The following is a 141,583-nucleotide window of genomic DNA, read 5'->3' on the forward strand; positions in this document are numbered from 1 at the left end:
GGCTGTTTTTGTAAATATTGTGGCAGGAAAACCTATTTAGGTCGCCATTCACACCACTACAGGAATGAAAGCCAGATGATTAAAAAGCTAAAGAGTGAAAAGTGAATAAAATAAAACCTAAAAGGAAATATATCTCTGAACCGGAATTTTTTCTAAACTTAACGTGCAAAAAAATAGAAAAGCAGGAAATGAAAGATCAGTAGATTTAACGATATAAGAGGACTTACATGTCAGGGTAACCAGGGAGCACGCGGAACTTTCCAGAATCTCCTGGAGGCCCCGGGCCTGACACCGTCCAGGGCGGGCCCGAGAGCCACACGGGGGTCCTCCGGGGAGAGAAGTGAACCCCGTTCCCCGTGAGGGCGCGTCGCTGACTGTGCAGAGGAGCCGGTGGCTAAGGTCCCACCAACTGAACTTCACTGCGGAGATTTCACTGGAAAGTTCAAGGGCGGAAAGAGACTGTGCGGTTACGTGGTTCCCCAGGCAGGACCAGCGGTGGGTGGTCAGCGTGGGTGGACGTGAGGACGTGGGGACGTGGGGACGTGGTGACGTGGGGACGTGGTGACGTGGGGACGTGAGGACGTGAGGACGTGGAGACGTGGGGACGTGGGGAGGTGAGGAAGAGGAGAGGTGAGGACGTGGGGACGTGGGGACAAGGGGACATGGTGACGTGGGGAGGTGAGGACGCGGGGACGTGAGGACGTGAGGACGTGGGGACGTGGGGACGTGGGGACGTGAGGACGTGGGGACGTGGGGACGTGAGGACGTGGGGACGTGAGGACGTGGGGACGTGGGGACGTGGGGACGTGGGGACGTGGGGACGTGAGGACGTGGGGACGTGGGGACGTGGGGACGTGGGGACGTGAGGACGTGGGGACGTGGGGACGTGGGGACGTGAGGACGTGGGGACGTGGGGACGTGAGGACGTGGGGACGTGGGGACGTGGGGACGTGGGGACGTGAGGACGTGGGGACGTGGGGCGTGAGGACGTGGAGACGTGGGGACGTGGTGACGTGGGGATATGAGGAGGTGGGGAGGTGGAGACGTGAGGCCGTGGGGATATGGTGACGTGGGGAGGTGAGGACGCGGGGACGTGGGGACGTGAGGACTGGCGTGATATTTATGGGCGTTTTGCAGGCGGAACTGCAGGTCACGCTGTCAAGTGGGCTATGACTGGGCGGAGGGACACGGCCATGGCCCCCAGGGCTCCGACTGGGGAAAGGATGACGGTGCCCGGGGTCTGGGGGGGAGAAGGGGCTCCTGCCTCTGCACAGGGGAGCCGCGCTCCTTCCGTCGGAACGTCCGGCCTGCCCTGGGGGATCCGCACCCTCCTTCCGGGCTGTTCTACCGGCGACCGCCAGCTGGTGCTCAGAGGGAAGCTCTGGACTCCCGGGACCCACAGTCCACCGGCCACCGACACCCCAATCTTGGACTCCAGCCCCCGACCTGTGAGTGCCGATGGTGGCTGACCAGCGCCAGGTGGTGTATTGCTGCTGCAGCCGCCCTTGCCCACTGACCCTGGGTCACAGGCCATCCCGCACCCAGACCAGACCTCCGCCCACCCAGCGGGGTCACTTGATGACAGGTGCCCTCCCCACATTTCACATCTAAAACTTGGGAGACTTTAAAAACAGAAAAAATTTTAAAAGTCAAGGAAAAAAGCAAGATTCCATAAACTCAGCAAGAATTCTATTTTTTTTAAAAAAAACCTCTCACAAGAAATTGAAAAGATTTAATTTCCAGTATCATCCAAAGATGGCTTCAGTCATTAGAAAACGATTTCCTTTGGAAGCAATTGAGTTTGACATCTAATTTGATTGCCGTCCATTACATGAGGGACCATGTGGCAGCGACAGTTTTAAAAACGCAGCTGCGTTTCACCCGAAGCTTTGTCATCGCAAACACACGGCACTTCGTAAGCTCATGGAGTTTGTGTTTTTTGCAAAATCTGCATTTAATATTTTCAGAGCTTAATTTGTCCTTCAGATCCATCACTGACATACATTCTTCCCTCAGCCACAGTCTTACACGGACGTTGGAGCTAAACTTGGGTGAAACGGATGGCTACCCAGGAAGTGTCATCTGTGGGTGCCCTTCCCCACCCAAACCCACACGCTGTCACTTTTAGAACCTTCTGGAGTCGCCACGATGAACGAGAGTTCTGTCTGATGACCCGCTTTGGAGGAACAACCTGGTCTCCAAACACCAGGTCCCAGATGCAAACAGAGCCCTAGCGAGCGATGTCCCCCACGGGCGGCCTGCGTGGCCACACGCAGGTGCAGCATCTCGTGCTGGCGGTCCCAGCCGTGTCCTGCTCACCCAGGACTGACCTGAGGGGTGCTCCATGACCTCCTGAAATACACACCAGTCCCGGCTCAGTCTCGTCCGAAAGGGCGCTGCTTAAAGAACTTGCCCCTGGCCCGGCCAGAGCTCCACAGCGTTAATGGCTTGAGTAAAAGAAAAACGCATCAGTTAGAGCCTTGTTCTTTTGACCAAGTGCCCGAGTGCTGGCAGCTATTGTAATCCCACAACAGATTTGACGTGGAGCCAACACCACTGATTTCGGAACTGAAAGCGATTGAGGCTTCAGGCATCCGTGGGACTAAAAAGGGATTGTCTTCTGTTGGAAAGTCAAGACGTGCCATTGACTAAAACATCCATTTCTATCACCAGCAGCCCTGAGAGCTTCTTGCTAACAGAGGACAGGAAGATGTCGGTCTCCATGGCAGCCCAGCTCAGCACCTGTGTAGGGCCCGCTATTGTTTCAGATGTGGGATGTCGCTCAGCCAAGAGGAGGGAGAGGCTGGGCTCCGTCACTGTGACATGGCTGGCTGATCTCACACCCTCAGCTGGGAAGCTGCACATAGAACACACAGCACACACAAATCCAGTGCAGGCTGCCACTGTCCTCAGCACACGTGTGGCCTGTGCGGATTCAGGCCTGCAGGTCGGCCTAGGAACCAGCTCACAACCCGGGACGACCGGCGGCTCTTCTGTGCTGGGTCCCCCACATCCACCGCCCCCAGAAGGCTCTGAGTGGGACCTGGTGCCCTGCTTCCCACTGCTCTTGGCTATTTTGGGGGATGGTCGCTGGTTTTCTTTGTTCAACGTACATCAGTAAAAGCTAGCTTGGCAACCGTCTTCTCATCCATCGGAGAGCACAGGCATGGAAAAGGAGCCCTCAGCTTTCAGAGCTGGGTGTGGGTAAATGGAAATAACGCTGTATTTTATCTTACACAATCGCAGGACTTCCTGGGCTCAAGAGCTGTTCACATGATACAAAAAAGAAATGTCCAGAGGAGAGTGGGGCTCCCAGAGGATGTGCCCCCCACCTGCCTGACTGAGCAGAGCCAGGTGGGGCTCCCTGTTGTGAGAACCCCCAGCCCAGCAGGGCAGCAGGTCCAAGCCGGTGTCCTAGGTGAGCACCTGGGAATGTGCACGAATGCCCCTCACTGTCTAGACCAGCGGTCGCCAACCGGTGGTCTGTGGACCACTGGTGGTCCATGAGGTTCGAAAGGACCAGACTGGGGTTCCCAGGGAAGCTGAACAGGGGCTGAGGGGGCAGGAGGGTGAGGGAGGAGGGTGCAGAGCATGGCGACCTCACTGTGGGGGGTCCCCTGCACCCTCCCCCGCCCCCCGAGGCACCAACATCTGTGCTGACTCACGCTGACCGGTCCCCCCCGCCCTCCCCCGGCCAAGAGGAGAAGGGGGAGCTCTTCAAGGTGGAGTGTTTCCTCCAAGAAGCGAAATCAGCCAGAAACTCAGGGACCCTGCATCCACCCCGGGTATCCCTCCTCCTGTGTGGCAGGCGGTGGGCACATGACAGCAAGTGACAGAAGTTGTGGGAAACAGACCAGTAACACTAGAAGAATTCTGATTCTCCCTCTCGACCAAGGTGAGAAAACGGAGATGAGCTTATCATTGAATTATAAGCATAAAAAATACATGTATGTTATAGAGATGGTTATATAACCATGTCACTGCAGAGACAGGAACAGAAGAAATTACACTAAAACAATGCTGGTTGTGCCCAGCTGGCGTGGCTGACAACCTATGAACCAGGAGGTCACAGTTCAATTCCTGGTCATGTGCCCGAGTTATGGGCTCGATCCCCAGTGTGGGGTGTGCAGGAGGCAGCCGATCCATGATTCTCATCATTGATGTTTCTATCTCTCCCTCTCCCGTCCTCTCTGAGATCAATAAAAATATATTTTAAAAAATGATGGTTGTATTGTTCTTTGATCTGAAATAGATGCTTGCTGTCTCTCACTTTGAAAGGCCTTTTATTGTCTAGTGAGCAGGACCAAGCCCAATGCTGGACCTATCCCTGGGCCCTGGTGTCAGCGCCGCCTCCCAGGAAACTGGGTCTGGACCAGGAATGAAAACAATTGTTCTATTTCTTTCTCCCACTCCTTGCTTATCCTGCGTCTCCTGCTCTCTCAAGCCTTCTCTCTTCTCCTAGATTCTGATTTAATAAAAGCTTCTTCCGGGGGCCGGTACTGGGGGGATTTTTCCCAAACGCAGCCCAGATTGGAGGAGCTGGTGGTGTGGCCCGAGTTTCTATTAGCAAAGAGGAGAAACCGGTTGTAGGGGAGAAGGCACTTCCTGGAGCTGCAATTAAACTGCAATTACCTTTTCGTTCAGAAAGAGCACTTTACAGGCATCCAGCATCCAGGAACTGAAGTCAAGGGGGCTCTGGTTCCCTCAGCGGCAACCGGCCCGCCCGCCGGGACCGGTTCCCTGGGGAGGAGGGTTTAGCAGCTGCACCTGCTCTGTCCTCCCACTGAGCCCAGCCGTGTCCAGGTGGCTTGTAAGCCTTACACTGCTTCCGAAAACTCGCTGGTCACCTAAGTTTATAAATCTCCCTCCACTCTGCACTCAATCTTATTTTACTTTTTTCCCAAGGAGTATGAAAAATAGCACAAGAGAAAATTGGACTTCTAAGGATTTCTATAGGCAAGAAAATAATACTGTGAAAAACGCTCTCACAATCGTAAGCCATACATTTCGGAAAGGCCCCTCACAGGGACTCCAGGAAAAAGGGGTAGCCCTTCACAGGCCGTGGCTGGACAGGCTCCCTCCTGCAGGTCTGGCCGGTGGTGGCCCTCAGGAAGACGCTGTGGACAGGAGGCAGGCCGGCCGCACTATTTACGGAGGGTCCGCACTTACCCCTTGAGTGCCGGGAGCGCTATCAAAGCTTCGAAATGGCGTCCGGTTCTAAGTCTGCTTTTATTGGTGATGATGATATTGCTAAATATGTCAATGTAGTAAAGGTTTCCTTTAAGTTTTTGAATACGTAACTTCATTTACTTGAGATTCATAATTTTTTTCCTAAACTGCTGTAGAATCAGCAAAAATGCCTGGGCAGTTTTGGCATAGCTCCTAGGATATTGGTTGGCACTCAAAGGGTTCAGACCTGCCAATGAGACACTTCGGTAGCAAGACGTAAGGCCTGGATCATCCAGGTCCACGGAGCTGGGCCGAAACCCTGTGGTTCTAGAATTCATTGAAATTTGCTGTCTAACCCACACCTACAAGCCCATTTTATGAAACTACCAAATTATCCTTAATGAAGTCCTTCAGAATCTTGCTGCTTAGACTCAGAAAATGTGAGTTTATTTGAACAACGGTCGGTGACATCTATTTCATGGTCTTCAGCTGCCACAAAATTCAACATTTTCTCCACGAAAGTAGAAGAGTGGGACCAGAGTTGCCATTTTTCAGAGTCTTTGTTTGTATTTTTAGTGCATGTTAAAAAGTATATTTAAAAGAAAGCCAGGTGTCTGTAGGTAAGTCCACATTTACAGTCCCAGGAGTTTATATGTCTTTTAATGTATGGTAAAAATTGATCACATTTTTAAGGGAAAAGATGATTTTTATGAAAAAATGACAAGCAAGTTAGAGATGATGGGTGAAGTTCACAATTGTAATCTTTATTTCGCCAATAGAGTCATAGATTTCAGGTGCGGTTGTTTTATTGTAAAGTACACACAACATAAAACTCACCATTGGCAGCTCTGTCCCCATTCGACGCTAACTCCCCCCTCCCCAGCCCTGTGCCTGCCACTTCACCTTCCGTCTTTAAGATGTAGAATGAGTAGCTGAAATAAGTATTTGCACGTTCACCTTTTAAGAGAAAAAGAAACATTCATTCAGAAGTTCTTCACTTGATCCAAGCCCCAAGCAAGCGTATTTCCGTGACAACAATGAAATTGTATCCATCTGACTTTGTACCACTCTGCGAAGTACATTTCAACAGTGGCTTTGAAAAGAAAAATAATAATTTTAAAAACCACCTTTTCACTGTATTTTTAGTTGTCTAAACTTAGCCTGCACCCTCTGGCTGCTATTCATACGCTTGAAAGCAAGCCAGTGTCTTCAGAGAAAGAATTTTTCTCGGGGAGTTTATGGCGGGGGGTGGGAGGGACGGGCGTTGGGAACGGGATGCAGAGGCTGAAGCCCGGGGCGTATCCCAGTTTGGAATGAAAGGGAACGGCATCGGGAATGGAACCCAGTGGCACGTGGCTGGAGCCGTGGACTGGGCTCCGTGGCTGTCGTTCAGTCCACACGGAGGTGGGCTCGTTGGTGAATAAACGAAGGAACCACTGGACACATGGACACTGGAAACCTCGTCACTTGTCCTGTGAGTCTCCCAGCTGCCCTTCCGGTGGTCGCTGCACGTCAGATGACGGATCGTCACACGAGGTCCCCAGCACGAGGGGCACAGGTCTGCCCGGAGCTTCCTCCTTCGGCCGCCACAGGGTCAGCATCTCGGGAAGCGGGAGTTTCTCCTCTGTAACCTGCATTTAAAACCCTAAGCATGTCCCGGATTTCTCCCATCCTCGCGAACGTGTGAGACAAACCTGCATCTTCACACCGAATAAACCAGAGAGAGACAGACCAAGGAAAACGGTATCTGAGCTCCAAGATTTTAGGACAACGAACTGGAGAGAGTCCGTAGATTTATCTAGAAGTAATTGGGCCCAATAAAATGTGATTGGTCTAAGGCCCTTCGCTGAATGAAATCCCAGCCCAAACAACTCCCATCCAGCTAACCTCATTTCTCAAAACTGTACTTTTGGACAACAGAACTTCCTGAAACTGGAGAGAATCCACAGTAAATGGATCCTCCCATGTGAAAAGCACACCGTTGCTTTGGTAGGGTTTTGTAATTAAGTCACATCTCAAAACACATTGAGCAGAACAGATGTCTGTGAGCACATACCAACTAATCTCAGAATCAGCTTATATCAGCTCGTCTAATACAAAAGGCGCCTCATCTTTCCACGGCAGCGCTGCTCCCCAACGCGGCTGCCCTGTGCGCCCCCCGGACACCCACCCGTGAGGGGCCCACGCGGGCGGCCGCTGAGACGGGACGGGGACCGGCAGCAAGCACCTCAGCCTCTTAGAAGAAACACTTTGTTCCCGTTGCTCCCAAGCTCGTTCGGAAGCAAACGCCTCGGTCAGCGCCCGCTCCCCGAGGAGAGCTGGCCGTCGCGTGAGGCCGCTACTCCGGGGCCAGGGCGCGGCCCGTCCTGAGGGACAAGGGGCAGGAGACACAGGACCCGGCGTGACTCCCAGCTGCGCAGGCCCGGCGTCCAGGCGCCCCCCGGACAGCTGGGCCCTCAGGAGCCGCGAGAGCCGGCACGTCTCTGGGACGAAGGGAAGCCCGGCTTCGGGCGGCGTTTCCCGTGAGCGCCGTGCTCCTGCTCCTCGTCCTGCTTCTGGAGTGTCACTGTCCCTCCCCCCAAAACACCTCGCCCTCCTCCTGCCTCACCCCTCACCGGGCTTCCTCCTGAATGTCCCCGGCGTGACCCCTGTCCGCACACCCGCCCTCCACGCTGCCACCGCCTCTGGCCTGCCCTTCGTGCATGGCCACAGCTCCCAGTGTCTGCACAGCTCAGCAACATGACCTCTGGACACAGACTTGACGGCCAAACCCCAGCCTCACCCCACGCAGCCCTCCCCCGCCCCTGGGTTCTCTCCACGCAGCCGGAACCCCAAGGGTGGTGACCTGGACGGGCTGCTCTGCTCTGGGCATGCCGGTCCTTAAATTCTAGAACCTTTTCTTTGTTTTATTCCTTCGTTGTTGTGTGAGTTTGTTTGCAATATTTACTATTATTTTGGCTCAAAACAGCGCAAATTCATTTTCCTGCAGTTTGCGCATTTCTTTCACATGACGCCTTTGTTGCCTTTTCTCTGTTTTCTAACTTGAATTCTGTTCGTCAAGCATGGTCGCTTCTGAGCGGAGCCTGTCTGGTAAGGCTGAGCCGGAGCCCAGGTGTAGACAGCGGCCAGGTGTGGACCATGATCCTGGAGGGGCCGGGCTGTGCGGGGCGGGCAGGCGGGCAGGTAGAGAGGGAAGTGAGGAGTGAGATCCAGGGCAGGGAGAGGCTGGGCCGGGCTTGGAGCTCTCGGACTCCCTTGGAGGGCCAGCCTGGGGTTTACACGACGTCCTCCCCCTCTCAGGCGCCTGACATGCCGGGCAGAGGACAGGCCTGGAGAAAGCCTTGCTGGCGAGCTGTGTCCTCTCTGTCAATGAGTAACCTCACGTCCTATTTGTGGCCTGTCTCATGGCTAATTAAGATGGGAATCTCATCGATCAGGGCTCAAAATGATGTTTGCTACGATGTCTCATGCATCGATGGAGCTAATAAATGTCAGCCATTTCTATCACAACCAGGTCGGAGGCTGGGCTCTGTGGGTTAGAGTGCTCAGGCCCCGGACCCCGCTCACCGTGTGGCCTGTGGGCCAGGCAACTGCTTCCTCAGGTCAGGGGTCAGATCCAGTGGGTCTGGGGCACAGTCACCCCCGAGCCATGGGCACTTCAAGGTTAAAAAAATAGCCGGGCTGGAGTGGCTCAGTGGTTGAGCGTTGACCTATGACCCGGGAGGTCATGGTTTGATTCTGGTCGGGGCACACGCCCAGGGTTAGGCTTGATCCCCAGTGTGGGGTGTGCAGGAGGCAGCCGATCCATGATTCTCTCTCATCACTGATGCTTCTATCTCCCTCTCCCTTCCTCTCTCAAATCAATAAAAACATATTTTTAAAAATATAGCTCTACAATATGAAAAGAAACTGCAAAATCAAAGTTAAGGGCAAATCTGTGATTAATGGCGTTCCCATGGTAACCACGTGTGTGCTGCTGATCAGGGGGAGTGAGCACTGAGCCCAGGAGGGGTCCCAGGGCCGACCCCCCACGGCGGGCAAGACCACCTGCAGCGTCTTCTCTCATTCCCACCGGCTCAGAGGCCAGTGAGCCTCCACATCAGGGTCTCAGGTGCCGTTGCCAACGTCCTCCCAGCTCCAAGTTGAAGGTCTGCCCTGACATCTCCCATCTGATGTCCGTGAACACATCTCCGTCTGCTTGGGCTGACCCCAAATGTTCTCATCGATTTAGGCTTGAAAGGGAGCCGTTTCCAAACCCGGACGGGAGGCAGAGGTTGCCTGACGTGGTAGGAAGGACATGTTAGCAGCTCAGTCACCATGGAAGTTTATTTCTTCGCTCCCTTAAGGGTGGAAATGTGAAATCATAAGATAGCATACTAATGTAGGCAAATTGGGAATTGATTTGCCAAATCCCCTCACAACTAAGAAATTTGGAGATTGTAAGATGTTGCCTTCTGAGATCAATACCTGTCCCTTTAATACGCATCTGTATTCACTTTCACCGACATTAAAAGGTGTTGTTTTCTGGAAAGTGTCCAACGAAAGGCATCGTGTTAGAGGCTGGACGCGCTTCCCAGCAGGGCAGGGTTGCATCCCGGAGAGGGAATCGCACGTTCCAGTTCTTAACTCTGGAAGCTCCCGCCCTCGGCTCCCGCAGGACAAAATCGGGCGGCTCGGACCACGTCTCCCGGCCCGGCGGCTGTGGTAGCCAGTCTGCTCGCTTCACATGCCCGTCTGTGAACGAGAACCAGCAGGCCTCGATGTCTGAATACGGAGGTTATAAATGTTACCACCCCAGAAGTTTAAGAGCAAAAAACCTTCATCCTGCCACGTGTCTCCACCTGGGCAAGTCTCAGTGACGTCTGGTCTTTGCTTGTCTGAGTTTGGGCGTTCGTGGCCGCAGCACAGGGCACGGGAATTCCACGGCGCGACCCACAACTGGCCTCTGGTGGAGTGAAGGTTGTCGCCGCTCCCACCCCCATCCTTAGGTCAGTTTTCTCTTTAGTGCATCAAATAGTTGGTGGGAGGGCCGTCTAGCACCGGTTCCTTCCAAACGGCATGTTTCCTACAGCTTGCTGTTTTCCTGTGTAGACAGTGGGGAAAATACAGGAGGCAAGTCCGGAGGCGGGGGGGGGGGCGAGCTGAAGTGTCTGACATCACATTACACTACGACTTTGTGTCTGGTGTGATGTTAAAAACGTGCTTTAGAGTGATTGCTAACATTTGTCAGAAAGGCCTCCTTTTTATCGTGGTAAATGTAACATACAGTTTACGGTGTAACCACGGGGCGCACAGCTCGCTGGCGTGAAGCGCATCGCGTTGGGCAGACACGGCCGCGGCCACCCCAGAGCTCACGCAGCCCCTCACACGACGCGCTGTCCGTGTAAACCCTGACCGCTTCCTTCCCGCCGGGTTCTGTTCTACCTGCAGCCCCGTTCCCCGTTCTGTCTCCGTGGGTTCGACGTCCTTGTACCAGTGGAACCACCGTGTGTGTCCTTTTGTGTCCCAACTGCCTCACTCGGCCGTGTCCCTGGGAGCCCCCATCTGGCCGCAGGTGTCAGGACGTCCTCCCTCAGAAATGCGGAGAATGCCCAGCACCCCTTCGCTCACAGGTGTTCCTCCCGCCTCACTCACCTGGACTCAGTCCTGCCCCTGTCGGGCTCTTTCCTGTGGCTGGGAGCTCCCCAGGCCGGACGCTTCCTCTCACCTGGGGACGCCTGGGCCCTGAGCAGGACTCTCAGGAGCTGCTGGTGACCCCGGCCTCACAGGTGCGCCGCCTGCAGACCCTAGCCCAGCCGTGGGCAAACTACGGCCTGCGGGCTGGATCCGGCCCGTTTGAAATGAATAAAACTAAAAAAAAAAAGACCGTCCCCTTTTATGTAATGATGTTTACTTTGAATTTATATTAGTTCACACAAACACTCCATCCATGCTTTTGTTCCGGCCTCCGGTCCAGTTTCAGAACCCACTGTGGCCCTCGAGTCAAAAAGTTTGCCCGCCCCTGGCCCAGCCCCTGGTGTGGAACTCCATGTCCTCAGCAGTCAGTTGCTGCTGTTCACACTTTGGAAAAGAGAATGTGGGTTCGTTTCAGAGGAGGGAGACGTGAGGGGTCCAGGAGACGCGTCTCTTGCACACCGGGACAGGAAGTGGCTCGGTGAGGAGGGGCCACCCTGGGGGGACAGTGTCGCTGAGCAGTCCAGGCTGGGTGCTCCGAGACTCACCCCACCCGATGTTCATGATTCTAATTTTATGTTCTCACAACTTCTGGGGAATGTTGTTGTTTGACTATGACGTTGGCAATGCCCCCAGCGAACAGAGTCGTGGGGACCGTGTGGGCTCAGAGCCTTTCGAGTGCAGCGTTTGGACTTTGGAGCAAGTGCAGCGTTATTCTTGGAACAACTGAAGCTCTATTAGATGGGCCTGAGCACGTGTGGGCAGGGATGTTTGTGCACGGAACACCGAACGCTCTTCGGGCTTATTGAGGCTTTGTAGTCACATCAAGGCCCCGACGTCAGAGAGCTGTTTGGGGAAATGAAAGACTGTGATCAAAGGCAGAGAGCCCATCGCCGCATCACACGCACTGATCGGCATCTGGGACTGGATGGTTCTTTTTTCTTTAATCCTCCCCCGAGAATGTGTTTTTATTGATTTTTGTTTTAGAGAGATTTTGTTTTGTTTTTTTTTTTAGGGGGAGAGAGAGACACCGAGAGAAATGTCAATGAGAGAGACACACTGGTCGGTTGCCTCCCGTACACCCCCAACTGGGGATCAAACCCGAAACCTAGGTTTCTATGTCACACGCGTGGACGCGTCTGTGATTGTGTGAGGGGCATTGCCAGTGTCCCGGCTGCACCACCGGACGAGCCTGTCTGCAGAGGCTCCCTTGTTGCCGGTCCAGGCCCACGCTCAGCATTCACACTCTGAGACCGTAACGTCACTCGACACAAGACCCTCGATGAACCGTGAGTCTGTCTTTAAAGACCTGGGTGTCTCTGGAGTCTGCCTGGCTCTTTATTTGGTTCTTACATAAAACAGCACTAAAGCTCCCAAGGCTCAGACACGTCGAGCTGCTCCCGCTTCCTGCCTCCTGGAGCCACACCGTGCACACTCAGCACCTGTGGGCGCACCAGGCCCAGCGCACCCCTGCCTGCTGTCTCGGTCTTGCTCCCAGTTCCGTGGGGGACGGCCCCAGGGCTTCCTGCAAAAGGGAAATCAGCAGGCGGATCTCTTGCCTGATCATGTCTGGTAACAGCCGTGTTCCACCCTCAGTGTTGACTGAGGGCTTGCGTGGAGCTGGTGCTCCACGGTGGATGTCGTTCCTCCCCGGAACACGGGCTCCGTGAGCAGGAGCTGAGCCGCGTGCATGTGCGAAGTGCTGGTTTGTGGGGCCAGCTGAGAGCCCCAGATTGTGTCTCCAAAGCAATTACATTTCTAAACATGTTCAAAGTTATTTTTAACCATTTATAGTCCTTCCTGGTTTTCACTGCTCAGAGACGATTTAAACCTTTTCTTTCTTTATTAGATCCAGAAATGCAGATAAGGACACTTGCTGCAAATTGTGAATGAAAGGGAACGGGCATTCACCAAAAGACTACCCTCCAGCTCTTCTAGGTACGCTCACCTGGTTTCCATGTAGGTGCAGGTGAGGGGTTGCCTGTGCCTGAGACAACGTGGACCCACAATACCAGGTGAGACAGGTGGTGGGTGGGGCTGGTACCTGCCTGAAAGAGAAAGGGCCACAGGCACGGGAGAGGAGCCTGTGGGCCACACATGGGGGCGGGGGTAGAATGTCCCTGGTGCTAACGATCAAAACCCACAGAAATGTCTGCCCGGAGGCTGCTCTGGCAGAGAATGAAGCGTCGCAGGAAAGAACTGGGCCCGTTACAAACACTGTTGGTCATGAACCCGCAAATACTCTAAATGCCATGAGTTGGTGTAGATTTCACACAGACACACCATCATCCATAGGCATCACTGATGAGAGGAATTCACCCTCTAGCTCACAGTCAGCATTCAGCGGAACCAGGACATGAACCCTGACTCACCCCGACCGGTCGAGGGCACGAGGCTATCACCATATGTTATCAGTACTTGCAGGCTTGCCCATACCTTACTGACTAAGGTAAGGAACAAAAAGTTTTCACACAAATAATAAATGTTTTTAACACCATGCATAAACGAGAGGAGAAATTTCCATTGAATAACATTTTGGAGCCCCCGAATCATTTTTTAGCATAAAATTCAGGGTTCCTAAGAAACAACCCAACTGCTGGTGGCTAAACTATATTTGTCCTCATGCCTCAGAGTCTCAGAGCACAATGTTTTATTTATGGGAACGCTATATAAAACTTGGAAAATTGAACAAAAACAAACAGATATGGTTTGCTTTTCCAGTCATGAGAGTTCAAAACTCACCCATCCATGTGCTCAGGGAACCTTTGAAAACAAAACCAGGGCAATCGCGGGAGGCAGGTGGCACAGGCCATCACGTGCCCCTTCTGAGCCATCACACTGTTTTCTTGTGCCTGCCGCGGTCAGAAAGAGCTCCAGGTTCCGCGGGAGGTGTCCCGAGAGGGTGGGAATAGGGTTCCTAGGCCCCGAGTCTCTAAACCATGAAACTTGGAACATCTGGAAACGCTGAGCTGTGCTGAAGACCGACGTGGAGAGGTCGAGGAGGCCGGTGCAAAGTCTCTGCCAACCGGTTTGGCTCTCGGAAGAGCTATCTCTCCATCGATCTACTCGTGGGAGCCGCTGGACAAACCTCGGACTCCAGGACTTGGGCCAGAGCGAGCATTTCCTCCAGGGACTGTGCTCAGGCTTCTAGGAGACCTGGAAAGGCGGGACCTGCTCACGAGGCCAAAGGGGTCGTGGCTTCCCCCAGCCGCATGGGCAGTTACTCCCGTGAGGGTCCTGGCTGGGAACGAAGGGCCACCTGCGAATCTCTTGGCGAGGATGGAACCAGGGCCAGCCAGCCACACATGACACAGGGGAACAAACCTGAGCATCAAGCACAAGCGTCTCCCGTGCGAGCATCCTCCTCCTCCTCCTCCGCCTTTAAGATTTAGGGAGTCACGGCTGACCTGGCAGACACATGTGGGCTGTGGGAAAGGCAAGAACACTTTATCCTCCACCCGGACCTCCCCACGCTTCTGGAATAAGTTGGCTTTTTCCTACGAGAACTGCAGTCCCAGTTCAAGACCAGCAACAGCACACCACGTAAGTACAAACACGCCTCCTTTTATTGTCCTTGGCTTTGCTGCGCTTCACAGATGTTGTGTTTTCTGCAAACTGTAGGCAAGGCCCTCAACCAGCAGAAGGATTAGGGCCTGATTTACTGTGAGACCCGCCTCACTGCCCTCGGCACCTCCACGTCCAGCCGGGCAAGAGCTGAGCCATGAGGAAGCCTCTGGACGCCAGGCTCGGTCCATCCTCCCCCGCAAACACTCCACAAGGCCCGGCTTCAGAGCGATTAGATGAGAGGTTCAGGTTTCCTTATAGCTCTAACGCTGTCTCTCCCGGATCGTAGCGGGGCCTCACTGGGGCTGGAGGCAGCCTCGGGGGCCGCGGGGCCCACAGCCACAGGCAGATCCATCCCGTTTTCATCCAAACGACCCAGGCAGCGTCCCAACCGAAACAGCCGAGACGCCGCATGGCCACTGGGCGGTCAGCGCAGAAATCGCCTCGCATGTTCTCCCAGGAAACATGGAGGGCCGTCTGCTGAAAGGAATCTGAGAATTCCGACCGAAATTCATCAGAACCGACTTCTGAAGCTCCCTCGCCCGAGGCTGGGAGGAAACCTCAGAGGCCCCACGGGGTCCCCACGCAGAGCCCTGGGGGCCCCAGTCTGCGGAGTGTGGGTGACAGCGTGTGGGCTCAGGGAACACATGTCACAGCGACAGTCACGTCTTCCCAATAGGCCCGCGAAGCACTGCCCTCCAAGGAGACCCTGTCACAGCGGCTTCCTCCTTCCTGTCCGCTTCCTGGCACCCTCAGCCACGGAGGCTGCACGCGGCTCCCTCCCTCTCGATCCCCTGGGTCTCGGGATTGACCACCCCCCAACCCCCCTCCCCCACAAGGACTGCGCAGCCTCCCAGAGGGTGTTGATCACTCTCAGCTCACTCGGCTGTTTCCCCCTCCCCCCCAAAGTGCTGGTCACGTGTCCCCCCAAAGTGCTGGTCACATGTCCCCCTCCCCCCAAGTGCTGGTCACGTGTCCCCCTCCCCCCAAAGTGCTGGTCCCCTCCCGTGGCTGCTTCCTGTGCACAAATGACCGTGTGACAAAACCCTTCCCCCTGAAAGGGGCAGTTGTCGCACCAACCTCATCATTTCAGATCCAATGAGACTATTTTAAACTCTAAAAACTAATATAATTTAGATGCTTAACGTATTTTTAAATGTTTCTCATGACTGTTATTGGCCTGGGAAACAGCCCCGGGTTCGGCTGGAAAGACCCGTCAGGAACGACCCAGCTCAGCAGGGTCAGTGGAGACGTTGCCCCCTCACACGCTTGGAAACCAGGATTACAGAGGACACGTGACTTGTGAGCAGGCTCAGACTTTGGACACCGCGTCTGGTCACCCACAAGCCAGGCCTCGGGGGCACAGGAGGGGACACAGCTCCCGCTGTGAATGGCGCGAGTTACCTGAATAAACGCTCGTGGAATGTCTTTCACCGTCACTGTTTACATGTTGTATCTACATGGAAGACTGCCCTGTGGAAGTTTACATTATACAGCCCATGACCTCGCCTAGGGCCTCGGCCACAGGTAAGCCCAGGTATGCGCAGGGCCCTGGGCTCTGGAAGCTGTGCCCCGGGGGGTGCACACACCCGGACAGGTGCCCCGCGTGGGAACAGGGCCGGGCGACCAGAGGGTCCACAGAGGCTCCGAGCTCAGTCTGCCCTGCAGCACAGGCCCGTCTGTGTGTGACCTCCGCAGAGTGAGGGACCGTCTGGAATTCGCATCAGGAGGCTGCGGAGACCAGCACCTGGGAGGACGTTTGGGGGCCATTCCCGCAGCGTGTGCGGTCCGGCCTGACCCCGACCAGAGGGCAGGCTCCAATGAGGCCGCAGGTGTGATGGCCATCGAGACCGGATCTCACCTCATCAGCTTCTCCCTAAAAAGTTAAGTTTGTTTGTTGCATCCTGCTGGGACCACAGGGGTAGAAAGAGAGAACGCTGCAGACTGACATTTCCAGCGGCTCCCACACCAGATTCACTTTTGAGAAAGACGTGTCCCAAAATAGTCCCCAGTGGTCAGCACCCACCTGTTAGAACCAAACCTCACACGGCTGGCAGGACCCGGGGCCGGGGTGGCTCCCGACGACGGCCAAGCACAGTCCCAGGGAGACCTGCCCCCGAAAAGGCAGCAACGAGGCACGCAGGTCTCTCGCTCAGGGAAGTCCAGGCTGTCTGCTTAGCTGGGGCCAGGTACGCAGCCCCAGGACCCCCCAGGCTGAGCAGAGACACAGGAAATTAAAACAGTCGCTTTCTTCTCTGCTTCCTTCTCTTATATACTTGCAAAGCGGAAAAGTGAAAGTTCACAGAAAAAAAGTTAGGATTCCTGTTATGCAAAGGCCTGTACATTCCTTTTTCTTTCTTTTAAACAATTTGATCAAACTTTTAAAATGCTCATGGTATGGAATTCAAAAGGCACAAAGCAGTGTGATAACAGCACCCCTCACCCCACGACCACGCCATCCACGGCCCCGCCCACATCCATGGGACTGGGTGCTGTGTCTTTCGCTTTCTTCAAGGCCAGCGACAGCATCATGCGTGCCGTGCCCCAGCCTACACAATGTGAACCGGCGTGTCCCACCGACGTTCGACCGAGACATTTAAACGTTTTCGTTCTCAGAGATCTCCTGCTCGGGCTCCTGGACAGGACGGAGCTGGGACCCCGCCTGCCTTTGATTAAAGCTCGGCCCCTTGCTCCGGGCCCTTGGAGAGCAACCTCTGCGGGTGTTTGAGGTGCCAAGCCCAGCCTGAAGCAGAACCCCACATGCTCACCGCCCCCGTAGGGAGCACGTGCAGTGTGACTGCAGGTGTCCGGAGCCGAGGGAGCGGGGCGCCTGCAGTGCGGTCACGCCCAGCCCCAGCGGCTGTCAGGGCGGCTGGCCTGGCTCCGGCCCCGGGTGGCTGTTTACATCGGGTGCTTTTCCTGTCACTTGCTAAGCCACCGCGGGAAGATGAAGAATTCGAGTGCGGTGGTGCCTGAGTAATTTGGCCGGACGCCAGGCCAGTGGCCAGTGGTCTGCAGGCAGAGCTGGTCTGGAATTCTGCCTTTATTTGGGAACCGGGGAAGGAAGGAAGTGAGCACAGAAGGCCCGAGGAAGCTGAGAAGGTCCTCCGTGATGAAAAACCCAAACACGTTTTTCAGTGGAATTGGGCTGGCGAAGGGCGTCCTGCCTCGCCGAGTCCCGGGGTCCTGAGTCCCACGGGGTCCTGGTCCGGCAGACACGCGCGCAGACGTCCCGTGTGCTGAGAGGAGGCTCGGGGGCCGGGCTTGTCTGACCAGCGTTCCCTAAACATGGGCATATAAGGGAGCCAGACGCGGCGCCGTCCCCCACCGGCTCCCCTCGACGGCGGTTTACACTGGCCCCGTCACGGGAGTAAACAGGTCCTCACGCTGTCCTGTCACTGGTGCTCCGTGTTGGAAAGGGGGGATGCTTTCATCTGAGAATCAGTGTTTTAATTCTGCTCCTTGAAACAGGCTCTGTTTTTGGCCGAGAGCAGACTTGCAGGCATCTGGTGGTTGTTCCATTCAGAAATCAATGCAAAAATTAGGGTTTTCCCCTCAAAGCATCATTATTACAGCCATGACTTGTGCATAAGTGTCGGCCCACGGAGCGAAGGGTCTCGGGTTCAATTCCAGGTCAAGGGCATGTACCTGAGTCGGGGCGCGTGCAGGAGACAACCAATCGCTGTGTCTCTCACATCAAAGTTTCTCTCCCCTCCTCCCTCCTTCCACTCTCTCTAGAAATCAGTGGAAAAAATATCCTCGGGCGAGGATTAAAAATAAATAAATAAACTGGAAGGTTTACCTTTTGTTTTTTAAGCCGATAAATGGCCACAGGAGGCCTGGGTCCTGGGTGAGAAGCAGGACGACAGACCCTTGGCCCCCACTCAGTTCGGGTGGCGACTGCGATGCTGCTGCTCCGACTCCCACGCCCACACGCAGCTTCAGCTCCCACTCGACACGGAGGCACGGCCGCCACGTGAGGCGCCACGGAGGGCGGGCGGCGTAGGCACCTGGGCGGGAGCCCCGGACGGAACACGGAGGTCCCTGCCTGCCTCCCTCCCTCCATCCCTCCCTCCCTCTCACCACACCATCCGGTAGGTGGGGGCGGCCCAGGGCCAGGAGGGGGTCAGCACTCACAGGCCAGCCCCCACACCCAGCTGCCTGCGGGCTGGCGGCAGCTCTGATTTCTATTCCATCTCAGTCAAGGTGTCAGTTAGCCCCAAGCCTCCATCTCCTGGCTGCATGGGTGGGCAGCTCTGACTCTACGACAGAAAGCAATTCCGTTGAAAAGTGAAAAATGCCACGTACTTGGGTGAACGGTGAGTCACCACACTACCCCGCTGGGCACATGAATAGGCCCAGATCTTCTCATCTCTCCTTCTCATTTCACATCTGAGGGCACAGAGGCCAACGGGGCCAGTCCCTCACCTGGGCAGCGGGGAGCAAAGGCCTCTGGGTGTGGCGACCGGCCGCTCCCTCGCCGCCGGGCCCCCCCTGCAGGACGCTGACCTGACTGGCTCACTGCACTGCTTCCCTGCTCAGTGCTCAGGAATTAACTTTTCTTTCCATTTCAGCCAGATGGACCGAGACGGTGGGTTGGGAACATCCGGGATTTTCTCAGCCGGCCTCGGTGCCGTTTCCCACGAAGCCCTCAGACCGGGTGGGAGGGAGACGCCGCTGCCGGCACCGGCCACCCCCTCGCAGCCAGGTCGGCAGTCACAGGCCCCTGGGAACTCTGTGGGGACCATCAGGAGCACGGGCCCAGCTTCGATGTCTCACATTTATTCAGCATTGATGAGCCCGCTGTCTGGTCCCAGGACAAACATAAAAACGGGGGCATATAGTGTCCTTGTGCTGGACGTCTCAATCGAGGGGACACTTCCCGGGAATACCAGCTGCTATGTTGGCTAATTGGGCCCTTTTAAATAGTCGAGCTGGATAACAGTGATGACTCTATGTCAGGATGTAATGCCACCTGTGCACGTGGTTTGTTTGATTTGAAAAGAACTAGAAGCTTTTACCTTCCAATTCCCCGCCTTCAGAATGCGTCCAGGCTTTGATTCAGTCACAAACCTTTATGAGTGTCCACCACGTCTCCAATATCCAGCTAAACGTGGTGTCCTTTAAGGAAAACAAAGCATACGCTCTGGCGAGAAGCGCTGGCGGCTCTTCCGACTTCGCGCTTCATCGCAGGCTCCCGTCCCACCAGACCTGGGGGTCGCGGGTGCCACGCCCGCGGGTGGACCAGAAGGTGGGGGGTCCCGTGGATGAGCCGGAACATGTGTGAACCGCCCGCGCGGGGCCCGGCCACGCCCACTGCAGACGAGCGTTCCCCGAGGTGGACGCGGAGCCTCTGCCTTCCCAGGTGGCCACGTCCTTTGGCTACTTGGTCCAGAGGCTTATACGAAGGTTCAGTTTGGAAGATGTTGGATGACCTCGATCTTATGTGCAGAAATGATTCTTTTCCTTGTTTCTCCTTCCTCATTGCAAACATGTTCTTTTCCCAGAGCCCAAGGGGCAAATCGAGTCGGGGAAACAAACGCACTTGGAAAAGGGCTAAACTGCAAACCTCGGCGTCAGGCAGCCCCCAGGGCAGCGCACGAGGGGCTGCACGGCGGGCGAAGGGGCTGAGGGACTCGGCCGGGACGGAGGGGCGCCAGGGGCCACCGCTGGCCGGGCAGCAGCGTGGGCGGGCTGCGGACGGAGCCTCATGTGCTTTCAATTTGGGGAACAGAAATGCCCGCGAAGGCCGTAAATACACGTGGCCTTGACCCCTGGCGCAGCGTAGGAGTCTCTGGACACCCTTCATGGAAACAGAGGTTGTTTGAGAGATTTCGAGGGAGGAACGGGTTGACCTGGTTCCCAAGCAGCGAATATCAGCCTGCAGGGGGGTCCCGGGCCTGGTGAGAAGGAGGGGCGTGGGGTCCCCCCCCCCTCCTGGGCCTCCGCCAGCACTTCTCCAACTTCTGTGTTTACTGGACTCACTTAGGTGGAGGGTTGTTAGTGGGGGTTTTTGTTGTTTAATGTGTTTTTTAAAATATGTTTTTTATTGCCCTGACTGGTTTGGCTCAGTGGATAGAGCGTCGGCCTGCGGACTGAAGGGTCCCAGGTTCGATTCCGGTCAAGGGCATGTACCTTGGTTGCGGGCACATCCCCAGTAGGGAGTGTGCAGGAGGCAGCTGATCGATGTTTCTCTCTCATCGATGTTTCTAACTCTCTATCCCTCTCCTTCCTCTCTGTAAAATATCAATAAAATACATATTTTTAAAAAATATGTTTTTATTGATTTTTAGAGAGAGAGGAAGGGGAGAGAGAGATAGAAACATCAATGATAAGAGAGAATCATGGATCAGCTGCCTCCTGCACGCCCCCCACTGGGTATTGAGCCCACAACCCCGGCCTGTGCCCTGACTGGTGCAGGGGACAATGCTCTAACCACTGAGCCCCGGGGCAGACTCACAGGATCAGGTTTCGATTCTGCCCCCTTCAAGTCCAGGACCAGATCTCTGCCTCTGGAAGGGCCGTGGCTCCTGCGACAAATGCAAACCGCCTTCCGGGCCTCAGAAGGGACAGCAGAGCCTCACTTTGGACACTGAGCACGGTCAGCGTTTCCCAGGGAACCGGCTCGCATTGTTAACGTGCAGAATCACCTCTTCTATTATGAGGGAGGGTATGAACGCGCTTTTAATTCTACTATTTTGAGATGTTTGTGGACTCGTGTAAGGAGATGATTTGGCCTCTAGGAGGGAAAAATCTCGTACGTCAGAGACATGTTCTTCAGCTCAGTGGTCAGTGTCACTCAACATGGATTTCCAATCAGATTTGGAGTCACCACTGGCCAAGGAAAATACTGATCGCTAGATAAGCAAGAGGTTTTCAATCGAAACCCTAGGCGGAGTAAGCAAGTTGTGCATAAAAGATTCGAGTTTGAGAGAGAGAGAGAGAGAGAGAGAGAGAGAGCGAGAGGGAGAGAGACACTACCTCTGTCTCCATTTATGTGAAACGTGTAAAACACTCCCAGGGACTCCCCAAACAAGGAGTGTTCCTATATGAACACAAATGTGTATGTCTCCATGTTATTGGTATTATTTAACAAATACAAAAAGAAATACTAAAAACAAATAAAAAGAAAATAACAAAAGAAATACTACGTCCTCACGGAGCCTTGGGGACCGAGCACCCACATCGACGCAGGTGACCGCATAGTGAAGTGCCTGTTGAATGACTTTATCCTGATAATTCACCCCAGACCTCACCTGACGGCCTGTGACCCGTCTCAGGAAGACAGCTGTGCAGGGCCAGGGCATTTCTCGTGAACGACACTAAGAAATAAACTCACAAAAAAACACCAAATGCACCTCAGATTGATTTATTGACCCCCAGTGGGCACCGAGGCCTCTGCTGCGGGCTCACTCACTCCACTCACTCCAGGCGGACCACCCCGGAGCCTGGGCCTGCGTGTGCCCCTGGCCAGGCGCCTCCATGCAGAGGCGCTCTCCCTTCCCCGTTCCCGCCGGGTGGAGGCCCCTCTGGGGACTCTGGCTCCAGCTCCCCAAGAACACCGTCATCGCTCAGCTCCCCAGGCCTGTTCTCTTTATAGAAGAAGTGTGTGTTTCCATCCAGTGCACAAGTTACTTAAAGGAGTGAACACTGACCAGGATGAGGCACAGTGAGTGGGAGGAGCCCCACCCAGAGCCTGCGTGTGGGCCTGGGCTCTGCTGCCTGGGAGCTTAAACACCGCGTCTGACAACCCCGTCAGCAGCCGTCCCCACTCGGACGAAGCACCCACACGCCGAGTGTGCGGACTGTGAACCTGAGCAGAAGCCGCGTGGCAGCGGGAGCAGGTGCTCTGGGTGCGGCCCCTGAGGATCTAACCCCGGCGCTCGGACCCTGAGACTCAGGGAGCAAGTCCACGGCTCCATCACCAGCTCAGCAAGTGGGTCAGTTGTCGTTTTTATGAGGAATAACCTAGATGACCTAGATGACCTAGATGCTGGCGAGAGGCAGGTGTCTCACCGATACATGAACGTGGCTGCAGGAGGGACCAGGAAGCCACACGGAGAATTCGTTTCTGCATAAATGACACTGCGGTCAGACAACCCCACTGGGCACGTGCCCGGCGTCCCAGAGCCCTGCTCTCTGCCTCACCCCTGCACGCAGCTTCGTCTCATGGCTCAGTGTGCGTCTCCGCTGCAGGGAGAGCAGGGGTGTGTGTGGTGGGTCTCATTCAGGGAGGAGGCAAGGAACAGGCTTCGCAGCTGCCGAGTCTCTCCTGCGACTGCCAGGCGCTCCAGATGTGTCTGCTGCACGGGCTAAATATAGACCACCCCCAGCCCTTCCCCGCTCCGTGGCCTGGCAGGGGGAGGCCCCATCACGGGGGGGAGGGGGGGGGAGAGGTGTTGGCTACTCGTCCCAGCCCCGGCCCCCAGAAGTCACCCCAGGCTAATTGGTCTCCACCAAGATCAAATCCTTGAGGCCTGGGAGGGCGGTGGGGAGGGGGGGCTGGGACCCCAATAGCCCCATGGTTTCCCTGTAGTTCACCCATAACTGTAAATAACCATACCATTACGTTCCTGCTCATTCCTAGGACAGTGAGTGTGCGCATAGCGGTCTCAGCACAGCATCCTCCGCTGCACAACTAGCACCACACATTCCTCTTCCCAACCCCACAGAACCCTCGCCTACACGCTGCTTCCCGAAAACTGCAGGCGTCCGGCGTGAGGTCCTCCCAGAGGGCTGGCGTGTTTCGTCCGTGGGTGGGGAAGAAACAGAACCCGCACCAAGTTGCACCGGGACCGAGTCGTGCAGGGCAGACCGAGACCCTGCAGACCTGGCCCAGGGCGCAGGGAGGTCCCCCCGAGGACACGCCACCGAGAACACGCTACTGAGAACACACCACCGAGAACACGCTACTGAGAACCAGGAAAACAAGCCCTCAGTCTGAGGCAGCTCATGACCATGAGGCGATGTCCAGTGAGTGACGGAGGTGCTGGGCCTAACGAGCTGGAGCCACTGACCTGACTCCCTGCGTGTGCACGTGTGTGTGCTATTTACTCATGTGTGTACACCTACTTTACATGCATGCTTTTAACAATAATTATAAGCAGCCACAAAAGCAAAAAGAAGACATGAAAATATTCACCGCACAGTATCCTGAGATGTTAACAGTGTAAACTGACTCACACTCCTGCATTCTCTGTGTGACTGACCACACAGGTGCCAGCAGGAAAGGGCTGTCAGGTTGAGAGGGGAATTGTTCAAGATGGGAGACGTTTTCAAGAAACAAGGTTCCACTGTAATTGACCTCCTGCAGAAAAAATCCAGAAAATATATGGAATGTAGATATATTGGCGTTGTTCCTCAGCATACATGGGTGATCTGACTGTACCTAGACGGGAGACGGGCTTTTTAAACCAACAGGGGTGCCCTTTAGACAGGATGTGGGGCACAGACATTGCATTCAGCGTCCTGGTGGCCGTCAGAGCAGCCTTGAAGGACAGAGAAGGGTCACCGCACTGAAGGCATTTTCTCAGGTGGATTTTATAACTAAACCAGTTCCAAGGAGGAGCGCAAAGTCCACGCTCCCCGCAAGCCTTTCCTGAGTTTGGCTGCGGCCCAAGCAAACGGAGACACCGAAAAGCCCAGGCCGCGGAGGACCCCAGGCCTTGCCGTGTGAAGGTGCATGGGGAGCGTAGGGCAGGGAACCCAACAGCTTAGAGCCGGTGCTGGCTGTGCGTCTGCGGGAAGCCCTGGGTGGGCTGTGTCTCCTTGATCCACAACGTGCAGCTCGTGACTTCTAGGGGGTCCGCTTACACCGGGAGACGGGTCCAGTACTGCCTTCCCCAATGCTTTGTACAGATTCTAGCACATTCCTAGCATACTAGTAACGTATTAATAGTGAAAATATGTAACTGGTACAAGTCAAACATTAAACAATATTTCTGTATAGCGCATAATGTTTTCCTTTATGAAAGGTAACTGTTCTTCTCTCTAGTAAGAGTTTACTTGCATCGTTAAGGAACAGAATGGTTGAACAAATATAATGAATCAAACATGTAGTGAATATGCATCTATTTTAGAATCTTTGAGCGTAGTTAATATTCATCTCAAATAAAATAGACAACTGTATGGAAAAGAGAAAGTGATTTGTAGTTAAAACATTAGAGCTTTGTACAGTTTATAAATTGGGGGGGGGGAACCTTTCTCTTCTCACAACATAGATCTACAGTAGATTAAACACAACTTTTCCCTCTCTGGTTAGTTTTCCTTCTTTGACCCTATATAGTTTTCTCAAAAGGAAGCAAAGCTGAGTCAAATCTAGCAAAATAAATGATTAGGTTTTTTTGCCAATAATGTTAAAATATAATCTGTTGCTTAATTTTCTCTCATCTTTTTTGGAGCCTTCATAGTAGAAAGTTGTTCACTTACTAAAGAAGGGAATGAAATGATTTAATATAAATATATGAATCTCTTGTTGCCTGAAAATAGATGGTGAGATTCATAGTGATGACTGCAAGTAACTCACTTGCTCCAGCTCTTTGTAGGAACATTGCATTGTGTTGTTTTGGTAACAATCACGGAATTATGTAGCTTCAGACTTCACAGACCGTCCAGTCCAAGCACAAAAAGAAATGGAGGGCACGTGATTGGGAAAATACATCACGTTTTCGTCCCAACCAGTCTGCGTGCAGTTTGCTGTGCCTTAACCAGCACAGACGACTGATTTAGCCAATCAGATTTAGGAACAATACACATCTTTCTGCTGACTGGAGGGCTCCCAGGAGTCATCCTGACAGTAGAGATTAGTAATCAGTGCACTCCTGCATTCAGTTGAAAAGTCTAAAAAATGATTTCTACAAAATGAAGGGCATCCGGGGTCTTTTCAGCACAGAGCTTCGCAAATATGAATGAATTTGCAGAGGGACTGTCTGATCTGCTCGCAGATCTCAGGAAGCTAAACCCCAGCCAGGGGCCTGGCTTGCTGCTGATGCTCATGCACTTGAGCACCCAATGCGCCTGCGCAAGTGCGGGCCTTGCTGAGTGGCTGCGAGGGGCCCCTTACCAACTGCGAAGGAGCAGAGGGTGGTATGCATCACCAGCGAGGCGAGGTCGTTCTTACTGGGATATTTTAGAAAAAAGTGTAGCTGTTGATGGTGTCGAATACTATTTCAAAGGAAATATTGCATGTAAATTTAAAATAATGAATTTTGGCTAATTTTTTTTCATTGCAGCAATATTTCTTCCCCCAAAAAAGTTTTGCACGAAAATATTTTGCACTAGAAATTTGACTGGCTGGAGCCACTCGCCCCTCCTGCTATCGGGCTACCCAGGGATGCTGAATGCGCGCCCCGGGGTGGGGGTGAGGGGTAGAGGAGATGATGGGGGTAAGAGGGCGATGGCGGTGGAGGGGGGCGGGGGCGGGGGCGGGGAGACCGGTCACTAGGCGGCGCTCTTGAAAGAGGCGCTTACAGGTCTTACACAGGGAGTGGCGCTGGGAAAAGGAAAAGCATTCATCCTAGCTGCCTAAGATCTGTTTGATATGAGTTTTCACTTTTTCTTGAATACATCTTAACAGAAGCGGTCACTTTTCAGTGCTATTGCTTGCAAAAGAAATGCTCCCGGAGAAATCAAACCAGGTGCTTTCCGAGAGCAGAGTTTAACACTTACACCAACGTGGGGGGTCAGCGGCCCCATTTCCGTGTCTTCCATCCCTATCCGACTTGCCCACCCTCCCTCTGCCGAACTCTGACTTTCTACAGAAGCAGGCCTTCCGGGAGGAGATGGAGACAGACGCAGAGCCAGGGGAGGAGCAGATGGGGCAGACGGAGGCCGAGGGGTCCTGGCCTGTCCTGTCCAGAGGCCCGTGACCCCTCCCCTCCTTCCAGCACCTTCGCGCTCCCGCGCCGCGCCCGGTAATGGGAGGCTTTTAACCTGAGCCCCACGCCTTTGGGTGCTGTGCGCACACCTTCCCCGTCGCAGCGCCGACTTGGAGGGCGTCCAGCTCCTGCCCAGAAAGCGCCAATGAAATGGGAAAGTGCACGATTGATTGATCATACATTTTACAAGAAAAAAACGGAAGGAGAGACACTGTTGAACTCTCACCAGGAGTCCGCCTGCATCTAAGGAACAAAACTTTCGGAAGACCGGGCTGTAGGGAAGCGCCGGGGGCTCCTGCGGGCGTGTCCCCCGGAGGGGCGCGGGCACCCACCTGGAGGGTCCGGTGCCGGGTACCGAGGGGCCGGCTGGTCCGCCGTGAGGCTCGGGGGCTGCGGTGGGAGGGGGTGCAGGCAAGTACGCACCCGAGTTCCCTGCCCCGCCCCGCAGCCAGCCCCCTGCCCCCTGCCCACACGCCGGCTGCCCCTCCCTGGACCGATCCCTCCAAACCCGACAGACGCTAATTGACTTATTAAATGTCAGGCAATCAGCTCCTTTTTAATCGCCGAGATCCACATTTAGACAAAAACAGATCCGAGTTCCTGGTAGAGGCGTTTCTTCTCATCACAGTGACAGGAACGGAGGTAAATAGATGGGGGTGGGGGGGGAGGGGGGAGGAGAGAAGGGAGGGGACGCGGAGCGGGGAGGACGGCGGGGGAGGGAGAGGAGATGGGAGGCGGGGGCGGGTGGGGGGGGAGGAGACGGACGCGGGAGCTGGGGGAGGAGGTGGGCGTGGGGTGTCTGACGAAGATCCGCGGGGTACGCGCACTCCAGCGGCTTCTAATTAAAGCGGCGCGGAGCCCTCGGGACCGGCCTGACGTCGGCGGCGCGGGGATAAGAAGCGCCGGGTCCGAGGCCGCCGGGCAGCGCCGAGCGGTCCCAGGGCGCGTGCGGTCCCGCGTGCTGTGCGCTCCAGCCGGGCCGGGCCGGGCATGGAGTAGGGACGCGGAGTAGCGGGACCTCGCACCAACGCCGCGAGGATACCGGCAGCTCCGCCAGGTAGGCGGCCAGCTCCGGGCCAGTGGTCTCGGGCAGGTTTGGGCCGGTGCCCGCCCAGCGCCCAGGGGGTCCCGGGACCTGGCCCAGTGGCGACCGCAGCGAGGTCCTGGCGGGGCGGAGGGTTGGGGACCTGGGGGGGGGGGGCGACGGCCACACAAAGGCTGGGGACTTGGACGCAGCCGCCGGCCCGCCGCGCGGGCAGACCCCCCAGCGCGGCTCCGAAGGTTGAAGAAAGTTTGGCGACGCCCGCGCTCTCGTGCGGGAGGTGCCGTCCGTGAAAGTTCCGCGGGGCCGGGGCCGGGGCCGGGGCCGGGGCCGGGGCGGGACGCAGCCGGGGGAAAGCGAGGCCGCGGGGCTGGGCGCGCGGAGGAGGCGCCGGTCTGGCATCCCGGTGGGTGGACCTCGGTCCAGGTCTCCGGGAGACCTCCGCCTGGTGCCCCGCTGCCAGGCCCTTCTCTCCCCGCTGGGCCGACAGTGCGGGGCGCCCCTGCGCGGGTCCGTGGGGTTTGGCGGCGGTCAGCGGGGTCCTCGGCGAGGGGGGTCCCCGGCGGCGGCCTCTCCTGGAGCCGCTCCGCCCCGCCAATCCCCCGACTTTCTCCCGGCCCCCCCACAGCCCATCCTTCCAGCCGGCGAGCTCGGCGCACGGACCTCCCGCCCGGCTGAGCGCACGATGCGCGGGCCCGGGCGCCCCTTCTTCCTGGGGCTGCTGCTCGTGCTGGGCGCGGCGGGGCCCGGCCGGGGCGGCCCAGAGCCCCGCGGGGAGGCGGACCGGCAGACGCTGCTACGGCTGCTCCTGGAGATCATGCAGGAGCTGAAGAAGTTCCACGCGGGGGAGGCCAAGCGGCTGCAGCCGCCGGGCCCGCGGGACGCCGTTCCCGGCCGCAGGGAGGCCGCCGACTATGCGCTGGACCCCGAGGAGCAGCGCGCGGGTGAGTGAGCGGCCAGACCGGAGCTCGTGTGGTTGGGAGCAGAAGGGTCTTTGGGAAAACGCGTTTTAAAAAGGCAAATGCATGTCAGTTGTTAAAATAATAAGAAAATAGGGAGCCCGTGCATGATGCCTCGCGGACAACGGTCCACAGCCCACTTCCCACGCGAGGTTGTCACCTGGGCCGGTAATTTCTGCGCAGACCTGGCTCCTCTGGTGGAAATGGACATATTTTCAGCAATTTTAACTGAGAGAAATGGCCCAGGCCCACCCCGCGCAGAGCCCACAGTAGGCCCGGGAGGTTTCCCAGGGAAGCAGGCGGCTTTTCACGCTCCCCCTGACACAATTAGGTCAAACACGAAAAGGTCAGTGCTACAGAGACTGACTCGGGTTGGGAGCAAATGAAGACTGACATGGGGGATGAGAGCCTCCTGTGAGCGCGCTCCCGGGGAAAGAAAGAGGACCCGAGCGGTTAGCCCGACCAGCGCAGGACAAGCGAGTGCAGGACAGGCCAGTGAAGGTGCTGCCTGACCGAAAGCAGCCGCAGGCCGAAGCCGGGAGAATGCGGTGGAACCATGGCCAGTTACCGAATGCGCTGTGGGTCGGTGTGGAAGGGGGGTCCCCCGGGAATACTTTCATCTCAGAAACGAGGCTCATGTCCTGCTTTAGCAGATAAACCGTGCATGTACCCAGCTTTCATAACAGGTGGTTTGAAGGCATTTCATCCGTCTTCTAAATACACACCACGAACAAGCAAAACTCTATCGTCCCTTTTTGTCTGAAGGATGAGGCTTTCCTTCTAGAACGTGGAGAGGTTGTGGAGAATTGATTCCTAAGCTCTTCGAGATAAACGTGCCTGAAAGTGACTTATTCACTGGGAGCTAACTCTCAAAACCAACCAGACACGTGATTTTCTTCACTTTACACCGTGACGGTCACACCTCTGTCCTGTGGTAGAGACCAGGCAGGTGACACTGGAGCCCTGTGGGTGGTCAATACTGCTTAGAGAAACATGATGCCATGTGTTCACATGTATCATGTACAACAGGCAGGAGCTCAGGCCTGTTTTATTTGGTCAACTGATAGGTGATGCAGACGTACCGGTAAGTCCCTTCAGCATTCGTGTAAGATCATGCGAGATGCTTCTTTCAGGCAACACAATAACCAACTTCTTTTCCCTCCAACAGAAATTGTTCCTCGAGATCTAAGGATGAAGGACAAGTTTTTAAAGCATCTCACAGGTAGGTTTCCTTCTCACCCCTCCTGTGCCCCGTCCTGGTACCCAGGAGCCTCACGCCCCTCTCTCCTTCCCTGTCCCAGGTCCTCTCTACTTCAGCCCCAAGTGCAGCAAACACTTCCACAGGCTTTACCACAACACCAGAGACTGCACCGTCCCAGCATGTGAGTGACAGCTGAGCTGCTGGGGGCAGCAGGGGGGGGGGAGTGGGGGGAGGGGTCCCCACGCCCTCCCAGACTGGCCTGCCTCCTAATACTGTTCCCTCAGCCGTGGAGTTAGGGGCCAGGGTGACCCCCCCACTGGAGGGCACTGCACTGGGCAGCAGTCAGGGCCAAACTTGAAACTGGTGACATTCGCTGTGGTTAACCAAGGCTTAGAGTGGGTGTTGCTCATTCTGCTCATGGATTTCCATCTACACAGCTGTGCCAATCAAACAAACGTTAGGAATAAGTCACTAAAGTGCCTACTGTGCGCTGGGTGAGAAGAGGTGATGGGCCTACTTCCCTGGACAGCGATACCCTCGTGACCCGGAGGAAACTGCTGTTTCAAAACTCTGCTCTTCTGATGGCTCTGTCACTAACTCAGAAGCGAAGGCCTGCCCTTCCCGGTGCCAAGCTGCTGTGCCGTGCTGGTATTTATCCGGGACAGCACGCATTTCATTTCCCCACAGCAGCTCCTGTGCTGTTCACAAACAGTCACTATTAGGTACAGTGATATCTACTAGAGCCCTAAAACCTTTTTCTTTAGAGGGAGTACAGTTTTCATTGACAGCTGGGGGAAGCAGGGCGGGAGATCACAGATACCCGGTATCTTACCAGCTGCTTTCAGGGTGACCAGGGGGCAGAGGAGACCCGCCTGTCCTGCCTTAAAAAGATAAGCCACTTTACAGGAAGTGGGAGTTTTTCCAGCTCAGGCAGCAGTTACTCTGAATAATAACAGGTGTCATTTAAGGAGCTCCCTGTCCAGGCACATTCACAAAACCCCCAGGAAGGCTGAGAGCACCCCAGGCTCCTGCAGCTGACGGGGTGACCCCAAGGCAAACAAACAGCACACCTCACACCCCTGCCATATGGGTCTGGTACATATCACCCCTGCATGTCCTTCCTGAGACAGTCACCTGCTGTCTGGGAATGATTAACCTGCTTCCTTTGTTGTCCAAGTGTGTACCTACGTTATGTTAAATGCTGCCCTACCATAACAGGACCAAAGACCTAAGTTTGAAAGCGGCCTCTGGGTCATTCTTTCAATCCTTCCAATTGCGGATGAGGAAAGAGGCCCCCCTTAGGCTGCTTGTGCAGACCACACACTCACTGCAGACCCTTCTCCGGGGGCACCACGTGTGCCGTGTGCTGCCTCCTGGGCTCGCAACTCAGCTGCAGCCACCACGGCTCCTAGTCCCCCCGTGGGCAGAGGCCGCCGTCAGTCAGACCCAACCACACTCTCCCGGGTGTCGGAGGTGGGAGGCCACACACCTGTGCGCTGCATAAGGGTCCCTACCTGGGTCCACTCTCAGCCCAAGGCCTGCAGCTGGACCACATCCACGCTGCTCTGGGCACTTGGGAGGCTGTGCTAAGGGGACCCGAGGCCTCTGTACTTGGTGTGTCCTGGTCCCAGAGGAGTTCCCGGAATGGGAGGGTGTCAGGTCCTACCCAGACCCGGGCAGTCTGTGCCTCAGTAAGGTCCGGGGTGGACACGCAGGTTGGAGGACGTGTGGACTGAATGGAAACGCATGCACAGGTGATGTTAGAACTGCCTGTAAAAACTGCTGCAGGTGGAGACCTCAGGAACTGAGGGCCCAGCCTCCGGAGACTGTCCTGTCCTCTGAACCCAGATGCCTCTTCCTCTGGCTACTCAGGGCACCTTTGGGGTCTGAGTTACCTGCCCATGTGACGCACTGTCCTTGATTCATTCATTCGGGTTTTCAGTTAGGGGTAGACTCTTCCACTTCTAGTGGGAGGGGCTCTGTGACTTGCGCAGCCAGCTCAGTCTTTGTAAACCGAGGCAGCTTTGCAGCCCCTGTGCAGGGTCCTGCGGCGGGCTGCGGGGGGCGGGGGGGGGGGCACCTGAGGCTGGGATGACAGGGCAGTGGGAGGGACCAGGACTTCAGTCTGCACCCGATTCGCTGACGGCTGCCCTCCGCCAGGTCTTCAGGCTCGATACCTGACATGACTCACTCTCTAGAATTTTATGCAGAAGGCTCTGCTATTAAGTCGAGGGGACTCAGCCTGCACAGGATAGAAACGTTAAGTAACAGCAGCACGAGAAGCCATCTGCTAGGGAGCAAAACTGAAGTAACTCCCATGAGCCCCAGCACAGCCTCCCCTCTGCCACCGGACGCCAAGTTATTACATCAACAGCTTAAGGCCCATGGCAGCAAGTGATGGGGTCCGTTGCTCCCAGGGAGCCCAGGAGACTTAAGGGAGTCACATGGTCTCAGCAGTTGTGTGGTTGTAAATGCCATTCCCTGGAGCTACCTGGGGACTGATGGGTCCGGCGTTTCTTTCCACTCAGACTACAAGAGGTGTGCCCGGCTGCTGACCCGGCTGGCTGTGAGCCCCGTGTGCATGGACGGGTGAGGTAAGCTCCACACAATCAGCTGGCAGACCGGTGTCCCGCTGGGGACTGGAAACAGTTCATGGGGCTGCAGTAACACTCGTGTTTTTGCCAAGGAAGCCTTACTTTAAGCTGACATAACACTCAGAATATCAGTAAAAGGTGCCTGTACTGTCTACACAGTCCCAGGCCACCCATCAAGTACTCGTGTGATGACATGGTTGGCGCACAGTATGTTTATGGGAAGCTATTTCAGCACACAAGTCAGTGCGCACAGTAGGATGCACATCTGAAGTCACACTTGCTCTCTCCTTCACTCGGCACGCACTCACACCAGGCACAGGACTAACACATCCGTGCTGACTTTGTAGACCTGGAATACCTCCAAAGAAACACTACCTGGTCCAGGAACGCCGGTTTATCGTCATTCCTAAAATGATGCCATGCCGACGGCTCAGGACCGTGTGGAGATGAAGTGCTGCTTCTTGGTAGCCTTGCAGACGTGCTCACACAGGTCCGGATGCTCGGTCTTGCCCAGGACGGCCCCCCGAGCTCTGAGGACCTGACAGTGGCAGCAGGACCAGACGTCCACCCGTGCTCACGGTGGTCCTCACGCCTTTACCTGGACGGGTATGCAATCACCCGTAGCTGGGTTAGTTCCCACTTGGGGAACAGAGAACCATGCGTGCACAGATTCCTCACGTTTGCAGACATCATGTTACATGACTTAGCGCATGGGTCTTCTGGGGCCGGTCACTGGAGAGTGACAGCCGCATGTTTGTTTCAGCAGTGAGTGACCACAAAGGAAACCACGAGAAGTGCCTTGGAGACCAACAGGGACACAGAACCTACTACCTTCACACACGCCCCCTGAACAAGAGAGCTATTTTTGCAGACTCCCGCGATTCCTTCAGTTCCGTATGTGGACACTGTTGGGCACCTGACAGCGGACCCGCCTTTCCTTGAGGAAGCGAGCGCGTGCTTGCCGGTCACACCCTGCAAGGACGGAAGGCACCTCACTCTCCTAATTGGGTGAAATCACAGAGTATTTCTTTAGATTTCAAATATAGACTTGAAACTATATTTTCATATAGCATATGGTATGATTTAATATTTTTGTTACTTTTACAATTAAATTCCCAGATATTATTTGGAACTGCATGAAAACAATTTTTTAAAAAGATGGCTTCAGCCATGCTTTGGAGACAGTGAAGTGTAATCGTGTGCACAGCGAGGTCAATTCACCTGCCCTTTGTGTAATAAATGTAAGATAGGATCAGCCTATTGTGTAATATGTACATACTGTAAATAAAGCAAGTAATAAAGTGTTTGTTATAATAAAAATCTTAAAAGTGATTTTTTTTCTAACACGTCCATCGCTGGGAATGCACGGTGTACAAATCGATGAAGACAATACTGGCAGCATGCCAGAGACATGAAAGGCATAAAGAAGCAACACGGGAAGGCTGTGCGTTTTTGTAAACAACAGTTATCACAGGTAGCAGTGAACGTTTCCACGCCTGCACCTGTACTTCCCGTGTGACGAAGCATGGAGCACTGCCCTACAGGAACCTTGACTTCCAAGCAGCTCCAGGTTTTTACAGGCACGAATCTGACTGGATCCAATTTAAAAAGACAAGTGAACTCAGCGGAGTTTCTCTTCACGAACCCTGGTCTAGGGACAACCGTGCGGTTTGAGACCGACATTAAACATGAAGAATGACAGGCATTCGTTCTGAACAGAAAGGAACGGGGAGGGAAAGCTCTGCTTCCTAAGCGATTCCTGGAAGACAGGGCGGGTAAATTTTTGAAGTGCTCTTTTAATCTATATTCTCACTGACTGGTTAATTACAGAACTTCTCCCGTCTTTACTTTTTAGTAGATCTTATCAAACTCTCAGCCTACCCTCTCAAGGGCCTGTGTGGCCTGGGAAGAGCTTTCATGGTGAGACTCTTGAGGAATCCTGTCTCCTGCCCTGGCCTCCCGTCTCCACCTCCATGTCCCTGGTGCACGGGTGGGACAGCCACCTGCTCACCCTCCAGGCACAAGGGGGGTCAGGACGAAGCACCCAGCCTGGGACCCTCATGGCACTGCCGACAGGAGGTCCCCAAATCCAGGAGAAGCAGGCAGCCTTCCTGTGACTCTTCCTCCTCCAGGAAGTGACCCCCAGACTCTGGCTGGGGACTGCCCTGTGACGGAGACAGAGCTAGGAGTGGGGTGAAGACGACGTGAACGGCCACCCATGGAACCGTGACATCCACTCATAAGGGTCAGGCGAGGACACTCGGGTGGCAGGGGCCTCGAACTTCTTCCATACACAGACGCAACTGTCATTTTCCTCATCGTCCTTCCTAACGCTGGAGATACCTGCACATGTAGCATCACAGACCATTTGAAAGGAAAAATCAAAGCACCCTTTCCAATTCTTCTTCACTTGTCAATAAAAAAGCAGGCAAACAGCAGACTTGCATCTTAGTCGTATTTTTATAATTTCCCCAGTTTATTTTGAAGTCTTCTCTAACATGTAGCCATATGAGTTTTAGATTAGTTATCTGAAAGGACATAGAAGTTACCTATAAATTAAACACTGAAGAATACGTATCACCACATCAATATTTAAGCATTCCAACTTAAAATTTTCCAACTCTTACTAACCACAGATAAAGCAGCTAACAAGTGTCCCTCTTTCTGGATATAATTATGGCTCAACTGGGACAAATAAGCTGACTCCCTTATGCTACAAGCTAGACAGAAACTAGGAAGGACTGTTATTCCATAAACCTTCCTCTTTCCTACAAGCACACGGTGTGAATGAACACACTCATGCAGCTATGAGCCCCGAGGGAGGGCCCCTACCGCCCATGGAAGGGTGTGCCGGGGACAGGGCGCTCCTTCTCATGTCGTCCAGACTCGGGGAAGGAGGAGGGCAGGTGACTTACGAGGCTCACATGCTGACAGAGGGATAGGTTGTTCTACGATTTCGTCTGTAACTGGAGCCAAGTGGGGGGCCCCACTGGTGTAAGAACACTTCATGTGTCCCATAAACTGTCTGAGTCAAAGATATTTATTCTTTTGCCAAACACAACCACTGATTTCCATCTACAATTATTTTTAAGGTAAGAAACAGCAGGTGGATGCAAATACCAGCACTGGCCTTGAGCTACGGACGTGACCCTCGGCTGGGACGCGGGGCCGGGCACCAGCGGGCTCAGGGACGGGCACACTAGTGGGCCTTCTCCAGGAAGGCCCTGCAGCACCTCAGACACTGCTGGTACACGGTTTCAAAGTCGGACTCATTCCCCTAGGAGGAAAGAAAAAATAAATAAACCTGTGAAACAAAAATGCCCCGAGAACCTCAGCACGCCATTCCATGCGGCTGGACACAAAGTGGGTGGTCCTCACACTGGCCCCGTGTGGGCATGGGCCCGTACTCACGTAATAGGGGTCTTCAATAATGAGCTGCTTCTGAGGATCGTAGCTCCCAAGTAGTTCAATTTTAGCTTTGCTGTTATTGACTTGATGACTTTTTCTAGTCAAGTCTCTGTAAAATTGAAGCGGTAACTTAGTTTCCTGACCAGTGGTCTCAGGTTAAACAGGGGCATGTGCCAGGGTTTTATGAAACACCCAGCAGTGGTGGCCTGATCTGAACAGGATGTCAGACACAAGACCCGCCGATCTCAGACAGCCGTTTGCCAGCTGCACAGCAGCACCATCTCCTGACCTTTTACACCAAACACGCACTCACAAGTCAGAGCACAGCCCTGGATTCCCCCGTGAAACACAATCCATCAGAGACCCGGCTCGGGGATTAAACAGAGACATCCGTGGATCTCGAAAGGCCATGGGAACTAAGCCCCGCGGGCTGTCAGCCTCCGAGGTGCTAGGTCCCCATCAGCCTCCCTGCTCACTCCGGGGCCTCGGCCTCACTCCTCACTCCGGGGCCTCAGCTGCACCTCAGCTGGGACAGACAACTGACACCCTCTCCTCAGCCCTCATGCTGCTACAGGAGGAAAAGCTGACTTTGCTGAGCTACGTGGCAATACACCTCGCCTGAGCACAGTGCTGCCATGGGGCACGTTAGTGTCTTAACAGACCATTTCCCTAAAGGGACCTGGGCTCATGTGAGGCACAGACAGGACTCTGCTTTCCCAGAGCTGAGGACCCACCCACCGAATCTGTGAACCTGGGCAAGTACCTTCAGTGCCCTATGCATGGAGTCCCTGGTAAGATGGGGCAACCATACACACCTACCAGTTGCGGGCTTTGGCACCCATAGCTGACAACACATTACATCAAGGTCAGACATTTTCATCAAATACCATTCAGCACCAGGTTGCTGTTTTTTTAAATCAATTAAGGCAATCAACAATTTAAATAGAGTAAGATGTTTTCTGTCAGTCTCAGTTTTTTTGTGCGAGGGGTAGAGGTGGGGAGGGGAAGTCAGATGAGAAACACAATAAAACACCACATTCTCCAGGAGTCACTGCAGCCACAGCAAAGCCACTCCCCGCAAGCATGACACCACACCGCTGGGAGAACCTGCCAACATGCCAGCTGCTCTCCGAGTTACAGGTGCTAACTCAACTGTCCCTCATCTGAGCGGTGTCTCTCTGTAAATATACCCATAAGACAGTTCTAAATTAATCTCTGAATTTCTTACGATGCTAAATAAATTAATTCTGTAAACTGTGGCCATCACTATCTAATAAAAAATTTACGATAATATAAAAGTCACTCGGACAGCAAACTACTTGGCCTGTCACTGGAATGAGGGTTGAACAGAAATATCCTTCAGAAAGGCGATTACCTCAGATTGCTCTCATCCATACACAGCATATAATCGAATGTGACAAAATCTTCTTTAGTAACCTGAAATTACATAAGAAATCAAAAGCATAGTATTTATATTTATACCAATCAAGTCTAGAGGATACAGAGCAGTAAAAGAAATGGCTATATTAGAACCTATTACTCAAAAATTAAATCTAGGGTACTTTAAAGTGAAAATAGAGTTAACCTATTTCCTAAAATTGTATTGCAAAAACATATCCTATGTAATAAAAGGCTAATATGCAACCTGTCCCCTTGGGAGTCTGACCACCCACTATGATGTGCGCTGACCACCAGGGGGTGGCGCGGAACGATGGGCCCTGATCACCAGCCAGGCCTACGGACCCTACCCATGCACCAGGCCTCTAGTTATATTATAAAGTTCCTGAATAAATATAAAATAGTATAGCATGTAGACACAGAGTTTATACTTCATCTTTAATTTCTTAGTGACAATGCAGAATTCAGTTAACATATCAAAACGTCATACACACACAAATGAAAATGAAAACACAATGATTCAAAATCTATGGGACACAGTGAAAGCAGCTGTAAGATGGAAATTCATGGCATTACTGGCCTACCTCAGGAAATAAGAAAAATATCAAATAAACAACCTAACCTCACACCTAAAGGAACTAGAAAAAGCAAACAAAGCCCAAAGTGAATAGAAGGAAGAAAATAATAAAGATCAAATTAGAAATAAAAGTAGAGACTAAAAAATAATAGAAATAAAACCAAAAGTTGGTTCTTTGAAAAGATAATCAAGATTGGCAAACCTGTATTCAGACTCATGCAAGATTCAAAGAGAGAGGAGCCAAATAAATATAATCAGAAATGAAAGGGGAGAAGTAACAACTTACACCAAAGAAATACAAAAAAATTATAAGAAAATATTACAAACAACTATATGTCAACAAATTGGACAATATGGAAGAAATGGATAAATTCCTAGAAACATACAATTTTCTAAGACTCAGTCAGGAAAAAACAGAAAATCTAAACAGATTACTAGTAACAAAATCAAAGTAGTAATCAAAAGCTCCCAACAAACAAAAGTCTGAGACCAAATGGCTTCAAATCACCTATTCTTCTCAAACTATTCCAAAAATTTCAAGTGCAGAGAAGGCTCTAGAAACTCATTTTACAAGGTCAGCCTTACCCTGATTCCAAAACCAGGCGGAAACATTACAAAAAAATAAAAATACAAGCCAATACCCCCAATGAACACAGACAAAAAAATCCTCAACAAAGTATTTGCAAACCGAATTCAGCAATACATTAAAAAGATCATGCACCATGATCAAGTGGGATTTACTCCAGGGATGCAAGGTTGATGCAATATTCGCAAATGAATAAATGTGATACATCATAAACAAAAGGTAATCATAGTCATATCAACAGATGCAGAAAAACCATTGACAAAATCTAGCACCCACTTATGATAAAAACACTCAGCAAAGTGGGAATAGAGGGAACATACCTCAACATAATAAAGGCCATAGATGACAAACCCACAGCCACAATCAATTCAACAGGGAAAAAGTAAAAGCGTTTCCCTTAGGATCAGGAACAGAACAAGGATGTCCACTTTCACAACTCATACAACATAGTGCTGGAAGTCCTAGCCATAGCGATCAGACAAGATGTAGAAATAAAAGGCATCCAAATTGGAAAGGAGGAAGTCAAATTCTCATTATTGGCAGATGACATGATACTGTACATAGGGAGCCCTAAAGACTAACTGATAGATGAGTTCAGTAAAGTAGCAGCACAAAAAATTAGTATTTAGAAATTAGTTGCATTTTTACACATCAATATCAAACTACTCAAAAGACAAATTAAGAAAATCCCATTTACAACTTCATTTTACACACACACACACACACACACACACACACTAGAGGCCCGGTGCATGAAAATTCATGCACTGGAGGGGAGCCCTCAGCCCAGCCTGCCCCCTCTCACAGTCCGGGAGCCCTCAGGGCGGGCGGCAATCAGGGGAAGGCGACACCTCATCACACCCCTGCTGCTGCCACTGCCGGCAGCGCAAGCCTTGGGCGGCCCTGGTTACCTGAGCCTCGGGCAGCCATGGGCGGCTGGGGGGCTGAAGGGACTGGGGGAGTCCAGAGGTAGGCGTGCGGGTGGGCCTGGCCTTGCCACACACCTGCTGCCCCGGTGGGGCTAAGGGGACTGGGCGCCGCCATCTCTGAGGGTGAGCAGTCAATTAGCACATTCCCTCCTTAATGGCTGTGGGCGCCGCCATCTTTGAGGGCAGGGCAGTCAATTAGCATATTCCCGCCTTACTGGCTGTGGGCGCCGCCATTTTTGCGATGATGTGAGGGTCAATTAGCATATTCCCTCTTTATTGGATAGGATGTATCTAGGAATGAATTTAACCATGGAGGTAAAAGACCTGTACTTGGAAAATGAAAAGACATTGCTGAAGAAGACAGAATGATACAACATGTTCATGGATTGGAAGAATTAACATTGTTAACATGTCTATATTACCCAAAGCAATCTAAAGATTCAACCCCTATCAAAATACCAATGGCATTTTAAACAGAACTAGAACAAATAACCCTAGAATTAATATGGAACACAAAAGACCCCGAACAGCCACAGCAATCTTGGGAAAGAACCAAGTTGGAGGCATCACACCACCTGATTGCAAACTATCTACAAGTCCATAGTAATGAAAACAGCGTGGTGCCGACATGTGGGTGAATGGGGCGGAATTGAGAGCCCGGAAATAGACCCGTGCCTGTAGGGTTAGTTAACAACTGACAACGAGGACAAGAACATACAATGGGGTGAAGACCGACTCGTCAATAAATGGTGCTGGGAAACGAGACAGAAACATGCAAAACAATGAAAACAGACCACCGTCTTACAACAGGTACAAGAATAAACTCAAAATGGACTGGACTAAATGTTTTAAACATAAGATAGTTAAAACCACAAAATCCTAGAAAAAAAGAGGCAGTGAACTCTCTGACATGGGTCTTAGCAGTATTTTTTGGCTATGTCTCCCAGGGAAAAGACAACAAAAGGCAAAGCAGACACATAGGACTACATCAAATTAAAAAGCTTTTGAACCACAAAGGAAACCATCAACAAAACAAAAAAGCAACTACTGAATGAGAAGGTATTTGTAAATGATATATCCAATGAGAGGTTAATATCCAAAATATAGAGCAAACTCATACAGCTCAACATCAAAAAAACAAACAATCCCATAAAAAAATCCCACGTCTGGGTGTGTATCCAACCTGGACACACTGTGATTCTGGGTGTGTGTCCAAGAGAACCGCACACACAGGTGTTCCCTGGAACACATGCACAAAAACACCCACAGCGCAGAGCTTCACACCGGAAACCACCATGTCCAGCAAGAGCCGGACGTGAACTGCACACAGCGGTCAGAGGACAGGGCCCAGCGTGACCACGAGGCCTGCCATGGGAACGCAGTGGGGAGTCAGAGAGACAGGACCCACTTTCTGCGGTGACTTCTGGAGGAGGGGGAGCAGCGAGGCTGGTCATCCTGTAGAAACGTACTGACTCTGGGTGCTCTTGTCAGAGAAGTTTACTGAAAAGAGGAAAGAATGTCCAGTAGAGTAAACATCTCCACAGACTACCCGGATGCGAGCCTTCGCTTGCTCAGGGGCACTGCCTGCAGCCATTACAAAGAAAAAGCAGCCTGCATGTGCCCTCGTCATCAAAGCCAAGCTGAAGGCACTGTGGAAACGAACCTTCTAGAAACAGAAAACAACAGTTCTCACACAGATCATGACAATGACTCAAGAGAAAACCTATGAACATTAGGGAGATTCTAAAATTAAAGATCTGATGTGACACTGATTTGTAAGACATATTTACTAGCACTAGTTTTTAAGCTAGCACTGAAGTTTTAAAAATTTGAGGAAAAAAATTTTAAAAACAAGAAAAGAAAAAGGCAAAAACAGAGTATGTGGGAATACTACTTCTCAAACTGGTAATTGCTAGTATTCTTAAAAAATAAAATTTCTAGCTTTGATTTTTTAAAAACCAAAATACTTTATATATTTAAAACTTTCTTTGTACCCACTTTTAGTATATAACAATGTATGAAAAACCATCAGATCTCAGTGGAAAATAGGAAATATGAAAGTATGACTGCTCATAATTCTGAAGAACTCCTCAAAATACGTCTACATTCTTTAAAAATACAAAAGAGAGTGTGGCAAAGCGTGCAAAAGCCTGACCAGATTAGAATGGGCAAATGAGAAAAATTTACTCCTCTGTCCAATGAAAATTCCTTTTAAGAAAGGGTCAGGTCCTTAATACAGGTAATTTAAATAGTAAGTTGTTAATACACTGAGTCAAATGACACAGCCAGAAACTGGAAGTTCACAGATCTGAGTAAACCTCTCTAAGCCAAAAATAATGTCTAACTAATTTCTGAGGCATCATTAATGAATTAAAAGTGTTTCTAAGACAATTCTGTTTTTGTGAATTTTCTAGCTCACACCTTGATGTTTCACATCCTGATGTTTTTATTAAAACAAAGTGCCGACCAAATTCCAGCTCTACCATTTGAAGCTGGGTAACTTTAGATAAGTCGTTTGTTTTTTTCTCCAGAACTCAGTTTCTTGATCTGCAAAATGGGTTTACCAACTACTCCCTTCCCTAAAGGGCAATGAAGAGAAAAAAAATTGAGATGATCAAATTAAAACTATAGTGCGGTGTGGCAAAGCAATCTGAAATGCTTTCCAAGATTTAGTATAACAAGGATTAAAGTTCTGATTCAAGCACTAATACTAATTCATAGTTCTCACATTGCCTTCCATACTTATTGAAATGTAACATATTTGACGACTGATTTTCAAAGCATTCACCTCCTCACCCTGAAGATCTCAAAGCCCTTCTCAGGACAAGGCCTCCTGTCCTCAGAAGCTAACCTGCAGTCCTGTTAGGCCTGCGGAGCCTGACATTCCCTTAGGTTGGATACCAAAGGAAGGTACAAGATTTTAGCCAGCTTTTTAAAAAATCCACTGAATCTCCATAAAATCATCACAGTTCCTGCTGAATAAGATATGAGACATTCTGAATGACCAAGGAACCAACCTCTCTAGGACCTTGCCCCTGTGGCTGTGGAAGACTCCATGGGCCCCGCATCTCCACTCAGAGACTGCTGTGAAACCTCACTCCCCTGTGGTACGTGAGCCTAGGACCCTGCAGTCCACTAAGGTGTCCACCAACCCCAGGGGCGATTACATTAGTTAAATGTAAAATCCAACCCCTGGGTCACACGGGCATCACGTCAAGTGAGCAGCGGTCACCTGTCTCCCCGGAGGGCACAGACACAGCGCACCACCCTCACCACCACAGGTTCTACTGGGCAGCGCTCGGAACCTAAACCCAGACGATCCAGTGCTGGAGTGCAGGCTGTGTGCCCACAACAATGTCAGCGCGGCCTGAGGCTTCTAAGGTGCCTCTCAGGTGAAAATGCCCGTGTACAGACGGAAGGACCTTACCCCAGCAACAGCCCTGTGAGGCGAGAGTGTCACAGGGGCTCCTGGTCAGAAGGAGGGGACTGCGGCTCCCGCCCAGGGTTCTCCTCTTGACACATCAGTCACTAATGACATTTCATTAAGTCAATTCCAAATCCCCAAAAGTCTGTGGAACCAGAAGTGAAATGGAATGGGTGCACTGTCGCAATTACATCGACCGTGAATAAACACACCCAAAAGAGGTAAGTCTGGGTCAGCCTCTCACAGCCTCTGAAGCTACGGGTCTCTGCGTGATAGACATTAAAAGTTAAATGAGATCTCTTCTACCTGTCTTGCTTTGTGGGCTGTGTCGATGCCATGATTTCTTAGGCAGCTCACAGCTCTTGGATCTGGTGCCCGGCCCACGTTCCAGGCAGAAACAGCACTGCTGTCAATGACCCACTGTAACACAAAACACACGCGTGCACCTTCAGCTTCAGGTACGGTACCTGCCGGGCAACGTGATTCATGGGAACACCATGCTTCTTCATGCAATTCTGCCCTCGATAATCAGGAGGGTTTCCTACTTCGTACGTGGAGGTCGCTGCACTGTCTATCCTCCACTGCAGGAGAAAAAAAAATATTTTTTCGCAATTTCCTGCCCTGAAGGCGTTCAGGCCGGCCTCTCTAAAACAGTGAACGGCACTTACCTTATCTGAGACGTTTTGATCGGTTACAAGTTTCCTGAAAACTGCCTCAGCAATGGGTGATCGACAGATGTTACCTGAGGGCAGAAGTGAGGGTCAGGTTTGAGGGAGGACAGGTGCTGACTGCCAGCACAGGGTGGCTGGTGGGCCTCGTCACACCTGCCCAGGGCACCCCTTCCCAGGAGAGCATCTGCTTGGAGGCCGTTGCCCTGCCCGTGGAGGCAGGACCTGTGAGCACCAGCTGGCCAAGGCCAAGTTCAAGGGTCTGACACCCACGATTCAAGCACTCAAAGTACCAATGACAAAGACATCAGAAAGACAACCATAACCAAAATCGGTTTTCCAGGTTGCTATCAATGACCCCGAAGTGGGTCATGAAATCAACTTGGTGGGTAGTAACCAACTAATGTTAAAATGAAACACAACAGTTAAAAAATACAGCATTTTCAAGTATATTGCACATAACAAGGGTTACTACTATTTCGTAAAAGACACACCGATGTGCTTAGGCATGAGTAGTCAGCACAAACTTTCACTTCATCCTGTGTGTGAAGTCCTTGCTGGAGTGGCTGGACCCGGGAGTCGGCCTGAGTCACAGGCACGGCTTCTAGGGCACCAGGCGGGGACCCCCAGGGCCACCCTCACTCAGACCAGCTTCCCACAAGTTTGGGAGTCCCACAGGTTAAATAATCCTTTAGAAGGACTCACAGCATTCAGGAAATGCTATACTTATAACTGCACTTTTATTTTAATAAAAAGTTAAAAGCAGACCCGCCCAAGTAAAGGAGCATACAGCAGATCCTGGGAGGGCTCCCAGCAGAAAGCTTTCTGGCCTCAGGGACGCATCGCCCCGTCATCAGCGTGAGCCCAGGATGCTCACCAGGCTAGATGCAGAGGGTGCGCTGGGTTCTCATTAGTAGGCATGACTGCCGGATTATCAGCCCGTGGCTGGATCCAGCACCCCAGGGCTGAGTTATCTCCTTGGTCCCCCACGCAGGGCAGGGCAGCTCCCTGAGAACAAGACGCTCCTCCCAGGAGCCAGGACAAAAGCCATCCCTTTTCTCAGTCCGGGCCTGAATTCCTCACTCACAGGGGAAAAAGATAAAAGACATAAAATCTTCTCTGAAATTATCTGTACCATGTGCCGAGCAATGTATTTACAGAGATACAGAGTTAGCTACAATAAAACAGGAAAATCAACGCTGGTGATGGGAACACAGAAAAAAATTCTAAAAAGAATAAACAACCTAAGAAGAAAATTGGTTATCAGAAAACAAGGAAGGAAGAGTAGAGTGGATTTTTAAAGGCCGAAGAGGACCTTAATGGGCACCATCTTGAAAGGGGACTTGAGTCAGGGCGACTGGATGAATGAGCATATTTTCCACACTTTTCCCCCAGATGGCTACTTTTACAGCAAGAAGATATCGGTATAAGTGTAGGTAAGGAAAATAATTGACACCCTAGCCGGTTTGGCTCAGTGGATAGAGTGTCAGCCTGCGGACTCAAGGGTCCCAGGTTCGATTCCGGTCAAGGGCATGTACCGTGGTTGTGGGCACATCCGCAGTGGGGGGTGTGCAGGAGGCAGCTGATCGATGTTTCTCTCTCATCGATGTTTCTCTCTATCCCTCTCCCTTTCTCTCTGTAAAAAATCAATAAAAAAATATTTTTAAAAAATTTGCTACTGTAAAGATTAGAAGTTAAAATCCTACTACCTAGGAGATCAACAGATAAGAGATGCTTGCTTATAACTCGCCCTCAATTTCAAAAGTCGACATCACTAAATTGACATGTCATTTAAAGAGAGAGCTTGTCAGGAAAACACAGCACTCCAGGCTCCGCCTTAGAAAAGTTGTGAGACTTAAAATGTCTCCTTCAGATCCCTCTAGGAAAAAAATTTCAATCTATAAAGTCTCGTTTGTTTATTTCAAATTAGAAGCATAATGTGGACTTATTCAATACCTTCATTTCAAGGTAAGAGACTCAGGAAAAAATTAAATTCTCCAAGGGCAGACGTCCCACCCGGGGAGGCCCGCTGCAACACCCAGCACAGTGTGTGGCACACAGTCAGTTTCAGAAAAAGTCCTCTGACACCACGAATACGGTATCACCTGCAGCCGTGCTGGCTATCTTACAAAAACAGAAAAAACACTTAATAATCTTGCCAAAATAAGTTCAACTCAGTGAAAAGCATGTGACACTTTTTACTTTGGTCTGAAAAAGGTCCAAGTAAAGGCCCTGAAGGAAGGAGATCGGTACACTTTAGCAACAGCGCTCACTGTCCCGTGCACAGGGCCCAGGTGAGACGGTCCCGCCCGCTGGTCTAATCTCAGCACAACAGCTGCGCACCATCCTCCTCAGGCCTGGAGACCAAAACCCACCGCCTGTGTGTGCAGCCCACGGAGCTAAATACAATTCACACATTTTAAAACTGGTTTTAAAAACCCTCAAAAGTAGAGGAACCTCTGTGACATGGGAGAATGGTACGGAATTCAAACCCAGTGTCTTTAAGTAAAGCCGCTGGGCCCAGCCATGCCGGACCCTTTATGTGCGAGGGCCCGCAGAGCACAAAACAGAGACAGCTCGCAGACTCCTGGCCCCAGGCCCTCGATGCACAGCGGGCAGTGACTCCTCCCTCTGCACCCAGAGGTGCTCGTTAGCATCCACGGGGGCGGCGAGAAACGTCACCCACCACCTCCCACGCGCAGGTACAGAGGAGGGTGCGGGGGGCTGGAGAATTAGGTCTCCCCGGTTTGGCTTTTACAACAAAAACTCCAAACCCGTGCAGTGCATCTGCCTTCAGCTCAGATCCACTCACAGGCCTGGGCCGTGGACACCACCACCTAAGGCCGCGCTGTGCTGGGTCTGGGGCAGCAGGAGCCCCCCACGCCCCCCGCCCCCGCAGCGTCAGGACTCCCGGGCGAGCGCTGACAGCGGTTCCGGCGGGCGCCACGGGAAGGGCCAGGCTCGGAGACAGGACAGTCGAGGGGAGGCGAGGGGACCCGCCGTGCAGACGGGCCGGGCCGCGACGCAGCGCTGCGCGGAGGGGAAGCGGGGCTCCCGGCCCACCCTCGGGACCTACGTCCTCGCCCAGCGCGCAGCCCCGAGCGCACGGGGCCCACCCAACCCCCAGGGAAGTGGGACCGGGGCTAGAACCGCACGTCTCACCCAGACACACGAACAGCACCGACTTGGGTGCCTGCTCAGCCATCTTCGCGCGCAAACACGGAGGCGCCCACAGACCGCGTAGGAACTGTACGGGCGCAGCGCATGCGCACTCTGAGCGGACCGCCCCGCGCGCCTGCGCTGTCCGACTTTAGAGCCTCCTGGGGCGAGCGGTCGGGACTCGCGCCTGCGCAGTCGGGCGTAAACTACGCGGCGTGAGGCGGGGCCGAGAGGCCTCAAGGGAGGGACGGAGAGGGGGCGGTGCTATATCCCTGGGGGCGGGGCCTCGGGGCGGGGCCTCGGGGCGGGGCTATAGCCTGGAGGGCGGGGTCTCGGGGGAGGGGAGGAGAGGGCGGGACTGAAACCTGGAGGGCGGGGCGGGACCGAGGGGGGCGGGGTCGTGAGTCACCTGGACGGCGCGGGGTGGGGCGGACTTAGGTCAGGGCTCTGCCGAGGGACCACCTAAGGGTGGGGAGGGCGCTAGGTGGGAGGGGCGTGGTCTACAGAGCCTTACCGGAGGGGCGGGGACCTGAGCGGCTCAGGTGGACGTCCCCCCTCACCTGGGCCTCGCGGCCGGAACCTGAGGCCCGCGATCTGGGGTAAGCGGGGTCCTCACGCGACCAGGGGCCCCTCCGGTACCCGAGGCCCCACTCCGCCCCCGAGTGCCCCGGTCGGAACCCCGCGCACAACCGTTCGCTCCGGGACAGGGACCGTCAGCCAAGTCGCCTCGGTTCTAAAAAGGTGGGGTGCCCTAGAGGCCATCTCGGGACAGTCGGGCACCGCCTTTCCCTGGCGGCCACCCGGGCAGAGCTGTCCCAGCCCCGCGCTACCTGGCCCAGGTGTGCACCGCGGGCCCGCCCTGCGCCGGGAGGCGGGGCCGGAGGAGCGCGCCTTCCTCTTCCTGGCGCGGCGTCCGCCCTCCAGGGGCCCCGGAGCGGACCAGGCTCGGGTCACAAGTGAGTAGAGTCGGCGGCGCCGCCAAGCCAGACCCGGGGTCGGGACGACTCCTTCCCCTTTGCTGGGGCGGGAACTGGTTGATGAGAGACGGTGTCAGGGGTTCTCGCTGTTGCGCATCTATTGCCGCGGAGGTCCCCTGCTCACCGTCAGGAGTTAGGGGTGACGCTGAGGTCCCCTGCTCACCGTCAGGAGTTAGGGGTGACGCTGAGGTCCCCTGCTCACCGCCAGGAGTTAGGGGTGACGCTGAGGTCCCCTGCTCACCGCCAGGAGTTAGGGGTGACGCTGAGGTCCCCTGCGCACCGCCAGGAGTTAGGGGTGACATCAGGAATCTGCCCCACAGCGGTTTGGATTAAGGGCTACTCCCAGTCGTTACAATTCACAGAAAAATTCTTCCGAAGTTTTTAATTTTATCGATTTGCAATTTGTTATTTGTAAATATCTAATATTTAAAAGGCCATGGATTTGCATCATTTTCCTCCCATTTTGTTTGAATAGGTGATATTCTAGAACTTTGGTGATGGTTGAGTTTGGCTATGCTTGAGTTGTGGGGGCAGGAGGCAGAAAGAGGGGGTGACTGTGCTTGGTGGGGGTCCCTGAAGTGACAGCCCTGCAGCTGTCACCTGGCCCTCCCTGCCATCACCCCACAGTCTGAGGTCTCTGAGAGCCAAAGAGCCCACAGACTGCCAGTGGGACCCTGTGGATCTGAGGCAGGCGGGGCTTCCTCATTCGAACAGGTGTGAGACTGCTCTGCATTGGTACCTGAGGATAGGGAAATGAGATTTACCCTGCTGGATGGAAACCTGTCATTTTCGCCCCCTTTCAACCAATATTTCTGGGTCACCACTGCTGCTCTAACCATCTGAGGGGTCCACATGTTGGGATGTTAGTTGGGGAATCTCTGCTGCCTGCCCCGGGACACCTGGGCAGTGGCTGCCTGGGGAGGTGCCACAGAGCGCTGTGTTGGAGGTTACAACAATCAAAACAAGTTCCACCCTGTTTATCATGTTTCAGGAGACCTGGTTGCTTGCCTTACTGTTCTACTTACACAAAATTTCTGTATAGTGTGTAAATACTACCCCTCATCTTTTGTAAGATTGGAAAAAATAATGGGGAAAAAAATCTTTGCTCATCAAGAGTGCTTTGACGCTTTTTAAAAATATACATATTTTTACTGATTTCAGAGAGGAGGGGAGAGGGAGAGAGTGATAGAAACGTCAATGATGAGAGAGAATCATCGATCAGCTGCCTCCTGACGCCCCCCACTAGGGAAGGAGCCTGCAACCCAGGCATGTGCCCTGACTGGGAATGGAACTGTGACCTCCTGGTTTATAGGTCAAACGCTCAACCCCTGATGATTTGACTCTTTTATCTCATGTTAGAATCTTTATTCTCAGGAGACTTCTCACTGTTTAGAATTACGGGGGTGGTGTTTCCAAAGGAAGGGAAGTGATGCAGGTCAGAGGGGAAGAGTGTCTGAGAGCCCGGCTAGTGGGATCACACAGGCTAGGGCAGGGGTGGGCAAACTTTTTGACTCGAGGGCCACAATGGGTTCTTAAACTGGACCGGAGGGCCGGAACAAAAGCATGGATGGAGTGTCTGTGTGAACTAATATAAATTCAAAGTAAACATCATTACGTAAAAGGGTACGGTCTTTTTTTTTTTTTTTTAGTTTTATTCATTTCAAACGGTCTGTAGTTTGCCCAAGGCTGTGGGAGCCACAGAGCCTCCACACCCATGTGTTTGCAGATGCATCCTTATAGGAATAACCCCATGCAGTTTAAGACCTAAGCACACTGAGGTTTGTTTTCTTCGGGAAGATTCCATTTTTTACACCAAATGATCTGGCCAGAGTGGAGTGTGTCTTCAGCTTCGGCACAGAAAGGGTCACGGTCTCCTGGGCTGGAAGTCATGTTTCACTCCCGACTCTCTGTCCCCTGGCTGCACCTGGGGTCAGGGAGCTAGAAACGCAGCCCAGGCCCCACGAATGTTTGGGTTCAAGTGGTTAGTGTTGTTTAAAGTTTGGATTAGAATTTGGATTAGGAAGGTTAATGATATGGCCGGAGAGACCGGTTTTGATTTCTAGAACTGACAACTTTGTCTCCTTAAGTCAAAGGAAGTACTTAAACCAAGGCTACAGACACATCAGAAGCGGTTTCAGAAACAGTGCCCATGTTGCCAGGCAGTGGTGTTCATGGTTGATGTGCCAGCAAAGGTTCTAGGCGAAAGGCAACTTTCAGAAGCTTACATAGATAGGCGAAGTTTCTTTTATTTGGGCTAAGGTTTAATCGGTTCAAAATATTTCTAAATATTGTTTCTTTGATTTTGGTTGAGATTTTATCAATTTAGTAAATAACCTCTATTTCATGTAAATTATAAGGCTTAATAATGAATGGAAAATTGAAAAACTGTTTCTAAACTTTTAAACTTTTCCTAGAGATACCATTGAGAAAAATAATGGTCTTGTTGATGGAAGAAAAGTTTGGGAAACCCTGGAGTCCTTGCGTCCATTCCAGACCCTTGGTGGAGGGCAGGTTGGAGACTAGTCCGTTTCCTCACCCCCATGGCAATGCCCTTCAAGAAAGACCCTACGTCCCTGTTCCCTCCCCGACCCAGCCAGAGTTTATTCCCTCTGATCATCATGTGAATCGTTTCCACATCCTAAGCTCATTCGGAGCTTTTGCGATTTCCAAAGTAAAAATTTTCTCCCCAGCCTTTTATAAACTCTTTTCTTCATTAAAACAATGTCTGAGTATGAAATTTTTCAATTATGTTAAGTTCTTTTTAAAGAAAACTTTACATCTAAGTTTCTTAGCTTGAGGTTTGGCAGCCATCCTCCTGTCAGGAGGAAACTCAAATGTTTATAGAGAATTTGCTTTGCTTTGGATTCAAGAGACTCGAGACGTTCATGATCACTCAGACGCCCACCGTGGTTAGCATGGAAGGGGCTTCTTCAGTGATGGCCTCTGTCTCCATAACTTCAGCAACAGTCGGGCCAGGCTCCGCACACTCCGTGTGTAGTCGGGGGGCTGGGTGAGCCCTGGTTGATGTTGGGAACAGGAATTACAGCTGACGTATAGCTATGCTATTATTTGTTGGTTCTGACGGGAAGTCACTATATATAAACTGTGGTCAGGCAGTGATTTTATCAGAAATTGAACAGAACCTGTATTGTTGAAACAAAGCAGCCAGGCCCTTCTGTAGTTGAGCTGAACAGAGCCGTATCCTCACCGTGACCAGTTCGCGGTGACACGGGACTGTGCCTACACAGAACTCGGGCTCGCAGATGGAGCCGTGCATCTGCAGGCCTCCTGGGCTGCATCTGAACCCCCAAGTATTTACAGAAGAGAAGAGGCGGGACCTGCCCCTGCAGCAGGATGTTTGCAGCAGCAGCTCTCAGCTGTGGAATTTGCTTATTAGATGGCTTGATTCTGCTTGGGTGTGGAGATCAAAGTGGAAAGGTTTTGGTGGGGGTAAGATGTATGCATTGGTTACCATGCTTTAGTTGCACAGGCCAGAAACCTGGGCCAGCCGAGCCCCGGTTCTCTCCCTCCAGCTCTTCTGCATGGCTCTGTCTTCAGGCTCTCTCCTTACACCCCCCAGGGGGTGACAGCTTGCAGCAAGTACCTGGAGAAAGGTTCTCCTGGCAGCGCCCACACCAGCCCTTGGCCAGGAGCCCACTGTGGACCAGCTCTGGGTAGGAAATCGAAGTGGCCCAGGAGACACGTGGGGTCATCTGTTTCACTTGAGGTGCAGCATCAATGGAGACAAACTGGTGCTGATTCCAAAATGAAAGACACGCGTGTTCAGCAGAAGGAAGAGAGTTCACTCGTTACAAACTCAGCTCCCACCTTCCTGGCTGGAGGGCTGTGGCGGCGTGAGCCTCGCTCATCTCAGCCTGAGGTGCCTGAGGCCCTTTGGAGCACCTCCTTCCGTATTTGTTCCGTTTTGTTCTCCCTTTTCTGGGAGGACCTGGAAATGACAGTGTAGGGCAGAGGGCTGTCAAGTTGTACCTTGCTCCTCTCTGACCCTGCTTTCTCTCAAGGTCTGGGAAATGCTACCGAGTCTGAGAGGCAGGCACATTTTGCTGTTAGTATATTCTCTTATAAATCCACCAATTTCATATGAAATGAACCTTTTCTACTCCTCAGGGAATTAAAGGGGTTTAACCTTTAATTCCCCCAAACCTTGCAAATACTTTATTCATTTAACAAATATGTATTGGGCAATTACTATATGTCATTATGGCATGTGCTGGAGATGCTACACTTAATAAAATAAAATAGTCAATGTGCTTATCCCCATGGCACTTACATTCCAGTGAAGGGCATGTTCCAGAAAGATCAGATACAGACAGGCAAACAGACAGACAGATAGTATAGCTAGACAGATATACATATTGACAGATATGATAGACAGGTATGTAGATAGATAGATAGATAGATAGATAGATAACAGACAGACATATTAGCCATGGCATAGACCAACTATGATGAGAAAACTTCGAGGGATGTAAGCAGTGGAGTAATATTATCTGAGATGTTACTTAGATGGAGAATTTCTTTGGAGAAATGACCATAAATTCAAGACTGGGAAACCAATGAGGAGGCAGGTGAACAGACAACACAAGAACTGATTTTCTCTGGGCCGGGCTGGTGGCTGGGGAGCGGGCGATGCCATCAGATTCTGAGCGTGTGTGGAAGGTTCAGGTTCTGAGAGGGTGGATGTGTTGATGAGCGTGAGGAATGGGAGTCACAGCTGGCCTAGGGGTGGAGTGTGAGCTCCCAGATGGATGAGACCTACCTGGAGAGGAAGCTGGGAGAACAGGTTGGGGAGGAGCGGGATGTCACAAGTTATGTTTGGATGTGTTTAACTGGAGATGCTTGCCTGATACTTGGGCCGAGCAGATAATTGATATTGTGAGTCTGGAATGTAGGGGAAGATTAAAGAGTAGATGAAACTTGGAGAATGATCTGCCATAGATGGCGCTTCAAGTCGCAGAGCCTGAGGTTTGAGTGCAAAAAGGAAGAGGCTTGGGAAGACAAGAGGACTGGGAAGGAGGCGGAGAAGGAGGGCCAGCCCGACTTTGTCGCCCTTCCTGGAGGCAGCTCCAGTCCGTGTTAGCAACTTGGTGGCATCTTTTTAAAAATGTGGCTGCTGTGTCCCTCACCACTCAGACCAGACATGGGCAGGTTTGTCCCTGCTCCTCAGGTCACTGCTTGTTCTGTGAGGGCAAAAGGGGAGAAACTGTGCCCAGAGGCCCCTGAGTCAGTAGGAGGCGGGGCCGTCATTAAGGACCCTGTCATCCCCCACAAATGCCCAGCAGTGGAGGTCGGCCCTGCCAAGATTTCAGTTATGTGAGGGGCTGTGCTGAATGGTTTCATGTAGGAGCAGCATGTAAAAGGGGTCTTGAAGACCATTTCAAGAGGTCAGAGGTTGGCAGTTTTTTCCCTAAAGGCCAAGAGGGGACATGTATTGGGCTTTGTGGGCCAAACGGCAACATTGAGGCTATATTATAGAATAAAGGTCAATTCCTTTAATATATAAATTAATAAGAAACAGAGAAATGCCCCATGAATAGACAAGAAATATTAAAAAGATTTTACAGAATTGGAAAAATATTCAACATAACTTGGGGAAGACCAGATTAAAAGTACACTGAGAATTTCATGATGAAGAAAAGGGTACTGGGTTTGCCATTTGCTGTAAACAACTAGAAACTGGGCAAGATATAAGGAATGTCTGTTTTCACATGTTGGACAACAGGCGAGTGGCGAGTGAGTCCCAGAGCGGAAGGAGGCCCAGAGCGTGGGTTCTTGTTGGGTGAAGAGCTCGTGAGCTTAGAGAGGCTCAGGCCCATGGCACTTGCAGAGCAGAGGGGGTTAGAGAGAGAGCTCAGGGAATCTCAGAGGGATCCCTGGAGTCCTTGGGTGAATGAGAGGCATTACTCGGGGACTTGGAAGGCAGGCAGGATAATTGTCAGGAGCTGTGAGGGGGACAGCCCTGGGCTGACACAGAGTGGGGATAGCAGTTCTAACCAGCCCAGGGTGAAAGAGCTCATTAAGCCCTGAGGACGTGGAGGAGAGAATACCACCCTAATTGTAGGGCCAACAGTGAGCTCAAGACTATGTACACACCTGAGCCACACATCAAAGTGTTCGCCTAGGCAGCTAGTTAGTTAATGACAAAGAAAGGGAGCAAATGGAGGCCCTGGCTAGGTGGCTCAGTTGGTGAGAGCATCGTTCTGAGACGCCAAGGTTGCAGGTTCAATTCCTGGTCAAGGCACAATACTACTACAAGAGTCAACCAATGAATGCATACATAAGTGGAACAACAAAATTGGTCTCTCTCTCAAATCAATAAATAAAAATAAAAAAGAAAGGGAGCAGATGGAGCCAGACACCTAATTAAGCATTAAGCCAGGTCTGCTACGACCTAGATCCTTGACATCCCAGGGGACAGCGCATCATCTGCCAAACAGAGGCTAATCCCCAGGAGGGAGGAGGGACAGGTTTTCCAATCCCTCAGGGGACAGCTGGCTGTTCCCCCAGATTCCAGAAGGGGGGACCAGTAAAAGAGAAATTCCTCTGCTGAGGCATGTGCAGTAAGAGCCTAGATGGCGACCAAAAAGGGGAGGAGTCTAGCCTGGGAAAAGGAAGTGGTTGGGTAAGGGGGGGCCCATCACGGCCCTCAGAGATGCATGTGCTTCCTCTCTGTAGCAGCAGTGTGGGCCCGAGTGCAGCCTCAGCAGAGGACCTACCTGCCCATGGGTGTATGACACCCAGGGAAGTTCTGCATCTCTGGGTCCGGCCCTCCGGGGCCTGATAGCCGTGGTTGCAGGCTTGCGCCCCAGAGGCTGGACTCCTTCCACACTGGACGGAGCTGAGCCCCTGGTCATGGAGGGGACACTAGGACTTGGGGACAGTCCTCTGTTTTCGCTCCATTAAACCTTGCCCTATGCTTCAAGTCCATGGGTCCCCGAAATGCTTTCCTTGCAATTCTGTGGAAGAACCCTATTTCCACCAGTAACAAAAGAAAGCCTTGACTCCCTACCTGCTCACAACTTCTAGCAACCACCACTTTTACTAGAAATGGGTAGACACAGGAAAATATAATCCATAACTAGGAGAAAAGTCCCTCAGAAACAGGCCCAGGCAGAACAGAGATGATGCAGTGAGCAGACAAGAGCATAAAAGCACCTTTTACAATACGCTGGAGGACTTAAAGAGCATAAACACAATGAGCACAAAAACGGCAGGCACGAAAAACAACCAGTGGAACTTTCAGAACCAGAAACACAGTCTTTAAAATGAAACATTGGAAATAAACTCACAAAACTTCTTAAAAATAAATAAAAATGAAACATTGATTTGATGGTCTGAACAGCAGATTTCACATTAAACCTCTTGATTTCTTTGGCTCTTCTGGTCCCCTGTCTGGAAATAGGGAATGATCTTGTTTTAAAATGTCTTCTACACCCAATGTTGCCTCACAGTCTTTGGAATTTCCATGGAATTATTATGCCAATATGAATTCCCCATGCGCATGTATTAAACTTTGATGTTCTCCTGTTAACCTGTCTCTGTTAATTTGGTTATTAGCTCAGAAGGTGGGAGGAAAAGTATTACTATTCTTTAGCCCCCACACAAGCAACACTGGAGTGCAAAGTGCTGTACAAATGCTAGCCTTTGTTGCTTAATCACTCAATTCCCAAGTCTCCTGGAATTTTACTACCAATAAGGAAAATCTGTACAGACCTCTCAAACATTTTTGACAAAAATAGCCAACTATGTTAAGTTTTACATGAGCTAACATAGACAGTTATAAAGTACATCTTTTTAAAATTCCTATATAATAAAAGGCTAATATGCAAATTGTCCCCTCGACCGGGCGTTCGACCAGGGTTTGGGGCTGGCTAACCGTCCGCAGCCCCTTCCCCGTCCGTGCATGAATTCATGCACCGGGCCTCCACGATTTTAATGTTTGTATTAGTACTGGGTTGAGTTAAGAATCACAGGGAGGTCAAGGGCGGGGGAAAAAAAGGGACACATATGTAATACCCTTTGTAATACTGTAAGCAATAAAAAAAAACAAAACTGAAAAAAAAAAAAGTATCACAGGGAGGACATACATAATTGTGAAGATCCTTTAGAATCCCATGATTTTATAATACCTGAGATGTTTAGGGTTCCCAATCTCCTAGTGAATTTACTTTACTAGGAAAACAGAGATGAAACAATTAGTAATTGAGGATTTCCAGTTCATTTTCTTTGTCTGTTAGGGTATGAGTTGTTAATGCTTAATTGTGTATGAGAAAAAAATGAAATGACAATAAATTTGTAACTTCTATCTTTTTTTAAAATGTTTTAGTGAATAACCCTATACCTTCCAATTTGAAATCGGAAGCAAAAAAGGCTGCTAAAATTCTAAGAGAATTCACAGAAATAACTTCCAGAAATGGACCTGATAAGATCATTCCTGGTAGGTAAATAAAACCGTGCTGTGAATTTCTAAATTTGCTTTGCTTTCTAACTTGCGTGTTGCATGCCTTGACTTCAGGCTGCCAACCCCCTGAGAGAGCAAGTCCTCACCCACCTTTTTCTCTTGGCTGATCCTCCCAGCTGTATCTCACCTATTATGGCCGTGTCGGGGTTTTTGAGCCCTTACGATGTTGCGTTTGCAGAAACAACATAGAGGCTGAGCTGGGAGTTGGGGACCCCCACCTCTCAACTGTCCCGTAACCACATTTTATCTGTAGCTCCAATGTGCCCTTAAGGCTCCTCGTGAGAACCCAGGAATCGGCCCAGCACACCTGTGTGCGTGAAATCTGCTGGCACCTGCTCACCTGTTGTCTCTGACCTTTGCAGCCCACGTGATTGCCAAGGCCAAGGGCCTTGCGGTTCTGTCTGTGATAAAAGCTGGGTTTCTGGTAACAGCGCGAGGAGGCAGCGGGATCGTGTTGGCTCGACTTCCAGACGGAAGTAAGTGACGTTTCTTCACGTGGGGAGGAGAGAATCCTGCATATTCACTGTTCTGTTTCCATGTGAACACATTTCACAGGGAGTATGGCAGGCTTGCCAGGCCCCAAACCTGTCATCCTGAGGGCTCCCTGGGTGTGTCCGGGGTATCAAACAGCTCAGGGCCATGAGCCGTCACTGTTCTCTTCCTAAAACATTGGATGAGATCCAGGTTGACCTGGCTTTGTCTTGTATACATTTGTAGTTCTTTCATGGAGCAAATATTAAACAGGACGAAATTTGCACCTGCTGTTAACTATGAGTTCTTATTCCTCAACTTCATGCCACAATGCTTTTCTTTTGTTTTGTGGAATTTTATAAGAAAATGAGAGCCATCTGTAGCTCCTGTGAGAAGTCATTTGAACGAATATCCCCAGAGCAGAATGCTATCAAGATCAATATAATTTGGTTTCACTTTCTTCAATGAAATCTAATACTTGATTTCTCAGAGGTGAAATCGAAGTGTGTTTGCCTTGAACCCCAAGAACCAGCATGGAGAGTAAGACTTAGAGTGTGTGCAGGCCTGCTAGGACCAACTAAATGCTTCTTAGACCAACTGAACATTGCTGTTCAGCCCTATAAGTGAGCACATTTTGGTGTAAATAGTTATTTTTTCGTGTAGATAGTTTGTGAGACATTCACCGACAATGGGTACATCTAGGCGTCTGTGGGGCACACAGCCTTTGAACCTCAGTCGCTGGACCCCCCTGGGGAGGTATCCCCCCCAAAGTGAGAGTCCTCCAAGCTGTGGCTCAGCTCTCAGAGCTGGAAGCACAGCTGTGAGACAAAAGCGACAGAATTCTCTCCTCTCAAGCATCACCCCAATTTTTATGGCCAGATTTCCCAGTAAGTAGCACAATCAAAGTGGGGGTACATTCAGAGAGAGTCCACGCCGGGTGAGCCCCAAATCTCTAAGGAGGCCTCAGCACTGTAGGTCCCTTTGGTCACTGACAGATGACTACGCAGAAGGTGGGAGTGCTTTCGGCCTCTAGAGTTTCACTCTGAGCCCTTACATTTCTCTCCCATCTTGCCCAGTGGTGGCTGCTCAGGATAATTTAAAAGCTGCCCAAATGAGGCACAGAGAATTCCTGGATCCCTGCTGGATGGGGATAGAGGCAGTTCCTAACATAGGGAATGGAAAATAATGTTGGCATTTAAGACACTAATTTCTGTCATCAAAATTTCTGTCTAAGTCCGGACAGATTAGTTCTGGGTAGACTCGATAGTTATCATCTGGAATGCATGCAGGAAGGAAAGTCTGATTTAGAAGCTGATAAGCATTTCAAGAAATGACTATATCTGGACCATTCCACACTCCCCCAACCAAATTAATGTTTTTTCTAGACTTGTTTAACCTGTTTCTATATCAGACAAAAATAAGCATAAAATACTCATGCAAATGCAATTACTGTGCTTAGTGTCCAAATGTAAGGAAATATATTTTACTAGAATTTTAATCATCTGGAATGTATAGCCTATTCCTTGTGCTTTTACTAGGCACAAAGGGTGTCAAACAGTTTTTGCCCTTGGAAATGTAAAATATAAACCGTGTAGTATTGTGTTACCCTCAGGGGTGGTTATAATCCTAGTAAACTCTCAATCCTTTTACTCTCAGATCTACGATAAAATTCTCACCAATGGCTAGAATTATGGCTCAATTATTCTGTAAAACATGTTGATTGTTGAAGTTGTCAAATGCTAAGTAAGTTTAGTTGGTGAGAATTCAATAGTTTGGTATTAGGCATGTTTATTGAGAAAGATTAGACCACATGTATTTGTGAGTCTGAGACTCATAATGAGTATCTAATATTTTTAACTTAAAAATTATATATAAAGAACATTTACAAACATAGAGGAAAATGTCAGATTCTTCTTATTTTAAAAGGAAACGGTATTCATCCTCATGTTAGCATTTCCCCTGATATTTGCGTGATGGGTCTGACTTTGGAGTGACGTGTGCTTGTTTTATTAGAGTGGTCCGCACCTTCCGCCATCGGGATCGCGGGGCTCGGAGGAGGATTTGAAATCGGAATCGAGGTAAGCGGCCAGTGGTACGCACACGATCATGAGTCCTCCAAAAGCAACTGAAACCTAACACCTGGAAGTGAGAGATTTCCACCCGTGTTTATTTTACCAAAAACCTATGGAAACGGTTCCCTTTTATCCTCTTGATGAACCTCTCCCTATCTCACGTGACTATCTTCTTCCTTTTCTCTCATTGACATAGAATTTTTTTCATTTGCCATATTTCCACCTTTGGGGTCTGTAGAACAGATACGTCTCAGGCTGGCCACGCGGGCGATGTGTCGGTGACTCCTCACGCCAGGTTACGGCCACTCTTTCCACAGCCTTGGCCTCCACGCACCGCTGGGGCCTGCTCTGGGGTTTCTCTCAAATAGCATTTATTTAAAAAACAATGAGAGGCCCTGGCCGGGTAGCTCAGTTGGTTAGAGCGTCGCCCCAATACGCCAAGGTTGTGGGTTCTATGCTTGGTCACAACACATATAAGAATCAACCAATGGCCCTTGCTGGTTTGGCTCAGTAGATAGAGTGGCGGCCTGTGGACTGAAGGGTCCCAGATTTGATTCCGGTCAAGGGCACATGCCTGGGTTGCTGCTTGATACCTCAGGTGGGGCATGCAGGAGGCAGCCGATCTATGATTCTCTCTCGTCATTGATGTGTCTATCTCTCTCTCCTTCTCCCTTCCTCTTTGAAATCAATAAAAATATATTTAAAAAAAGAATCAATATTTTAAAAAAAAGAATCAACCAATGAATGTATAGATGGGTGAAACAACAAATCAATGTTTCTCTCTCTGTGTGGGTCTTTCCCTTTCTCTTTCCCTCTAAATTCAATCAATAATTTTTTTAAAAAAAGGATGATAGACTAAGTAATAATGACTTCAATAAATCTAATGTAGCAAAGACTACCCATGAGTGTCTTCATGATGATTCCTTGGAAACTGGATGCAGTCCCTAGTGCACGTTAAGAGACTTGGAAAACAAGTACAGGAACACGGAGTCCTCTCACCCAGTAAATGCAACGGAAAGATGTGAGGAAAACATGTTGTAAGATGGTGTGCTCGGTTGTCTTCCCAAAGCAGTTGGGTCCAGTGGTGGAGCTGCAGGGGCGAGGACTGAGCGGGCAGCACTGTCCAGTTCTGGCCGAGCGCCTTCCAGCGCGTGCTCTCGGTCAGCTCATGCCCTCACTGTAAGAGGCAAAGGCAGCCTTCCCTCGGGTTTACAGTAAATGAATCTGTAGGTGAAGCTACTGGAATGCGTGAGCTGCGAGAGGAGGCGTTGGGAGGAGACGCGGTGTCTGTCGCCTGAGGGACGGGCCTGTCATGTTTTCCGTGCTCCCCTTGGGTGCCACCAGCGGCGAGTCTGGAAAACCAATGCGTTCCCCACGCCGAGAGGCCTTGAGCGTCCTCGTTCTAGGTTCGCTTAGACTTAGAGAGGGAGGTCATAGCGACAGGCACTGGGAAACGTCACTGTGTTTCTTCCTGATGGTTTGAACCTCTGTGGCATAAAATGAAGTGTCTGCTGTGCAGTTCACGGGGACTGGGCGCCAGGCCTTGGCGGGGATGTCGGCGTGGACCTGTCCTGGGAACCAGGGCCTCTGGGCGGTGGCCTCCACCCCACTCCTGTCTGTGCTCTCAGCTTGGCTTCCCTGAGGGGTTAGTGCCGGGGTACCTGTGATGTTCCCCTCCAACCCCTGTTTGATCTGTTCTGTCATCGCTGTGACAGTTCACTTAACCTCACGACACCCCTGTCACCACCTGCATTACCAGGTTGCTGGGGAGAGTAAGAGATAATGCATGAGCCCTCACAGTGTGTCAGGAGTTTGCCGTCATCGGTGGAAATGCCAGCTGCTTACATCCTCAGCTCAAGATGAAAAATATGACTGTCCTGTTCTTTCCCTGTCTACACTGAAATGCTTACTACAGTGTATATATTATATTTGCGTTTTAATCAGCTTATATTTTAAATAATAGTTAAACATAATTATTTTTGCATAAATGGGTTTCTACATTTTAGGTGTCGGATTTGGTTATAATTTTGAATTATGGCCGAGCGGTAGAAGCTTTTGCAAAAGGTGGCAACCTAACCCTCGGAGGGAATTTGACTGTGGCAGTCGGGCCTTTGGGAAGGTGAGTTCTGTAAAATACATTGGAACAGCTGTGGGATAGGAAAGTGTTAAAAACTATATATTAACGTGTGTTAAGAGGAAACTTGAATTCACATGAAGCAAAGTTACGATCTCTGTATCTCACAGAAGGTTTGAGGTTGCTTACAAATAACAAATTTACAGAACATAGCCAGTGTGATAAAATGAGAAAATTTGCACACACAAGAAACTAAACATTTCTGAAATTCCAGCCATTGTATTTTCTGGAACTGAACACAAATTTCACATTAAACTTTGGAGCCAAAGCAAGTTAAACTTTAACTGGTAAAGGGTGGTGGGGATCAGAAACGAAAAGGCTCTCTTTCCAAACTGAATTATGAAAAATCGAAAAGGAAGTGTCTCACTTGAGTGTTGTTTGAAACACAGTGGATTTTCCTTCTGTTAGTGAAGTACTGTTGTGCTCGCTGAGCAGTTGAGGAACTTTTTATACCCAGATTGTTTAAAGAAGCCACACGGTAAAATCATCGGAAAAGAGGTCTAAGTTCCATGAAAAGCCTCAGTGTAAAAAGAACCCAGTCCTTGGCACCTGGAGAGCATTCCCTGTTTGGGGAAAGGAAGGCAGGAAGATGAAAGCTGTCCTTGAGTCCTCGGCACTGAACCCCTGGGCTGAGTCCGGGGCCCTGTCCTTCCCCTCGACCCCGCTTCCCTGCACCCCTCACGCCCACGCAGGCCGGCCACAGGAAGCGAGCGTGTAAAGGCCTGAAGGAAGACAGGCCAGCCTTGGGGTCAGAGGTCAGTGCTGCCCTCGCACCGTCTGTGGGTGCAGAGCCTCTCTCAGGTGTGACCAACCCTCTGTTTCGCAGGAATTTGGAGGGAAACGTCGCCCTGCGGAGCTCGGCCGCCGTCTTCACGTACTGCAGGTCCCGGGGGCTCTTTGCTGGCATCAGCTTGGAAGGCAGCTGCTTGATTGAAAGGAAGGAGACCAATCGGAAGTAAGTGCAAGGCGAGTAACGGTCACTGACGCGAAGAAGGTGTCATGAGAAGAGAATGTTGGGTAACTGTATACAGCGCTAGTTCCTTTGTCTACTCCTTTTTTAAATTAACAACATATGACTCCGAGAGGGTGTTTCTTCATTTAAAAATTCAATGTGAGATAATATGTACCTACTAGAGGCCCAGTGCATGATGTTCGTGCACTTGGGGGGCGGGCCTCAGCCCGGCCTGCGCTCTCTTGCAGTCCGGGACCCCTCGGTCCTTACAGCCGCCTGCAGTGGAGGCGGGAGAGGCTCCTGCCACTGCCGCGATGCTCGGTCGCTCGCTCGCCAGCCATGAGTCCTGCTTCTGGCTGAGCAGTTCCTGCTGTGGGAGCGCACTGACCATCAGGGGGCAGCTCCTGTGTTAAGTGTCTGCCCCCTGGTGGTCAGTGCACGTTATAGCGACCAATCCTTCCGCTGTTTGGTCGATTTGCATATTATACTTTTATTATATAGAATAGAAAGCTTAGAAAACACAAAAAATTAAAAGGGGGGAAAACATTTTACCCCTTTAAAGATTATTCACCGTTTGTTTTGTTGCCTCCTAATATTTTTCTAAGCATACTTTTCTTTTGTTTTGCCACATGTGATAGTAGCATAAGTTCTTTTTAAAAATATATTTTTATTGATTTCAGAGAGAAAGGGGAAGGGAGTGAGAAATTGAAACATCAATGATGAGAGAGAATCATTGATTGGCTGCCTCCTGCAGGCCTGCTACTGGGGATTGAGCCTGCAACCCGGACATGTGCCCTTGCCTGGAATCGAACCTGGGACCCTTCAGTCCTCAGGCGATGCTCTATCCACTGAGCCAGGGCAAGATTCTATTGTAAATCCTATTTTTTCACTTAGCATTATAAGAATCATAAATGTAAGTTAATGGCTCCATAGTATTCTATGAGGTGGATGTGCCCTATTAGGTATATTTTTAGAGGCCCGGGCTAGTTATGACTGTAGGTCCGTCAGAATGTGTCTCCTGTGAAAGTTTCCTGTTATCACATTCATTCTTCCATAAAAGACAGACCACTTTACACTTTTAAAAAAATGGATTTGGATGTACTTATAGGCCAAGAGGAACTTTCACTCTAAACAGGCATCTGGCTAATTTTTCCCAAAGCAACTCTTTAAAACCTCCTCTAAAATATGTCTGCTTGCCCAGGAAAAGGTAAAGCGCTAAGACCCACTGCTTCCAGAACCTGGCGGGGATTCCTCCCTGTGGGAGCCAATGGAGCTGACCAGGTGGTTCACAGCAGACAGACCCCCCCCCCCCCCCGCTCCCAAAGAGAGAGAAACCCATGCAAAGTCAGTGCCAGTCCACTCACGATTCAGCAGCACTCGGTCGCATGCCATGTAAACACCCAGGCCAGACAGCAGGGAGGGTGGCGGGACGTGCAGGGTGATGGAGCTCTCCATCAGGAAGTTGAGGTGTTTCTACCTCCGGTTTTATGAATCTGAGAAATACAGGCCAAGAAAGCCTTTAGGGACTTCTGACTTTAGACCTTTGGAAGACTTTCCCACTCAAGTTCATCTAAATTCTGGGAAACTAAAACACATATAATCAACTGCAGGCCTTCCAAACATGTAAGGCAGATCCTTGTATGATTTTGAAGCAAATAGCCATTTAAAGAAATTGCAAAGGCATATATGTTGAAATAAAGCCTTAGGCTAGGGTGATTGAGAAACATAAAAAATAAAAACCTGCAAAAATGTATCTGCTTGTAGGTGTATTTGCAAAAGTGTCGATATACTGTACCACGTATGGTCACGTATGTTTGTATAGACAAGTGTCTGTGTGTATATGTGGTGTGCATTTTGTATTTTGTGCATATCAGAGTACTGAAGGTGGTGCCCCCAGAGGTGAGCATGGAGGTGCATTCCGGGTTAACGTGGGTATGGCTTTTGGTTAGTTTGAAACGTAGTGTATGAGCGCACACACACACAGGACTTCCTCTAGAAAGGATCCGTGTCTATAAAAGAAATGTTCTTGATTTGACATTTCTTTTTAGGTTTTATTGTCAAGATGTTCGAGCGTATGACATTTTATTTGGAGACATGCCGCGGCCTGCTCAAGCGGAGGACCTTTACGAAATCCTTGATGCGTTCACTGAGAAGTATGAGAGCGAGGGACAGCGGATCAATGCGAGGAGAGCCGCCCGGGAGCGGAGGAAGGCTCTGGTGCCGTTGGTTTACTTTCTCTGTAGCCACAGGCACCTCCCTACAGAGTACTCTGTCCTTGAACCAGCTTCCTAATAACCTTGAACTCCCTCGGACCTCATTTACCTAACGTGCTTGTGAGAGTGTCCTACGGCCTTCACATGCCCCCTGCACAGGTTTCAGAGGGAAGCGCAGTCCTTTCCCACGCTGCGTTTCTCCAAAGGCAGGACTTTGTCATTTCAGTGACCCACACGGAGGTGTGGAAGGGAGCGGGCTTGTGGGCCTTGGTTACCTAAGTCCACAACCGCTTTCAGTCGCTTAACCCGCCTTAAAGAATGAAAACTGACTCACGGAGTTAGAACTGCCACTGCGCTCCCGGCCACCACTTACTGTGCCTGCAGGTTGTCAGAGGGACCTGGGCCAGGTGCGCTTCCTGTGACAGGGCACCCCCGGGTATGTTGGGGTCCAGTTCAGCTAAGTGCCCAGAGCAGCACCTGTGAGCATGAGGGACTTCATTTGTCAGCGCACGGGGTAGGCTTTGCCACATGCACTCATTAGGAGAAAGGCCTTGTGTGCTCCTGGGTAAAATGGGATTTTTATTACATGCATTTTTTTATTCCTCCCAAGGCTCAAGAATTACCTCCAAAACCACTGTCAAGACCACAGCCATCATCTCCACAGGGCCCACTGAGCTCTGGCTCTCAGAGTAAGTATTTTTTTTACAATTCAAATACAATGAGAATTAAGCAGTTATTAAATATTATTATTAAAAAATGGAGCCACATTGTTGAATTTTACAGTTGAATAAAAGAACCAGTGGGTATTAAAGAAAGAAAAGCGAATGCTCAAGCCTCTTCTAAATGCCCAAGACACATTCTCGTGGCTATGATTTGTTAGGGTCTCTATTCTCGTTCAGAAGAAGCGGGTTTAAAATGGGAACAAAATAAGCCTGTTTTTCTTATATATTCACAGATTCCTATTTCTGAATATTAATTTTATCCTCCATCTTGGGATCTCAGGGTTTCGGAAGGTGGTTTTAGAATAGACTGGATTATGCAGCACCATGTCCTGGCCTTTGCCCCTTTCCATCACTCTCTCTGACGACGGTCACTCTTAGAATTCTGCTTTGCACGTGGAGAGGGCACCAGTAAACGGCATGCATTCAAGCAGGTGGTGCTCTGTATAATCTCGATGGTCGGGGAGGCTGTGCCGGGCTTTGGAGAACAAAGATGAGGCTCACTTGCGTCCTGCAAGCACTTTCAGGCTAGGAGATGCCCCCGTGGAAGTGCGACCGAGGCCCCTGGAAGGAAGTTGATGATGTCTGGGGAGTGCGTGCTGTTTAAAAATCATTTCCGGGGTTATGCAAGCAAGGATGTTCAAAAATCTCGGGCTTGGGAGTTATGAGCTTTTAGATTCAGGCGTTTTAGGATCACGTCTGTAAAAAGACATGTCTACTAGTCTATTTGCCATGGGTGTGTCACTATGAGGCCTGCATTGTGGCTTATGTGCTAAGGTATCAGATGTGCCTTAAGGTATCATGCCATCCATCTCCCTTAAGCCTGGTGTACGTTCTGGATTTTCTCAGGCATTCCTTGATTTAAAGCATGATAAAATAATGGCGTTTATATCAATTATTGTGATTTACAATATTTGCTTAGCAAGGGCAAAGTTTGGCATTCTTGGATACTTTATATACTATAAACTAGTTTTCTAAATGTTTCCCCCCATCTTTTTTTTTTTTTTTTTTGCAGGTGACAGAAACGAATATAAACTCTACCCTGAGCTTCCCAGCTATCCTGAGAGAGTCGGTAAATAAAAATACCCACATAGAGTGATTTCTCTCCATCGATAGCCACAAGCTGTCTGATTTCTCTGGCGGTTGTAAAACACCTCAGGGACGGTATTCGACTCCCTTATTAGCTGTACAGGAATCCACATGGTTGTGAGAAGCACTTCATTTAAAAAAAACGTGATGCTCTTGTTCTCTTACTTGCTTGACTTGGAGGTAATGAGGGTGACATGGAAGCCAAACAGTTACCTGCTGAGAAGCACCTGGGCTCGGACTAGATGCTGCTGACTCAGGGCCACAGCCTTGTCTGGACGCAGGGGCCAGGCCACCAGCAGACACGTCACTGCAGCAAATGTGCACAGACGTTTCCTGTCCAAACGCTGGGCTGTCCAAGGCTGAGGTTCCCCTGCCTCTTGTCTGGGCAGATGTGTGGCCGCATCTGGGTTACATTACGCACTGAGACAGGGAGGGGACCGGCCTTGCTGATTGGGAGCCTCAGGGCAGCTGCCAATCACTAACTCTGATATAACCTGTTTCCTGTTCAGTGTAGCCCTGATTTGGGAGAGAAAAATGATCCCTATTTGAATTCAACTCGAATCTTAGGATGAAAATGGCCCATTGGTTCAGATCCTGCAGATCTCTGTTAAGCACAGGAATGTGACCCACCAGGCCCGCGTCCCTCAAGGCGCCTGTGAATGCCTATGGCTCGCAACCCAGGGTCCCATGGTCTCCCTTCCCGAAGGACGGACCGGCTGGACTCACTTATTGTTTAAAGGAATTATTTTGTGGGCATTAAACTTTTCCTAATGGAAATTTCCCTTCTGTTTACAGTGAAGAGGAACTTTAGGGCATTTCCTGCTTATTGCAGAAAAAGCTCACAGTAGGCCGTGGCATCGGTGGCCTGGGCACAGCCTCACTCGGGCGTGGCCTCCTGTTTTCCCAGCACCTGACTGGGGGTTGGGTGGCGCCTGGCAGGCCTGTGTCTGCCTGTCTGTGACCCTTCCCCTCCCCCGCCCGCCCCCCGCCATCTCTGCTCAGACACACAGGGAAAGAGGAGGGCAAACATCAGCCTCCTCAACCCAGCAGGACTGCCTTGCTCTCTGCGGCAGCACAAACCACCTGCCCTGCCCTTACCCACCTTCCCATCAGGGCTTCATTCTGGTCTCACCTGGAAACTGTGACTCAGAGGGAATTAGACAAAACCTGAGGGCGGGCAGGCATGGGGCCAGGTCTGCCATCCTCTCTCTTTCCTCCTCTCTAGTTCATACTATCTTTCCTCTCCAAATTGTTCATCATAAACTATGCTCCCAGGACCAGTAAAAACTAGTTCAGTTATTTGTGTGGTCTTAGTAATGCAGTGATGCAGAAAAATGCACCAATTCTTGGAAATTTGCCTAACAAACGTAAAATGCTTGGATGCATGTGCATTCAGTCTGTGGAACACAATTTGATGCTTGTGTGATTGCTGAGGACTTGGGTATAATGTTGTCCAGAGTGCCAGGAACAGACTTTGGGATTCAAACTCACTGCCTTGGGCAGGTCACTCAACATGTGGCTGTCCCATTGGAGGTGCAGGGTGAGCGGATGCATGTCCGTGCCCGTCCGTGCCTGACTCAGGAACAGTGACTGCTACCTGTTATCTTTGTATGTGTCTCTCCTGTGCACTTTGACCTCTGTGACCACAATGTGTGCGTGTGGGGCAGCTAAGATGGCCTGACGGTCACAGGCACTCTCTTCCCTCCTCCTCCTGTTATACCAGGTGTCTTGGACCCAGAAGGAGGAGTTATTGGAGGGTCTTCCTTGTTTGAGGTTAATTGAGATCTAGCTTTATAGATGGAGGTGTAAATATCATTATTAATAAGACAGTAATTTTTAGATTGATTTTTATTTAACATTAACTTACATCCTTCTGACCTAATGACAATGAGGACTTGCTCTGTGTCCCACTCAGTGCAGTTATCACGGCTCCTTTCTTGCCATATACAAATGACTTATTAATACAGGTTAGCAGTCATTTAGCTGGTGTAGATTATATCCAGATATATCAGAAGCTTATTCTTTTTTGTGACATTCTTTTAACCTATTCCTTCAAATGGATAGATAAGAAGTAAATATACCATCAAGTATAAAAATATGCAGAACTGTTTTATGATAGCAAAACAATATGAGTAATATCTCTAATATATCAGTGACTATGAAGGTGATTTCTTTAGGGGACTCAAAGGACAGCATGCACGTGCCTTATAGAAAGACCTGTAGTACCATCTTGTGTGGCTACAGATTCAGTGCTTCAGCTACAGTAGTTTAATTAAAGTGCTATTTTTATTTCTTTCTGATAGGCCAAGTTCAGTTTATTTTTTATTATATCATAGGATCTAATAAGTAACTGATTTTAGAATTCACTTATGTTTTCAGTATATCTGCACTTAGATGCAATCAGCAAGCATCTCATTGCATAATTCCTGCAGTTATATGAAACAGAAATGCTGAGTTCCAAGTTGCTGAGCACACAGAAGTCATCTGCTTATATTTAAATGACGCTATACAGTTTCTAATATTTAATGCTTTTTGCTCAATTTTTAAAAATATTTTTTTATTGATATCAGACAGGCAGGGAGAGCGAAAGAGAGATAGAAACATTGATGATGAGAGAATCATTGATTGGCTGCCTCCTGCATGCCCCCCACTGGAGATCAAGCCCGCAACCCAAGCATGAGCCCTGACCGGGAATTGAACCCTGGTCTCCTGGTTCACAGGTCTTTGCTCAACTACTGAGCCATGTCAACTACTGAGCCATGCTAGCCAGGCAGCCTTTTGCTCATGTTAGCCACTCAATTCTCAAAGTATTTTTCCTGATATAATACATTAAATTCTACACATCGTGTTGAAGTTTTTGTTAAACATACGCAGATATGCTTCTCGATGTGACTATTTAAATATCACCTCTGTTTTGAGAGAAAGGACCAATGAGGTGCAGAAATGAAAACACCCATGAAGCCCACAGGGAAAAGCTGCTGATAAAACTGCCCCATGTACACACCCGAGCCAGAGCCCTTGTAGCCAGGGTCTCCACAGCCTGGGATAATGGAATCGTTCGTGATACAACTTTTAGCCTAAGTACCGGCTTTTCTCTAACAGCTGCAACTCGTGGAGCCATCATAGCTACCCTATTAAAATAAGAAAAACATAAACAATATTACCATATAGGCTATTCAAATTTCAAACAATTATAACCACAAATATTTGCTAAATGTTTTGCTAAGTATAGAATAATGTGCAGTTTGACTTGTGTGGACTTAGTGTTATTACCAAACATTTGCTCTTTGCAAAAAGGAAAATCATCCTATATAATATAAACCCAGCAACTGAATGGTGGAACCACCAGAATGACCGGTCGACCAGTCGTTATGATGCTCACTAACCACCGGAGGGCATATGCTCAATGCAGGAGCTGCCCATTGTTGGTCAGTGTGGGAGCACCGCTCAGCTGACTGGGATGAGTAGTGCTCCTACAGCGGCTGATCCCTGCAGGCCACACCCCCCACCAGTGCACAAATCCCATGCACCAGGCCTCTAGTCTATCTATATATATAAAAGCCTAAGTGACTGTTAGACTGTTCAACTAGTAGCTATGGTGTGCACTGACCACTGGGGGCAGACGCTCAAAGCACAGGCATGGAAACATGGAACAGACTGATGAATCTCAGAGGGAAGGAGGGAGGGCAGGAAGAGATTAACCAAAGATCTTATATGCATACTAGAGACCTGGTGCACGGATTCGTGCACCAATGGGGTCCCTCAGCCTGGTCTGTGAGGATCGGGCCAAAACCGGCAGTCCGACATCCCCCGAGGGGTCTGGGCACTGGGCTTCTAGTAAGTATTATAATGATGACAATCACCCAGACCATCTCTGTGGGTTCCACAGGCCTTCAAGGCCTCTGAATACCCTAAGTCATTCATTTCTATCTCACCTACATATATTCCCAGTTTTTCCTAGAAAAGCGTGAATCATTTAAATATTTTTTCTTGTTTTAGGCAATTCCAGGCGACCCACAGAAGTGACAGCACTGTATTCTTTTGAAGGACAACAGCCAGGGGATTTGAGTTTTAAAGCTGGAGACAGAATCACAGTGACGTCAAAAACGGATTCGAATTTTGATTGGTGGGAAGGAAGCCTTCGAGGTCAGACTGGCATTTTTCCAGCCAACTATGTTACCATGAATTAAGCTTTATACTATTTTCTTCTTGGAGAATTATAAAAAAATAATTGTTTCCTCACTGGATACAGTTAAGCAATGTTGAGCATAAGTTTAAAAATTTGGCAAGAATAAGAAACAAAAGAAACCCAAATTGGAAAGGAAAAACATTTATCCTTTATGTAAAATAATGTATTTTTCCACCTATAAATAAATGATTAACATATATCTTTAAATGCTTTGTACTAATTTTATCGCATATACCATTTAATAGTTAAGATCCTCAATTTATATGGTCGCAGTTCTTTTGTGTTTATTTTCGAACATCACTAAATGTTTGATTTGGCAATGTATATGGTAACGGTTTCTTTTCAGGCATAAATACACATATTTTTGCAAAGTGACTAGAGAAAAGAAATCACCTTACACAGGCAAGTGGTAGTAATACTTAGAGTTGTAGGTATTAACTAGAATGTGAATCCTTAAAATTTATCTTTATAGCTGTAAAAATTGTATATAGAAATTTATAGTAGAAACACTATTACAAAGTTCAGCCACTATGCACTAAAAATATATCTATTAATTTTTATCTTTATAAGGTTATGTTTGTTCATTTCCAGCAGTACTAAAAGCAACTTATGTTGACATGGTTTAGTTGTCCCTAAATAAATGATTTTCAAATGCTAAACTAATGTCTTGATTTTTTTTTTTTCTTATTTTCTGTTTGTAAAGTAAGCATCGGTCCTGTGGTTGGTCTGCAGTTTAGCACCCACCTCCACGATTGGGCTGCCTGGCTTTTCTTTCAGCTTTATTAGCATTTAACTGACAGATAAAATTGGAAACTGTGTAAAGAGGATGACATGATAATTTGACACACACCTACATTGTGAAAGGACTCCCACTGAGTCAACACATCCACCATCTCACACATTTACCTTTGTTTAAAATATATATTTCAGATGCAGTTGGTTCTTTATAAAATTCCATTCAGTCATCTTATGTCTTCTGATTGGTAAATTTAGTCCATTTACATTTTTTAATATGTTTTCATTGATTTCAGAGAGAGGAAGGGAGAGGGAGAGATAGAGACCCCAATGATGACAGAGCATCGGCCATCAGCTGCTTCCTACGCCCCCTCCTGGGGAATGAGCCCCCTTTGCACCCTCTCAGTCCCTCTAACCCTCCCTAGGACTCCAGACTCTCAGCTCCAGCTCCGCCCTTGACAGCTGCTTGGGCACCTGATAGCATCTCCAGCCCAACTTGTCCAACACTCAGCTCGGGCGTTTCCCTCCTCCAATGCCCCCCGCCCCCCGTCCTCTTCAGCAAAAGTAAGTTCTGTTCACCCAGTTCCTTGGGCCACATCGTCATGTAGGACCCATTTCACACCCACGTCACACTCACCAGTGATTTCTATCAGCTTCAAATACTTACCAGGCACCACTGCCTCTGTCGCCACTGCCCCAAATCAGGGCACCATCAGCCCAGCCCTAGACGACTGTCACACCTCCAGTTTGGATTCCTTTCTTCAGCACAGTAGCCAAGACGGTCCCCTTAAGAGTAGTTCCTCCCACGCCACTTACCCTGCTGTGTGTTCTTCATGACTTTCATTACACACACACGTGGTGACTCTATAATGCAATTCTTAGGACAAGGAAGAAGGAGAAGACCCACATTTTCATCCCAGCAAACAAAGAGAAACTAGTATGTCCACCTTTTCAAGCGCTGCTCAATTTTTCTCTCCTTTTAACCCAAAGGTAATATCATCCTGAATTTGCCATTTATTACTTCTATCTAATTCTATATGTTTTTAGTGTATATTTGTATATTTTTTGAAGCAGTATGCGTTACTGTTTTTCATGCTTATAAAGCTTAAAAGATTTAAACTTTTAAATTTTACAAAAATGACATAGTGAATTCATTCATTCACAATAGAATTATCATAAACTATATGATGTATACATTCAAGAAATTAAAAGATGAGGTAGAGAATTTCAGCAGAAAGTTGACACTATAGGAGAGCACAAAATGGAAAATTTGGAATTGAAAAATAAAATAACTGAGAAAACAATACACAAATCTAACAGTAATTTAAACAAAAAGAGAGCCATTGGATTGAAGGTGGGTCAGAACATATATCCAGTCAGACGCAAGAGAGTTGAAAGTATTGGAGACACAGGAAAGACCTGCCCGTCTGCTCATTTTCCTGACCACGCTGAGGGGGTTACAGGATGTGATGGTGTTTTCCATGAGGCAGGACTAACTCCTTCTAGCTCCTTTCCCTGCAGGCTTCCCTGACTGCTCCCTGCTTACTTGACATGTGAACTTTAGCATCAGCCTGACTATCACCAAGGGGCTGGTGGGGAGACTATTTTTAGTGAGATCGTGTTAAATCCATATATTAACAGAAGACAATGTGCATCCTCACGTTGCTCAGGTGTCCGAAACAAAGCTAAGGTATGTCTTCTGTTTGCTCAAGTCGGACTTTTCATCTCGCCCGTCTGTGTCCGGCTCTCCTTGCTCTGAGAAGGTCTGCACTGGAGTGCATTGACCATCAGCACTTCCTCCTCCCGACTGGACCAGCAAATGTCCGCAGGAACTGAAACCCTTAATCATGTCTACGACTTCTGGAGGCGACCTTCCTTCGGCCCCAGAAGCTTCTCTCAGGGCCCAGAGGTGCAGACCAGCCCCTCAGAATCACAGTCCCCGAGACGTCAGTCCCTTCAGAAAACTCTGCCTCCTTAGGATTCTGGCTTCGGGGAAGCAAGAAAGAGTCACTTAGAATTGTTTAACCTTCTGGTTTTACATTTTCTGGTCCTTCAGTGGCCTACGCGGGTGTTTCCCACAACCAGTAACACCATGAGCCTCTAGCACAGCGGTTCTCAACCTGTGGGTCGCGACCCCTTTTGGGGGTTGAACGACCCTTTCACAGGGGTTGCCTAAGACCATCGGAAAACACATATATAATTACATATTGTTTTTGTGATTAATCACTATGCTTTAATTCTGTTCAGTTTGTAACAATAAAATACATCCTGCATATTGGATATTTACATTACGATTCATAACAGTAGCAACATTACAGTGATGAAGTAGCAACGAAAATAATTTTATGGTTGGGGGTCACCACAACATGAGGAACTGTATTCAAGGGTCGAGGCATTAGGAAGGTTGAGAACCACTGCTCTAGGTGGTTGATTAAAAGAATTACCGAGCCTTAACATACATCTTTTTTTTCTAGCTCACAACCTGTGTTTAATGTATAACAAAATAAATAGAAGTTAATTCTTAACTGGGGCTCTGTGGGTGTTTTGATTGGCTCGGGGAGGCAGGAGACGGGAGGACAGAGCCAACTCTTGCTGTCGGTTTCAGAGGCTGGAGAACTGGGCCAAGCAGGTCATCATCTCCGACAAGGGCCGAGCAGAGCCCCCTAAGAGCCCGGACTGCCTCTCGTCACCTGCACAGAGGCCTTGCAGCTCCCAGTTTGCAGAAGGAAGACGCCTGTGAGGTGCAGACAGGCACATGCAGGTCCATAAATATTCCCACAGCCGGTCTCACCGCCCCTCGCCACTGCGCTGCCCCTCCGCGCACCTTTACGGACCAGAGCATACACGTGCGTGGAGCTTCGACCACCACCTCACATCTGACCACGCACAAAAGCCAGCCAGGTATTCCCTCAGCAACAACTGCAGTGGGTCAGGTATCAGGTCAGGTTTGGGACCATGGCCTTCACTCTCCGCGTCTCCCCCAGAAGGAAGAGGCAATCTGCATGATAAGACCCCTGCCCCATCTCTTCCCCCAAAGAAAACAGGTACCTGCCCCAAATGGTCCTTTTTTCTTTCACTAAAACCCCTTGCCCACTGACTTCCCATGAGTCCCTCCCATTTGTGCAGCCCCTCCAGGGCCCTTCCAGCTGCTGGACGGGATGAAGCCAACGAGATGTTCACGCGTCCTCGTTACGTTTTGTTTGGAGGACCACCCAGGACTGGCATTCTCGGTGCCTGTTCCTGCAGATTAGACTCCCAGGGCTCACCTGTACGTTTTAAAATGCTTTCTTGGCTTTCATTTTCCTGCTTCCTGGTGTATTCTGCAGAGGGTCCCCGGTGCACTGGTTGGCATATTGCAGAGAGAGCCTGCCTTATTGCTTGTTGTTCATTGTATGTAAGGCTTTAGTGTAATTTTCCACCATGTGGTGTCCAACACCACACCAGGGCTGAGGTTGAGGAGGTCACCTCAAGAAGAGGAGGGACTGGTGGCAATAGGGCCCCCCCGACCCTGAGCCCGAGTGCCTCCAGCTCGGCAGGGCGGGCTCTCCTTCTCAGGAGGAGTCAGAAGGTTGGAAAGAGCCTGTGGGCATTGGAGGAGCCCAGACGCAGGATCAAGGTCAGCCTTGGGTGGAGAAGTGGGGGGCGGGGAGGGGGGCGGGAGTTGTTCCTCATCCTAATCCAGTGATGGCGAACCTTCTGAGCTCGGCGTGTCCGCATTTTGAAAAACTCTAACTTCACTCTGGGGCCGTGTCACATACAGGAATTTTTTATATTTGCCACCATAGCAAAACAAAGACATATTTTTGATATTTATTTTATATATTTAAATGCCATTTAAAGAAGAAATATCAACCAAAACAATGAGTTCGCGTGTCACCTCTGACATGTGTCCTAATGCTTAAGTGAGTGAGGGCCAAGGTTCGGGGGGCTGGGGAGGAGAGAACCTTAGCCAGACTGGCTAATGAGAGTTCCTTCCTTAGATCAGTGGAAACAAAGGAGTCCAGCTAATCATCGATGGGACAAAGAGTGGGAGTTTGGAGGGTCCCCTCTGTGGTTCAATAAAGAGCGGCCTGCAGAGACCTCCTTCCTGCAGCGGGTAGACGGGCAGGTAGACAGCATCCAGGAATCTTACCTGAGGGAGTCAGGAAGGTGGTCTCTGCAGGCCGCTCTTTATTGAACCACAGAGGGGAAATGTGCAACGTTCGCTGTTCTCTGGGATCCTGGGGTTGGGACAAAGGTCAGCAGTCCCAGAAGAAAGAATTTCTGTCCAGGACGGATTTCCTCCTGTGTCCAGATGTAATTTTTATGGTGTTCTCTGTGCTGCCGTTTTGTTGAATTCTTATTTCAGACCCTTACCAACCACAGCAGGATTGAGCCCATAATGAGTCTAACCGGCTACTGGGTGCTCAGTCTCCACAGGGCCAGGCACTGCTCACTGTAGAGGGGAAGGGCCTGGCCTGGCCAGTGTGGCTCAGTGGTTGAGCATCCACCTATGAACCAGGAGGTCATGGTTCGATTCCCGGTCAGGGCACATGCCCGTGTTGCGGGCTCCATCCCCAATGTGGGGTGTGTAGGAGGCAGCCCATCAATGACTCTTTCTCTCTCCCTCTCCCTTCCTCTCTGAAGTCAATAAAAATGTTTTAAAAATAATTTTAAATAGAGGGGAAGAGTGTCTGTCTTTGTGGGAGAACACTCTTCCTCGGGTCTAACCTGAGAACACCTCTCTGTTCTGTAGAACCCAGGACCCTCAGCAAATCCCCTGTATTCTCCTGGGACACAAAGGCTTAAGGTCTTTCATCACCTCATTTCTGGAATTACGTGATTGTGCCTGTGTATTGAAGTCAATCTTTTAAAACTAAATGTTTTATAGCATTGTAAAAGTCTTATAGTTAATAAACCCTTCAAATATCACTGAAAATCAAAAACCTGGGCCTCTCAGGCCTCGCCTAATTCCTGCAGCCCCTGGGAACAGCCCGGGCAGAGGCCGGGCAGGATTCAGGACGAGGAGGACATAACTCCTCCGGTCTTCACACAACCTGGGGAATATGTTACTTCTACTGAGCAAATGACAGTTCACTTTAATGATTTAAAAGAAGAGCTGTCTGTGGACGTGTGCTTCAGCAACGTTATTCTCTAGGTGTGGGCTGATGTGAATGGCTTCACAGTACCTCAGTGATGTATTAACCCGTCCACATTGCAATGACCTGACCTTGCAGCTGAGGAATCACCAGAGTTATCTCATGGGAAGGTCTCTTTTTCAGCATCTTTGTTATAATCTCCTAGGAGAATCTAGGAGAGAAGTTCCCACTAGTTTGGCAAAACCATGTGAGAATAAAGCAAGAGCAAACAGAGAGCTTTATTATGTTTATTTTTGACCTTTGGGGAAAATTAATTTCTACTTGAATTCTTTTTTAGCTGTTATTATTAATAAGACATAATATAAAATTTTGGACAAGAAAGTCTCTCACTACACAATCTCAGCACCCTAACATGCAAAATATTTTCCATTCCAGTCTCCAAATGTATACAAATTTTAATCAGCTTTCGTGAAATGCCCCTACCATTGTGTATCCTGAATTTTCTCTGAACAATACATCATAAACACTTTTTGTGTCATTATTTAGTTGTCATCATAATTTTAATGGTTGAGTAGCATTTCAAAGTATATTGATACTGATAAATAAAATAATATTGTAACATTATGGAAAAAACACAACCCTAAGATGTAGGCATTTAAAAAATTATATGTTGCTCTTGCTGGTGTAGCTCAGTGTTTGAGCATCATCCCATGAACTAGGAGGTCACAGGTTCAATTCCTAGTCAGGGCACATGCTCAGGTTCTGGGTTTGATCCCTGGTAGGGGACGTGCAGGAGGCAGCTGATCAATGATTCTCTCTCATCATTGATGTTTCTGTCTCTCCCTCTCCCTTCCTCTTTGAAATCAGTAAAAACAAGTTTTTAAAAAAGTTATGTATTATTACTTGCCTGACCAAACCAATAGCCATTTTTCTCTTTGTGCTTTATATACTTTGAAACTCATTAAATACATTAGAATAAAATCAGTTTATCTCATCTTTGAATCCTTAATTTTTAGTCAGTAGATATAAACTCTCCATTGCATGGATCATCTTGCTGGGCTTAGAATATTAAACAGATATTAAGCTCTCTCTCCCTGTTATTTTCTGTTCTCCAGCCGGGTCCCCTGCATTCCCACAGTTGAAAGTTTATTTCAAACTTTATTTTTATCATGTTCTTTGTTTCTTTTAGATAACATGCATATAATTGTGAAAATAAATTCAGATGAAGGCTGCTTTTTGGAGAGATGGGTGCATCACAGAATGACTTGGTCTGTGGAAGGAGGCATTCTTCCACAGTAAAATATTTGTGGGAATACAGTGATATGGTTATTTTAGAACTAGAGGACCGATGCACAAAAATTTGTGCACTCGGGGAGGTCCCTCAGCTCGGCCTATGCCCTCTTGCAGTCTGGGACCCCTCGGAGGATGTCCACCTGCTGGCTTAGGCTCGCTCCCGGCCACGGCAGGCAGGAAGCTTGGCTTCCTCCATCACCAGGGCAACCAAGCCTCCTGCTTGCTCCAACTCCATGGCTGCTCCCCACCATCTTGGTTGGGTTAATTTGCATATAGTCACTCTGATTGGCTGGTGGGCATGGCTTAAGGCATAGAGAAGGTGTGGCCAATTTGCATATTTGTCTTTTATTAGTGTAGATAATTAGAGAAACAAAATCCCCCTCCCCTTCTCCCCCTTCCCTCCCCCTACTCTCCTCTCCCCCTCCCTTCCCCCTCACCTCTCCCTCCCCTTCCCCTCCCTCTCCTCCCCATTCCCCTCCTGCCCCCTCCCCTCCATTCCTCCTGCTCAGCTTGAAGATGACAAGGATGAAGACCTGTACTATGATCCACTTCCATTTACCAAATAGTAAATAACCACGGTGTCCCAGTTAATAAACTTACCTAGTGTGCATGCGTGCATGAGTGCGTGCGTGTGAGCGAAAACCTACTAACTGTGCGGCAATGACTGGGTGAGACGTTTTGTGGCATCATCGTGGGCAGGACGTGTGGGAAGGGGACGGCTGCCTCCGCGGGATGCCGGATGCGGTGCTGGTTTCCTCCCACTGAGGGGTTGGCGTGTGCGATGCCATCGCCACGCAGTGCGCCCTCCTCCCTCCTCACTCCGCTCCATCCTCGCTCTGTCCTCATGCCTTTGGGGCCCCACGTGCCTCGCTGTGCGGTGACTGCCACACCAGGAACCGGGAGCCGCCACCGCGCAGGCCTCTTGCAGGCCCAGGCCCGGCCACCGGGCCGCGTGTGCCTCCCCGAGGCTGACCGAGGCCATGGCCTCGCTGCTGTTCCTCCTCAGTGACCATCACGCCCGTGACCACGTGGCTTCCTTCTCACATGCCTTTCGCTGCACTGTCCGGTTGCGGATACTGCGACCTGATGCAGGTGCAGACAGAACAGTCACCCATGAGCAGACGGTACACCTAGGGCGTCACCAGATGTGGGGCACAACAGTCCACGTGCTTTCTCTTCCTTGTGGTTTTCTTAATTACACTTTTCCCAGTTCACCTTCTTATAAAAAGAATTGGAGGATTAAATGAGAAAATGGCTTTGAAAGTACCTGGTTAACCTGGGCCCTGAAACACATGTAATATTTTTATATGATTTCAATTAAAGTGCAAACATTTTACGTGTTAAAGAAAAAACATTCATCGCCATTTTAAAGTAAGATAATTATAGGAGATTTAAAACTTGTGTCTTGTTGTTTTAAACTGAAGTCTTTCATCAGTTCCTTCTTTGTGTAACGTAAGTGACATCTGTCCATCTGGGACCCGTAGGAGCGTGGGAGGCATCTGACGGGATGAGCCCTCCAGCTCCTCACCTGCCCCCAGCCTGCGTCTGAAGGTCACCTGACCGTCACCACACAGGAGCGCCAGCTTTCACACGTGGAGCCAGCTGGGTCGGGGCATGGACCAGCTTGTCCAGACCAAGAAAAGGGAGAGAAAGCGCTCAAGACTGGCTTCTTTTTGTTTCAGATTTATGTCCAAGTCTGTCGCTTTCCCAGAAATACCATTTCTATGAGCCAACAGCCTACGCACGGCTCTTCAGGTGACCCTAAGCCCAGCGAGGAGGCCCCCCAGCGAGGAAGCAGTCTGCTTCCTCGGTTTCCCCTTCCACCTTCGCTGATGTAGTCCCACAGGAGCTTGGCCCAAAGACGGACAGCTTTGTTTTCTCTGCCATGATAATAAACACACAGTTATGAAATAACGTAAACGTGCATATAAAAACATCCAGGAAAGCCAACCACAACAGTGGCCCAGCCAAGCTCAGCAGATCAGCCACGACCCTGAGAATCCAAGTGTAGAACTCGGTCCCCAGAGGCGGGTTCAAGCAATGCTTAAACAAACACGCAAACCTTAAAAAAAAAACTTTATCCACAAAATTCAATTGCAATTTTGTGTTTTTTCTTTTGAAATAATTTTAGACTTACAGATAATTTGCAAAAATAATACATAGATTTCCCACACACCTTTCACCCTTGCTCTAATGTCACTCTTATGTAATCATACTATAATTTTCAAAACTGCTCGTTAAACCACAACTTTATTTGGATTTCATGTCTCTCCATCAATGTCCTCAATATGCGTTCTGATGCCACAATTAAATCCCAGGCCCAGGATCTAGGAGAAGGTCCCTGTGTGCTCAGCTGTGTCCTATTGGTCTTGCCCGCAGCTGACGGCCCTCGGTCTAGTGCATGTCATGTGAGACCCCCCTGGATGGTGCTGGCAGGTACTTTGCAGACTGTCCCTCAATATCTCATAGGGATGACATCACACTAACCATTTAGCTAAAGTGCCATCTACTGGGTTCTCCATCCTCAGGTCACTACTTTTTCCTGTGTAATCAATAATCGTCTTGCAGAGATACGCTGATGCTACATATAATCCTTTGACCATGAATTTTGCATCCACAGTGGATCTTGCCACCAAGAACTATTACTGTAGGGTTCGAATAAAAGTTTAATATTTTCCTGATTCTTTTTACATTTACTCTCTGTACTTCTGTGAGGAAGAGCTGCCTTCTCCCCACTTATTTATTGATTCAACTAGAGGCCTGGTGCACAAAAGTTTGTGCACTTGGGGGGTGGGGGAGAGGTCCCTCAGCCTGGCCTGCGCCCTCTCACAGTCTGGGACCCCTCGGGAGATGTCCTACTGACAGCTTAGGCCCGCTCACCACGGGGAGTGGGCCTAAGCTGCAGTCAGACATCCTTAGCGCTTCCGAGAAGGTGGGAGAGGCTCCCGCCACTGCCACTGCGCTCGCAGCCATCAGCCCTGCTTGTGGCTGAACGGAGCTCCCCCTGTGGGAGTACACTGACCACCAGGGGGCAGCTCCTAGGTTGAGCATCTGCCCCCTTGTGGTCAGTGCGTGTCATAGCGACTCGTCCCACCATTAGGGTCAATTTGCCCATTACCCTTTTATTATGTAGGATTATTTATATCAGGGTTAACTCATGTATGTTTATGTCATCTATATATATAAAAGCCTAAGTGACCGAACGACCCAATGACCGGTTGATCAGTTGCTATGATGTGCACTGACCACCAGGGGGCAGATGCTCAATGCAGGAGCTGCCCTCTGGTGGTCAGTGTGCTCCCACAGCGGGAGTGCTGCTCAGCTGACTGCAGGTGCCAGACACAGGGCTCACAGCTGGCTGCTGCAGCCCGGAGACCGCAGCAGAGTGGTAGCGCGCCTACCAAGCAGCAGCGGCAGGTGCAGCAGGGCCGGGATGAGCAGGAGTGGCAGGCGGCATTGGACTGCCAGTTTGGGTCTAATCCCTGTAGGCTACACCGAGGGACCCCACCAGTGCACGAATCTGTGCACCATGCCCCTAGTTTTATTATAAAATAGAATTTTTATTATTTATTTTGTTGACCAAATGATTCCAGCTCTGGGCATTGGGAGCTCTCTCAGGTGGGCCCCTTTCCACCTCTCCACACCCTTTGTGAGCACTTCCCTGGTTTCTGGCAACACATGTTCTCCAAGGTGCCCTGGTTCCTTCTTACTGGCATTTAGATGGCATCTCAATATCTCAGTGGTATTTAGGAACCAGATTGGGGGCTGGGTGAGCTCATAGCCTCTGGGGTGCTGTTGCTTCTGGGCCCTCCCAGCGGCTGGAGCAGAAATGTGTTTGTGGGCTCACCCACGCGCACACTTCCTGCGTCTGCCTACCTTTGTACTTACTTTTGAGACCATGAGTTCACGTTGCTGTCATTCTAATTGCTTTCTCTGATCATGGGAATCATGGACTTCCTTCTCTGAGGTGTGTTTTCTGTTTGTTCAACCCCCGTTGAACTCCAGTCTGGGTTTTTCTTCTTGTTCTATGTCACTTTTATGTTCTTTGATACTGTTTAAAATAATGTTTTTTTTGCAGGGTGGCTCTCCAAAGACTGGCGGTCAGTTTCGTGGAAAACTGCTCTTTGGAGGTGAGTGCTAACATCCCAGCCCCTCAGCTGTTTGTTTGAGCTGTAGCAGCACAGACGCTGTGCGCGTGGCCAGGTGTCAGACAGGTGCCCAATCCAGCTCCAGAGCATCTGAGTCAGACCCAGCCCACCTTCTCCTGCTGGCACCAGACATGTCTGTGGTGCCGCGTGCACTGTGATCTGTGCTGCATTTTGTTAGTGCTGCCTGGATGGCCCACGAGTCATGTCACCTCTGCAGCTTCACATCCGCACGGCACTGGAGGGGGAAATGCCAGGGAGAGAGTGCCAGGCGGGCCCAGTTTTCCCGGGTCCTAAGGAGAGAAATGTGTTTCATGAAGACGGTTTCAGATCTGCAGGACCCTGTGGGGCTTATCCAGGGTCTGTTGGTCCCAAGGGATCCCTTTCAACTCCATGGCTCCCATGTTGTGCTGGTTGCCACCAAGCCCTCAAGCAGCTGTCACGTGACCTTCCCTGGCTGTGTGGACGTGACCCTCTTGTTGGGGGTGCTCTTGTCCAGGGGTTTTCTGAGGCCTCCAGTGGTGGCCACAGCAGTGGTGCCGGGGGTAAGGCGGGATGAACGTAGGGTGGCATGAAAACACTCAGACCCTCGGTTGTTGGTTTTTGGTTTCCCCAGCGTTTACTAGTTTTCCTGAAGAAAAGCTTTTCAGCTTGTTGTGTACCTTTGGTCAGTGTTCAGCGTTCAGAAATGGTTAGTGGCTATTTTTCACAGTTTTTACAAGCTTTTTACATTTTTTTTTGGAGAGAGAATTGCTGAGCTCCTTACTTTGCCTTTCTGTTACTCACTAGCCATCACAATATTTTTCCTTTCCTTGCCCTAAAATAGATATTTCACTGAAGGCTGACTGTGAGTTAAGAGTCTGGAAATTCTTAAGTCATCATGTTTGCTTTACAAAACGATTCCTTTGCCACTTGTATTTATTCAACTCGGGAAACAGGTTGTGGGGCTGGGAGAAAACGCTGACTCGTATTCATCCCAGTTAAATGGGATCATGTTAGACTTGCTTTGCTCTAGTTTGTGAAGACATTTAGATACCGATCTGTCATTTTACATATTTGTAATCCCTGAAAAATTTGCTTAATCTGAGAATAGCATCATGAAAACCTTTATAGTGAAACTCAACATGCTAATGACAATTTTGAGTAGGAATAGGCCCAGAAAGGCCAATCTTCACTCTAATTTTCCACCACATTGACCTGTAACGTCACATACCTCAGACTGTGTGTTTCACAAGGCCCCCAATTTAGCTTCAGTGAAATTAAAGAAATGATTTGTTTGTTTGTTTGTTTTGGTTTTTTTAAATGGTTTTTTTTGTTTGTTGTTTTGTATATTTTTATTATTGATTTTTTTACAGAGAAGAAGGGACAGGGATAGAGAGTTAGAAACATCGATGAGAGAGAAACATCGATGAGCTGCCTCCTGCACATCTCCCTACTGGGTATGTGTCTGCAACCAAGGTACATGCCCTTGACCGGAATTGAACCTGGGACCCTTCAGTTCGCAGGCCGACGCTCTATCCACTGAGCCAAACCGGTTAGGGCAGTGGTCGGCAAACTGCGGCTGGGAAAACTGCGGCTCGCGAGCCACATGCGGCTCTTTGGCCCCTTGAGTGTGGCTTTTCCACAAAATACTGACTTCTGCGCATGGGCCACGACGTTTCAATCGCACTGTACGTGCGTGCCCGCACGTGGTATTTTGTGGTATTTTGTGGAAGAGCCACACTCAAGGGGCCAAAGAGCCGCATGTGGCTCGCGAGCCGCAGTTTGCCGACCACGGTGTTAGGGCAGCATGATGTTTTATTGATTGTACATAGAATTGTTTGATTAGTAGCTTAGAGAGAATTGAGCCCAACCCAGAGCTGACTGTCAGATCGATTATGGAATTCATTTCATGGAGTCTCTCTAAATTATTCTACTCGTGGACAGGTTCAGGGGGTGAGCCGTGACGAGCTGTCACTGCCCATTGCTCCCCTGACTGCAAGTCCCATGGGGCCCCTTAGAGGTCAGGAGATGCATGCCTGTGGGGGAAGGAGAGGGGGCAGGGAGGGCCCAGAGCAGGGTGGGTCCTCCTAGGAGAGAGAGCTCCTGCTGGGACATGGAGGGTCATGAGGGTGAGGGCTTTAAAGGCTGGGAGTTGGCGAGGTCTTAGGGAAGATCTCAATAGATAGTCATCATCTTTCCAGGTGTGCTTTTCAGGGTCACGGTCCCCACTGATGGGTCAGCACCAGGACAGGGCTTGTTAATCATTGGAGCTGGTTCTGGTCAGCAGCCTGGTTTTGCTGCTTCTCTGGGCCTGGCCCTGAAAGAGAACTGGGGCCTACATGTCCTCTCCAGAGAGGAAAGGTCCAAACCGCATGACCAACAACGTGCCAGAGGAGGAGAGGCCACCTTGGGGGCGAGGCCCGGCACCTGCTTTGCCCGTTGCTAGGCACCTGGCGACCTTATGCACCTGCAGTAAACTCCTTGGCCAGTTTGTTCGGCTCTGTCTCAGTTTCCCCATCCCACCTGCCAAGACCTTTCCCCGGCTTCTTACTGTCCTGCCTCATAGTGACTCCTCTTTCTGGGTCAAACACTGTTCCAGGCATTGCCCGGACAACACATCCAACCTAAGAAGTGGATATTATTGTTTTTTCTTTTCACCAGAAGAGAATTGAAGCGCAGAATCACACGTCTAAGCTCTGAAACCTGTGCCCGGGAAGGGGGCTTGCAGATCCTTCCCCAGATCTGCCGTTTCCAAACACGCCGTAAACTCAGGGCCTGGGAGCACGTTTCTCTCGGGGCCGGAGCCCTCTGCCCAGACAGCGTTTGGGCCACTTTATTGCAGTAGAAACATGTGAGGCCTTTGTCAGATCAAAATGCCAAAATAGAAGGTGTGTCTGTTTTCCTGTCACACCGCATTCAGAATCCATGACTCAGGACTGGCACGGGGCACAGCCCCAGGCAGCCAGCTCCCAGACCAGGGAGGGTTTGTTTTGCTGCAGCTGGCAGCCTGGCTGACCAGGGCCTGTAGGAATGCAATACCCCAAAAAAGGACCCTTGCATTTTGGAGAATTTTGTTTACATGACACTAAGCCCCAAATGACCTTAAATTCTAAATAAAAGTTCCGTGGGCAATTTGTATGAGAAGCCTGTTTTTAAGGGAAAATAAATTATATGACAGTTTCATTATATGTATTACAAACTAGACTAGTGAACATTTTAGTCAACATTTAAAAATACTTAATTAGGACCTTTCAGTACATGAAGCTTACATAACAAAATCTAGCAGGAATCTATAAAATCTAAACACACGTCCCAGAGAAAGGGTGGTGCCCTGGGAATGTCAGGCCTGGCTTTCAGGGCTCAGCTGTGGGACGTGACTAGTCTCTCCACGTGTCTCCCGTTTCCTCCACGAAGTCTCTGCTCACGGGAACTTCCACGACTCGCTGGGCGGTCTGCGTCCTCTGGCACTTGGCGAGTGGCATCTGCTTAGCACAAGGTGACAATAAAGACAAGGTCATGACACGTTCTCAGCACCAGTCCCAGGGCTGCGCAGTGTTAGCCCGGCGCTGCGCCCCTGCCGCCCTGGCAGGTCCTGATTCCAGCGCAATGGCACCCCCTCTTGTCGGGAACAAGAGCAATTCGGCCGCAGTGGCACCCCCAGCCACCCACGTGGGGACTGAGACAGCGGTGTTTATTCGAGGGGGTCACTGCACTTTCTGTAGTGGGGGTGCCTGTCCTTTGGGTAGAGTTTCCAGGTGGCGCGAATGAGAACACGTGTGAGCCTCATGGGCCGTGTGAACGCAGGTGCGGATGTCTGTCTGCGCAAGCATCAGGCCTCCATCTTTTCGGAAGACAGTTTGGCTCTCGTTGTTCTGAGGCTGCAGTAAAAGGCTCCAGTGGCGAGGCTGTGACGCAGGTGTGTCCTTTGGTGTCAGCATGTCTTCCACCTGCACACAGATATTTATAAATTGCTGGGGCAGGATGTGCTGGGAAGGACTCTCTGGCACTGTCTCCATCCACGGTGCATGTCCTCCGTGGTGCCCTTGTCCCAGAGGCTTGAGAACGGAAGAGAGAGTCAGGTCTGACGAGTACAGAAGTGCCTTGGTTCCAATGGAGTCAACATGGGTTAGAAGCATAGCCCAGGCTCCAAGTACCATGTTTGTTCTTTGCCTGGATGGCTTGTGCGTGTGCGTGCACAAGCTCATGTGTGCGCACATATATGTGCACACGAGCACACACATTTGTGGACATGGGTGTGTGCGTGCACCTGCACACATGTGTATACATGACTTTTGTACACGTGATGCTTGTGTGTCCACATATTTTTGCATGTGTGTGCATGCATGTGTGTGTGGCACATTTGCTTATTTTAGCATCCAGAAATCTGACAAGAGTCTTGCCTGCATTTTTTATGAGAGCATAAATTCATTTTAATTTCTTGTCATGGATATTTTGTGCAGCTATCTGGGTCATTCCTTCCGAGTGAGGGTTTAATTGCTTCACATCTGGGATATTTCAAGTTTATCCTTCTTGGAATCCATGTCGTGAATGGAAAGTACCGACTTCTGCGCATGGGCCACGAAGTTTCAATCGCACTGTACGTGTGCGCCCGCACGTGGTATTTTGTGGAAGAGCCACACTCAAGGGGCCAAAGAGCCGCATGTGGCTCGGGAGCCGCAGTTTGCCGACCACTGGTTTAGGGGCTTTCTGGGGTCATTTGATGGGAGTCGGTCAGTGTGCTGAAGATTTCCCCGAAATTAGAAGGCGGTGTCTTTGTCCAGTCGAGTTCCTTTCTCTAGAGAACATCTCTCCTCCCCTCTTTGGAAGGCCCAGGCTTGGTTGCTGCAGGGAGAGTTGAGGTGGGGAGTGAGGCTGATCCACGATGCGCTGTTGGTTCTCCAGGTACCTCGCTACCGCGTGTGCCCCAGGAGGCTCCACACTGGCGTCCTTAACTGTTGTGTTAGTTTCAGGTCACCTTTCACCTCCCGCTGGTCGCTGTCCCTGGTGACAGTCATACAAGCAAACCCCTTTCTCCCTAATGACCTATGATGTTATCTTTTCATGTAGTTATTGGTCATCTGTGGATCTTTTTTTAAAATATGTATTTTATTGTTTTTTTTTACAGAGAAGAAGGGAAAGGGACAGAGAGTTAGAAACATCGATGAGAGAGAAACATCGATCAGGTGTTTCCTGCACATCTACTGGGGATGTGCCCACAACCAAGGCACATGCCCTTCACCGGGATCGAACCTGGGGCCTTTTGGTCTGCAGGGTGACGCTCTATCCACCGAGCCAAACCAGTTAGGGCCATCTGTGGATCTTTGAACATCTTTGGTGAGGTATCTGTTCAGATCTTCTGCCCATTTTGAATTGGGTGTTTTCTTACCATCATTTTAAGAGTTCTGTGTATATTTTGGATACAAATTCTTTATCACATGTTCTGCAAATATTTTCTCCCAATCTGTGGCTTGCCATTTTATTTTTTAAATAGTATTTCCAGAATAGAAGTGTTTAATTGTAATTTTAGATTTAAATAAATCATAAAATCTTTAAGTTTGGAAAATATCCCAGTGTTAGAGCCCTCAACTATGAAAACTGAATTATAATTCTAAAGTGCTTGGGTTTTCATTCAGAAAAACATATTCTCTGGGTACTAAGAATGAGACATTTCATTTGTAGTCTTTATGTAGCAGGCGGTGTGATATTAGCATAATAGACACTATTGCAAATATCATGTGGCCTTTTCTTTTGTCTCAAAACCAAGATCAACCATGTGTAACTGGAACTCCATCCAGTACCTGCTGGGGTTTGTCAGCTTAAAACCCAAGGCAGGTCCAGGGGGAGGGGACGCACAGGGGAGGCAGCCTCTGTCCAGTCTCATTATCAGGAGGTTCTGTCTGTGAGGCGACTTGTGTTCCCTCCGACGTGCTCCCATGTGTGTGTCTTTACCCACTGGAGCCACAGATAAGTGTCCACACACCTTTCTTACGTGACTTCATGCCAAGCCTTTGCACAGCCACGTGCCCTGCAGGAAGGTCATTATTTTGTGCTTCTGAAAAGTCAAATACTCAATTGTATTATCAAGCATCCATTCTAGGCAGGAAAGTGGTGAAATCAGATTCAAACTAAAAGTTTGGTGTGTTGATGTGCAGCTGTTTTAGAATTTGACTGTAGTATTCAACACCACCAGTGACAGGTGGGGATCATACACGGAGAACGAATAATCGGTGTTTGTGAAATGGAAATGTCATCATCGCTTCTGGACACTCCAGTAAACAGGACTCCTAGGCAGCAAGGCCTGGGGGGGAACAGTCGCTTCCAAATTTCCTCTGCACTTACCATGAGGGGAAAGTTCCATATCCACACACAAATCAAGGTTTGATTTACTACTCGGACTCGCCAAAGGCCCACACAGCATGGAGAGCAGCCAGAGCATGAAGTGGGAAAAGCAGATTTATTTATTGTCTGGGGAATCTCTTCTGACCGGGATGGGTTCCCACCCTTGTGAGGCAGTAAATTATATACTGTGCTGCTTTAATGCAAAACAAGTTGTTTATTTCTGCATTGCAGTTTGATGATTTTTAGAGTATGGATTCCATTGGCTCTGGGCAGAAGAAAAGGGCTCAGTGGAAGAGGAGAGAGAAATGACAAAAACGGAGTGAAAGTGCTGACAAGCGAGACCCATCCCGGTGCTCTGAGCAGCAGGGCCTGGGGCTGAGCCTGGGCAAAGCAGGAGGACCAGCGGCTCCCAAATCCCAGGGGTGGAGAGCCTGACCCCCAACTCCTGGCATGGCCTCAGGGTGGCTGGGAAAGGTGTAAGGAGAAGCTGCTTACAAAGGAGGGAGCAAGGTTAGGGGCAGGGCCACACTCAGGTCAGGAGGGAGGAGGGGGAGGCAGAACAGGCAGGGAGAGTAGTCCTTCCTACGGCCAGCCTGTGGAAGCCAGAGCTGGGTGCCCTCTCTTGGCTTCCGGCTTCCTGCTTGGGCCTCCCCAGGTCACTCCCTGGGAATCAAGGATGATCACACAGTCTGGGGGCACAGAGTGTGTGTGTGTGTGTGTGTGTGTGTGTGTGTGTGTGTGTGTGTGTGGTGGGGGAGAGGGGCGGCCACCTGGCAGGTGCGGGGATATTCACACACCTCCTAACAGGCTCCCTGCTGGCCAGGCAGGGCTCAGTGTCCTGGTCCCACCAGCAGAGGGCGCCCTGCTGGCCAGTCGCTTACGCAGATTGTTGCCATAACAAACGCATCTGTGGGCTCCCATCAGCCTTCAGCCTTCTAGTTTATAACCCTTGATCAGTCTGGTTCAAATTCCCCCCACTTCTCAAAACCAAAGTTCTGAATGAAGGCAAATATGTTTGGTCACCCCTCTGGGCATAGGCCAGGCTGATCCCACCTCCTCGTCATCACCCTGGAGAGTGTTCTGGCGGAGATGCTGCATGTGGTCAGTGTGGCTCAGTCCTCCCCCATGAGGCCCTCATGGACCAGGCAGCTCCCGGGATGTTAGCCGCCTCAGCATAAACGTCATCGATTCCTACATTACCACCCACTGTCTTACATTCCAACTTTCTCTGTCCCTTCCAGCTCTGTGAGGCCCCATGGAGCAAGACACCATGTCCCACGTTGTCTGTGTCCCCAACCTAGACAGACTCCGGAGTCAGACACTCTGGAAAGGCGTCCCCACGCCCCGTTCCCCACAGCTGCTACCAGCCTCCAGGGAGCTTCCCAGCCCTCAGAGCTTAATGGAATAAGTACACTTCTGTCTTAGTGTTGTTGTGAAAGGCACACAGGTAATGAGGTGAAAGCACCTAGCACATGACTTGACACAGTAAATTTTCAGTGAATGGTTGCTATTGGTATAGGTGAAGAAATGAATGAAAGATTTAATAATTCCACCAAATCAAGATTATGAGGACCTTTTACAGGCAAGATTGAAATTTAAGTATCACTGATAATATAGTATCAAGATTTCTTTTTTTGAAAGTAGGTTTTTATTGACTTCAGAGAGAGGAAGGGGGAGAGAAAGAGAGAGAGAAACATCCATGAGAAATATCAGTCGGCTGCCTCCTGCGTGCTTCCTGCTGGGGAACCTGCAACCTGGCACCTGCCCTGAAGGGGAATGGCATCCTGACTTCCTGGTTCATGGGACAATGCTCAACCACTGAGCCACGGGCCGGGCTCAAGATTTCTTTTAAAATTTTTGCTACAAAATAACGTTTTGAACTTGGGAACCTACAGACAGACACACACATACACACACACACACAGTAAATGAAGCTGTCAAGGACTGTGGTGCAGTGAGAATTTCAAATATTGATTAATAAACTGCACTGTGTTACGTGCGATCCTTGGGCCTATCTACTCTGGGCAAAAATAGAACAATTTCCAGGAAGCCCACTAGATGTAGCTACTGAGTAAGCTTGCTGTGCAGTGAGTATAAACTGGTGTTTGTCTTTAAGGAAGATTTATCCTGCAATGATAGGAAAACTCCTGCTTTTGGACTTATTTTTGCAATAAACAGGACATAAAGAGCTTAATAACACTAGAAATAGAGCTGAGAAGGCTAATGTACATAACATCCAAGTTCTGATTATTATTCAGAAGAAGAATTCTATAAAACCAGAAAGCCATAAAGGAACAGATCGGTTTTTACTCAGCATCACCCAGAAGACCCAAGTTCACAGAGAAGCACAGAGTGTACCTTGCAGTTCAGAATTGACAACTTGCTCCTTCTGAAGCTTCAATACCCAGCTCAAATGTTTTTTTCAAAATCCTCCTACCCGTTTTTTCTTATTCCGCATCTACCTGCAAAAAATGCTTGCAAATTTGATCTGGCTGTGTGCCCAGGAAGAGAACATGACTTCAAGTAATTTAATGTCATCTGTTAAGTTTTTCTTAAGGATAGTGGAGTAGTTGAGAGTTCCCTGAAGTGGGACTGCCTAAGGGGGTTAAACTTCTCAGATTTCCTCTTCTTATCAATGTGGCCTTGAGCAAGTTACTGACCTGGTCTCCGCCTCGGTTTTCATTAACAGCAGCGGGCATTTTCCCAGTGTTTCACTTTTCCACTCACTCATTCTGTGAGGTCAGGGCCATTATCAGCCCTAACTTACTGTGCCCCTGGATTCTAGGCAGTGAAGGACAGAATGTGAGTGCTCAGTGCTTCTCATCACGGCTGTGCTGCCCGGGGATGGCTCTCCTCAGGGAGCCGCAGAAGGAAATGGAATCGCTCGCGTTGGGTGTGAAGCCAAGTGCCCAGCTCTGCCGTGAGCTTTCAGTGATCTGCTGCTGCTGCTGCTGATTGAGGCTTTGGTTTTAATCAAACATTTTAAAAACAAGAAGACCTTCTAGGAACCCAGAACTGGCTAAAATAGTTGAATTTTTAAAATGTTCACCATGAACTTATATTTTATCATAATAGACAACTGCGAATGCGCATGCTTCTCGGTCACAAGAATCTTTGTATGAAATCTTATTTTTGTCGTCATGCAGGAGCCTTAGGCCCACACAGCTCACCCTTGGTTTGGACCAGCTTCATCAGAATAGCTCCTCCTCTCCTGTTGCCCAATCCTGTGATGTCCCATTTTAGTCATGGTGCAAAACAGCAAGAAAGTTCCGGGATGTTCTTCAAAGGAAGCTGTCGATGTTGACACTTGATAAATTATATATTTCTGCTAAAAACAAAATGAGGGAGTTTAAATGTGTGCCGGGCTTCTTGCTCACAATGCAATCATGGATATTGCCCAACAGGGACGGAAGTCAGGTGCTCACAGAATGTGACTCACTCTAATGTCTTACTTCACTTCATATGAAAATTGCCTATTCTCCAAAAGAGATTTTTTTTTCTAAATTCAATAAACACTTCTCTTTACACTTTGCAGGGCCTGTGGTCCAACCCTTTTTATCCTGTGATCACTTACGTGGCCGGCCTCTCAGCATCTTTTCGGAGGCCGATTACTCTCCCTAGAATTGCCCCAAGTCCTGGGAAGCATCACAGCCCCAGGAAAGCAGTGTCTTCAGGGACGTGAGTGTAACTCCTACTGACTTTTTCCAAGAATTAAACCTGTGAAACTAAAGGCAGAAGGAGTCACTGTCCCTGCAGCAACTTTTATCAGAATTGGTAACAGCAATAAAATAGTCTTCTGGGCTAATGTAGCATTTCAGAACAATTTGCATTGAAGAGTTTATCAAAACTGTGAAATCTCTTTCTCTGAATTTAGCTCTTCTCACCCTAATGAGTGTTGAAACTGATATCCACTTGGCAGACATATACATGCTCAATGTACTTAATCATTTACCCGTTTTATTCATCTTCATTTTCCTGCAATAGTCTGTAACATGAGTGAGATTCTTAAATATTTGTGTAATTAAAAACATATATGCAGTGGACATGTGAGAGGCTGCAAACCTTAAGAAATATATTTAGTAACTTCAATCAAATCCTCAAAATATACCATGAGCTCTGACAGCCTCAGGCCTCAGTACTTTGCAGCTGTGAGGTAAATGTTTTTGGTTTGACATGTTAAAGAAACAACAGACCCAAAATGGAGTCACTTTTGTTAAGTCCCACCAAGAATAATAACTAAACTAATTGCAGTTCAGCTTCTCCCAGGAATGGAATTTTAAAGCAATGTTGAACTAATTCAAAGAGTCTGGAGGCTGTGCTAGAAATACATGTTAAAGATTTATTCAAGAGTCTTAGAGTTTGCGAACTGGGAACACAGCTGGGCAAAAACCTAGAAGTGTTCTGAAAAGATGGAAGAGTTAAGAGTTCTTACAGTTCAAAGTCCGTTCTTGAGAATAATCCTGCTTTCTCAGCTCTAGCCCTGGTCCAGGAGGCTCATCAGTCAGATGTCAGGGGGCTGATGATGGATGCCAGGGCATCTGGTCACATCCTCTAGTCGGGGAGATGGCTATCGAGTGGCCTCACATAGTCTGGATGCTAGTCCTGCAGGCTGAGCTGAGGTTATCTGGAGATCTGACCCAATTCCAGGTGTACATTTGGGCACTGATACAGGACCGGAAATCTCCAGAAGCTTAGTTTCCCAGGGTACGTACTACTAGGGTCGTTCCTTGTGTCTCCAACCTCATAATGTTAATAATTCCAGCAGCTTGGTTAAAGTGACTCTATTTTATGTACTCCACATCTTCACTCTTCTCTCACCAGTTAGGAATTTCCTGGTCAGCACTAGGAAGCTAATCTGTGTGATAAGACCCCTGACTTCCCCTAAGTGAAGGTCACATTGTCTGAAAAATTCACTCTTTTAACATCTTTGCCCCACTCCCTTTTTGCCTATAAGAAACTGCATCTTGTCCCACTCTTTGGAGTGACCTGGTTGTCAAATGGGAAGCTGTCTGACTCATGAAGCGTTTAGTAAAGCCAATTCGATCTTTAAGTTTACTTGGTTGAATTTTTTTTTTTAGCAGACTTCATATGAGTATTTAACCTACGTGTACAGGTGACAAGTGCCTTTAATTTGTATGTCTTTTCTCTAATTATACATATAAAAAGCCAGAGACTGTAACACTGTAACGACCAGAACAACTGGTCACTATGACACCAACTGAGGCCAGTGAACCGGCTGGATCAGGGGTGGGGATGGCTGGCCAACACCCCCCCCCCCCCCCATGGCCCTTCCCCCTGGCCAGCCCCGCCCCCGATCTGCCTGCCCCACCCAGATCAGCCCCCAGCCCTGCCCCCCAGCCGCCCCACCCCTAATCGTCCTCCCCACTCCAATAGGGACTGGGGCTGGCTGGCCAACCTCCTGCAGCCCCTCCCCCTGGCTGGCCCTGCCCCTGTTGGGCCCCCACTATTGGCCCACAGCCCCTCCCCCACAGGCCCCACACCTGACCACCCCCCCACCCCAATCAAGGGCAGGGGCAGCTGGTCAACCACCCATGGCCCCTCCCCCAAGCCGCTGGTCCCCAGTTGGCCCCCTCCACCCCATTTGGGGGCAGGGCCAGCCCACCCAGCCATCTCCTCCTGACAGACCCAGCCCCAATCCACCCCGATTGGGGCCAGGCCCACCAGACTCCACCAGTGCATGAATTCATGCACTGGGCCTCTAGTATCTATATAAATTCTAATTCTCACCATTAAGAGTTTTGTGTGAAGAACACTCATTTCCAGAACGAACTGGTTCTTTCTCCTCTGTTATCACATTTCTCCACATAAGTGAGGAGATATCTCAATGCAGCCCCCGGGCCAAAGCCGCTGGATTTCCCAGGGAAATTCATCATTTCTGAATTACTAAGAATATGTTTGGATTGTCTAACAATCCCTAGTTAGTAGGGATTGTTGGTACAAACACCCCTCCCTGAGAGAGCGGGTGGGATCATGTAGTCTTCTCAAGGCTATGAGGACTTTGTTTAAAAACACTCCTGACCATCCCGAGATAGTGTTTCATTTATATTTTCAACACTTAACTTCATGAAATAATTCGATTTTACACGTATTGGAAGTAAGTCAGGGAGTCAAGATTCTGTGAGTAAATGAAATATTTAACCACAGAGGAACTAACCATCAGGATAGGCCCAGGATGGCAAGTGGCCCACGAGAAGAGACGCCGTGCGTCACGACCAGGAGAGCGAGGTGGGACCGTGTGCCGTCCTGGAGAGCTGTCAGTGGAGAGAGATTCACAGGGGACGTCTCTGGAGTCATCACTTTCCAGCAGTGCCTCCCGTGCTGGAGTAACCTAGGGAGTATGTGCATACAGTAGACTCATGTCTACCTTATGAACCGAACAAGAACAACAAAACTCACAAAACTACTGGCCGACAAGCCAGGACACTGTCCCGGACTTCCCTTTTCTACTGAGTTGGCTCTGGAACTCTGAGCAAACTCTAAACTCGGGGCCTCCTTTTCTGGGTTTGCGACACGTGGTGGTGAGACAGTGCCACAGCCCGTCTCTGCAGACCTGAGAGTGAACACACCCCCCGGTTGCGAAAGTGTGGCTTTGGGAAGTACAGAGTTAGCGAAGGTGAGCTCACTTCCAGGCAGGGGAGAGTCTCCTGAGTCAGAGTTGTGAGTAACCTAAACCTGTGGTGTGTAAACAAAAACATGCACAAAAGCATAACACAATAGTCCCGAGCGTCTGAGACCACAGGTGGCTGTGCCATCACTCATTCACTGCCGGTTTCCCTGCCAATTTGTTAGAACATATTTTTCTGATTAAAGCTGTGTTCGATTATATGTCAGCTGCCAACCCATTTTAAAGTCAGCTTGTAAAGTTTTCAATTCCTAGAGCACATTTTTCCCCTGTAAGAATGCATAATACCTACAATTTGCAACCACAAGACCTATCATTTAAGATATTTACATTTATAAGACAGAAGGTATAATTCTTCATGAAAATACACCCCAGCGGGTCATTTTCTTTGAAAGGATTCCATTGGTCAGACAACATGTAACAATGTGGTTTCCGGACACTCAGGAAACGAAGTCAGCGCCAAGTCAACACGTTGAGGAACTTTAAGTCCAAACACTCAAGCATGTAAGGCAAGATATTTTTCACAAATGTGCCTGTGACTTCTCCAAATCCGGGGGTAATGGTCCACTCTGAGCTACTTTGACACTAGTTCTCCAACGCAGCCTCTGGAGCCATTTTCTCTCGAGCTCTCTGGCTTACTTTAAAATACAAACCAGCACCTGCCCTCATGTCACAAGGAGCTGCAACCCTCGGATCCCCAGGGAGGACATGGCATCTGGGCTTCCCATACTGCTCCCCTTAGACTTGTCGCCATCACCATCAATGGTGACAAACAAACCTCACGAATGTAGGATGTTAATCACAGAAGAACCTGGATACAGGGTATACAAATCTCTGTGCTATCTTCACAATTGTCTGTAAGTCTAAAACTACTCTAAAATGGAAATTTTATTGAAAGGGTGTCACAGACACTCGCTGACTACACTGTTTGTTTCAAAAGCACCTTTGGAGGTGACGTCACTGACTCCTGCAGCCTTGGCTGCCAAGGCTCAATCCCAGGGAGGGCTTCCCGGCGTGCCCGCCTCCAACCTCCCAGGGCTGGAGCACCCACTGCTGTGCCCCAGATCACGCTCCCCCCACCAACTGAGGCACAGGGTGAGCCCCAGACACCTGGGCCCTAGTCAGCAGGTTGTCACGGTCGTACCTGACACTGGTGCCACCACCACTGCCATGGCTACTGTGTCTCGGCCCCTGGAGCCCAGCAGTTCCACCCTCCTGAGCCCAGGACTCAGGCCTGTCCCACTCTGAGGGTCTGTGTGCCGGACCCTGCCAGGGGAGTCCTGGGGCTGGAACTTACCCTGTGGGGAAAGCAAAGCAGGAACCCCAGCAGCCTTTGCCATTGAGGACCCCAGCCGATGGCCTCCCAGACGATAGCAATGTGCCCACCAGGACTGCACCCCACTGAGCCTGCACCCTCACCCACAGCCGCTGGAGGGGGTAATGGCTCCCTCACCCGCACACAGGAGAAGACCTTCATTTCCAGGGACCATGAGGACTAGAGACCAGCGGTGACCTTTGTGATGAGTCTGACCTGCCCTGATGACGGACCCTCACCCCTGTGCATCGTGAAGTCCAGCCATACCCTCCTGAGAACATCTATGCCTTTGCCCACATAAAGTCAGACACACTCCACGTGTCACACCAGGAGGGCCAGGGAGTTCATGTGGCTCCATGAGATGCAGAAATAGGATTGCAGCCTGTGTGAGCCTGAAGCTTACACCGTTGTCCCAGGGACCCTAGCGAGTGGCGCTGTCCTCCTGAGAGAGGGAGGGAGGGAGGGAGGGGCATGCATCTGCTTGGTGAATATTCCATCTGAGTCGCCCCGTGAACAATGGAGAGCCCACCTTCCTGGGTGTGACAGCAGGACTTTTGGGTTCATAAGAGCTCGTTCCAGCTCTCACCAGTACAGAAACCCAGGATACAGTCTCATGTCAGCAGATGGGTCTCGAATGCCAAGCCCGAGGGACAAGGGGTGAGGCCTCTGCAAAATCAAACGTGGTTTGCGGGAGCCAGCGTTCACACCGTGCAGGTGAGGCATCTGATGTCATCTATCAAACCAAGTGTCTGCTAACAGGCAGTTAGCAGAGTGAGACAAAGTACACATACTTCAGACCTGTGGTTAGAAGGGAAACCCTGTGGGATTAGGGTTACACGGCTGAGCTCTCTCCCAGGGCAGCTGCCCCACAGTCTCCAAGAGCACAGCTGCCGTGTCCCCCAAAACTCTGGTGGATGAGGGCTGAGCCTCTGTGAGCCTCACAGCCCCCCCGCCCCTCCCAGAGCATCTGCGTCCTGCATGCTGACCTTGTTACACATGCATATGCATCTCTCTCTCTCTCTCTGCCCCCCCAGGGTTTAACGGGGAACTGTACTCCATACCAGAGCTCCCCTCTAGTACATTAGCAGCCTGGCTCTTCCCTTCCTCAGAGCAAAGTCTTTGGCTGAACCGAGTGAAATAAGGGCTCAGAATTCTACAGGCCTGGGTTTGGGCCCTGATTCACCACTTTAAAGCAACTCTGTGATTTCAGTTATAAAAACAAAAAACTCATGAAAATACCACTGTTATTTTTAGAGGACACATACTAAAAATAAATCAGTCAGGCCTGGGGAAAGCAGTCCAAATTTCACCTTATGATTGATCACCAGACTTTCAGTTGCACTGAAGACTAAGGCGTGCTTCCATTGCTTCCGGGGCCACGATTCTCTCTGCAAACTTATTCCCAGTGCACACCATGGTTTACCAAGCAATGTATTGGGGATTTCACTTTAGAATGGAAAGTAGCCTAACACATGTGCATGTTAGTGGTTACTGTAAAGTCAGGCCTTGTAAACATGTTTAAATTCTTCTCTTTCATAAAGCTGTAGGCTCTTGTCTCTGAGGATGTGGTATTTCCTTACAGTTGTTCATAGAGAAGGCTTCATCTACACGTGGGAAATAAACCGAAGAATTTATGTTTCCTTCTCTGTAATTAACAAAAGTATAAAATAACTCATTTGCTTCCTGAAGAAACTGTCATTATCACTGATAAAAGAGGGTTTGCCTTTTCTAAAGAATGGCAGATGTTAACGGCACTGAACAGCACAAGAACTTTCTAACTATTTTGGTATCAGATGAAGAATGTTAATTGCTGTTTTCTGGCTTAGGCTCCTCAGTCTATAAGATTTGATTGCAATTATATTTACATTTTTTGTTTGTTGTTCCTTCCTAATGAGTGGCCTTGGATTTCAGGGTCCTCCCCCAGGAGAACACCTCACCGTGTAACCTCAGCCCTGCTTCCTTCCCTGGCAACCTGTGTGCAATGGCTGAAGTCAACCAAGCTGTGGCTGCAAATGACCAATAAGCCGTGGCCCACTCTCCTGGAACCTCAATATCACACTTCACCTCACAACCTGCTACTGGGGACGTGTTCTGTTGACTTGGGTTTCCCACAGTCTCACTCTGGTGCCTCTCTCTGGCCTTGGCGACCTAACATGATTTGGCTTGATCTTTCCGATGACTGTCCATTTGGCCGTGACCTGTCTGCTACCTCGAACTCATGAACTTCACCTCCAGCCTTAACAGTATCTCTGCTCCCACCTCCCAGGCACCCCCCGCCCCCGGAGCATCCAAGCCCTCAAGGCTCAACGGGAACATTTTCCTCTGCCTCCTCGCTGAGCAATCTTTCTTGCCTCAAGTCATAACTTCAAGTTGAACTTTAGTTCCTCAGTGCTTGGCATGCCTTCTACCACTCTGATCAATACCTCTTTGTATTTGAAGAGCATATTTTATATGCTCTTTATATTTTGCAATACGCTTCCATGTGTCTCTGTAAGGTAGGCATTCAGTGGTTTATATCTGTTCTGAAGACAGAACCAAAATCCCAAGAAGTTAAATGATTTCTTCAAAGGCGAAGATAAAGGAATAGACATAATGACCTAATTTTTTACATCAGAAGAAAGGGTCATGCGCTGGCCCGTTTGGCTCGGTGGATAGAGTGTCTGCCTGTGGACTGAAGGGTCCCAGGTTCGATTCCGGTCGGGGGCATGTGCCTTGGTTGCGGGCACATCCCCAGTGGGGGGTGTGCAGGAGGCAGCTGGTCGATGTTTCTGACTCTCTGTCCCTCTCCCTTCCTCTCTGTGAAAAATCAATAAAATATATTTAAAAAAAGAAAAAGAAAGGGTCAGAGGAGAGAGAAGATGCTGTTCTGTGGTTTTGGTGAGAGAGGAAGGACCCGTAGCCAAGGGGAGTGGGGAACCTTTAGACAAGGGGAAAGGCCCACCAGGAGATTCTCCCAAGAGCTTCTGGAGGAACACAGTCCTGGAGACTCGTTGTAGATCTCTGACCTCCAGAACTAAGGTGATACATTTGCGCTAAGTCCCATTTGTGGAAATTTGTCACAGCAACAATCAGAGACTGACACAGCTGTGTGTCCATATTTCCTGGTGTTTGTAATATAAGCTGTGAACTCGGTGGCATTGCTGGGGGCTTGTCCCTGGAAGTCCCCACCAGCCTTGTGGAGTTTCTATGTGCTTACAGACGTTATATTTATTCATAATCTTCATATACATATACAGGCGATATATAACCTCTCTGGATCTATGTTAATAGAAAGAAAATAGGATGCATGCATATATTCTATCTTTCTATTAACATTAGAATTATAATGGGAACATTAAAAAAATAACGCTGCCATCCACACTCTGCGGTCCTTGGGGAAAAGGGCCGGCAGAGCAAAGAGGGGGCGGCAGACATAGGGCTCAGTCTCAGCTCCTATCTGCTGACGGTCTGTTGGCCAAGGTGAGTCCATGACCTGTGAGACTGAAGGGGTAAGAGGATCACCTGCCCTTGACCCAAGGAAATGGGAGTCACTGGGAAGGTGTGGGAACAGCGGAAGGGTGGGAACGGTGAGACTGTGGGAGTGTGCCGCAGGTGCACCTTGCCCCCAGTGCACACTTGTTGTTTTCCTGGAAGTTTAGGTGGTGGATGGAGAAGGCTCCATGGGCATCACTCTGTCCTCACCTGACTGTAGACTGGGATACAGTTCTAATAACTGACGTGGCTCTTTCACAACCCGTGGAAGCAGGTGCCCCGTCACCGACCCCTGAGGGCATTTCCGGACCCTAACAAATGGAGTTCTGAGGATGAAAACTAGTACCCGTCTGCTCACCTGGAATATTAAATGGGTTCGTTTAACAAATTTCCGAGAGGCTTCCCTGAAGCTACTGCAGAGGAGAAGCATATTGTGGACGGAGGCCCTGGAAAAGGTGCCACACCCTCCAGGCCTCAGCTGAGCAGAGGCTACGGGGGGAAGGGAAGGAGTCATCCCAGGCAGGAAAGGGCTGTATGAGACTCTCACATGCTCCCTCACACTCCCCACGAGACACTGAGGTAATTCTCGGTCCCAATGCAATATCATTGGGCCAATGACTGGCAGGTGACAGAGCCAGGCTTTGACCCCAGACCTCTTGGCTTTCCCACCAGAGCTGGGTCATCATCAGAACCTGCTGTGTGGGCCAGAACCTGGGCAAACACGTTCATGCTCCATGCCCCATCATTGTCTAGGTCTTTGAGGAAAAAAAACTATCTCAAAATCAATAAACATCCTCTTAAAGTACAAAATAAATTATTAAACTTTGCAATTTCCTCTAAAAGTATATCTTTGCACAGGTAATTTATTACTTGCCTTCCTGTTTAATTAGTATCCAGTTCTTAGTAACCGGTTTTGGGAGCTTCCTTGTCCTTTGATTCGGGGGTGAAGTGATGTCCCTTGCGTGTGACACTCTTAGATACCCACTGTACCACACGTCAATCACTGTCTTTCCCAGTAGCCCTTCGTGTCTTGGCGCAGCCATGGACAAGATAATCCTGTTTCTTCAGGTTCCATAAATCTCACCTGCCCTCTCAGAACAAGTCCAGGTAGCACATGAAATGCCAGTAGATGATGTGAAACCACATTCATTGAAGATAAACGCTGGCACAAAGCCCCTAAAACTTTATAGAGAATTATAAGTCATAAACACCTGCCTGCAGTTTGACACCAATGTTTCCTTTCCTTCGGGTTAAAACGTCAGCATTTGAAGTATTATAAGCTCAAGGTTAAGGGCTCTGGGCTCTGGTTAAGGAGAACAATTGTATCACTTGGTCATGTGACTAGCTTCCCTATAACATTCCTGAGGAATCTTGTGTCCGGCCTTGCTCCCACCTGGACTAGGCCAGCATTTCCCCGCCTACCCCTCTCAGCCCAAGCACCCGAGGCCTCCCACCCAGCAACATGGCCTGTTGGCTCCAGGAACCTTGACTCAGCGCCCCTTGAACCAGGAGGGCTCTACTCACTTTCTTGTTTTCTGAAGTTCCAAGCTGCCGTAGAATGGTTATAGGAAAGAGAATGAAAACCTGGTGAGTGAAGGTGAGGCCTGAACAGAGAGGAAACTTGGAAGGCAGTTATCAAGTGAAACACTTTCTCATTGTTATGAAGATGGTGTTTATAAAGAGATATTGATCTGTTTTTCCAAAACTTTATGGAAATCAGAAAGAGGAAATAGGCTTGCATTAAAACAGGTTTAGGAGGCTGAAGAAAATGCTGATCTTCCAATAACTAGTATGGGCTACAATGGTGTCTCCCACTGTGGAGATATGTGGAAAATATAGCCCCCGACATAGAGAATTTAACAAACGTGTCTTTTTACAGTTGTGAGTGCACGAATAGCTTGTTCTTGCGCTACGATTTTTTTATATATAGATTTTATTGATTTTTTTTTTTTTTTTTTTTTTTTTTACAGAGAGGAAGAGAGGGATAGAGAGTTAGAAACATTGATGAGAGAGAAACATCGATCAGCTGCCTCCTGCACATCTCCCACTGGGGATGTGCCCGAAACCCAGGTACATGCCCTTGACCGGAATCGAACCTGGGACCCTTCAGTCTGCAGGCCAACGCTCTATCCACTGAGCCACACCGGTTTCGGCGCGCTACAATTTCGTTGTATTCTTTTCCACGTGAACAACTGTAAAGCTGTGCTTGCCCACCGGTATCTACATCTCCTTTCCTTGACCTGAAGGACCACCGCCATCTTTCCTGTGAGCTCCAATGAGTGGAGGTGGCTATTTGGCTCTCAGGAGACTGGCTTCTTGTACTTTATCCCTGACTATGGGGTTTGGCCTTACAGGGACTAAGGTCTCAAGGCCCCTGTGGCAGAAACCTGCGGCTGTTTGATCGTCGGTGGTGGGGGGCTGGGGGGGCTTCCTTGAATGAGCCAAACCTGGTTCTCACCACCTTTGGTGCCCGCAGGCTCTCAGATGCTTTCAGAAACAACCAGGAGGAGCAGCAGCCACAGCCGGGAGAGGCCTGCCCCTCAGGAGCTGGCTTGAACACAAGAGAGAAGGTAGGCATTGCATGCCGTCAGATATTTCTAGTTCTATGTCCAGCTTTTGGAAATAATGGAATTTTGGAAATATTTTCTCTTACGCATTTGGCATTCCTGGGCTGATCCACTTGTCTTGTGAGCCCGTGGTTTCCTGTTGCCTTGGTTACAGTAAAAACAGCAGCTTTTCCGGCTATTTGGTCAGGTTTCATCCAAGTCCACGGACCTCGCCCTCTGAGTCCTGCTCAAGTCTGGGTCAGGGTCACGGCCGGCCAGTAACGGCGCTGGACCTGACCCAGGTCCCTGTGGGTCCTGGGTTCTTTCCGCCCAACACAGACAGACTGAGCCTCTCCTACACACGTTCTCTTTCCTTTATGTCCATTTCTGTTCTGAAAATAAAGATCTGTGCGCAGGTACAGATTTAGGAAACTACAGTCAAGTTTGCAAACACCCTGAGGTCAACCTTAACAGTTCAAAGGACGTGAGACACCTGCCCTTTCCTCCCCCACCTCGGAGGTGCTGGCCTCCAGCGCTGACCCACGGCCCTCTGGAGGGAAGGGGGAGCCGGGACCTGGCAGCCAAGCCCTCCCAGCCCCAGGAGCACAGAGGGCTGGAGGCGTGGAGGGGCGGGGCGGAGCGGGCGGAAGGTGCGGGCCTGGAGGTGTGGGAGGGAGGCAAGGGCTGGGCGGAGCGGGCGGAAGGTGAGCGGGCGGGACAGGTGCTGCGCCTCTACCAGGGGTAGGAAGACGGCAGGGTCGGCAACGAACGAGAAGCCGCGGGCAGGCCCTGGAGCGACTCCATCGGCCGGGCTCACTGTCGGCAGGGTCTGGACCTGGGCGGCAGGTACGGACGCCAGCCCCCGCCCTGCTCGGACTTCGGAATCGATCCCTGACCGACGCGCCGCAGCCCGTCTCTCTCCGCGGACGGGAGCCCGGCGGCGGTGTCGGCAGGATGCGTGCGCTGCCCGGCCCGGACGCACCCCAGATGGAGCAGCTGCTGCCCGGGCACCCGGACGCGGCGCGGCCAGCGCTCAGGAGCGCGGTGGAGAGGCTGGCGGCCGACCGCGCTAAGTACGTGCGGGCTCTGCCGGGGACGGCTTGGGGCCCGGCCTCCGAGGGCAGCAGCCCCGGGGCGGGCGGAGGACAGGCGGTCGACCCGCGCCCCCCGGCCCGCGCCCCCGGCGCTGTGGCGCGCAGGGCGATACCGCGGAGGCCACTGAGGCCGGACTCGCTGGTCATCTACCGGCAGAAGTGCGAGTTCGCGCGCGGGCCGGGCGCCGACGGCCTCCGGGACAGCCTGGCGAGGAAGCGCCTCCCGGGGCCGGGTAAGGACAGGACGCCGACGCCCCCCGAGACGTCCCCGGCGGGAGAGAAGGGCAGGGCCGCGGGCGCGGAGGTGACGCCAACGAAGCCGGGCCCCGCCGCGGCTCCCGTGCGTCCCGCGCGTCCCAGCACCCCGGCCGCTCCCCCAACGACGCTCCCCGCGCGCCCCAGCACCCCGGCCGCTCCCCCGACAACGCTCCCCGCGCGCCCCAGCGTCCCGACGACGCCCCCCGAGCGCCCCAGCGTCCCGGTCGCTCCCCTGATGCCCCCCGCGCGCCCCAGCGTCCCGGCCTCTCCCCCGACGCTCCCCGCGCGCCCCAGCGTCCCGGTCGCGTCCCCGACGCCCCCCGCGCGCCCCAGCGTCCCGGCCGCTCCCCCGACAACGCTCCCCGCGCGCCCCAGCGTCCCGACGACGCCCCCCGAGCGCCCCAGCGTCCCGGTCGCTCCCCCGACGCCGCCCTCGTGCCCCAGCGTCCGGGCCGCATCAGGGACCCGCGAGCTGCAGGCGGCCAGGCGCCGGGGTCTGCAGCGCTCGCAGTCCGACCTCAGCTCCCGCTACTCCAAGTCCGCTGCCGAGTTCGACACCTTCTTCCAGTTCTGTGGGCTGGAGCCCGAGGTGGTGGAGGCCCTCGGGCGGGAGAACTTCTCCGCGGGCTCGGACCAGGGCACCCTCAGAGTCCGCAGCGTGAGCGTCGCCACCTCCGAGGGTGGCTTCTCGCGGCGCAGCTGCGGTGACGAGGGGCTGCAGGAGGAGGAGCTGACGGAGCAGGCGCCCAGCGCCCCCTCGGTCGTGGAGAGGAACGCGCGCATCATCAAGTGGCTGTACACCTGCAGGAAGGCCACGGAGACGCCAGCGCCACGGTGGCAGGGCCCGCGTGACCACCGCGCTGAGGCCGGGACCCACGGGTGAGCCACCACGGGGTGTCCGTGGGCGTCTGCGAGGGCTGTGTGGGTGGCAGAGCTGCATGAAGCGGGTGGGCAGGCCTCTGAAGTGGGAAGGGACCCGGAGAGTGAGACGCAGAGTCTGGGGCGAGACAACCCAGGTTCCCTCGGTCCCAGGCCCTTTCCTCTGACAGCCTGGAACCTGATTCTGTCCGTAGCACCAGCGGTTGGCTCATTTCTATGGGAAGAGAAAACACTCGGACTAAAGCGCTGCCGAGCGCAGCTGTACACCTGCTGTTATGATGTCTGCCATGGAAATAGCCCGAAGCCCTGGTTCCCGCGTGACTTGGGGCGACCTGGGGTTATATCAGAGCTGACTGTCCCTGGAGGGCGGGCCTCACCCAGCCTGGAGGCCTTAATCAGCGACGCTGGGAGGAGGCCCTACCGGGCCTTGTGGCAGTTAGGCGTTCATTTCGTAACAGATCTCTCTTTGGCCAGATATGTTTCACATTGTTTGAGAGCTTTGTCCCTGGGGCAGCTCAGTGTACAAGGAGCTTTGGTTGGTGAACTGGGCGCTGGACTAGGTTATCTCTGTGCCTTTGAGCTCTGCGTGGCTCCAACTCTGTAGCTCATGTGCCTCTGAGGGCCATACCGGAGGTTGCTTCTTGCCCTATGACAGCGGCCCATGAGTGATCACAGTTCTCCGCTGAGGAGCTAAGGAGTGCTGGCCCCCACCGTCACCTGTACCCCCTTCCTGGCACTTGTGGGGCATTTCCAGGGACAGAGAAGGGAGAGGAGGCTGCACTTTTTCAGGGTTCTCTTATGAGAACCAAGAATTTAAAGATTACAGTATCTTTTCTTCTCTATCCTTCAATGACAACTTGGTATAATTTTTAAAATCATGTGATGGAAGTATTTTGTCTGCCCTCGACATAAACTAATTAAAGACACAGTGTCAGTGTTTAGGCTGTTGGGGGAGGCGCCACAGACTTGTGTGTCACAGCTCACCTGTGTGTGAGAATGGAAGCGACACCTGGTAAGGCCCCTGAGGGGCCATGGTCCTAGTTCAGGTGTGAAAGTTAACAAGGAGAGAGGAGGTCATTGTCTGTTTTGGACCTGGAGGGATCATGACCTAAGTTCCTTCTTATAATTTATTGAAGATTAATTGCCACTAGCATAAGCCCCCAGTGGATGTAAATGGGTAGTCAACATTTAAGTACAGAAAGGATTTACTTGTGTTTTTCATAGATTCTCTTCTTGGCAATGAGATGAGATGCAGGCACTGTGGGTATCTTGGTGTGGAGGGTACAAGTTTTAGGGGCTCAGGTGGTCCCAGAGGGATATGGTCAGGTGCACAGAGCCCTGACCTGGGGTCTGGGAGGCCTGTCTTCTGTCAGTCACCACCCTGCACTTAGGGCATCCATTGTCCATAAAAGGAAGGAAGAGGGAGGGTCTCCGACTCTGCACGTTGTGATCTGTATAGTCAGGTATCTGTGTATCCGGGTTTCTTGATTGGAACCCAGAAAAGGAAAAGAAAGCAGCACTACCTATTGGAAATGTAACATGTACGTTTATAAGTAGGTCCCTCCTGTGCTTTAGGCACAGATGGCAGGTAGACTGGAGGGTAAATGTGCTGAGAACAAGCAATGCACAGACAAACCCAAACAAAACTCAACAACAGGAACATAAAAGACTCAGCTCTGGTCCCTCCAAACCCAGACCCACCCAGGCCCAGGGCTCCAACGTCAAAGCAGCATCCTGAGCAGAATTGGGGTGCAGCCCATGAAGGAACCTTCCCAAGGCCCTGAGGTTAGGGTTGAGCCTAGGAAAGTGTAAGAAGTGTGGTCAGCCTGACATGGGAGCCGTTGATGTCAAGGCAGAGAGAACAGACAGGAACTGCGGAGAGTGAAGCTATGCAGAACAGAGGTTCATGGGGTCGGCCTCTGCCTCTCTCTCGATCCTGGGGGGAGCTGGGGGCAGGCAGTGTCCCCTCCCGTCTGAGCAGAGAAAGGGAGAGTCACCGAGCCAGCCCAACTTTCTCTGCCTCAGCAGCCACCAGCACTGCATATATTTGCTTCACACGTTTACTCCCCTGGACCCAGAACAGGGCTGGAGTCCTGGGAACTTTACCCCAGGAGAGCCACGTCTGGCTAGTTGGAGGGTTGGGTGCAGGAAATGAGTGTCTGGCTGTCCAGCTCCTTGGGACTGAGGCGACATCGGCTTCTGGTCACAGCCCCCTGGTTGGACCAATGTGGACTCGGGTGAAGGTCCAGTGGAGAGAGCTGAGCACAGAGCAGCCTCCACCCCTTTCTCGGCTGAGGGTCCTCTGGCAGCCGACCTGTCCTCATGGGGTTACTTGTTTGAGACTAATTCCATCACTTCTGGAAGCTGTGGGAGCAGGAATGCAAGCTGAAATTTTTCTCTAGTTTATCAGCACATTTGTGTTGGAATTCATACAAATTTATTACAGGATTTCATGAAAAATTCAGAAAATCAGTTGGTTTGCTTTCTAACTGAAAATAAAAACAAATATATTTTACATGGAGGTTTTTGTCCCATTGGTAGGTAGAGGTATTATTAGCAATTAAAATTAAAATATACTATCCAGATTAAAGAACAAATTCATAAGGTTATTACCCCCATGGAGTAAAAATGTTTACTTGTCAAAATGGAGAGTTCAGAGCTGGGGAATGACTCAGAACTTGCAGTGACCCCATGGGGATCGTGAGCAACAGGCAGCTACACGTGGGTGATTTTGTGTTCTATTTCCCAGCGTATAATTCATGAGAATTGCTTCTCTGTCTGCGGGCGTTTAGTCATCTTCCTGTCCTTCAAGTTGCTGCAAAGGCAGGGCTGCCGAAATTTCAGTCTCTCTGCTGTGTGGCTTTGGATATATGTTACTGGTTTTAATATTGTTATAAGAGAATGGTAACTTGTCCTTTGGGATAAACATTGTTTAATTTTAAGGCAAAATCTCAGGTATTCCCCAGCTCTCTTCTCATCATTCTTCAGTAAAAAAGGAAAGCTGTGGGCCCCTGGGCACTGGTGGGGCAGAGCTGGTCTCACATTGTACAGATGCCCTGGGGGAGCAAACACACACACTCCTGCCTCCTGCTCCTTTCTCTGCTGACCCACCACGGGGTGGGACCCTAGCTGGGTCCCTCGCTGAGCATTTTACGTGAACAGCATTGAGTAGCCATGAGGCACCCCTTCCTGTCTCAGCTCAGCCCTGGGCCTTTTTAGGGAGATTTGTTTGGAAAGGGTGGGGTTTGTTTGCCTGCAGGTATGTATCTGGGCTGCCTGCCTTGCTTTCTGTTCTGTCCTTCAACTCTGTGATGGTACATACTGGCTTTACCAACATTCAGACATTTCCTTTACTGCCTGTGAACAGTTGGAGGGAAACTGATTTCAAAAATCCAGGAAAAGGCTACAAGAAGACAGATATTTATCTGACAGAGAGAGACCAGATGGCTCTTTACTAAGGCTGCCAACTTCATTTCAAAATTTAAAATGCAAAAAGGAAATGTATGAATTTTTCAATTAAATGTATTGGGGTGACATTGGTCAATAGGATCACATAGGTCTCAGGTATGCATTTCTATGGTACAAGATAATGCAGCAAATATCACAGAACCAAGGTCTGCGGGGAGCCTGGGGAGTATAATGTGTGGCCCTGCGGCCTCAGCCTGGACTGGAGTTGATTGACAGCTTTCATTACTCCTCAGTGGGGAGCCTTCCCAACAGTGGGGCTCCTTGAAATCTGTCCTGGGTGATTGGAGGCCCCAGGGCCATACTCACTGCCAGGTCTGGTCCAGTGCACCCAAGTGACCACACGGTTGTTTTTTCCAGGAATAAAGAGCTCCACTGAAGAAGCTGATGGAACTCCCTAAGGTTGGAGATGCAGCGGAGAAGTTGGGGCCGTGGAACTTAGAAATCCAGAATCAGCCGAGTGACGCACCGTAGCCCCTAGAGATGCTTCCTTGTTTCAGGTGGACCCACCCTGGCCTCCAGAGGAAGTATTTTCAGGGCGTCTTTTTGACTGGTTTGCTAAGAGGCACTGTGATGCTTTTTAATAATGTCTACATTAATTTATAAAGGCAAAGGCGTGAAAACCAAGGATGCCATGGTATCAACTGCTTTCAGTCCTCGGAATCAGAGTTCTGGAACCCCAAGACGGTGTTCTCTATCCCTGGGGCTCGCACCTGCATGCACACTTCTCCGCATCACGCACTGTGCACCCGGCACTGGTGGCTGCTTTAATGATTCAGCACGTTTCCAGTCACTGGAGGGCTCCTCTGTTACTCCACTTACGCCAGTCCCCCTGGGCGGCAAACAAGCGCAAATACCATGAAAAGATAAGTGGGAGCTGAAATCCTGCTGAAGTCCTTTTCTTGTACGGGGACCATTTTTGGAGAGGCAGGTCCTGTCATCAGCGTTCCGGCTCCCACCTGTGTGGAATCTCCAGGAAGGAGCCCGGGTCTGGACTCTGCAGCTCAGGCCCCGCCCTGACGTGTGTCATCAGTGCCCAGAAGTGGCACCAGTTCAGCTCTGTGCAAAGGGCATGTTTGCCAGGAGGGGCAGCCTCCGGGTGGCTGGGAGCCCAGGGTCAGATCCTTGTTGATACGGAGTTGGTGTGACCAGATGCTGAGCCGGCTCACAGCATCCAGAGTAAAGAAAACAGCCTTCAGATTCAGAACCTTATGAGAGAAACTGAGTCCATGACGACAGCCCAAAGAACACTGTCACCGGACAAGTTTCCCAAAGCTTTCGGTGTTTTCTCAGATGTCCCTCTTCAAGAACAACATTATTGGAGAGAAAAATGTGGAGGGGAGAGAAATGATTTTTTCAATGGTAAAATAGTTCAATGTAAAATAGTTCTAACCAGTTCGCATTGGTATATTGTGTATTCATTTAGTATGATATTCTATTTTTGTAACTGTTTTACTAGAAGAGTAGGTCTTTGACTTAAATATTTATTTTTACACAGTTATCAAGTCTTCAAATAGTTTTATTCACGTCACATAATTTTAGTTTTACCAGAATAATACCACATCCTGTTCTCCTACTTTCTCCTGCTTCTCTTTTCGTATTTGCTGTCTAATTGCATTTCAATTTTTGACTGTGAGCAGTGTTCTCTGCTCTGCAGAGTGCTCTGAGCGGACAGCTGTTTGCACACGGCCCAGGTCTGTGCGTTGGAGGCTGTGCAGGCGGACAATGGGCCTTTCTCAGTGTGGACTCCATTGAAAGACAGTGAATCCCTCCGTCACTCCTATGAAATGCTGCTGTTCCCGAGGCTGCACTTTGTTAAACACAACAGTGTCAGGGATGAGAGTTTTTGAGGGGCCTTCTGCACCCCATCCCATCTGCTCTTTCGCAGCCGTCCCAGGAATTTTATGCAAAAGCTTTTAAGTAAAATTGCTTTGTGCCTTTATACACTCAGAGTGGGATGAACTGAAACTAAGGTCAAATTTATGTTAGTGGTGCAGGTTCATCTTCCGTAGAATAGATGAAAAATATCTTAAAAAAAATTGGTTTCTGTTTTAAAACCACCAAGATCTTCCAGAAGCATTTGCACTTGGGTGGGGACACGGGTGGGGGGGGGGGGGGCAGGGTGCGGGGGAGGAAAGGATCCCTCAGAGTGAATTCTGGAGGAGATGTCAGATGCGTGAGGATCAGGCAGAGTGTGTGCTGGGGGCTGAGAAGCCCTTTCCTAACCCGGAATTTGCTGAACGATTTTGAGGAAACCAAATTGTGCACCTCAATCTGAGTGAATAGAAAGCTTGTAATTGCTTTTAAAAAGAAGGAGCAGTAGTTACTGTGGCAGCTCAGTTTCATTTGTTCATGGAAGAACGGGATATAGAATGACCTCATTAAACACAACAGAGGAAGAGCTACAGGCGACGTGAGGCCTGTGGCCTGTCTGGTCTCACTAATAGGTGGTGCAGGCTCCCAGCAGACGGGAGGGTCCGTGTGTGAGTGGGATGTCTCCTTGTTCCAAACATTGGTTCCTAGTCTGTAAACTGGTCACTGGTCCTGGAGTGACAGGAAGGCTGTACCGAACACTGCCCTTTTCTGTAGGTGAGTGTCGAGTGTGGTTGTAGCGGGGCTGGTGGTGCCATAAAGCATCAGACCACATGGTTACTGCAGTTTCTAAATAGTTTTTCCTACATGCTACTTGCAAGGGGAGTGCAGTAGTGTATATTCTGTATTAAAGACAAAGTATTTTTTATCTTTTATTATTAATTTACTAGAGGCCCGGTGCACAAAAATTTGTGCACTCGGGAGGGTCCCTCAGCCCGGCCTGTGCCCTCTCGCAGTCTGGGACCCCTTGGGGGATGACCACCTGCTGGCTTAGGCCTGCTCCCCAGGGGATTGGGCCTAAGATGGCAGTCAGACATCCCTCTGGCAGCCAAGGAGCCCTCGGGGGATGTCCACTTGCCAGCGGGGAGCAGGCCTAAGCTGCAGTCGGACATCCTTAGTGCTGCTGAGAAGGCAGAAGAGGCTCCCACCACCACCGCTGTACTGGCAGCCCTCAGCCTGGCTTGTGGCTGAGTAGAGCTCCCCCTGTGGGAGCGGACTGACCACCAGGGGGCAGCTCCTGCATTGAGTGTCTACCCCCTGGTGGTCAGTGTGTGTCATAGTGACCAGTGATTCCCAGTCGCTCTGCTGTTAGGGTCAATTTGCATATTACCCTTTTATTATATAGGATGAACATGAAATTCTAGAAACAATCAGCAAGCGTTTGCCCGTGATCACTTTCCATCTCTTTCTTTTCCTTCCTTTCTTCCTGACTTTAACTCATCACATCACCAGTACAAATGAGGAGAGAAGTGACATCAGCGAGTCCCATGGCATCAGAGGGCCCCCGTCAGCGATTTCCAACCCGTGTGCCACAAGAATTTGTAAAAAGTACACTAATACCTGACTCTTTACTCAGGAGCACTGGCCTCTTTTCCTTAGATTGTGAGAAAATAAAACAACAACAGCCAATACAACAATAGCCATTCCCAATTTGCTGAGCAACTTTGAGAAAAGTAGGAATGAATTGAATGAATCAAAATAATACCTTTTTTTTTTCAGATCGGCCAGAAATATGTATATTGGGGTGCGCAGCACTTTGCTAATTAGTTTATGTGCCGTGAAATGAAAATAGGTGAACATTGCTGCTCTAGGTCTTCCTGAAGATGGAATGCAGTAAAAAGAGTTTTGAATACTTAGGACATTATTTTTCTTTCAGTGTTTCATCAATCTTTTGCTTGAAAATGTTTTTTCTCTGTTTTAATAATACCATCATTGGAGAATGAGCACAGATAACACAGCCAGCACTGTTTGTAACCTTTTGCGTAACTTAACTCATGACTGAAGTTTGTTCTTGGTGGCTGCCTGGTTTTGAGCTGCTGGGATTGGGTATCAAACCCGTCAATCAGGGTGCTGACTGGGGTGTAGCTTATGCCCAAACCTATACAAGCATCCAAAGACAGGTATTCTCGAGGAGAATAAGTAGATCACTCTATTTCCATGAAGACCATGGTCAAGTCCCGGGTGCTGCAAAGCTCCTGTTTTCCTGTGTGGACCCCATGGGAGGTGTGGGGGCCCAGGTGTGGCTGAATGCAGTTGTCTTTTCTGTCTTTGGCTAAAGAAGTTCTTACCTTTTAGTTACCAATTTGGAAAATTCAATAATATAAGAAGCAGTGAGGTGATCTACAGTGGCTTGGTGTGGGAATTTTGCTTGCATTTTTTAAAAACATTTTTTAAATTGACTTTAGAGAGGAAGGGAGAGAGAGGGAGAGAGAGAAACATCAATTATGAGAATCATTGATTGGCTGCCTCCTACACGCCCACTATTGGGGATGGAGCCCGCAACCCAGGCATGTGCCCTTGGCTGGAATCGAACCTGGGACCCTTCAGTCCACAGGCCAGTGCTCTATCCACTGAGCAACACCAGCTAGGGCTGCTTGCATTTTTTAGTGATGAAATAAATAGACCTACATTCCAGTTCAGTGTTCCAGGTTAGAAATATCAAATAAGAAGGACATTGAGTTCATGGCTAGAAGCTTAAACTCTGGTTGCAGAAGCAGTAGGGAGCCACTGATGGGCCAGAACACGAAATTACAGGATCTCCTCACCCATCTTGCTGTCCACCTGGTGGTCTTGCAGCAACTGTGACTTCAGTCAAGGACAAGCCTTCACTGCGGAGCTGGGGTCTGCACGGGGCACCAGGCATCCACAGCTGCCTGCCACGAAGGGTTCATGTTCTAACAGGAGGATCAAATAGTCTGTCAGAATGGATGGATGGATGGATGGATGGATGGATGGAGAGATAATAAATTGTCGACAAGGAAATAGATGACAGAGATGAGGGAGGCCAATCTGTCTGAACCATAAATGGAAACCCAAATCCAAATTATTTAAAAGGAAGCAACATGCAAATTATAAATGGCATATTTTTTACTGAGAGGTTTACTTTAATCCCTAGAGAGCCTTTACCTGGCAGCTTAAAGCTTTGAGGTCTAAAGAGAATGAAAAGCAGAACATATTACAAATGGGCTTCCGGATCGGGCCTCCTCTGGTCAGAGGCTGTTGTGAGGGATCGCCTGCTTTCAGAAGCCCCTTGTCAAACTCAGGGAAAGAGTAAACGAGTAGCAAATAAGCAGTCAGCCCAGAGCAGGCCAGGCCGGTGCACGGGTCGCGGTTCCCTGAGTGACCCCTGGAGCGACTCTACGACACGCCTGGAGGTGAGCAGCAGGGCTCAGGCTGGGACTAGTCAGGATGACGTGATCAGGATTTGAGGACTGTGTTTGCTAAGCTGCTTGGCAAGTCAGAATTGCAGCATCCAGAGCTCTAAACGAGGTGTGTACCCAGAGTGCCAGGACGTGTTCTCACAGGGTTTTCCTTGCAGGTGGTGAGGTGCCAAAGAGAGAATGCCCTTGTGGGCATGTATTGGGATGGGTAGAGACCCACTCAGCAAGGACCACAGAAGGTGAGGCTGGAAGTGATGTCGGAAATCATGTGGCTCCCCCACCAAAGCCCCCAAGTCTTGAGGAGGAAGAACAAAGCTGGAGGTATCACACTCCCTGATATCCGAGTATGGTGACAAACTCTCAGAATCCAAACAGTAAAATACAGGTCCAAAAAGCAGACAGGTGGACCAGCGGAACAGAACAGAGAGCCCAGAAATGAACCCACACCCACGTGGTCAATTAATCTGAGACAGAAATGGCAGGAGCACTCAATGGGGGAAAGACAGGCCCCTCAATAAATGGTGTTGGGGGAACTGGAGCAGGTGCATGTAAACAAAATGAAGGTAATCACTTTCTCACACTGTGTACAAAAATAAACTCAGAATGGATTGAGGGGCTGAGGTGTGGAGACACAGAGCAGCTGCCTGGGTCCAAACCTAATGTGTCAGAGAAAGAAGAGTTTGAACCCAAATCTGCCTGGTCCCAAAGGCCACTCTGTCTCTCTCTGCACAGGCTGGTTTTCAAGAAATGAATGCCACCCAGCAGGTGTAAGGGTTTACTAACCTACCAAGTGCACAGACCGGTTCAATGGGTCAGAACCTCAGCGGATTCGCATACAACTGCTCAGTGCCCCAGTGTCTCCCCTGATGGGTGACCTGGGCCAGGTTGGGCTGCCTCGGGGTGCCGATGCTGCCCCAACATCCACACCGAGAAACCTCAGAGCAGCAAATGCTCACATTACAGGAAAGGCTCTCATGTTTAGGTTTCTGTAGATAATTCTATATAATAAAGAGGTAGTATTCAAATTAACCCTCACACCCTCACAAGATGGCTGCCTATGACCAGGCAGCAGGGGGGTTAGTGAAGGATGACCAAACAACTGAACAGGAGTCTGCATGGGGCAACCAGGCCAGCAGGGGGGCAGTTGGGGGCGACCAGGCTGGCAAGGGGGGGCAGTTAAGGGCAATCAGGCAGCACGAAGAGGCAGTGAGGGGCGGTCAGGCTGGCAGGGGGTGGGGCAATTAAGGGTGACTAGGCAGGCAGGCAGGTGAGCGATTAGGAGCCAGTGGTCCAGGATTGTGAGGGGGTTGTCTGACTGCCAGTTTAGACCTGATCCTGATTGCGCCTAAACCGGTAGTTGGACATCCCTTGAGGGGTCCTGGATTGGAGGGTGCAGGCTGGGCTAAGGGGACCACCCCCCCACCCACCCTGCACGGGTTTTGTGCACCAGGCCTCTAGTGTTATATAAGGCGACGTGTGTTTAAAAAATGAGAATAAAGAGAAAAATCAGAGAGGGAACAAACAAGATTTGTCAGAGGAGCACAGAGCAGTACTGAGTAGGCTCTGGGCTGGGTGAGGCCAGTGCAACTCCAAGGTGCCGGGCCCCAGGTGAGCACAGCCCCAGGTGAGCCTCAGCCCCCAGGTGAGCATGGACCCCAGGGCCGGAGAACCTCGGACCTTCCAGATCACCTCAGGAATGTCTGGCAGAACATGATCTTTTCCATGGCTCAGCACTCACTTTAGGTGAATGGGAAGTGGCCGCAGTTAAAAAGGACAGGACTTCTTCGGAAAGTCTGACACATTGTTTGGTTTGTGATTTTTTTCAGCAATAGTTAATAAAAGGCCAAGATGTACATGTTCCAAACACCTCCTTGCTGCCCACACCTAATCTCAGGGCTACACACCTGTTACTGTGTTATGGGCGAGAAGACACATTGAGCCAATGTCAACACTTCCGTCGGGCGGGCAGGCAGGGGCAGGGCAGCATAACTCACCCTGTGTGCTGGCTCGGGCTGGGAGGAGGGAGGCCTGGGAGGTCACAGGGAGTCCAGCTCCACTCGGGACGCACCTCACACCAGCCCTGTTCCCAGGACCTTCTCACCTGGTCGGCCGTCTGCAGTGTCGGGGACCCTGCCACACAGCCCACTCCAAGCAAGAATGTTTCCTAACAAAAATGCACCTGCAACAGAGATGAGACTCCAGCCTCCGAGAAGGGTGTGTGTGTGCACATAGTGCACCACGGCGCCCACATCCCAGGAGGAGGCCCCATACCCCAGGAGGAGGCTCCAGAGCCCAGGGTCTTGCAGTGGGCCGTGTTCCGGTGCCACCCGGCTGCACGGGGTTTGTCTAAAACCCAGTGCTTCACAGGAGGTGGAAAGTCTATTCCTGCTCCAGCACCTCGTCCTGTCTGATCCGGCAGCCCTGCAGTGGTTCTCAACCTTCTGGCCCTGTAAATACAGTTCCTCATGTTGTGACCCAATCATAAAATTATTTTCTTTGCTACTTCATAACTGTAATGTTGCTACTGTTATGCATTGTAATGTATTTTATCTGATATGCAGGATGGTCTCATGCTCCCCCTTTGAAAGGGTCATTCGACTGCCAAAGGGGTCGCGACCCACAGGTTAAGAACCGCTGCCTTAGAGCATTTGAGCATGAAACCTCTCAGAAGCACAGCTACTAATGAACACAAGAGGTACAGTCACCTTTGTGACTGGGCCCTGCTGGCTGGTTTGGAAAACCCCTCACTTGTGAGGCAGGTGTGCCGCCTGCACCAAACCCTGGGCAGAGGCTTCCTGATGGGACCACGGTGGCGCCGAATCCGTCCCTCTCCAGGTGAGGTTCAGGATCTGCAGGGACACGAGGGAGCACACGTGTCACTTATGCTCAAGGCCAGAGCGTCTCCTGCACTGAGTGCTCTGTCACATGCCAGAGAGTGAAGGCCAAAGCACCGGCTTGGGTTCAGGGCCTGGAACGATGTCACTGGGAGAGGACTCTGTGGGGCTTTCATTCTAGCGATGGAGAGAGCTGGGAGCTGGGAGAGAGTCAGTTCCCCAGGAGCACAGAGCTGTGCCAGCACCGAGCTCCTGCAGGGTGACTTGTCACCGTCGGAGTGCGTTGTCTTCTCTCTGGGGCTGAGAAACAGGATCGGCATCTGCTTCGGAAACAGCTGAAGTGATGTCTGTCGGTGTGAGCCTCTGTTTCAGAAAACCTCTGTATTAAAGAGAGTGACTCACAATCGATCTGTTTTCCTTCCGCTTACGTCTGTGCAATAGAAGCGCACAGGTCAAAGAGCATCGACAGAACGATGGGAGGGCGTCAGGGCCACGTCCACACCCTCAGTTTACAGGGGACGAAGCTGAGGCCCAGAGAGTGGTGGCTTTCTCAGCCACCCCACGGCCGCAGCAGCTGCCACCAGCTTCCAAGGCCACACTCAGAGCAGGTGCACATCACAGGCCTCTCGGCTGGTTTCCACAACTAGGACCAGCTAAGAAGGTAGCAATAACAGTTCTTTCAGTCCCTTAATGAGAACTTTATGATTCAGCACAAAAGAAGTTATCTGTAGGGCTCAGGGCAACAAAACACTGTAACTAATCATTTAAAAATGCCACAGAATGGATTATATCAAAAATAAAAATAAAAAAATGCAGGGACTGTTTTCAGAAGCGAGGTCCTGGTTAATGTGTAGCTCCTGGATCCCAAGGTCACACCACAGTATGGGTTGTGAATGGTCTTAGCTTTCATTCTCAGGAGAAACTTCCTACACCCATTGTTCCTCCCTCCCTTTGTCAAACCAAACACATGCCTGGGCTCTCACGCAAGGTGCACCCTCTGCCTGGGCCCTTGGCCCACCTCCTTCCTCCTCAAGTCCCTCCATATGTCAGTGTCCCAAGGAATATCGTGGAAGTCACCCTCCCTGAACCACTTCCCTCTCATTAATGGCCTCTCTCCATGTAATAATGATGGAGAGAGGGAAACCGTTCGTGAAGACATCCAGGCGAGGGGAGCAGCATGTATGGAACCCCTGTGATGAAAATAATTTCATGTGTAAAACATGAAAAACTACATGTAACCAAAACACAGGGAATGGTGGATAGGAGAAAAACACAGTTGTGGGAAATGGACTAGAGGCAGATTATGTGTTGCAGGGTCAGGACCTGATAAAGAGTATGGGTTTTTTAAAAAATATTAAATCCATTAGGAAAATCATTTAAAATTTAAGGAATTAGATGACACCATCAAATTACACTTCATTTTCAAAAGACCACTGCAGTGTTGGATGCAGAATGGGCTGGAGGAAAGTGGCTTGGGTCCCAGGTTGGGGTGACAGCTTGTGCACCTGCAGCTCCTGCAAGGTGAGCCAAGTCAGCAGACCCTCAGGGAGTCTGGATGAAAAGGAGGGGGCTGGGGAGGGGCGAGGTCCCTCAGGAGAGCGGGAGAGGCCCACGACCTACAGGGAGTGGCAGTGTTACCACTGGACGGGGAGGGACCAGCAGGAAGGCATTGCAAGACCGAGGTGCACAGCAAGCCAACAGCACAGATGTTTTGTTTTCATTTTTCCCTTGGCGGGGACAGGTGTGTATTCTTTCAAATGTGCTTAGCAAAATTAGGACTGAAAGTGTCAGATTTGACAAGGTTGTGACCATTTTTTAGGTAGAGAATCTGTAGTTTTGCTAGGTTTTGGTTTTGGTTTGATTTTGGACAAAGGCAAACCAAGCTGGTGTTTGAGAGTGAATTGGAAAGGGAGTCTTGGGACCAGGTGCACCTGGAAGAGGACAGGTGATACTTGGGAAGGAGAGATGGGGTGGGTGAGCTGGCCTCGATGGGAAGACACAGGCCTGGTCGCTGCTGAAGGGTGACCTGGCAGTGGAGGAGCGTGGACCCAGGATGTGCAAGGTGGGCCCCAGCACAGGGGAAGCGCGGACAGACGTCTGTGCAGGCCCTGCCTGGGTCCCTCTGGTGTGAGGCAGGGACCACTGCCTATGGCCACGTCACACCTTTGTCCCACAGCTGGTGATGTGTCTCGGCGTTGTTCTCCGTGGACACCCCAGACCTCCTCTGTGGACACCCCGACTTCCGCGCCAGCTCATTTTACTGTAGGTCTTCCGCCTCACGGGCGCCTGATGAATGTTTATGTTTGAAAGACAGATGCGTTGTTTCCGCCGAAGTGGACAGACTCTGTGACAGGTTCCGCTGGACAAAGAGTCCCAGAGATACTTGCTTTCGTCAAAGGCGCAGCGTGGACAGAACGCACTTCTCCATGGGCACCGGTTCCGGTTCCTAGAATCAGAGCATTGGCTCCACGCGGGACTTAAAGGCCCCTCCGCCCCGATGCCTGCGTGTGCAGCTGGGTCCCTGGGAACGGGAGAGACCACACAGCTCCCTGAGGCGAGTCCCCAGCAGGTGCTGGCGAGTGGCAGAGCGAGAGCTCCCCGGGCCGGAGCCGCACCCCGTGCGCTTTTCCTTGTAGGTGGTCAGCGGAGGCACATCTGACCGCACTGCCACCAGCCCACGTACAGCCCCCCCCACCCGGACCTACCCCCCCACCCCCCCACCCCCCCGCCACCCCAGGTCCTAGTGGCCTTTTCCAAACACCGCTCCCCGCCCCTCGCAGTCCCAGCTGAACTTCCTGGCCGCTTGGGGCCTCTGCAGAAATGGGTCTGGCCTGGGTCCTTATGTGCAGGGCTCGCCATAAGGAAGCTGTCGCTGAGCCAGGGAGCACCGGGAAGAGGCCACGGCGCCTGGTGGAGGGCTGGGTCAGAACAAACATTGCACCCAGTGAGGTAATGCGAGGCCGGGCCACCATGCTCAGGAGAAGGGAAAAGTGGGCATATCCCATAAGTGACGAGGCCCAGAGCCTGGGTGAGAGCAGAAGTTTGGCTGAAAACACCAAAAAGGGAACATCTTAAAGTAAATCCAGGCCTCCATGGGCAATGGCCCCAAAGCTGAGGTCTTCCTGGCGGGGCTGCTACATCGCCCAGCCCTGGTGACTTGTGCCCAGGTTGCTCCTTTGAAACCTCCTGGCTGCAAGCACCACCCCCAGGTCCAAAGGAATAGTGGAGGCTGTTTAAGGGGAAGGGCAGGGCTGTGTGGAGGGAGAGAGAAGCTTCCAGAGCTGAGCAGCACGGGGCCTCCAGCACATGCCCTGTCACAGACAGGTCAGTGCGACTAGGAGCCAATGTGCAAGCGGCCTGAGACCCACGGGGACCTGACCTGGAGCCAACGGTCAGGATAAGGCTGAAACCTGCTATGCAGTGTGTGCACACCTGTGTCCATACGTGTGCATGTGCATGTGCAAGTGTGGCCTGGTGTGTGGATGGATGTGGTATGCATGCATGTGTGTACATGCATGTGTGTATGCATATTGAGCATTGTGTACATGGGCAGGGGTGAGCACGTGCGCATGCGTGTGCAGTGACCGGAACTGTGCACTGAACAGAGATGGAAAGAGGCGTGGCTGCCAAATGAAGCGAGTTTGGAAAGAATCTTCCAAAGAGGAGGTCCCAGCTGCTGAACTGGCTCCCCTTGGGCTGGCAGCAGGATCACTGGCCACCCCAGGCAATCAGCCTTTTATGATGGGTGCTTTCTAGAATGTCCAATAAGTCCTGGAGCCACTCCACCTGCCCCCTCCTCCCTCCACATCCCCATCCCCACCTTATCCTGGCAAGTTGAGGGGAAAGCATTAAAATAAACACACAGAGCCGGGCGCCGCCCTGAGAAGGTCAGGGTGCCATCCCTGCCAGACCTGCTGAGTCAGTGAGAGCTGCTGCTCCCCACAGTGCTCCCCCAGCCCCAACTCATCGCTCCTGCCAAGGTTTCCTGTGGCTGCAGCCCCTTTCTGCTCATCAGCATTAGGAAGGAATGTGTCTTTAATCAGGAGAGCCGGTTCAGGGTGTTGCAAATCACCCACTTGGAACTGGGCTGTAACAAGCCCTGACTAGACCCAAGCCGCTAATGGGAGGCAGGTAAAATAATTAAGGAATAAAACACAATTGGCCATGATGCCTTGGGGCCCTGTGTGAAGGTTGCCAATCAGGAAATAAAGACCTTTCAGACCTTGAGACGTTCACGTGACCCGATTACACAGAACCTAATAGTATCCAGGTGAGAGGATGGGTCACCACCTCCCACTTCCATGGAGGAAACACGGTGAATGCCAACAGGTCAGCGCTGAGCAGTCTCCGTTGGACTTTCTTGTGGGAGCTCTAAGCGCTCGGACAAACAACACTGACAATACCGGATTAAAAAGCTTGGAAAACACTCAAATCCGGTGAATTTGGATTGGTGGTGGAAGTTTATGTCACAGCAGGTGACCAACTGCTCCGTTTTTCCAAGGACTGTCCTGGAGATTTGGGGTGGTGGTTACCCAGAAGGGCACCCACATTCTCAGAGCACAGAGAGCCTGGCTTGCAGTCTATAAAATTTATGTTCCACTATATCTCCTTTTTGGGCAATTTGTTAAAGAAGCCCTGTTGATCGCTGATTCATCTTCACATATTATATAACATGCAGTATGTGAGGGGCAGAGCAGGTATTTGGCTAAGGGGTGAGGAGAGAGCTAAGGGGATGAGAGAGGCTGCCACAGAGGTGGGGTGACATCACGGACTGTTTTGTTTTTGCTAAATATGAGCTCAGTTATTCATCAGGAGCCCTTTATAGGAGGGATCTTTATTCTTATTATCCATACTAGAGGCCTGATGCATGAAATTAGTGCAAGAGTGGGCCTTCCTTACCCCGGCTGCTGGCACCGGTTTCCCTCTAATACCCAGGACCTAGGCTTCCCTCACAGCCCTGGCTTCATCCGGAAGGTCATCCAGGAGGATGTCTGGTCTAATTAGCATGTTACGCTTTTATTATTATAGATATCTGTCTGTTGTGTGAGTTGCATGGGGAGTTCTGGGGTAAGGGACATGGAGAGAGCTGGAAGCAGATTTTCTATCCTGGCTTGAACCAGCTATTAAGGAGATGAGAGGTGTCTGGGGAAGAACATGGGAGACCTGGGGGAACATTTCCATTCTGCCTTGAGACCAGTATGTGAGGGGCAGAGCAGGTGTTTGGCTAAGGGTTGAGAAGAGAACTAGAGACAAATTATTTATCCCCTTTCCACACACCTTTTGACGGGGTCATAAGTCAATGGGCAAGGAGAGACCTGCAGGCAAATTCTCCCTCCCTGCTTCAACCTGCTGTGAAGAGCAAGTGGGGTAAGTGGCCAGGAAAGGCCTTGAGCAGAATTCTGTATCATGGCTCTAGCCAGCCTGCATGGTTATAGCGGTTGCCTGGCAAAAGGAGAAAGACCTGGAGCTGAATTTTCCATCCTTGCTTTTTCCATGATGTGATGGGAAAGAGGACATGAGGAAAGGGGTCAAGGGGACATGAGGGACCAATAGAGACCTTGAGATGAATTATGTGTCCCGACTCCAGGCCAACTCTAATGGGCAGCTGGCATCTGAGGAAACGGGTGAGGAGAGACCTGGATGTGATGTCTCCGTGCTGGTGCAGGCAGTGTGGGGGGTAGAGAGGGAGCCTGAGATCAGGGTCGAGTGCCAGCGAGTGTTTGAGAACCAGAGGGGATGCCTGGGGTGGGATGCACTGCAGCAGCTGGAGTCTGTGAGCACTTTCTCCCGCTGTTTCCAAGTCAGTGCTTCCTTAGGACCAGTTTCCTGGGGAGAGGCCTCTTGGTCCACCTCCTCCAGACAGGATTCAGGAGTGCACTGCTTCCCAACAGACACATTTACAAAGAATGTATGATTTATTGATTTTTAGAGAGAGAGGAAAGGAGAGGAACAGAGAGAGAAGCATCAATGAGAGGGAATAATCAGCTGCCTCCTGCACACTGGGGATTGAGCCCACAACCCGGGCACGTGCCCTGACCGGGAATTGAACACTGAACTCCTGGTTCATAGGTCGATGCTCAACCCCTGAGCCACACTGACTGGGCTAAATAGACAAATTAATGAAACAGAAGGTGTAGTAATAGACTCAAATACAAAGATAAGTTTTATATGATAAACATGTCTCTTCAGGTCAATAGGAAAAATGTGCATTCTATAATAAATGGTGTTGGGACATGAGGCCGGCAGCAGGTCACAGATAAAAGTCCAGCTGCAGCCCTAGTGTGTTGCTCAGTGGTTAGAGCGTCGGCCCTGGGACTGAAGGGCCGCTGGTCAGGTCTGCTCAAGGGCACCATTCCCCGCCTGAGGGCTGCAGGTGGGAGGCAACCCATGGTTGTGCTTGTCTCCTCCTCTCTCTCCCACTCCCTCATAAAAACTCAATGCAAACACCTCCCCTGAGGATTAGCAACTAAAAAAGAGCTGAGCCACAAAGCTGTTTCCTGATGGAGGGGCGGGGCCAGGTGGGAATGAGGGGCGGGGCCAGGTGGGAATGAGGGGCGGGGCCGGGCCAGAGGCTGGAGCGGGTCGGGACTTAGGGGCGTGGCCTCGCTGTGCGTCCCACCTGCCCGGATGTGCGGGAACTGAGGCTAGAGGCGCGTTGAACCTGAGGGAGCGGAGGGTGGGCCTGAGGAGAGGAAGGTGGCCCAGGGGGAGCCACACGGGGTTCCAGGGACAAGTCAGCCGGCTCGGTCCTGAGGTGTGAGGTGAGCAGCTCGGTGGGCGTGAGCGAGGCTGAGGTGAGGCCGTGAGGAGAGGCCGGGTGTGAGGCGAGGGGCGTGAGGCTGAGGCTGAGGTGAGCCCGCGGAGGCCATGAGGAGAGGGGCACGAGGTGAGGGGGGCAGAGGCCGTGAGGAGAGGCCGGGTGTGAGGTGAGGGGCGTGAGGTGTGAGCCGGGAGGTGGCGCCGGGGCCCGGCAGGTGGCGGGGCCCCAGCTGAGGCGGCTCCGGGCGGCTCCCCTGTCGCTGGGACTTTCATGTCTCAGGAGCCGCAGCCGCCCCGGGCCCTCCTGTGGCTTCTGCGCGGAGCCTCTGGGTGTCACTGTCCGCAGCTTGAAGGACGGACTCTGAGGAACGGAGATGAGTTTCAGCTGCAACAACATGGCCCCGGGACGGGACTCGGCTGGTCCTGGACGCAAAGCATGTCGCGGCTGTGATCCCAGGGCCCGGCGGGTCCGGGTTCCTCCGGCTCCTCTCCTTCCGCTGAAATCAGGGGGGATTAAAGGGGGGAAATATGTAGACAGTTTAAGCGTCTGGATGTGAAGCTGTTATTTACCGTCCAAAGGTGGGAACGCAGAGGACACAGCTGTGCATCGTGCACGTTGATGTAGTTTCTTCCTGAGAGGTTTCCATGGCGACGCCTGGTGTCAGGAGGGAGGTGAGCCCAATGGCCTCAGCCTCAGACCTGAAGGTGCAAACAGGAGCCTGCGGCCCCCCACCCGCACACGTCCCATTGGTTTGGGTTTTCGTATCAACACAACCTGCCGAGTGTGCTGAGCTGTTCCTAAATATCACCCTGCCTCACCGTTTCCAAAGCGTTTGTATTCCAAATATTACCTCATTGGTTCTCCATTCACTTGTGTGTGAATTAACGGAACAGCATAGAAGTGTCAGTAAATGACCCCAAACCATCAGTAAGTCGTATCAGATACAGATGTCTCCTTAGATCAGTTGCGTCAACACGCCTCGTAAAATAGCTGGTTTGGGGGCACGAGAGAAACAGCGGGTCGCAGATAAAAGACGACCAGCAGGACTTTTCCTGAGTCGAGAGGCGGGGGGACACCAGGGAGCCTTTCCTGTGGGACCACTTTTCACGGCCCGTCCTGTGGCTGAACCAGCACCCGGAGCCGCCTCCCTGTCAGTCCACTGAGCTGCGCTCCCACCCTGCAGGCTCTCCGGAGGCGCTGAGGCTCGGCCTGTCAGCAATGAATGTTAAAGCCATAAAACAGGGGGATTCGGCCTGGCCGGTGTAGGTCAGTGGTTAGAGCGTCGGCCCGCACCCCGCAGGGTCTCGGGTTTGAGTCCCAGTCCCGGGCATGTGTCTGGGTTGCAGGTTTGACCCCCTGTGAGTACAGGAGGCAGGCAATCGATGTGTCTCCTTCACATCCTCTCTCTTCCTCCCTCCCTCCCTCCCTCCCTCCCTCCCTCCCTCCCTCCCTCCCTCCCTCCCTCCCTCCCTCCCTCTCTGAAAGATCAATGAGGAAAATATCCTTGGGTGAAGATTGACAAAAGAAAAGGGTGTGTGTGTGCATTTTACAATTTACAGAATGAAGACCCTGAGAGATCTGTTCTGTGTTCAGAAAAACATCACTTGTAAATGCTAGAGCCAGGCTCAGGTAAATTCCAGGGACCCAAACCTTAGGAGTTCCTCTCAGAACTGCTGGGATTGCACATGAAAAAATGCAAATTATGAAAGGAGCCATTTTGGGCTAAACAATTAGAAAGAGCTTCTATTCTCTTTAGACTAAGAGGCCAGGCTTGGTGAGCAAAGGAAAGACTTGTGTTGTCACCACAACAGTCCAGCTTATTATTGATAAACTAGAGGACTGGTGCATGGGATTCCTGCATGGGGTGTGTGTGTGTGTGTGGGGGGTGTCCCTCAGCCGGCCTGTGCCCTCTTGCAATCTGGGACACCTGGCCAGTGATTAGGGCCTATCAGGGCTTTCCTTCCCCGGCTGCCGTCAGCTGGCCCTGCCCCCACTGCTGCCACTGCTTGCCATCTTTGCGGCTCTGCCCCCTCCCCCGCCCTCCTTCGGTTGCCTCTCTGTGGGCAACAGATGTGGGGTGCAATAGCTTGGCTGGCCTGAGTCCCCCTCTGCGGGGCCATCAGTGGCCGGCCCCACACACCTGCCCCAGCGTCACTGGCTGGTGGCCTGGGCTTCCCTCTGCGGGGCAATGGATTACGGGGGCCCCCCAGATTGATGGCTGTGCAGAGGGAGGCCCCACCCACCTGCCACAGCGCCACCCCCCTCCATTGATCACCCTGCCAGTCTGTGGCCTGGGCCTCCCACTGTGGGGCGATCGTGGGGTGATGGCAGGCCCCCCCAGCAATCACATCGCACCCGCCTTGGCTGGTCTTGCACCAGTGTGTGTCATAGTGTGGTCATCCGGAAGTCATCTGGTCGTTCTGCTGTTCTGTCATTCGGTTGATTTGCTTATTATGCTGTTATTATTATACATTATACATGTTTTCCTCTAGAACATTTTTTCCAAAAATGAAAATGGCTTTGTTGCAGTTTATTTCAATAATGCAGAAAAATAAAATTAATTCAAAACTCTACCCCAAGAGTTAAAAAAAACTGCTGTGGTTTTAAGTATATCCCCCTTCAGACATCTATACACACACACACACATTTCCTTTGTTTTGTTTTCTCTCCATTAATTTTACTGTTTTAGGTATATACATATATTGATTTCAGAGAGGAAGGGAGAAAGAGAGAGAGATAGAAACATCAATGATGAGAGAGAATCATGGATCGGCTGCCTCCTGCAGGCCCCCCCACTGGGGATGGAGTCCACAACCCAGGCATGTGCCCTGAAATCAAACTGTGACCTCTTGGTTCACAGGTCAATGCTCAACCACTGAGCTACACTGGACAGGCTAGGTTCCTAATATGGACACAAAACATGTAAATGTTCAGCTTTTATTCCGAATATGCACATATATGAGTGCACATTTTTCATTGTAAGTTTTGGTATGTACTGTTATCATTTAGTTCAAATTATTTTCTAACTCCAATTGTGATGTATTTTGGGGGTTACTTAGAAATGTATTTCATAACTTTTAAATATTAGGAGTTTCTAGGTGCCTTCTGTTCCTGATTTCTAGCTTAACTACAATGACAAGAAACATACTGTATATAATCTCGATTCTTGGAAGTTTGTTGAAACTGGCTTCATAGCACTGCATGGTCTGATAAACTATAATTGAAGTGTGCTCCTCTGCTGCCACCTCGTGTAAAACTTGGGAATAACACCTTCATGCCTTTGAGCAGGAAAGGTTGTTGGGTAAAGTGGGTTCTCGGAACCTTGAATACAGTTTGCTGCTCAGGTTGTTTAAGTTTTTACATCTTTACTGGGGTCTTTGTGGGAGGCTATTGGTTCTGAAAGAGGTATGCTCTGTCTCGGAGTGAGAGAGGGGTGTTATATGTATTGTGATCAAAATTTATTATGACTATAAAATTGTATCGTTTTCTTTGCAGCTCTGTTCTGTGTACTTTGATTTCATGTTATGAAGTGCTTCAATTTGGATCTTCCTGGTAAAATGAAGTTATTGATCCAAAATGCTCTTCTTTATTTATAGTAATGCTTTTTGCCTTTAAGACTCGTGTGTTATCATATAATTTTTATTTGGTTTATGTTTGCTTAATATATCTTTTTCCATTCTTTCACTTTTTGATCTCTTATGGTTTAGGTAGCTTTCAGTTTTTTATACTAGTTATGAGTGAAATGAGTTGATTTTCTTTCAATATTTTTCCCATTCAGTTGTTCCAACACCATTTTCCATTGGTCTAAAGAGATATTTTTATTATACCAAACTTCCATATGTATTTAAATTTATTACTGGACTTTGTACCAACTTTTCTATTCACAGGACATTACCCAAGTTTTTAAATTACTGTAGCTTTATAACACAATACATTTTTCTATCTGGTCAGGGTAGCTTTTATCCATTCATTTGCTTTTTCAGACGTTTACTTTATTATTTTAAAATATATAATTATTGATTTCAGATAGGAAGTGAGGGGGAGAGAGAGCTAAAAATATCAATGATGAGAGAGAATCATTGATTGGCTGCTGCCTGCATGCACCCCACTGGGGATCGAGCCCACAACCTGGGCATGTACCCTGACTAGGAAACAAATATGACTTCCTGGTTCGTGGGTCAATGCTCAACCACTGAGTCACACTGGCGAGGCTAGCAGGAGTTTCTGGGTACTCATATCTTACCCCTTCTTTCCATCCTATAGTTTTTGAGATTACCTAATGAAAATTAACATGCCACATACCCTGCAATTTTCCTAAATATCACCCATTTTACCTCCACAACCTAAGACCCTGGTTTCCCATTTTCCAACATTTCCTGTTCCTAATATTACCTTACTAGAGGCCCAGTGCATGAAATTCGTGCACAGGTAGGGTCCCTAGCGGCTAACAACTGCTGACGGGGGAGTGGGGGGGCTCCTTTCTCCAGGCTGCCTGCTGCTGCTGGCCCCGCCCCCTGGTCAAACTCCCAGGCCAACTCATGGTCGAACTCCCAGTCAAGGGGATAATTTGCATATTAGGCTTTTATTATATAGGATTGTCTTTGGCATTCATTTGTATGTGAGTTTTCCTTGTGCATGTGTTAAATGTAGTACATCTCTTGTTATTTTGATCATGTTAACTTGTTTATTAGCCTAGCTGTTAGAATTTACAAGGTATGAGGCAAATTGTGCTGCACCAGCACAGCCAAGGGTTCAGTAAGCCTGAGGAGGGGTGGTGAAGGATTAAAGAAAAGACAGACAAAATAATATAGCTGGGGCTCGGTGGATCTCCTGTGCCTGTATGAGGACACAAAAAGAGATCCAGCTGGCAAGCTGAGGCTTTATTTTATAGTCAGAGAAAAACAAGGTGGTGGTCAAGATAGTTACAATGTTGGCTTAACCCTATAGCTGCTCCCTACAGAAAATAATTACTTCTTTTTTTTAATATACATATATTTTTATTGATTTTTTACAGAGAGGAAGGGAGAGAGATAGAGAGTTAGAAACATCGATGAGAGAGAAACATCGATCAGCTGCCTCCTGCACACTCCCTACTGGGTATATACCTGCAACCAAGGTACATGCCCTTGAATGGAATCAAACCTGGGACCCTTGAGTCCGCAGGCCAACGCTCTATCCACTGAGCAATACCATTACTTCTTAAATCTCCCGCAGTTTTGAAGAGCCGGCCTTGTGAAATTATCGGCTGGGACACGGCTAACTTCTGACACCGCTGCAGCCGAGAGATCATGGATACCTGCCAGCAAAGATAAGCATTATTATTACTTTTTCATTCTGTTAGCCTTATGTCTGTGACACTGCAGGGTTTGGTAGAATTTTGAAGTTCTGGAATTATTTTTTCTCTCTTATACATTGACATTGGCATGAAAAAAAGTATTTGTGAAACTAGCTGCTTGGACTTAGAGTGACATGGGTTCTCTTTAAGGAATCATGGGTTTGTGTATAACATGAAGATCTGGTTCAGTTCATGCACCTTGCATTGGGCAGCTGAGGTCTGGTGTCTCTCTTCAAGTCCTGATTGTGGCTATGGCATCTTAGTTATAGACCCCTGTTATATGTCCAGGGTCTGTGGTTTTGAGTCACATATGTATTTGGGTGTGTGTCTGGGGTTTTGGGTCTCTTTGGGCATGGCTTTGTGTCCTGGGTTCTTGTGTGGGGTCCAAGTGCAGCTATAGATTCATATTCTGGTGTATGGAATCTGGTCTTAAGAATCCACTGTCAGTCTCTGGCATCTGGTTTCTGGCTTTTGTGCTGCATAGTATGCTTGAGTCAGGAGAGTCACTTTGAGTTTGAGTTCCAGGGCTAGGGGTCCAGGTTTTGGTTTGTGGTCCGCTATAGGATCCAGGTTCCAGAGCCCAATGTGTGTGTCTGGGGTCTGTCCACTGATGGTCATTGTGTTGAATTCAACACTAATAAGAGTCCCCAAGTGTATAGAGTTCAGGCAGGTTATTAAAAAGCTAGGAATATTCCTTGGTAAGTGGAATGGGAAATCTAAGACTCTAACAGGGGCTAGTAATTTATAGGCGTGAATTTTTTTTTTTTTAGAGCCACATGGGTGGCATGGGAAGTGTTCCCCAAAAGGAGGAGTCCTATTTTATTCAGAACACAGTAGATGTCCATCAAACCTAGAAAGGGGCAGCACTAAGCATTGTGTATTAGGGTTTATCCTCTCCCAACAGGTTTTGTCATTTTGAATACCAGAATTGCCATAAGTTCTGTTTCACCTTCTTTCCCCCCAGAACTTGATTCTTCCAGGGAAAGTAATAACAACAGAAAATAGATGCTTTCAAAATCAAAGAGATAAGCTATTCAGAAAACAACAACAACCATTTTGCCTCCCATCACAGGCAAAATTGGCCAAATAAATTGTGCATGAAAGGCTTTAAGTGAAATCTAAGTTTTCTTCCTTGGATGCTGATGTGCTATCCTCTGTCAGGGAATCAGAGAATGTTCCAGAAGGATGAAGCCTCAAGTTTCACCTGAGTGGGCTGTAGCCTGTCACAGATATTCTAGGATGTTCATTTAAGGACTGTTTTCTGGAAGTGTCTTTTCTCACAGTCTCTTTTCTCTTTCTGCCATTTATTTTTATTTTTTATTTTTTTATTGCTTAAAGTAATACAAAGGGTATTACATATGTGTCCTTTTCCCCCCTCTGCCCTTGACAGTCCCCTAGCCTCCCCTATCCCCCAGTGTCTTATGTCCATTGGTTATGCTTATATGCATGCATACAAGTCCTTTGGTTGATCTCTTACCCCCCTACCTCCTGTCCCCCAACCCTCCCTGGCCTTCCCGCTGCAGTTTGACAATCTGTTTAAGGCAGCTCTGCCTCTGTATCTATTATTGTTCAAAAGTTTATAATGGTCTCTATTATCCATGAATGAGTGAGATCATGTGGTATTTTTCCTTCATTGACTGGCTTATTTCACTTAGCATAATGCTCTCCAGTTCCATCCATGCCATTGCAAATGGTAAGAGTTCCTTCCTTTTTAGAGCAGCATAGTATTCCATCGTGTAGATGTACCACAGTTTTCTAATCCATTCATCTACTGATGGGCACTTAGGCTGTTTCCAGATCTTAGCTATGGTGAATTGTGCTGCTATGAACATAGGGGTGCATATATCCTTTCTGATTGGTGTTTCTGGTTTCTTGGGATATATTCCTAGAAGTGGGATCACAGGGTCAAATGGGAGTTCCATTTTCAGTTTTTTGAGGAAACTCCATACTGTCTTCCATAGTGGCTGCACCAGTCTGCATTCCCACCAGCAGTGCACAAGTGTTCCTTTTTCTCCACATCCTCTCCAGCACTTGTCGTTTGTTGATTTGTTGATGATAGCCAGTCTGACAGGTGTGAGATGGTACGTCATTGTTGTTTTGATTTGCATCTCTCAGATGATTAGTGACTTTGAGCGTGTTTTCATATGTCTCTTGACTTTCTGAATGTCCTTTTGAAAGGTGTCTATTTAGGTCCTTTGCCCATTTTTTGATTGGATTGTTTATCTTCCTTTTGTTAAGTTGTATGAGTTCCCTATAAATTTTGGAGATTAGGCCCTTATCAGATATGACATTGGCAAATATGTTTTCCCACACAGTGGGTTTTCTCGTTGTTTTGTTGATGGTTTCTTTTGCTGTGCAGAAGCATTTTATTTTGATGTAGTCCCATTTGTTCATTTTCTCTTTAGTTTCAAGTGCCCTAGGAGCTGTATCAGTGAAGAAATTGCTTTGGCATATGTCTGAGATTTTGTTGCCTTTGGATTCTTCTAGAATTTTTATGGTTTCCTATCATACATTTAAATCCTTTATCCATTTTGAATTTATTTTTGTGTATGGTGTAAGTTGGTGGTCTAGTTTCATTTCCTTGCATATATCTGTCCGATTTTCCCAACACCATTTATTGAAGAGACTATCTTGGCTCCATTGTATGTTCTTGCCTCCTTTGTCAAATATTAATTGAGCATATTGGTTCGGGCCAATTTCTGGGCTCTCTATTCTATTCCATTGATCTATATGCCTATTCTTGTGCCAGTACCAGGCAGTTTTGAGAACAGTGGCTTTGTAATACATCTTGATATCTGGTATTGAGATCCCACCTACTTTGTTCTTTTTCAGGATTGCTGCAGCTATTCGGGGTCTTTTTTTATTCCAGATGAATTTTTGGAGAGTTCGTTCTAGATCTCTGAAGTATGCCGTTGGTATTTTAATGGGAAGTGCGTTGAATTTATAGATTGCTTTGGGTAGTATGGACATTTTAATGATGTTGATTCTACCAATCCATGAACACGGTATGTTCTTCCATCTGTTTATGTCTTCCTCTATATCTTTTTTCAACGTCCTGTAGTTTTCTGAGTAGAGGTCTTTTACCTCTTTAGTTAAGTTTATTCCTAGGTAGCTTAATTTTTTTGGTGCGATGGTAAATGGGATTGTTTTTATAATCTCTCTTTCTGAAAGTTCACTATTGGTGTATAGAAATGCCTCAGATTTCTTGGGGTTAATTTTGTATCCTGCTACATTGCCAAATTCATGTATTAAGTCTAGTAGCTTTTTGATGGAGTCTTTAGGGTTTTGTATGTATAATATCATGTTGTCTGCAAATAAGTACAGTTTTACTTCCTCTTTTCCAATTTGGATGCCTTTTATTTCTTCTTCTTGCCTAATTGCAATGGCTAACACTTCCAGTACCATGTTGAACAGGAGTGGTGAGAGGGGGCATCCCTGTCTTGTTCCTGTTCTTAGGGGAAATGGTGTTAGTTTTTGTCTATTGAATATGATGCTGGCTGTGGGCCTGTCATATATGGCTTTTATTATGTTGAGGTATGATCCTTCTACTCCCGCCTTACTGAGAGTTTTTATCAAAAATGGGTGTTGAATTTTGTCAAATGCTTTTTCTGCATCAATTGATATGACCATGTGGTTTTTTTTCTTTCAATTTGTTTATGTGATGTATCACGTTTATTGATTTGCGGATATTGTACCATCCTTGCATCCCTGGGATAAATCCTACTTGGTCATGGTGTATGCTCTTTCTGATGTACTGCTGGATCCGATTTGCTAAGATTTTGTTGAGGATTTTGGCATCTATGTTCATGAGGGATATTGGCCTGTAATTCTCTTTCATTGTGTTGTCTTTACCTGGTTTTGGTATTAGGGTGATGCTGGCTTCATAGATTGAGCTTGGAAGTGTTCCTTCCTCTTGAATTTTTTGTAGTAGTCTGAGGAGGATAGGTTTTAGTTCTTCCTTGAATGTTTGGTAAAACTCCCCTGTGAAGCCGTCTGGTCCTGGGCTTTTGTTTGATGGAAGCTTTTTGATGACTGCTTCAATTTCTTCCATAGTTATTGGCCTGTTGAGATTTTTAGATTCTTCCTGATTGAGTTTTAGAATGTTGTATTTTTCTAGGAATTTGTCCATTTCCTCCATGTTGTCTAGTTTGTTGGAGTAGAGCTGTCCATAGTATTTTTTAACAATCGTTTGTATTTCTGTGGGGTCTGTTGTTATTTCGCCTCTATCGTTTCTGATTTTGTTTATTTGGGTCCTCTCTCTTTGCTTCTTGGTGAGTCTGGCTAGAGGTTTGTCAATCTTGTTTATCCTTTCAAAGAACCAGCTCTTGGTTTCATTGATTTTCTGTATTGATTTTTGGTCTCTATGTCATTTATTTCTGCTCTAATCTTTATTATCTCCTTCCTTCTGCTCACTCTGGGGTTTTCTTGTTGCTCTCTTTCTGATTCTTTGAGTTGTAGAGTTAGATGATTTACTACCATTTTTTCTTGTTTTTTGAGATAGGCCTGTAGAGCTATAAACTTCCCTCTCAGGACTGCTTTCATTGTGTCCCATAGGTTTTGGATTGTTGTGTTTTCATTGTCATTAGTTTCCAGGATGTTTTTAATTTCTTCTTTGATCTCATTGGTAACCCAATCAATATTTAATAGCATGCTATTCAGCTTCCAGGTGTTTGAGTATTTTGGGTTGTTTTTATTGTAGTTTATTTCTAATATTATGCCATCGTGGTCTGCGAAGATGCTTTTTATGATTTCAATCTTCTTGAATTTGGGGATACTTTGCTTGTGACCCAATATGTGGTCTATTTTTGAAGATGTCCCATGAGCACTTGAGAAGAACGTATATTCCCTGGCTTTGGGGTGAAGTGTTCTGAAGATGTCTATTAAGTCCATCTGATCTAGTGAGTCATTTAGGATTGCTGTATCTTTGCTGATTGTTTGTCTATAGGACTTATCCATTACTGTCAGTGGTGTATTAAAGTCCCCTACTATGATTGTATTGTTGTTGATCTCTCCTTTGATATCTTCCAGGAGTTTTTTTTTATGAATTTGGGTGCTCCTGCATTGGGTGCATATATGTTTACCAGGGTTATATCTTCTTGTTGTATTGATCCCTTTAGTATTATGAAGTGGCCTTCCTTATCTCTTGTTATGGCCTTCACTTTGAGGTCTATTTTGTCCGATATAAGTATTGCTACCCCAGCTTTCTTTTCCTTTCCATTTGCCTGAAAGATATTTTTCCATCCTTTCACTTTCAGTCTGTGTGAGTCCCTTCTAATGAGGTGGGTTTCTTGTAGACAGAAGATGTATGGGTCATGTTTTTTTATCCATTCAGCCACTTGATGTCTTTTGGTTGGAGCATTTAGTCCGTTTACGTTTAAAGTTATTATTCAAAGGTACTTGTTTGTAGCCATTTCTTTTTTGTGTGTGGCTGTTTTCTTTCTGAGCTTTTTATTTCTTCTTTTTTTATACAAGTCCCTTTAGCATTTCTTGCATTGCTGGCTTGGTGGTGATAAACTCCCTTAGCCTTTTTTTTTTTTTTGCCTGTGAAGCTTCTTATTTCCCCTTCAAGTTTGAATGATAGCCTTGCTGGATAGAGTATTCTTGGATTCAGTCCTTTGCTTTGCATCACTTTGTAAATTTCCGTCCATTCTTTTCTGGCCTGATGTGTTTCTGTTGAGAAATCATTTGATAATCTAATGGGAGATCCCATTGTAACTTTCCATCTCTCTCTTGTAGCCTGTAAGATTCTCTCTTTGTCCTGAACATTTGCCATGGTAATTATGATGTGTCTTGGTGTGGGTCTTTTCGGGTTCACCTTGTTTGGGACTCTCTGGGCTTGTGTGACTTTTTTCTTCCCCACCTCAGGGAAGTTTTCTGATATTATTTCTTTGAATAGGTTTTCTAATCCTTGTTCATCTTTCTGTTGTTCTGGCACCCCTATTATTCGTATGTTGTTTCGTTTCATGTTGTCCCAAAGCTCTCTTAGGCTCTTCTCCTGTCTTTTAGTTTTTTTCTCCAATTGCAGTACATTTTGGGTGTGTTTTGCTTCATTGTCTTCTAATTCACTAATTCGGCCCTCCGCTTCTCCTAGTCTACTGTTGATACTTTCAATGGTGTTTTTTATTGCAGCTATATCACTCTTCATTTCTTCTTGGGTCTTACTTAAGTTGTTGATTTTTTCATCTGTTTCTTCTAGCTTCTTCCATATGTTATTGATTTTTTCATCTGTTTCTTCTTGCTTCTTGTAGAAGTTGTTGATTTTTTCCTCCATCCGGTTTATGCACTCTAGGACCCTTATTCTGAATTCTTTTTCTGTCATGTTGCATGCCTCTGTATTACTTAGCTGCTTTTCTGGAGAGTCCTCCTTATCTTTCCTTTGGGGGTTTCTTTGTCTACCCATGTTTGATCTCACTGACATATCTAGACGTTGAGTCGTGCAGTGGCTGCTCCCTGGGTGGCAGTGACTCCTTGTTCTGTGGTTGTTCTTCGGGCGGTTGCGGTAGCAGCTGCTCTTCAGTTGGCAGCAGCTCCTCTGGTGGGTGCTATTCACAGCTGTGGTGGCTCTTCTGGCTGATGGGGGGAGGCTTCACGTACAGCTGCTGTTCCTCAGCAGAGGGTGTGGTGCTCAGGAGGCTGCTGTTGCTTGGATCTGCGGCGTTGATTTAAAGGCACAAAATACAACACAACAAGGCACCACATACCAGGCACTAAATACAAATATATTCACGATATTAATAACCCCAAATAAAGGTGACCACCCGAATTAAGAGAATTAGGGGATAAGGAAGAAGGAAGAGAAAAAGATAAAAGAGAAAAAAGAAAAGAAAAGTAGGGACCAAAAAAAGGAGTGCAAAAATGAAATTGGGAAAAAGGAGGGGGGAAAATAAAAGCGAGAAAAGAAAAGAAAAGAAAAAAAAAAGAGAAAAAAGAGAGAATGAAGTGGAAGAGGGGAAGAGACTTTTTATATGCGGAGAATACTCCTATAGAACCGCCACTAATCCCAAAAAATTCCAGCAACAGCTCCCTGGAGATGGATGCAAACTAGAAACAACTAATAATATAACAATGAAAATCGAATGGAGGACACTAATACCAAAATAAAAAAGAAAAAATAAAATGGCACTTTAAAAAATGGTAAAATGGTAGCAGTAATAATACTGGTTAAAAATAAGAAGGTAGTAATTAAAAGGGTAAAATCAGGTGATGGAAAAAGAAGGAAAAAAAAAAAGAAAAAAAAGAAGAAAAAAAAAAGGTTTCTTAGTTAAAAGGTGAAAAAAGACAAAAAAGTTTGCAGTAGTGAAGGTCCTTCAGTACTTCTATTCTTCAGTCTGGCTCGCCTTTAGTCCCGCCAGGTATTCAGGAGAGTGTTGAGTTTCCCTGCGACACAGTGTTCCTCTGTGTTGTAAACCACAGTCCTTATTTTAAAGCAGGTCGTATTTGTTTCCCAGACTTCCTTATTTTGTGTTTAGCAAAGAGTCAGTTTGTGGCTCAGCCTCTGGGTGGCAGTGTTCTGGGGTTGGCCTCTGAGGCTATACGGCTTCTCTATCGCATTTAAAACTGATTTGGAGAGGTCAACTATCCAGAGCTGGTTCCTTAATAGTTACCCGCTCTGTGTTGTTGCTGGGATTCTATAGGCGTGAATTTTTTAAAAAAATAATATAAGTCCATGTAGGCAATAATGGTTGCTTAATTTTTCATTATCATCGAAAATTTAGGTTTCCAAACACTAAAAATTCTCATACATTAAATTACTTTAAATATAAAAAAATAAAATATGGACATACATCCCTGGCCGGCATTGGTCAGTGGTTAGAGCATCGTCCTATGCACCAGAGGGTTGCGGGTTTGATTCACAGTCAAGGGCACTTACCTGGGTTGCAGGTCCAATCCCATCCGCAGTGAGGGCACGTGTGGGAGGCAACCAATAGATGTGTCTCTGTCACATGGATGTTTTCCTCTCTCCTGCCTCTTTCTCTGTCTCTCTCTTCCCTCTCTCCCTCCTCCCTTCCACTCTCTAAAAATCAATGCAAAAAATATTCTCACTCCTAGTGAGGATTAAAAAAATGTAAAAATACATATTTAGGAAAAAAATGTGAGTTACTCTTGAATTATGCATATGACCTGTAAGTATATGATATTTGTATGATACATATACATCTTTGTATTATGTGCTCCATATAGCATTATTAGAATGTAATATTTTATTGGCCTACAAAATGAAATAGTTGAAAATTAAACAAAATCTTGTAGCCTGTACAAATATTTAATATACTATTTTAATGTTAATTGATGTCTTACCCAGTTTTTACAAAATTTATGTCATAATATTTAATTAATTTTATTTTACAATCTTTCCAAAGTTTAAATTTTAAGAAACATTATAATTGCCGAAAACATGACTACTTTATTCCAATGGGCCCTGAAATACCTCAAAAATTTAATCTTTATCTTTATGAAAAAAGTTTTAAAAGTCATTAGGACTAGTCCTGGTTGGTTTGGCCCAGTGTGTAGAGCTTTGGCCAGCAGAATGAAGGGTCCCAAGTTCAATTCTGGTTGAAGGCAAATACCTGGGTTGCAGGCTCAATTCCAGTAAAGGGCATTACCTGGGTTGCAGGCTCGATCCCCAGCCCTGGTTAGGGAGCATGCAGGAGGCAACCAATCAATGTGCCTCTTTCACATTGATGTTTCTCTCTTTGAAACATCAATGTTCCCCTTTTGCTCTGAAAATTAATGAAAAAATATCCTCAGGTGAGGATTAACAACAAAAACGAAGTAATTAAACATTTTTAACATACTTAAGATCTACATATATAAAAGGCTAAGTGACCATCCAACCACCCGACTGGTAGCTATGACACGCAATGATGACCAGGGGGCAGATGCTCAATGCAGGAGCTGCTGAGCTGTGGTGACTTGGCAGCAGCGGTTCTGTGATGCACCCCGGAACCAGATAGGAGGAAGCCTGATTCCAGGGTGCATCACTGGAGAACCGCCCTCTTGCAATCCGGGACCCCTTGGGGGATGTTGGAGAGCCAGTTTCAGCCTGATCCCTACAGGCCAGTCCGAGGGACCCCACCTGCCGGAGGCACCCTGCTCACTCTGTAGATGCCCTTTGAGCCTCGGTGCCACACCAGTTGCGGCCAGCTGGGGAGGCACCACGGGAGTTTGGCTTCAGGGCGTGTCTGGCCCATCTCGCCCAGTCCTGCCCCGTGGCCACCTTCTAATTAATTTCCTTCTAATGCTTTGGGGCGTGAATACCATAATAAAGTAATAATAATATTATTAACAAAAATACTAATATCTATGGTCTATTTATATGCATTTATTAAAATGGATGCTGTAAAAATTTCAATCTGCACTAAGAAAAATATTGCAAAATTTTAAAGCCAAATTTAAACAGGGAAGTCCCAGGGGTAGCACGTGTCCTGTCAGTACACTAAGCAGCCAAGAGTAATGGTTCCCTGTGAGGCTTTTTGGCAGTAATACTCCAGGTCTCTGTGGTCCACACATTGTAACGTTATGAATTATTTCTAATGCTCAATATGCACTTCTGATAATCCATTGTCAATATTTTAAATTCATATATATTAGTGGAAGTTATATATTAAATCTGAAAAAAATGGACTTTATATTATTCTCTACGTCATTGTACAATAATCATTAAAAAGCAAAGGTTTTATCAATTACTTTATTAGCAAATCTATAACCATGCTACTTTATGTTTGGCATTTATAGAATCATTGTTTTACTCTAGTACAGTTTCAAATAAATTTAATCCTATATAATAAAAGGCTAATATGAAAATCGACTGAACGATGAAATGACTGGTCGCTATGATGGCACTGACCACCAGAAGGCAGACACTTATGTCGGGCGTGGTCCCCCTTCTCCACATCCTGCATGGAGAGAGAGAGAGACGTGAACCGGTTCTTTTAAGTAGAGGCGCTCGGGATTTGAGAAATGAAAGAGACAGGACATAAAAATAGAATAAGTTGGGACCTGGTGTGGCAGTCTGCCCTCTGATCGAGGGACAGACAGACGCTCATCACCTTAAGTAAATTTAATGTATATATTAATTCGAAGTAACATGAAGTTACATCACATCTGGGTGGGCCTTGAGTTCCTGGCAACATAATAGGATCCACTCCCTTAGCACCTGGCGGGAAAGGTCAGACTGAGTGGCATCCTAGCCTCTTGACTAGGACCGCCTCCAGGGCGTGGCTCTGCCTAAATGTGAATGTGATAAGCGTAAAGCAGTGCATCATCGTTTAAGAATGCTCTGAGTCCTGTGAAGTTCAAATGCCAAATGCAGTCACTGTCTTTGAAATAAGCTGAGGAAAGAGAAGCCATCTTTTTTGAAAGTGAAAGGTTTGCATGCTAGCTTTTTTCTTCCACTCCTTGTGTGAATACTATGCTACACAAATAAGATTTTTTCAAAACCACATGCATTCAGAATGAAAATATGTTCTTTGGAATTGAGGTATTGAGGGAGGAGAGCATCCTAGTATTCCAAACTTGCTCCCAGGAACCTCTCTGAGAGCCCTGTGTCTCTCTGTCCCTGTTGCTGAGAGGATTCCATTTGGAAAGGCCTGTCCCTGCTTGCCCAGCAGGTGGAGCCAAGTCCTAGCTGAGGAGGAATGTTTGTGTCTGTGATGGAGAGATTTGCTTGTCATCCATGATGTGAAGCCACTGAGTGGGCACTGAGGCCAGAGCTGACAAAGCAGAGGACGCCTGACGGTTGAACCACAATGGGTTTGTTACCTGTTTCCAGCAGGGGGGTATGCTTGGCTTGTACTCTCCCTTCTCTGCTAAGGGATTCAGGCGGGTTGCATGTTTCCTCAGCACTTCATGTATGTGTCCATGCAGGGTGGCAAGCCTGTGTTTGTCCTTCCTCTCAGAAATGTGTGTGTGCCCCCCCCCATCCTTCCAAATCCATTATTGACCCAGACATTCCTCCACCTTGGGTGCGGTGCAGTGCAGTGACCGTTCGCGTTTGCGCAGTTGCAATGGTTGAGATTGCACGAAAAGGATTGTCTGCCATTTTACCTGAGTAGAGAGCAGCCAGCTTTGCAGTTTCTCTTTCTCATCTGCTGCTTTCCAGCGCTTCCATTCTCAACGGTGCTTTCCATGGAGGCAGTACTTCCAGTGCGCTGCTGTCTGGAATGATGGCTGCAGGGGTAGGTGCCTTGTGGTGCCTGATATGAGAAATGTGCAATCCCTCCTGTGTCTGTGTCAGTCCTTCATTTTTAATTGCTTTGCCCTTCACAAACCTTCCCCGGTAGTTTTCCTTACGTGTCTGGTACTGCATGCAAGCATATGACAGAGCTCCTGTGTCTCTTGCTGGTGCCTTCCCATTCATGCATTAACACTGCGTACGCAGTCATGACTCAGTACTTTGGGTACACGGTCATGGCCATTGCTTCTCCGTACCTGCGAGGCAATGTTTTCCTTTGTTGTGTGCAGGATGGCAGCTGCCATCACGTGTCGGCTATTTCTGCTTTGCTATCCTCCACTGTGTGTTCTCTGCGTTATTTTTCCAGGACCAGGGGCCCTGGATCCAGACTTCGGTTGCTGTGTTGTGCTTTGCTGTTTTCTCTCAGCTAACACATTTTTTCCTCTCAGGTTAGATTTTCAGTGGTAGCTAGTGGTATGTAATGGGAAAGGGATGAAGGAGGGAGGGGGCGAAGGAAGGAAGGAAGGAAGGAAGGAAGGAAGGAAGGAAGGAAGGAAGGAAGGAAGGGACGAGGGAGGAGAGTGAGTGAGGGTAGAGTAGCCTAACAGCGATAGCTAGCTGCTCTCCTGGTTATGCTTGCAGTTCCTTTTCATGGGGCTTTCTGCAGGAATCAAGACAGGGTTATGCAGTGGTGACATCTTCAGATCTTGTTTCCAGAGCACTTTCCCTGTGTAAGTGGCAGCATGTGCTCAGCGTTTCTTGCAAGCTGGCACGTGGTTGGTCATGTGAGGTGCATGGCTGCTGTGTCTCCAGTATGTCACCTATTGCCTTTACTTTGCTTTCAGCCAGTCACCATTTTCCCGATCTCAGGATGCAAGATGCTGTGCTGTTTGCAACCAGATGCTGCTAATCTCTTAACCTTTCCCTGTGTTAGCGTTCTCAGCTCATTTGTGGAGTACAGCTTGCTCTAGGTAACCGGTTGCCATGTGCCCCAGTGACCGCCTCCCCGGTTCACAGTTGCTGGTTACCAGGTTCCCCGTTAGGTGGTTAATGCTTACTAGTTCGTTGGTCGCCAGCCTACTGTTTACTGGATATGAGGTTATATGTGAGGGTTTCCAAGTTACCAGGTTAGTGGTAACTAGGTTGCCTGTGGCCAAATTACCAGTTACCAATTGCCAGGTAACTGGTTACCGGTGACCAGGTTACTGGTTACCAGTAACCAGGTTACAGGTTACCAGCTACAAGTGAGCCGATCACCTGTTACCTGTTATGAGGATCCTGGTTACCTGATGATTGGTTACCAGGTCCAGGGTTATCAGGTCACCAGGTCAACAGGTACCTGTTCCAGGTCACTAGGTAGTAGGCCTATGCCTATGTCTTTGGCTATGCCTATGGCTATGGGCTATAGCTATGGGCTATTGGATGTGGTATATGGGATATGGCTATGGCTGTGGCTATGACTGTGCCTATGGATATGTCTGTGCCTATTGGTATGTCTTTGGCTATGGCTATGTCTGTGGCTGGGCCTGTGGGTCAGGGTTAGGATTAGGGTTGGGGTTGGGGTTGGGGCTGGGGCTGGGGCTGGGGTGGGTTAGGGTTAGGGTTGTGGTGAAAGAAAAGGCTAAAATCTGTATTTGTCCTATTTCAGAAGGGAAGAGAGAAACATGAATGATGAGTGATCATCCTAGATTGGCTGCGTTCTGCAAGAAGAAAGATGGACATGTGTTCTTATCTGCTAAGCGGAAGGAATAGATCCTGGCCAGTGTTGCTCACTGGTTAGACATTCAGATGCCCACAGAAGGGTCGCTGGTGGGATTCCTGGTCCAGAGCACATACGTGGGATGCATGTTTCATCGCCTGCCCCGGTCTGGGCTCCTATGGGAGCCCACGATCCATGTGTCTGTTGCATACTCATGTTTGCTTGCTTGTTTTCTCTCTCTCCTCCCCCTCCCTCCCTTCCATGTTCTCTAAAAAAGTGAATGGGAAACACATCTCCTTTGTAAAGAATTAAGCAAAATATACACACGAAAAAAGTACAAAGAAGGAAAAGATTTGTAGGGTGTGAAAAAGCAGCATACCCTTAAAGAAAGGCACCATGATGAGCAGAGCATTCAGCTCCGCTGATGTTTCTCAATGCAATGTGTCTATAAGATAAAAATGAAATGTTTGAGTGTCCCTCAGGTGTCAAGGTCCTGACAGAACACAACGAGGCCACTCTAGCAGGGTCCTTGCAGGGTCTCCCAAGCCACCATGTCAGGGGCGAGGCTCTCGGGGGCGAGGCTCTCGGGGGCGAGGCCGGGAGTATCAGGGGAAAGCGAGGTGTGAAGGAGGCGGGAAATGGACAGAGGAGGGTCCTGCAGGTGCTCCTGTGTACTGCCTTGCGTCGGTGCTCCCAGAGTCCCCCCCCCCCCCCACTGAGAAGATGCGAGCAGACTCAGCTGGTGTCAGTGACCGAGGGACACAGAGACCTAGGGACACACAGAGCGAGGTCCAGACACACCATGGAGTCCGCAGTGGCCAGGAGAGGTGACTTCCAGGATTGTGTGGCCAGTGTGCTGGTTCCTTGTATCCTCCTGGAGGTACCTTGTGAGTTTTTTTGACTCCAGAACTGTGTATTTCATTTCCCCACACAGCACCTACTTCATGGTGACTCTGTCCAAGACACAAGACCTGTTTGGACATCCATTTCCACAACAGTTGTTTGGAAAGTGATGTCAAACGTGTTCTATCTAGTTATTATCTGAAAAATAAATCTGAGCCAAGCAGTTATGTGTTTGATGTATTATACATTTATATTATACATCCATTGTATTTTAGGAGATGACATTTCTCATACAAAGTTGCCTTCCTAATTGTAATTAAATGAGGATGCTAAAAACTTTGTAAGTGTGAATGTTTTACTTGGCAAATGTTTAGAAACTTGGTAAGTATGAGTGTGTTTCACTGCCCAATGAACTATTGGGAGTCATGTGCTGTGACCAAAGCTGAATCTTTGCTAAATGACTGTCCCCATTGTCGAGACAGCCTGAATGGTTGTCCCTTCATTCTATGTTATGAAGCAATAGGCAGAAGCTAGAAGTAGAGTTGTGCCGGGGTGCAGCCCCAGCGGTCCAGGGGTCCCCAAAGGTGTGGATGTCATGGGCAAAGAATGAAGGCCACGGAGACAGTGTTCAGATGATCAGCATCACCAGGTTCTGACTTTATTGCCCTGTTATAAGTGTGTTTCTAGTATTTGATTCTATAAGCATGTGTCTGTAGTTACATCATGGTATGTTTTGGGTCCTCCTCTGACCTTTTATAGTTTCTTGTGTTATGTTTACAGTTTCTTATGAGACCTTTGGTAAAAATCTCATTTCTTTTTTTTTTTAATTTTTCTTTTTTTTTTATTGCTTAAAGTATTACAAAGGGTATTACATATGTGTCCATTTTATCCCCCCGCCCTAGACAGTCCCCTAGCCTCC

General features: G+C 49.5%; 4 protein-coding genes across 13 annotated transcripts; 3 read left to right on the top strand and 1 right to left on the bottom strand.

Moving 5' to 3' along the window:
• The first annotated feature begins 27,212 nt into the window (after positions 1-27,212).
• ALKAL2 (ALK and LTK ligand 2) lies at positions 27,213-33,310 on the top strand. 3 transcript variants are annotated; one of them, XM_059660645.1, is made up of 6 exons: positions 27,213-27,339; positions 27,953-28,268; positions 29,452-29,505; positions 29,585-29,665; positions 32,013-32,078; positions 32,842-33,310. In XM_059660645.1, exons 2-5 carry the CDS (start codon positions 28,010-28,012, stop codon positions 32,075-32,077), a joined length of 459 nt encoding a protein of 152 aa, XP_059516628.1. In that variant the 5' UTR covers positions 27,213-27,339; positions 27,953-28,009; the 3' UTR covers position 32,078; positions 32,842-33,310. The 3 variants fall into 3 exon arrangements, with proteins under 3 accessions (XP_059516628.1, XP_059516629.1, XP_059516630.1); XM_059660646.1 differs by having other exon boundaries at positions 32,845-33,310; XM_059660647.1 differs by having other exon boundaries at positions 32,950-33,310.
• A 1,792-nt stretch (positions 33,311-35,102) lies between these two features.
• Positions 35,103-46,379, bottom strand: ACP1 (acid phosphatase 1). Of its 3 annotated transcripts, none has more exons than XM_059660644.1 (6): positions 46,231-46,378; positions 43,069-43,142; positions 42,707-42,820; positions 36,862-36,923; positions 35,490-35,595; positions 35,103-35,355 (listed from the first exon to the last, which is right to left on the bottom strand). In XM_059660644.1, exons 1-6 carry the CDS (start codon positions 46,271-46,273, stop codon positions 35,278-35,280), a joined length of 477 nt encoding a protein of 158 aa, XP_059516627.1. In that variant the 5' UTR covers positions 46,274-46,378; the 3' UTR covers positions 35,103-35,277. The 3 variants fall into 3 exon arrangements, 2 of the variants coding, with proteins under 2 accessions (XP_059516627.1, XP_059516626.1); XM_059660643.1 differs by lacking the exon at positions 42,707-42,820 and adding an exon at positions 42,868-42,981; XR_009448050.1 differs by lacking the exon at positions 35,103-35,355 and having other exon boundaries at positions 35,520-35,595; positions 42,707-42,981; positions 46,231-46,379.
• Positions 46,380-46,703: 324 nt separating this feature from the next.
• SH3YL1 (SH3 and SYLF domain containing 1) lies at positions 46,704-70,184 on the top strand. Its single transcript, XM_059660648.1, has 10 exons — positions 46,704-47,183; positions 55,552-55,662; positions 56,049-56,162; positions 58,171-58,235; positions 60,236-60,348; positions 61,190-61,318; positions 63,364-63,532; positions 64,139-64,217; positions 65,263-65,319; positions 69,336-70,184. Coding segments are annotated over exons 1-10 (1,029 nt in total). The 5' UTR covers positions 46,704-47,182; the 3' UTR covers positions 69,527-70,184.
• Positions 70,185-101,786: 31,602 nt separating this feature from the next.
• Positions 101,787-126,865, top strand: FAM110C (family with sequence similarity 110 member C). 6 transcript variants are annotated; one of them, XR_009448051.1, is made up of 4 exons: positions 101,787-103,303; positions 110,360-112,014; positions 112,179-112,341; positions 113,847-114,021. XR_009448051.1 is itself a non-coding variant. In XM_059660649.1 (2 exons), exons 1-2 carry the CDS (start codon positions 102,027-102,029, stop codon positions 110,424-110,426), a joined length of 1,344 nt encoding a protein of 447 aa, XP_059516632.1. In that variant the 5' UTR covers positions 101,787-102,026; the 3' UTR covers positions 110,427-112,168. The 6 variants fall into 6 exon arrangements, 4 of the variants coding, with proteins under 4 accessions (XP_059516632.1, XP_059516633.1, XP_059516635.1 ...); XR_009448053.1 differs by lacking the exon at positions 110,360-112,014 and having other exon boundaries at positions 101,788-103,303; XM_059660649.1 differs by lacking the exons at positions 112,179-112,341; positions 113,847-114,021 and having other exon boundaries at positions 110,360-112,168.
• The last annotated feature ends 14,718 nt before the right edge of the window (positions 126,866-141,583 follow it).

This window comes from Myotis daubentonii, chromosome 12 (assembly GCF_963259705.1).
Source record: "Myotis daubentonii chromosome 12, mMyoDau2.1, whole genome shotgun sequence".
Taxonomy (NCBI): domain Eukaryota; kingdom Metazoa; phylum Chordata; class Mammalia; order Chiroptera; family Vespertilionidae; genus Myotis; species Myotis daubentonii.

Excerpts from the sequence above, each read along its gene's own strand:
- FAM110C (XM_059660649.1), top strand. The coding sequence starts at position 102,027 with ATGCGTGCGCTGCCCGGCCCGGACGCACCCCAGATGGAGCAGCTGCTG. Across the intron at positions 103,304-110,359 it reads GCTGAGGCCGGGACCCACGG|ATCGGCCAGAAATATGTATA; the intron begins GTGAGCCACCAC and ends TTTTTTTTTCAG.
- ALKAL2 (XM_059660645.1), top strand. The coding sequence starts at position 28,010 with ATGCGCGGGCCCGGGCGCCCCTTCTTCCTGGGGCTGCTGCTCGTGCTG. Across the intron at positions 28,269-29,451 it reads CCCCGAGGAGCAGCGCGCGG|AAATTGTTCCTCGAGATCTA; the intron begins GTGAGTGAGCGG and ends TCCCTCCAACAG. Across the intron at positions 29,506-29,584 it reads GTTTTTAAAGCATCTCACAG|GTCCTCTCTACTTCAGCCCC; the intron begins GTAGGTTTCCTT and ends TCCCTGTCCCAG.
- ACP1 (XM_059660644.1), bottom strand. The coding sequence starts at position 46,273 with ATGGCTGAGCAGGCACCCAAGTCGGTGCTGTTCGTGTGTCTGG. Across the intron at positions 36,924-42,706 it reads CAGCCCACAAAGCAAGACAG|GTTACTAAAGAAGATTTTGT; the intron begins GTAGAAGAGATC and ends ATGTAATTTCAG. Across the intron at positions 35,596-36,861 it reads ATGGATGAGAGCAATCTGAG|AGACTTGACTAGAAAAAGTC; the intron begins GTAATCGCCTTT and ends TCAATTTTACAG.
- SH3YL1 (XM_059660648.1), top strand. Across the intron at positions 61,319-63,363 it reads AGGAAGGAGACCAATCGGAA|GTTTTATTGTCAAGATGTTC; the intron begins GTAAGTGCAAGG and ends ATTTCTTTTTAG. Across the intron at positions 65,320-69,335 it reads CAGCTATCCTGAGAGAGTCG|GCAATTCCAGGCGACCCACA; the intron begins GTAAATAAAAAT and ends TTCTTGTTTTAG.